The sequence below is a fragment of the Schistocerca cancellata genome, chromosome 8 (genome assembly GCF_023864275.1).
Source record: "Schistocerca cancellata isolate TAMUIC-IGC-003103 chromosome 8, iqSchCanc2.1, whole genome shotgun sequence".
NCBI lineage: Eukaryota > Metazoa > Arthropoda > Insecta > Orthoptera > Acrididae > Schistocerca > Schistocerca cancellata.
In genome coordinates, this window is record NC_064633.1 from 166,817,285 (window position 1) to 166,961,463 (window position 144,179).

The following is a 144,179-nucleotide window of genomic DNA, read 5'->3' on the forward strand; positions in this document are numbered from 1 at the left end:
AACGAGGGCGTTCTAAAATCATTAAAACTAATATACAGAAGACAATTTTTAAGCATTCTGATCCAAGATAATAGCATTCCTATAGTGGAAAAAATAAAAAAGACCAATGCGAAGCATGCTGTTTATTGGGACGCTGAGCCATGACAGAATACTTCAGAAAATACTCTGAGAGCATCGTGGAGAAAACTGTGGACATCTCTTGAATTTCAGGACAAACTTGTTGTTAATGAAGAAGAAAATCTACTACAAATGATACCGAAAAATCCCTGGATATGAAGCAGCTATTGAAGGAGACGTAGATGAGTGGATGGCAGCGGATGGGGCGTGTGTGGAGAACCTTACTGACGCTGATGTGGTTGCTGCTTTGACTCAAGACCAGGGAGAAGTGGACTGCTGTGACGGAAGTGACAATGAGCCTAAAAGCGACAAAGGAGAGCTGGTGCCACACAGCGACGCAGCGGAGGCCCTTGACCTCGCACTACGTTATTTGGAGCAACAGCCCACTACTACACCTGCTGATTTGATGTTTATGAGACGATGGCGCAAATACGCGTCATGAGAAAGACTGTCTTCATTACGCCAACAAACAATGGCTGAGTTTTTGTCATCTAAAAAGTAGGGATAAAATGTACTCTGTATTTTAGTAAGTTTGACAGCTTTTCTTTCATTGTTGTGCATTGTTTAAACCTAATGTTTTCTTGCCAATTTTTCTAATACATGTTTACTGTACTGTGTAAGTGAAAATAGTTTGTATGTATAGCAGTTTACTCCACAGTTTTCCATACTTAGACCAACATTTTTATTTTCGGATTAACCGAGCGTTCGGATTACCGAGGTTCGGATTTGCAGGACTCTGATGTACTTGAACATAACGTTTTTCTGCGATTGATTGTTTCAGTGGGACCAGAGGACTCAGTCCTTCCAAGTATATATAGGCTACACAATTTAGGAACCAATACCAGCTTGCACATCAGCTTGTTGACAACTGGGTCCATGGCTTCGTGGGGCATGCGCCACACTGTAACGCTACCATCAGCCTAATCAACTGAAATCGGGACTCAGTTGACCAGGCCACGGTTTACCGATAAGGTCACGAATCCTAAAGGGGCACAGTAGTTGAGGTGCTGCTACCAAAGGAGCTCGCTTTGGTCGTTTGCTGCCCTAGGCCATTAACGACAAATTTCGCCGCACAGTCCTAACGGTTATGTTTGTCGTACGTCACATATGGATTTCTGCGATTGTTTCATGCAGTGCTGCTTGTCTGTTAACACTGCCAACTCTATGCTAACACTGCTGCTCTTGGTCGTTAAGTGAAGGCTGTCGGCCACTGCTTTGTCCGTGATCTCAAGTAATGCGTTAAATTTGATATTCAAAATCTGTTAATTCCCGTCATGTGGCCATAATTACGTCGGAAAACTTTTCACATGAGTCACCTGAGTACAAATAACAGTTCTGCCAATGCATTGCCCTTTCGCACCTTGTGTAAGCGATACTACCGCCATCTTTATATGAGCATATTGCTGTCTCATGAATTTTGTCACACCAGTCCCCGTGTCATAAACACCTAAGTGCTCAAACGCTGCCATTAGTTTCTTTTACATCCCTTCTGAAGTTTGCCAGCCAGATGGCCGAGCGGTTCTAGGCGATACATTCTGGAACCGCGCAACAGCTACGGTCGCAGGTTCGAATCCTGCCTCCGGCATGGATGTCTGTGATGTCCTTAGGTTAGTTAGGTTTAAGTAGTTCTAAGTTCTAGGGGACTGATGACGTCAGAAGTTAAGTCCCATAGCGCTCAGAGCCATTTGAACCATTTTTGAAACTTCTGAAGTTTTGTCATTAACGGTGATAGTTGTACGCGAGATATTTGAGAATGGGCGCAGCGGAAACCGGTGCAGGCTGAGACATATCCGAGGCCGAAAGCATCGAGCGGGGGCGGCGTGCGTAAGCGCGCTCTTCTCCAGTGTTTATTAGCCGGCAGCGCTGCTCAATTTAAAACTCGTCGACACGAGCGGAGGCGCGGTATTCCGGGAGCAGTCGCTCCGGGGCGGGCAGTGGGCGTATCGTCTGGCGACTCGACTGCACAGTCTCCCAGCGGCGGCTCTCCGTGGCCTCTGCCTGCCGACTTGGTGTGGGAGTAGGCCGTCCGGAGCTCGCACAGTGGGGCGTTGTCCGCCGCTAGATGGATCTACTACAAACAGCTGGTCGTTCCGTCCGCTGGCCTTCGGCTTTAAAAACTCCAAAGAAAACATAGCTGTTTCTGCGACAGGGGCGTAAACACTACAGAGATCTCCGGCACTCATTCGGGCAGCAAGACAAATTTCCAGGTCGTAAAGAGTGGGTGGAATTCGAAACACTGTTGTGCTCCAAACATATCCTACTTGAAGACTCATCTCAAGACCCGTCTGCTTTACTTCTGGTCACTACTTTGCCCCATATCTTGTACAGTTTCTGGAGTTGTCCAAACTGTAAGTAAACCCTTCAAACGCCGTCGTATGTTCAAGAAACCGAAATGGAACGCTATCTACACCTACATTTATACTCCGGAAGCCACCCAACGGTGTGTGGCGGAGGGGACTTTACGTGCCACTGTAATTACCTCCCTTTCCTGATCTAGTCGCGTATGGTTCGCGGGAAGAACGACTACCTCCGTGCGCGCTCGAATCTCTCTAATTTTACATTCATGGTCTCCTCCGGAGGTATAAGTAGGGGGAAGCAATATATTAGAAACCTCTTCCAGAAACGCACCCTCTCGAAACCTGGACAGCAAGCTACCCGGCGGTGCAGAGTGCCTCTCTTGCAGAGTCTGCCACTTGAGTTTGCTAAAGATCTCCGTAACGCTATCACGCTTACCAAATAACCCTGTGACGAAACGCGCCGCTCTTCTTTCGATCCTCTCTGTATCCTCTGTGAACCCGACCTAGTACGGATCCCACAATGATGAGAAATACTGAAGTATAGGTCGAACGAGTGTTTTGTAAGCCACCTCCTTTGTTGATGGACTACATTTTCTAAGGACTCTATCAATGTATCTCTACCTGGCACCCGCCTTACCAACAATTAATTTTACATGATCTTTCCACTTCAAATCGTTCCGCACGCATACTCCCAGATATTTTACAGAAGTAACTGCTATCAGTGTTTGTTGCGCTATCATATAATCATACAATAAAGAACCCTTCTTTCTATGTATTCACAATACATTACATTTGTCTATGTTAAGGGTCAGCTGCCACTCCCTGCACCAAGTGCCTATCCGCTGCAGATCCTCCTACATTTCGCTGCAATTTTCTAATGCTGCAACTTCTCTGTATACTACAGCATCATCCGCGAAAAGCCGCATGGAACTTCCGACACTATCTACTAGGTTATTTACATATATTGTGAAAAGCAATGGTCTCATTACACTCCCCTTTGGTACGCAAGAGGTTACTTTAACGTCTATAGACGTCTCTCCATTTAGAACAACGTGCTGTGTTCTGTTTGCTAAAAACTCCTCAATCCAGCCACACAGCTGGTCTGATACTCCGTATGCTCTTACTTTGTTTATTAGGCGACAGGCGGGACTGTATCGAACGCCTTCCGGAAGTAAAGGAAAATGGCATCTACCTGGGAGCCTGTATCTAATATTTTCTGGGTCTCATTAACAAACAAAGCGAGTTGGGTCTCACACGATCGCTATTTCCGGAATCCATGTTGATTCCTACAGAGTAGATTCTGGGTTTCCAGAAATGAGATGATAAGGGAGCAAAAAACATGTTTTAAAATTCAGAGAAGAGGTAGATCCTGAAACTGAAAACATGGAATCAGACCCAAAGAAGTTCAAAAAATATGACAAACTTATAAATAACTGTCGTAGCAAGAACAACGAAGATCCTTTCTCAGCAGATACAACTGAATCAGGAGAAAGATTCCGAAACATACCTGAGCAAAGAAAGGGGAGATGGAAAAAACTTTTATTGGATCTACACGTGAAATAGAGCACTGGAAAGATGATAAAAAGTCTTAGATATGACCTTAAAAGCCCACCTTTGAGTACAAACATCACTCCAAACCAGCCTGCTCACTTACTACTACTGAATGGCAAGTCGATATAGGAGCAGACTAGGCTGAATCTCAAACGAAGCGAGGAGAGAGCGAATCTGTAGAAACTCCATTCTCACTTCAAGAAATGCAAAGACCAGAGTGAGAACTAGAAGAAATAATGAAATGTAGTAGTTTGGTCCAAAAACTAATGAATGGCTATTGAGGATGGGGAACTGATGTCTGGAAACATTTTAGATTCACAAAGTGTGGAAGAAATTGTAATATTACTAAAGTCTGGCAAGGAGGCGACTAAGCCAAAAAATTTCCATCCTGTTTCCTTAAGTTTACACCTTTACGTGTTATTTTAAAGATGATTCTTTGAAGAACAGGAATCAAAATCGCTACAAAACTTATCCCGGAACAAGATGGCTTCAGATCAGGGAAAGCATGTTATAGCAAAATACTTAATCTGACTCAACATATTGAAGAACGTTTTGAAAGGAAACTGAGAACTAATGCTGTCTTTGCTGACCGTTCTGCTGCGTATGATACACTAAATCACCAACGACTTCTCATGAAAGTCTTCTAAATAACAAGCAACATTCGACTGACTTGAATGTTAAGAGGCACTTCGCAGAATCGGAGAAACTAAAAGAATAGATTAATTACCACAGTGGAGTATCCTTCCCTTGTTTTGTACAATATGGGTCCTGCCATACCAGTCGGAAATTAAGAGATTTATATATGCAGACGACACTGTCATTACTGCTTGAGGAAGAAAATTTGATGGACTTAAAAAAAAAAAAAAACATGACAGACAGTTTGCATATGTTGAGGAATTTGAATGATGAAAAACACCGGCGACCTAATCCAGACAAAAACGCAATTCCACGTATTCCACCTATGTAATAGAGGAGCCTCAAGAAAGTGGGAAACAGAGTAGAGAGCGGATATATTACAGCACTGCACCAAACCTATGAACTCGTAAGGAACCCATAGAGCCTACACTGTCATTTAAGATACACTGCATTGATCTAAAAGGTAAGACACGTAAAAGAAACAATATTACAGGTAAACTAAGTAATTCAGCATTGGGACCACTGCCTGAAGTTCTTAGATCATCAACAATGTATTGCAGCAGGGAAAATGCAACGGCAGTATGGAAGGCGACTAGCCACTCCAAACAAGTAGACGTCGCTTTACGTGAGATTGTCAGGATTTTCACCGGGTACCTGAGATCTGCACCTGTCCACAAAATTTATCCGTTTGCAGTGGTAGCACTACCAGACTCAAAGTAACCCGTGAAATAGAGAGAAAAAAGCAGCAAGTAGACCAACGGCACTGTATGTATAACCACCTAACAGATCCTGGACACTACCCTTAAAGGTCAACCTAAAACCGGCCACCTAGCTTCATGGTTAGACTCTCTGCAAAATATATAGACCTTGCGCTTCAAAGAGGAAATCACACATTGGCAAAAACTACAGTGTAGTTCATGGAAAGCACAGAATAGTTTAAGAACAGGAGACGAAAAATGCGAAGTTAACATGACTAAGTGGGGCTACTCTGGAGATGACAAAATGTTCAAATGTGTGTGAAATCTTATGGGACTTAACTGCTAAGCTCATCAGTCCCTAAGGTGACTAACTACTTAACTTACATTATCCTAAAGACAAACACAGACACACATGCCCGAGGGAGGGCTCTAACCTCCGCCGGAACCAGCCGTGCACTGGAGATGACCAGTGTGAATGTGGAGCGAAACAGACGACAGAACCTTTACTCGTGCGCCCGCGGGTGAAGTTTCTTTGCACAGTGGAAGATCTATTTTTATGCAATGAAAAGGCCATCATAGCTGTAAAGTATTGCGGGGGGAGGGTTCAGATGTTCTTGCCCGGACGCGGAAAGTAAATAAGTACTTCTGATTTGTGCGTGTGGTTTCTTAACATTACTTTGGTCTGATGCAAAAGCGAGAGAACTAGCTTGATCCTCTTTCGGTCGGTCGTAGTGCCACAAAAACACGGTAATCACTACTGTTGTCGCTCATTTCGGAAGGTGATAACGAGACTACCTGTAATCCTTAACGGAATCAACAAGCAGTCACACTGTTGGTACCATATGAAAGACACCTTCGAAGCGATTTCACGTGAAGTAATTACGACTGCAGCAAATTAAATATCGAAAGATTATAGGGAAGTAATCCTAGCACAGTGGCCAGAGGAAAGCTGCTTACTGTTTGACATTAAGATGAGCATGTAACTGATATGACCGCAGTATTAATACGTACTCGTATATGCCGTCCACAGGGGTCATTGGTACCGATCACCTGTGTGTCATCCTCTGCCATTTGCGTCACTGGATCAGTATGAAGCGTCGTGGGCTCAGCATCCCGCTCCCCTGCCGTTGTTAGTTTTCGTCAGCTGGAGCCAAAACAACTCTGTCAAGTAGCTCCTCAATTGGCATCGCGAGGCCTACACCCAAACCTCTAGATGTCAGACACTGAGACGGTACCAGACGTTATGTGTCGATAGAGTGCTAACCAAAACACCGATTTAGTTCGTCCTGTATGCTGTCGTCAAGTAGAACATGTGTAAATGGTAAATAAAGTAACCACAGAACTACGGAGTATGCGAAAAGCAAATGTGTGACCTGTGCATGTGAGGAAATGTGCTAGGCGAGTTGACAGAGCGTCAGAACGGCGTGCTGAAGGTGCCGATATGAAGCAACTTGATAATGATTTTTTTAACAGTTTAGGAGTGAAATTGCTACATGTGAGAACATTTTTCTGACATGTAAAAGGACGTTTCGGAGCTTGTAAAAATGTCCTTTTGACAACCTGCGTTCGCTTCCTTAGTTGGAAGTAGTAAACCTACACCACACCTATCCATACAAAGGTACTCTATAGGTTTCCTACTTTCAACTAACGAAGCGCAAACAGACTGCGCACTGATACAGACTCCGAAATGTCCTTTTACATGTTCTCCCCTGCAACTATTTCACGTGTAAAATGTTAAAAACTATCCTTACCAGTCTGATTCTCTGACGCTCGACCAACTCACCTACCACATTTCCTCACATGCTGAGTTCACACATTCGCATTTCGTATACTCCTTAGATCTTATTTTACTTTTAATTACCATTTACATACGTTCTACTGGACGAAAGCATACAGCACGAACTACAACGGTTTTTAGGTTGATGCTATATCGACACACAACGTTTGGTACCGATCTCAGTGTCTGACACCTGGAGGTTTGGGTGTTAGTGGCTCTGAGCACTATGGGACTTAACTTCTGAGGTCATCAGTCCCCTAGAACTTAGAACTACTTAAACCTAACTAACCTAAGGACATCACAAACAACCATGCCCGAGGCAGGATTCGAACCTGCGACAGTAGTGGTCGCGCGGTTCCAGACTGTAGCGCCTACAACTGCACGGCCATTCCGGCCGGCGGGGTGTTAGTGCAATGCTTCCCAGTCCTCCCAACAACGAAAAATCCCTGCCAGTACCTGGGTGTCCCGCTTGACTATCAGCTGCTTTAACCACTCAGCTATAGGGGCAGTCATCAGTACTAACACCCTGGCAATATTCCCTGAAGTATACAAAATTTCGGTACACGAATAAAGAACATCGTGATCCGACAGTTAGCAGTGTATCGTAGTGCTAGAGGAAAATATAAACGGTCCTTAACAGATTACAATGAAGACAATCAGTTACTTCAACGGAGTCCATGAATATAAGTACATTTCCTGTTATGCAGAAAACACGTGCGATACAGATGTAGACTATAATCTGATACTTAGAAGCATGAATCTCAAAGAATAAGAATGCTGGCTGCACAGTGGAAATTATTTTCACAAGAGGAAAACGACTAGTCACATGGTGAAGGGACTTGTCAACTCCTGAAGACGGTGCAGCCAGAACTACGAAGGCGGAAGTTGTTGATAACCTAAGGTAGTATTGACCTGTAGTAGATCTTCAGACGTGGTGGCTAAACTCTGGCGTGCTCTCTGTATAGCAGCGCCCAACTGTGCAATTTCTTAAAATTTTATAGAAAATATCATTAGTCCATTTACTAGCCACTCTCGTCATTTCTAGACTTGACCAATTCCATTTCCGGGACAGAGGTGGATTAAGTTTTAAAACCGTGTCATCGTCTAGGCCATTATAGATTAGCACAACCTCATACTGGAAGAAGGTTAGAGAATTATATGGGCTGTGTCCATTTCGAAGGACTGGATGACACGGAGGAGACTTTAAGGCCAAATCTGAAATATTGTCTCTTCTTGAAACACCACTATCATGTCGTCAACAACGCGAAGATGCTTCAGACATGTTTCATCACCAAGCGTTTCCTCATCTTTATGTCAGTTGAGTTGTGTTGAAATTCTCACTTCGCCTACCAAGAATATTCTCAGGCAATAGTTTTCACTTTGCAGTGTAGTGTGCGGTGATTTGAAGCTTTCTGGACCACGATTGGAATAGAGATCCTCTGCCTTTCGGGGGCAAATGTTTTACCGACTGGAGTATCCAGCGTGACTCGCTTACCGCTGTAGCAGTTTGTGTGAAGTTTGGAAGACAGAAGAGAGGAAGTGGCGAACTCAGACTGTGATGGCATGTCTTGAGTTCTGCATCAATAGCTCAGTCCGCAGAGTACTTACCCGCGTAAGAGGAAGGTTCTAGCTCAGAGTCCCTGTTCAGTACACAATTTTATTCGGCAAGGGGATTTCAAAAGTTTTAGTGTTACTGTTCCATTGTTACTAATCTTTCTATTCTGAATATCCCTATATACTGAAAGAGCTGAATGAATGTTGTAAAGTTTTGCTATTTGGGCAGCAAAATAACTAGTGATGGACGAAATAGAGGGGATATAATGTTGACTGGCAATTCAAGAAAAGCGGTTCTGAAGAAGAGAAAATGGTTAACATCGAATACAGACTTAAGTATTAGGAAATATTTTCTGAAAGTATTTTTCTTGAGTGCAGCCATGTATGGAAGTGAAACATGAGAGGTAAGCAGTTTAGACAATGAGAGAATAGAGGCTTTTGAAATATGGTGCTACAGAAGGATACTGAAGATTAAACGGGTAGACCAAGTAACTAACGAGGAGCTACTGAACAGAAAAGGAGCGACAAGAAATTTGTGGCCCAACTGTACTAAAAAGATAGATCGGTTGACAGAACGTGTTCTGATATAACAAGGGATCAACAACTTATTAGCTGAGGGAAGAGTGGGGGGAAAATATTATCGTAGAGTAATTGAGCTGTGACTTCCTCCGATGCTCTTAGGAGGGTAGTTTCTCTGTGGAAGTTATACGCTTTGCGGCGTCCTGGTTGGCTAGAGCCCTCTATTTAGGACGACTGCAGGTCGTGAGGTGGGAGAGACTCGGTCGGAGCTGTGACGGTGACTCGGTTGGAGACAGTGGCAGAGGGAAGACAGTGCACGGAGCATCGCGAGTAGTCAGTCGGCGCTTGGTGTTCTGCGGGGACGCACCGTGTTGACGTTCCGGCACCTGGGTCTCTCGGCGAGCGGAACTGGAGTGTGGAAGCAGTCACCGGTCAACAAGGCTCTGTTTATGAGTCGTGTCTATCTGGAATCCTGTGGAGAGCGCAGGAGTTTACCCTGGCGTGCACGGTCACGGCGAGCTCCTGGACTAACTTTAAATGTTGAGCCGTTTAGTGGTGTAGCCTTTGGATGTCATTGCTCCGTGTAGCCGCTTTGATTTTCGATAGTCATTCCTTAAATCACTTGGACTTCGGTCCGGGACACTTGCTTACTACAAGTCCATCTAACTGCGCTGTGCCCTAGTTCCGTTGCATTACAAGTGTGACCCCTATTCGGCGATTCCGTTTGTTATTTGTTGTTGCTAATATGTTAAGTGGTGAATTTTATAAATCAAAGTTCATTCTCTGTTCAGAACTTCAGCCACCATTTTAAATTTGAATTGCAAACTTCTTGTTATCAATTATCATTGTAAAAATTTTCGCCGTCAAATGGTGCTTTGATATTCAAGGTTGTGTGCGGATTGTCTGGTCATTATCACCTTGAGCTAGTTGTGGTTTATAAATTTATGGAGAGAAATTTCACGTCATTGGAGATTGTTTAATGAACTGCTTTAATACGTGACTGCTGTTGTCACACTATGACGTATAACATGTCTTCCTGCATTTGGTGCAACCCAGTGTTTGATTGTTGGTTTTAGTATTTTAGTGAACTGTATATTAATACTGGATTTGTGTGTTCTAGAAGCCATTAGTGTTGTGTGCAGGTCCTCCAGCTTGTTGTTGTCTCTTGAGCTCTCGAGGATGGAATTAAGAAAAAAATGGTTCAAATGGCTCCGAGCACTATGGGACTTAACTTCTGAGGTCATCAGTTGCCTAAAACTTAGAACTAATTAAACCTAACTTAAGGACATCACACACATCCACGCCCGAGGCAGGATTCTAACCTGCGACCGTAGCGGTCAATCGGCTCCAGACTGTAGCGCCTAGAACCGCATGGCCACTCCGGCCGGCACGGAATTAGGACGCGCGGCCTATGTGAACGCCAAACGTCGAGACTGCCGATAGCTGTGCAGATCTTTCAGGCTATCATAACATCATATTGCTGAATGTTTTCCATAATAGTTAATTTAATTATTTATGAGATCTTGCTATTTGAATGTTTTTGAAACCTAATAGCTTTAACAAATTTTTATTTTTCATATTCACAGCTAGTGATCTCAGATATGCTGTCATGTTGAAGTTAAATTTGTGTAAAGTAATTATTTTATTAATTTAAAGTTGGTACCGTAAGGCTCATTTTCCTTTAAAAGAACATATTTGCTGTTGTTATTATAGGTCTGCAGCCCGAAGTCTGGTGTGATGCAGTTCTCCGTGCTACTCCATCCCATGCAAGCCTCTTCATCTCTGTGTGACTATAGCAAACTACATCCTTGTGAATCTGTCCACACTGCAACCCATCTGAGATACTGTTGGCGCCTGTAATACCGCGATATTTTGTACGATTTCAGGACATTAAGTGAAAATTAAAGCACAAATTTAGTACTAAGCAGAACATTGGAACGTGCTCAGCTACCAATAGGTCATTTAGAAAAGCCTCCAGCAACTACCGCAGCAAGATTGCGTCCTCGTCGCCGTCATCGTCGTAGTCGTCGTTGTTGGTGTAGTTGCTGTTTCTGTTGTTCTGGTGGTGGTATCCAGTCCGAAGACTTGTTTAATACAACTTTCCACCTTACTTTATCCTGAGCAAGTTTCTTCATCAACTAATGACTGTCAACGACACAGCTGAAACTGTGGGATCAGGATTGTGACAGACGTGAATTGAAGAATATTGAGACGAAACCTAAGAGGGCGACAGCTGCTAAACTCGCTGTAAAACTGAGTGGCACTGTGTCGCACTCGCGAACATCGTCTGCAAGGAAACGGCCAGAAGCAAACCTCATGAGCTGCGAATTTCAGGGTGAACTGCAATTCCAACAAATCGTATCAGTGTCGCAAATGCCTGCAAGAGGAATACGTGGTGCCAAAACCTTAAAATCTGGACTGTGGAGCAATGTAGGGTAATATCAACAGCAGTATAAATAGTATTAAGGGAGCAGGTTCCGCTACGAGTAGGATGGTAGGGCGGGGAATGTGTTACAGTGAATAGTTCAGCGATAGGGTGGCTCCCATTAGATTCGACAACGAAAGTTCATGTATACTTTCGCAAGCTCAAAATGTGTGTGTGATTTTCTAAGGGTCCGTAGACTTACACACTACACAAACTAATTTATGCTAAGAACAACACACAAACCCATGCCCGAGGGAGGACTCGAACCTCTGGCGGGAGGGGCCGCGCCGTCTGTAACATGACGCCTCAAACCGCGCCGCCACTCCGCGCGACTCGCAAGCTGAATATTGAGAGTTAAAGGAAGTATATGAGGACAATGAACGTTTAATTCAGTTCGTTAGGAGATGAGAATGTAATAGTTATGGGCTATAGGAATGCAGTTGTAGAGGAAGCAGTAGAAGGAAGGGTCACTGGATAATATGGGCTCGGTACTAGGAATGAGAGAGGATAAAGACTCATTGAGTTCTGTAATAAATTTTAGGTGTTAATAGTGAACAGAGTATTCGCTATTACTATGTTCAAGAATCATAGGAGGAGGAGGTATACCTGGAAAAGGCCGGAGATGTGGAAATATTTCAGTTAGGTTACGCCATGGTCAGGCAGAGATTCCGAAATCAGGTAATGGATTGTAAGGCATACCAAGAAGCAGATATAAAATATCACAATCTAGCAGTAATGAAGATTAGACTCAAGTTTAAGAAACTAGTCAGGAAGAATCAATGTACAAGGAAATGGGATAGGAAATAGTAAGGAATAAAGAGCTACACCTGAAAATCTCCTAAGCGATAGATACTGCGATAAGGGAAAGCTCAGCAGGCATATCAGTTGAAGAGGAATGGACATATTTAAAAAGAGCAGTCACAGAAGTTGCAAAGAAAAAGATAGGTACAAGAAAGGAAAATGTGAAGACAACATAGGTCAACAGAAGAAATACTTCAGTTGATCGGTGAAACAAATGAGTACAAAAGTGTTCAGGAAACTCAAGACTGCCGAAATATAAGTCGCTGAGAAATGATATAAACAGGAAGTGCAGGTAAGCTAAGACGAAAAGGCTGCATGAAAAATGCAAGGAAATCGAAAAATAAATGATTATCGGAAGTTCTTACTCAGGTTATAGAAGAGTCGAAATGAACTTCCGTGAAATTAAAAGCAAAGCTTCTATCATTAAGAGTGCAACCGTTATTCCGTTAAATGCAGAGAAGAAAGCGGACAGGTGGAAGAGTACGTTGAAGGGCTCTATGAAGCGGAAGACTTATCTGATGACGAGATAGAAGAAGAAGCGAAAGTCGATATAGAAGGCACAGTGGATCCAGTATTAGAATCAGAATTTAAAAGAGCATGGGAAGGCTTAAGATCAGATAAGGCAGAAGAGATAGACAAAACCCATCAGCATTTCTAAAATCATTATTGAAGTGGCAACAAACTGACTACTCACATTTTTGTGCTGAATGTATGAGTCTGGCGATATACCACCTGACTTTCGGGAAAATATCACCCACACGATTTCGAAGACTGCAAGAGATGACAAGTGCGAGAATTATCGAACTATTTGCTTAAGAATTCATTCATACAAGTTGCTGACAAGAATAATATACAGGAGAATGGAAAACAAAATCGAAGATGTGTTGGATGACGATCAGTTTGGCTTTTGTAAAGGAAAACGCATCAGAGTCTCAGTTCTGACCTTATGGTTGATAATGGAAGCAAGGCTAAAGAAAAATCGAGATGCCTTCATGGAATTTTTCAGCTTGGAAAAAGCGTTCGAAAATGTCAACTGGTGCTAGACGTTCGAAATTCCGAGGAAAATGCGGTAAGCCATATAGAGCGACGGGTAGTATACAACATGTATTAGAGCCAAGAGGGAATAATAAGAGTGGAGGTCTAATAACGAAGTGCTCAGATTAAAATACATGTAAGATAGAAATGTAGTCTTTCGCCCCTACTGTTCGGTCTATACATGGAAGAAGCAATGATGAAAATAGGAAAAACTTTCAGGAGTGGGATTGAAATTCAAGGTGGAAAGACAAGATTCGCTGATAAATTGCTGTTCTGAGTGAATGTGAAGTAGAATGACCAGTCTAATGAGTAAAGAATATGGATGTAGCGCAAATCGAAGAAAGACGAAAGTAATGAGAAGGAGCAAAAATCAGAACAGCGAAAAACTTAACCTCAGTATCGATGGTCACGAAGCAGGTGAAGATAAGGTATCCTCCAACCTGGACAGCAGAATAAACCATGACAAACGAAGCAAAGAGGACATCTAAAGCAGTCTTGCATTGGCAAGAAGGGCATTCCTGGCCAAAATAATTCAACTAGTAACAGACATAGGCCTTAAACTGAGGAAGACATTTCTATGGATGTACGTTTCGAGCACAGAATTGTATGGCAGTGAAACATGATTGTGGGGAAACCGGAACAGAAGGGAATCGAAGTATTAGAGATGTTGTGCTACAGATGAATTTTGAAATTTGGGTGGACTGTTAAGGCAAGGAATGAGGAGTTTCTGAACAGAACTGGAGAGGAAGGGAATGCACGGAAAGCACTGACAAGAAGAAGGGAGAGGATGATAGTTGTGTTAAGACATCACGGAATAACTTCCATGGTACTGGAGGGAGCAGTACAGGGCAAAAATTGTAGAGGAATGGATGTATCCAGAAAATAATTGAGGACGTAGGTTGCAAGTGCTACTTTGAGATGAAGAGGTTGACACAGGAGGGATAAAAAGCAGAAGGAAAAGTAGTATTAGTCTGGTTTCACACGGTTTCCAAATTCTGGACGAGTTTACATCCAAAGACTGGGTGTTCGATGATAATCTGGTGTTTCTTGAACCAGTGGCTACTCTGGAAGATCACATTGCTGCCAAGGAGTATTTGACCATTCTGCCTGATCGGTCCCACACAACGGTACAATTTTTGCTCCCCAGTGGTGGCCCAGAGTGTTGCAAGACGACATCGTCCAAGCCTGGTTTCGTGAGCACGTTCCAGATTTCAATATCATTGATTTGTGGTGGGCATTGGAGAGAAGGAGACGTGATCGCTGTTGATCACTATCTACATCCATCATCGATACCAGAACTTGTTGCTATTTTATCGGATGCATGATATACGATTCCCACGAAAAATGTACAAAACCACTATTTATCCACTCCAAGACGACTGGGAGCTATTTTGAAAGCCAACAGTTTCTGTACGCCATCAGAGGCATGGTAACGTGCTGTTTCTGCGTTTTTTTTCATATTTTGGTCCACTCTCTGTATATTCGTAGAATGTGCCTTTGGCTTGAATCATTGCCTTCTTACAGTAAAACTGTTAGAACAAATTTTGTGTGGCATAGAGCAAAACCTTCTCAAAGTCTAGAAATCTCAGAAAAAGTGGGAAAGGTGATAATTCACATTCTCTCGTCACATTACATCAGGATTTGCGAATTGACCCTAACGGTGTCTCCAGTTTCACAGGCTGGTTGCTCCATTACTGTATTAACAGCTATACAAATCAGAAGTATCAAAGGCTGCATATCTCTGGCTTGCTGGACACAGACATGGCGGAGTTAGAGAAACCAGAGGCTTCCACCACAATCCGCTCTCACGCTGGACCCGTATTGTTCTGCCAGCTCTGTAGTTTAGTAGGCTTAGCAGCGGCGAAGTTGTCCGCATCGGCTTCAGTCTGGACACGGTCTCTAGCCCGGGTATTCGCAGCAAACTGCGCGGAACATCAAATGCGCCAGATGCGTATCTCGAGAATGGATCAAGCACGAGCGGTGAATTGTACATACAGCCCATACCTCAACCCGTCATAAAACAAGAGCCAAGCAGTTATATTTAATCAGTAAACACTAAGGCTAAGGAGACGCTCGGGCTCGTTGTTCAAACCATCACTGATGCTGTCACTGCAGCAGTGACGGACAAAATACAGAAAACTCTGGAGGCGAATGCGAGCGAGATCCGTGCACTGAACGCATCGTTAAAAGCAAGTGAGGAGAAAGCACGACTGCTCGAACAGAATTTGATTGAGAAGACGGACGAGCTCGAACAATATCAGAGACGCAATAATCTCAGACTGTTCGGCATTCCAGAGAGCAGCAGAGAGAACACAGACGAACAAGTGATAAACCTTGTCCAAGAAAAGCTAGGCGTGCAGGTGACTCTGAGTGACATTGACAGAAGTCATAGAGTGGGCCGTAGGTCGCCAGGTTCTACAAAACCAAGACCTATAATAGTGAAATTTGTGTCCTATAGGAAAAGATCTGAAATCTTCAGAGCAAAGAAGAATCTCGCGAAGTCGGGTCTGACAGTACGCGAGGATCTGACATCTGAAAGACTAAACATTTTGAAGAAAGCGATTTCGAAATTTGGACTACAGAATGTATGGACAAATGACGGCAGGATAATGGTTAAGACCGAAAACGGAAAGAGAACATTTTGCAGTGTTAATGAACTCGAAAGCCTGTGCTCTAGAAGCTAAATCAGTCTAATCTTGCTGCCACTAACCTGTATGTTTATATTGTTTACACTGTCAACCATAACTTAACTAATGTATTATCAAATTTTTCGTTTCTCCACATCACTATTTTTTTTATCTCTAATTGTTCTCTAATGTAATTTTGTTATTATTTGTATTATCAACTTTTCGTTTCTCCACACAACTATTTTAATCTATAATTGTTTTCTCATGTAATTTTGTTAATTATTACATAAGGTAGTCTCACTTCCATCTTTAATTAGCAACCCACCATCATACTTTGGCTGTTATCCTCATAAGTGCAATTAATATCACACTCTTCCGTTTTCGTGCAGATTACTCCCGTTGTGTTTAGCGAAATTCCTTCCCCTGCCGGCCCACGGCTACCTCCAGAACCGTTGCAGACCTCGCTGACCTTGGCCGCAGTTCAAGTTGCCTCCCCGGGGACCCACCCCCTCCCCCCCTCGGCCGCTCTCCTTACTCAGAACTGGGAGGACGCTCCCTCACCCCCTCTCCTTCACACGCCTTCCGCATTCCTCATGCCAGACCCTCTTGTCACCGCTAACCACGACCCGCAAACATCTGTCGGCAGTCTCCTCGGGAAATCAACACCCGAACGCACCAAGCTGCATATTGCACATGCAAATGTCCAATCTCTGCCAGCTCACTTCGACGAGTTCAAATATATATTTCAGACTACTGATATACACGTAATACTTTTGTCTGAGACTTGGCTGAAACCAAGTATTCCTACAAATTCCGTAAACCTAGATGGCTATATCTTCCTCAGGCACGACAGATGCAACAGACGAGGAGGCGGAGTAGGGGCGTACATACGCTCTGATTTGTCACCTACTGTACTACACACATCCGACAGCAATGTAGATAAACAAGAGGAATATATGTTCATAGAGATCAAATCTCTTAACAGAAAGTGCTTAATATGTGTCCTTTACAAACCTCCTAAAGTAGGCGGGTTCGCCTCCTTCGAAACTGCCCTCTCTAGTCTCGAATCCTCATATGAACATTTAATTATAGCAGGTGACACTAACATTAATTTTCTGTGCAATAGTCCTTCCACTGGGAAATTTAAGAGGATGCTTTCTTCCTCAAATATGACGCTACTTCAGCTGGCACCTACTCATCACACGACTACCAGTCACACTTTCATAGATATATTCGCAACGAAATCTCCAAACAGAATAATCCGCACCTCTCAAATATCTGCACCCGGCATGTCGGCCCATGACATCATTTTCATGACGTATTCACTAGAATGTCCTAGAAAAAAACAAAAACTGTCTACATACCGAGACTTCAAACGCATAAATTTGCCTGAACTCGAAACTGAGGCGCAAGAAATAGTTTGGGGGATGACATCTACTCCCCTCATGGACATAAACGACAAACTCCAAGACTTCACTACCAAAATTACTAAACTATATGACAAATACGCTCCAATAAAGACCAGAAAAGTAAAAAGGAAACCGGCACCTTGGCTGACTGATGAACTAAAACAGCTCATGAATCTCAGAGACGCTGCTCATCGAGCATACAAGATACACCCTACCCCTGAAAATCACATTGTATACAAGCAGAAGCGAAACAAAGTCAGTCAAGCGGTGAGAAACGCTAAGCTCAGGCATGCCCGTACATTAGCTGACAACAGATGTAGACCAGCTATCCTATGGAAAAATCTCCGTAGTCTCGGATTAGGCAAAATAAAAGTTGCAGAAAATCCCATGGTCCCAGCTGAAGAACTAAACCGATTCTTCACATTACCTGCGACCACAATTGAACCGCAAAAAAACAGAGAATCATTGATTACTTCATGGGGATGAACGACTGTAGCAAAGAAAAATTCTATCTACGGCACGTCACTTGCAATACTGTCAAGAAAGCAATAATGCGGATTAGATCAGCATCTACTGGACATGATGGCATCACTATCCAGATGGTAAAACTTATTATTGATCAACTACTGCCCTCTATAACAGACATTTCCAACGACTCATTAATCACAAGTGTTTTCCCTGAGGCCTGGAAACTGGGACAAATTAAGCCACTGCCTAAAAAGGACATCGCCACAGCACCCTCTGACTACCGCCCCATCTGCCTTCTTCCTGCACTATCAAAGGCCTTAGAATATATAGTCCATGACCAGCTCACCAACTACCTAACTACTAACAACCTACTAGACGAATACCAATCAGGTTTCCGAAAATATCGAAGCACAACATCCGCACTGATAAAGGTGACAGATGACCTGAAACTTGCCATGGACAGACAAGAAGCGACTATCATTTGCTTCTTAGATTTCAGCAAAGCATTTGATACTGTCGACTTCGACATCTTACTAGCCAAACTTAGCGGTCTAAATTTCTCACCAAGTGCAGTGCAATGGTTTCGCTCATACATGACGTCTCGTCAGCAACGCGTCCTGTCCGGGAATATAAAATCACAATGGCGGCAGGTAGTGTCAGGCGTTCCCCAAGGCTCAGTACTAGGTCCCATACTCTTCTCTCTGTATGTCAATGATGTGTCATCGGTTCTGACTTATTGCAAATATCATATGTATGCTGATGACCTTCAGTTGTATCTAAGTGCGGAACCAAACAATCTGAAGAAAGCTATTGAAAACTTCAATACTGATCTCGATGCATTATCAAAATGGGCACAGGACATAGGACTAAAACTAAACCCATCTAAAACCCAAGCGGTACTTGTTGGTCACTCTAAGCTCATTAGCCCAAACCATCGGGAATCCGTACCATCTCTTATAATAAATGGAACAAATATTAACTTCTCTCCCTCAGCAAAGAGTTTGGGAGTAATAATAGATGAAAATCTAAATTGGACAGAGCACGTAACTGCAGTGTGCAAAAAAGCATCAGCATCCCTTCATGTCCTACAAAAATATAAAAAACTCTTCCCTTTCGATCTGAAAAAGAAATTAGTACAAACGCTTATATTTCCAATCATTGATTACAGCGATATTATCCTACAAGGCCTCTCTCAGGAAAACTCGCGACGTCTGGAACTGGTCCGATATATCTGTGACATTCGACTTTTTGACCACATTTCACCAGCATATGCAAAATTGTCCTGGCTGCGTGCAGACAAACGCAGAGATTTCCATACTCTCTGTTTCATCTACTGCCTTATAAATGTACACTGTCCCTCATATCTCTCCTCGTCCTTAACGCTTATGTCTGAACAACATGACAGAAACACACGTTCCCATCATAATTAAATCCTCTCTGTTCCACTGCATCGCTCAGTCGCCTTCTCCAAGTCCTTTACAGTAGCGGGAACCCGACTCTGGAATAACCTCCCTCGGTATGTTAGAGAACTTAAAAACATGTCCAGCTTCAAAAAACAGTTAATGACGTATCTACTTAAGCAACAGTAATGCTTTCCTTTGTACACAAATGCACTTCATCTCATTACTTCCCTTTTCCCCCTCCTTAAGTCTCCCTCCCCAAAAACTCGCTATACTAGTAAACATCTACCTTACACACCAACATATTAATGTACATCTGCACAAATCTTTCATTACTATTGCCAATTTTTCTCATGTTTATCATTATTATTTAACTTTTTTTTTACTGTTACTATTATTAGTTTTATCATAATTTGTATGTATAGCACCTGTCGTAAAAATACTGCCAGTACTTACTTTATTAGGTCTTAGTCATTATTCTTTATTCATATTGTGACTAGAGTAATCTAATTTTCTTATTTAAAGTATTGTCATCATGTAACTCTGATGTGTGAAATGCTGCATGTGTGAAACACTGGTCCGATGTAAGAGAGGGCCTGATGGCCCTAATCTGATCAGGTTAAATAAATAAATAAATAAATAAATAAATAAAACAACTATATCGTACGAAATAACGGAGAATGCTCGCTGTGCTACGTAGATATTTTTCGTGACGAGCTAATGCGCGATTGAATTTTATATCCTGCTGTGTCTCCAACCGCGAATATTAATTTTTTAAAGTCTGTAGGCTTCCTGGAGAAGGTAGAATATGTGCTGTTGATGTTTTCCACTGCGAGAAAAAATCATGAACAAAAAGTGTCATAAAATATTCGTAGCTGATACCCTAATACGTGATATTGCCAGATATATCAGGTAGTGGTAATTCCCTTCGAAGTAAGATTGTCTTGATGCCGCTCACATTAGCATTGTTCACTTCAATTGAAGAGAAATACTCCGCACATCATGCCTCATGAGGATAACAAACAGCTCCGCCACTTTGACTTTCTACGCAGCTCATGGACACGTCCGGAATCACGCACTCGTTAACTAACACTGAACTGATCTCTCTGAGACCTGTCACAGCGAACACAGTTAAAGAGATAAATTTTATCTCTCACTAATATAGCACCAGGACGAGTTGCGTCATGATGTTCGTAGTCGCGGTATTGAGTTAGTATACAAGGTGTTCTTGTCATCATCACAGAAAAGGTACAGAAAAATGGAATCTGTGTTGGAAGTACAGTATGAGGTGTGTAACAAATATGCAGACTCAAATGCTGAAATAGCGAAAATATAGCTTTTGTCATTTAAAACGAATTCATCATCTATGTATATCTGTTTTGATTATTCATGTAATTCAGTCTACCGCGTTCAGCTAAAGCTCGCCTCACGTAAAACGGCGCTTCCATAGAGGCGGAGCAGTGAAGGGATAAGAACTGCGCATGCGTGGCAGCAGAGAGCAGGCAAACAAAAGTCCACGTTGCCATCTGCGTTGCTGCATACAAGAGTCAGGCTCATTAGCCTATGGTACATCGTATTATACGTTCAGAACTACGAGGAGAATAATAAATATTAAAACCATTTTCTATCAGTCATCATGAGAGAAATATTATTTCACGTCTTCACGGCCTTGTGACCACTGCTCCACAGATTTACGCTGCGTTAGTCAGGAAGCGAGAACAGCTGATACAGTTTTGTGAAGACGTGAAGTACAATTTCTCTCAAAATGACAACTGTCTAACGGCATAATCATTGAAACTGCTTGAAATAGTTATCATTTCTTGTGATTTGAACTGTATTATAAGTAAAACTTTAATATACAACAAAATTAACTTCAAGCACAAACCAAAATCATTATATTTGCTTGATAATTGCTTCTGCTCAATAGAATTTTTTAAAATGTGAATACGGTGCGTGTGTGGATGTGTTTGACTCCAGTTAATGTATTCCATGCACCTAAAACAGAATTAGTTGGAGAAAAGACCAATGAAAAGATTATCGTAAAAACTGTTCAATAAGTTGTCATATTTTTCGCTGTTAACTCATTCGACATTACAGTGAGAGACCACATTTACAATCCATTGAACAAGCAAACAGTTGACAATCTCCTGCGAAGGAAATGATGACCGACAGCATCAAAAACCACCGATAACTCGACAACTAACAGTTACTGTCATTTTAGGGCCTTATTCAGTTCGTGCCTTGAAAATGACAGGGGTTCACATATGGAAATATCGGATTTTTTATGATTTTATCCAGCTCCATTCTCGTGAATTATTAGAGCGTACAGCATGGTGGGAGAAGCTTAATTTCTCATTGGGCAATATGTTGAACTTGACAGTCTGCGAAATTCAAAGGATACAAAGTCCTAATCAAAAAGGCTACGAAGTTCTCACCATTATTATGTATGCAACTGATACGTTGATGAATACATTTTTTATACCACGTGTCTTTAAAACTAAGATATATTATTACTTTCTTCCAAAGTCTTCATTGCAGTACCACTATCACTTCTATTTGAATACCTGATAGTAAATTTACTATGATAGATTCAAGGCTTATATCCATCATCACTTATGTGACAAATTATTCTTTCTGGAGCTTTTCAGCATTCCGCACAGAATGTGCCCAGTCTAGAAGTGGGATGTTGCGTATCGCCTCATGCAAACTGGATAGCAAAAAAAGTGGGTCACGCCTGAATTCCAATGTGTAGGCTGCACGTGAATGTATGTAACCAACATAGCATGTCAGTGTTGCACATCGTCACAACCCTCCACAGTAAAGTGGTTGTAAGATACACAATGGGTGACGCTAGAGTCTATTAGAGAACACTGGTCTTTATGACAGTCCATCCAGATGTAAAGTAACACCACGATAGTACAGAAGAGATCAGACAGTCGTTAACGTTTGTTAACTAAACTTAATTACAATAAGTGATATTTCAAACATTATGGGGCAACTAATTTTGTCACATAAATCGTTCAGTAATCTTTAGGCACAATTAAATATTTGAGACAATATATGGATTTATAAAGTTGTATGGCAATTGGTAACAAGTTCTTTGCTGTCTGAAAGTGTGGTGTGCGAACTGTAAGACCTTCGGTACACACACCATCAGATTATTGACATGTTGCTCTACCGAAGTAGGCGAGTGTCAGCAATATGTCTCGTGGTCGTATCGCGGCGTGTTTATCTTCTGCCGTAAGGTCAAACGATAGATATGCCACTTGCACACTTACAATAGCAGATTGACGGTGGCCAACTTTAAACAGAACTTGGTTAATTTTCACAGACATTTATTAAAATAATAAAAAATATAGACCTTACGTAACTTGATTCTGGATGCTGTTTACAATTGACAATCTGAAGTTCCATTGGTCTTGGTACAATAATCTTATTCTCATATATCTTTGATACTTGACAAGGAGTCTATTCATTTATCTTCATTGCTACGTACAGGAATGTGGTAATCTTGTTAGGCGCAGACTGAAGCTTGACTGCAGACTGACTAATCGGAGGTCTGTACACTCGTTATAATACCTCGATCGTTCAGGTATCACTGCGCGAGTGTGATCCGCGAGGAGAAAAGGTTCTACGTTATCAGCAATCTCATTGGCGGGGTTACACATTAATACGTGGATCGGCGGAAGCAGAATTTGGTCCGTCTCTATGACAGCGCCATCTCGTAGTGCGGAGACGGACGAGCGCTGCGCCTGCACTGTTGTGCTTAGCAGGGGCGCTCTAGTGGGAAAGTTGTGTATGCGCTGACTACGCAGAACTATGTACACATCAAAAAGGTTTACCCAACACATGCTGAACGTCGTTCAACATTCAACAGGGAGTGGTTTCGCATTAACTTTATGTAATACTAAACAGTTAAAAGAAATCGTGATTAACGGCGGCAAGCACTCTGCGGAAATCCCAACATTAACAGCGAATCGCAAGTAATATCATTGTTGACATTACTCATCAACAGTTACTTGTACACTAAGTTGTACTTTAAATGACATGACCAACGTCCTCGTTCTGGATCCGGATAAAAACCCAGAACATAAAGCCATTGTTAACCAAGCAAAGCTTTGTGCCTTATCGAGACTCGATCACTACGCAGAAAGAGATGTCAAATATTGACGTTTGCACCAGTATCAGTTATCAATTCTCAACTTGAATGTAAATGACGATAATGTTTGTACAAAGCCACGAACCCTAACATGACAATTACCTTCTTGGTAATTAACCTCGAAAGACGTTGTATATTGTTGCATTGTCAAGGGACAAAGGATGCACACGTTTAAAATTGAAATGCCATCATGTAATGCTGGTGACAAGGATGCGAACACTGCACCTAATCGGATTGTTGAATAAATACGTAAAATCAGAATGTAGATATCCCAGTTGGTCACCAGTAGTAAGGTTGGAACCTTGAATGACGACTGAAGTTGTATTGCCTGACCGGGATTCGAACCCGGCGCCTACCGCCGTCGTTGTCTAACCAGGAACAGAAGAGAAATGTCCGATGATGGTCCACCATTAGCGAGATGTGCGCACGTTTAACTAGAAATAAGGCGACGAAAACGTCTGTGCTGACTGAGTGTCGAATGCCACACACGTGGTTATGAAGACACGTTAATAACCAAATCTTATTCAGTAGTAGCTAGGAGTAGCATGTTTAGTTGCAAACCTTGAGGCCTTTCTCATCCCTAGTAACGTGTTGCCTAATATCCGCGATATCATGATGTTAATTTACAAGTGGATTGACTGCCGTAAAGAGCAATGTTCTCTAGTAGTAGTGTATCATTGAGATGTAAATGAAATGCCTCAGCAGAAAGTAATTTCTGTCGTGCAGCACGTACTGTTTCAGAAGACTGAGTACATGTTATAAGCGCACAAATCGTGTATTACATACTACGTATACACTATTATTTGGAGAAGCTGCCGCCAAACCTGTTTACATTTACATTCCGCTTAGTTGCCGTCGTTGAATACACATTTTCTTCAGGCTACATATAATGCACAAACACAAAATCAAATAGGGGTAATGCAGGAGTAGGTTTAATAATGAATAGGAGAATAGGAATGCGGGTAAGCTACTACAAACAGCATAGTGAACGCATTATTGTGGCCAAGATAGATACGAAGCCCACTCCTACCACAGTAGTACAAGATTATATGCCAACTAACTCTGCAGATGACGAAGAAATTGAAGAAATTTATGATGAAATAAAAGAAATTATTCAGATAGTGAAGGGAGACGAAAATTTAATAGTCATGGGTGACTGGAATTCGGATGTAGGAAAAGGGAGAGAAGGAAACGTAGTAGGTGAATATGGATGGGGCTAAGAAATGAAATAGGAAGCCGCCTCGTAGAATTTTGCACAGAGTTCACCTTAATCATAGCTAACACTTGGTTTAAGAATCATGAAAGAAACTTATAAACATGGAAGAACCCTGGAGATACTAAAAGGTATCAGTTAGATTATATAATGCTAAGACAGAGATTTAGGAACCATGTTTTAAATTGTAAGACATTTCCAGGGGCAGATGTAGACTCTGACCAAAATCTATTGGTTATGACCTGTAGATTAAAACTGAATAAACTGCAAAAAGGTGGGAATTTAAGGAGATGGGACCTGGATAAACTGAAAGAACCAGAGATTTTACAGAGGTTCAGGGAGAGCATAAGGGAACAATTGACAGGAATGGGATAAAGAAATACAGTAGAAGAAGAATGGGTAGCTTTGAGGAATGAAGTAGTGAAGGCAGCAGAGGATCTAGTAATTAAAAAGACGAGGGCTAGTAGAAATCCTTGGGTAACAGAAGAGATACTGAATTTAATTGATGAAAGGAGAAAATATAAAAATGCAGTAAATGAAGCAGGCAAAAAGGAATACAAACGTCTCAAAAATGAGATCGACAGGGAGTGCAAAATGGGTAAGCAGGGATGGCTAGTGCACAAATGTAAGGATGTAGAGGCTTATCTCACTAGGGGTAAGATAGATACTGCCTACAGGAAAATTAAAGAGACCTTTAGAGATAAGAGAACCACTTGTATGAACATCAAGAGCTCAGATGGAAACCCACTTCTAAGCAAAGAAGGGAAAGCAGAAAGGTGGAAGGAGTATATAGAGGGTCTACACAAGGGCGATGTACTTGAGGACAATATTATGGAAATGGAAGAGGATGTAGATGAAGATGAAATGTGAGATACGAATACTGCGTGAAGAGTTTGACAGAGCACTGAAAGAACTGAGTCGAAACAAGGCCCCCGGAGTAGACAACATTCCATTGGAACTACTGACGGCCTTGTGAGAGCAAGTCCTGACTAAACTCTACCATCTGGTGAGCAAGATGTATGAAACAGGCGAAATACCCTCAGACTTCAAGAAGAATATAATAATTCCAATCCCAAAGAAAGCAGGTGATGACAGATGTGAAAATTACCAAACAATCAGTTTAATAAGCCACAGCTGCAAAATACTAACACGAATTCTTTACAGATGAATGGAAAAACTAGTAGAAGCCGACCTCGGAGAAGATTAGTTTGGATTCCGTAGAAATACTGGAACACGTGAGGCAACACTGACCTTACGACTTACCTTAGAAGAAAGATTAAGGAAAGGCAAACGTACGTTTCTAGCATTTGTAGACTTACAGATAGCTTTTGACAATGTTGACTGGAATACTCTCTTTCAAATTCTAAAGGTGGCAGGGGTAAAATACAGGGAGCGAAAGGCTATTTACAATTTGTACAGAAACCAAATGGCAGTTATAAAAGTCGAGGGACTTGAAAGGGGAGCAGTGGTTGGGAAGGGAGTAAGACAGGTTTGTAGCCTCTCCCCGATGTTATTCAATTTGTATATTGAGCAAGCAATGAAGGAAACAAAAGAAAAATTCGGAGAAGGTATGAAAATCCGTGGAGAAGTAATAAAAACTTTGAGGTTCCCGATGACATTGTAAATCTGTCAGAGACAGCAAAGGACTTGGAAGAGCAGTTGAATGGAATGGACAGTGTCTTGAGAGGAGGATATAAGATGATCATCAACTAAAGCAAAACGAGGATAATGGAATGTAGGCGAATTAAGTCGGGTGATGATGAGGGAATTAGATTAGGCAATGAGACACTTAAAGTAGTAAAGGAGTTTTGCTATTTGGGGAGCAAAATAACTGATGATGGTCGAAGTAGAGAGGATATAAAATGTGACTGGCAATGGCAAGGAAAGTGTTTCTGAAGAAGAGAAATTTGTTAATATCGAGTAGGGATTTAAGTGTCAGGAAGTCGTTTCTGAAAGTATTTGTATGGAGTGTAGCCATGTATGGATGTGAAAAATGGACGATAAATAGTTTGGACAAGAAGAGAATAGATGCTTTCGAAATGTGGTGCTACAGAAGAATGCTGAAGATTAGATGGATAGATCACATAACTAATGAGGAAGTATTGAATAGGGATCGGTTGGTAGGACATGTTCTGAGGCATCAAGGGATCACCAATTTAGTATTGGAGGGCAGCGTGGAGGGTAAAAATCGTAGAGGGAGACCAAGAGATGAATACTCTAAGCAGATTCAGAAGGATGTAGGTTGCAGTAGGTACTGGGAGATGAAGCAGCTTGCACAGGATAGAGTAGCATGGAGAGCTGCATCAAACCAGTCTCAGGACTGAAGACCACAACAACAACAACAGCTAATGCAGAGCTATTACAAGAAAGAATCGTATCCTGCGTCATGCTATTGATAGCTTGGTGAAATATTTTGTGGTAGCTATGTTTAAATGGTTCAAATGGCTCTGAGCAGTATGGGACTTAACATCTGAGGTCATCAGTCCCCTAGAACTTAGAACTACTTAAACCTAACTAACCTAAGGACATCACACACATCCATGCCCGAGGCAGGATTCGAACCTGCGACCGTAGCGGTCGCGCGGTTGCAGACTGTAGCGCCTAGAACCGCTCTGCCACCCTGGCCGGCGTAGCTATGTTTAAAATGAATCTATTTTTAAACGTATTGTTCGTCAAATATTTGAATGAATCGTCAACTGTAGGTGTGCCTGCACATGTTATAGTATAATAGCTGTAGCTGCGTTAGTTTATACTACAGAATTGGCTAGGTTAGGTGTAACTTTAGATCCTTCAAAGGATGATCGTGGCCTTGCGGCCCGGGTCTGTACTAGCCGCGGCTCGCGGGCTAGGGGCCTGCCAGGCTGACCGACGCGAGAGGGAAGTGAGCGAGCTGGCGGTGGCGCTGGTGGGTCAACAGCCCGGGACGAGCCAACACGGCTGCGCCGCATGCCTCTGCCTCTGCCGCTCCGTTTGACGTAAATATGTTTACCTCCTCTCCGGGCATCAGTATAAGAGCGGCAAGCAGGAATACACATCAGGCTATCTGAGAGAGGTCTATTCGAGATAGATTCGTCGCTCTTATTGAAGAAGGAGAAGCTGACAGACGGTATGGCGTACCACATACCACTGCGACGAGATGGTGGAGGATCTGCCTTGAGAGAGAAACCAACAACAGAGCTCCTGGCTCAGGCAGGAAGAGAGTGAACTCACAACAAGAAGACAGGGACCTAGTGTCCAGGAGCAGAGAAAATTCCTAGCTGAACGCGAAGCAGTTGCGGCGGGAGCCCAACTTCACCTGCTCCAGTGACACGATTCGCCGGAGGCTGAGGGGCTCTGGACTGCTTGCACGACGATCCTCCGTGAAACAACAGCGAAGACAACGTTTTATACCGGCTAGCATTGGCGGAGCTCCATCTGAGTGCGTCGTGGGACAACGTCATTTTCACTGATGAGAAGGTGTTTTCCACAAATAACGACGGTCCACGAATCGTTTATAGTCCGCAAGGGACTCGCCATCGACGCGAATATGTAACCACGACGAGAAGAAGTTGCCGGCTATCTGTTACCTGCTGGGGTTGGATTTCTGCGAGAGGGGCGGGAATTCTTCACAGGATAGAAGGAACTCTGGACAGCGTGCCGTATGCCAACATATTGGAAAATGTGATGCTTCCGTCAGTGCGAATGCTGTACGCAGAAGGGGACGTCACATTGCAAGAGGACCATTCTCCCATTCACAAGTCTGCATTTGTTCGGCAGCGGCTCTCCACGTTTGGAGTCAACGTCATGGACTGGCCTCCACGGGCGGCTGATGTGAACCCCATGTTAAACATGTGGGCTGGGCTCGCCAGAACATTAACAGAGAACTGGCCACGAAACCAACCATCTACTGCGGACGCTCTTTGGGACTGCTTTCTGGAAGCCTGGGAGGAAGTTGCTTCTTCAGGCTGTTACGTCCGACGGCTTGTACATTCTATGCAGTGCTCCTGAAACGTGTCAGCACTGACATGTAACTAACGACATCTTACATTCTTATAGAAAAGATGGCAGTCTTGACACTGTATTCATATTATGTTGTCCATACAGGCTCATCACTGTTGACGATTCCTTGTAATCACCGACTCCACAGACACATCGCTGAAAACGCAGCACGAACAACTCGTGCCTGGGTACCCGATATTTGTGTCCCATTCATATCAACGTACGTGCTGAAATTACGTCTGCAATGTACATATTTTCACAAACCCTCTAGTGCGCAAGGTGTAACGCCGACATTTTGTATCATATGTTAGTATACACCGTCACACTTGTGTACACGCAATCTCTCTAACATAGTATTTATTTAATGTAGACGAGAGACGGAAAACTTACTAAAAGTGCTAAGTTGAGAACTGGCGGCCGGAAAAGATGTAATAACTCTATGACTCTACACAGAGTATGGAAAAGAACTCAGCCTGCCACAAGTCTCTACAAAAACTTCTTGTCCCTACTGACTGGAAATAGATAATCAGAATTATCAGAAAAGGTCGTCTAACAGATACTGGGAACTATAGCCCTGTCTCGATGACATTAGTCAGTAACCGAATTCTAGAACACTTTTATGCTCGCTTATTACGACGATTCTGGAGACCCAAAATCCCCTCGGCAGGCATCAATATTTATTTCACAAAGAATTAGTCGCAGCTGATATTTCTTTCCAATAAAGAAGACACAACGCCAGTAAATTGTAATGAATTAAACGGGGACTTGCCGAGAATTGAAGTTTGGGGCAAAGATAAGCAAATGAAAGTTACTGCATATAATCAGACGCAAAGTACAGCTATGATTTTATTACACGATTGCTGAAGAATCCATGAAAACGATCACATTTATTTAATATCCGGGAATTATGGTGCAAAACAACTTAATGTGAAAGAACAACATTATACAGTAAGACAATAAATAAAATCCATACACATTTTAAAGTATGTGCGTCTGTATGTATGTATACTGCCTAACAGTTTCTAAGGAACAGAGACCTTGTTTGACGGGAAAAATGAAGGAGAACGATGGTTGTCATGAAACACACTACATTAGTAACAATGGTGGAGTGATAGATTTATAATGAAAAATTGTACTGACTTTACCACATGCGAAAGGAAGATAAGACACACAAGCTACGTTCATGTTTGACACAGATCATCAGAAAGCTCAACAAAAAGGTCGACATTGGGCTCTCAGTAAGGAATATACCCTCCTCTGGGACTAATGCACATTTTGCACCTGTTATTCATGCTGGCTACGAAACTAATGACGATTTCTTGGAGGATTATGTCACACTCGCCTCACATGGCGGTTATTAGTTATTACACGGTTGACGGAGGGGGCATTAGTTGCGAAAGACGTATGCCAAGAGCAGCACTGGCATGTCCTGTGGTGCTTACGTCCGGAGAGTTCGCAAGCCATTCCATTCCGTACGTTCAGTGCCTTCAGTTTCCGACACCACAGCGGTCCCGTGTGAGCGGGCATAGTCGTCCATAAACAGAAAGTCAGTGCGTACCGCACCCCTAAACAGACGGGCATGATCCAGAATAAACTTTCTGCAATATATCTGTTCTGTAATGGGGCACGCCGGGCAAAGACATGCAGCGACGTTCAGCTTTTGTGCATAATGACTGCGCGCACTATAACGTCTAGGGCATACCGATGACGTTTATGAACATACTGCGGTGTGTTACGTTTTCCCTCTCTCTGCACAGTAACTCGTTGGTGGCAGGAATCCCTTCCCACAGTGAAACGAGATTCGTCGGAGGAAATTACACAGGGTCACTGTTGCTGAACCCAATCTCCATGCTCCCTATACCGACGAATTCCTCATCGAAAATGGCGTGGTTGAAGTGCGACAGACTTATCAGCCTGATTTAGAGGAAATAAGATGCCTACAGCTGTACAGTTTTACTTATTCTGTAGCTGTTTCCGCACTGGATGCCGTCAGTATAAGCGATAATAATGAGCAAAAATCTCTGCCAAATTCGTCAACATCAAGTATGTGACGGATTATTGCAATAATTTTGAAAGTTCGTCACAAATTATATTCTTTGTTTCCGTATTTGGCATAGAGATATATTTTTGATCAAATTGTGTACCGGTACTTATCATCTTTAATGAATAAGGTAGCCTGAGTCGAAATCGATAAATGTAAAGAAAAATGGTACGGCTGTTGGCATTACAAATGACACATTCTAAATACTTCATCAGCTGTAGATAACTAGTTGAAGAAAGCTTTATCGGCCTGATTCAGTTACAGCGAAATGGTTCTGGCAGAGACATGTGTAGTTAACTATGTACATAACCCAACGCGTGGTGGAAAATTGGCTGCATATTAGTGCATCCTTTGATGGTGGTATTGATGTAGTGGTTGGTTATGCAGAACATACCAGACGCTACTGGGAGCAACATCGATTGGTCGCGCAGTTGTTCGTGGTCTCATTGACGGATTCTTTTCAACGTGATATAGCACGGCCCGTTCGAGTTCGGGTGTGCAGTTGAAACGTCCCCTTTGAACATTTATACAAGACTGTGCTTAAACTGACACACAATATTTTTTAGCGCAACGCAATCTGACTTTCAGAAACCCCTACAAAGGAATGGCCCTGACTAACGTTAACCTGTACCTTTCACAAATCACTTACCTCACCAAAAATCTTCGTTACTCGAACTACTGCAATACAGCGAGCGCCACTACTGCCAGCTAAATAAAAGATTCAAACTACTGAAGGCACTAACTACTGATAGGCATAGTTAACAAATGAAAGATTTTAATACAGAACAAACAATGTATTTACCTTAATAATCATAATATATATTCCATCCAGTCTTACAAATTTCAAATCTCCGCCATTTCTCTCCCCACATCCACCACTGCTGGCGGCTCACCTCCAACTGCGCAACGCTACGCAGAGGTGCAGACCCACTGTAGTCCATGTAGAAATAATGGTATTGGTGGGCCATCAAAGACGCGGACCCACTGTAGTCAATGTAGAGACGGCCAGCAGCCATCTGTTGCGACTGTGCAGGTGCACATTCACCATCGAAGAGTCTTGCGGAGAATATAGCAAGTCCATAAACCACCACTTGTGCATTCAAAAAGTTTTTGGAATTGTCCTTAGAACCAGCAATGCTGTTATCCAGTCCCTTGCTGAATTATTAACACACGTGCAAACACTAACAGTCCCTACTTCTCACATATTGTCCATATACTACGACCAACAGAAATGTGTGCAGTGAAATGGAACTTACAAGTTACTTAATTTGATTAACTGCTGTCGATTACAATTTTATAACATAAGAATACAATAACGAAGGTACAAAATACATCATTAAAAACACAATAATACAGATAACATTTGTAGTAATACAGGCTTTACAAAAGAATAGAACTAACATATACATCAGTGTTACAGGAATTATGACATAAGTAAATACATAAAAGTTCAGAATAACTTTTGAAACATCAACTTCAGATATGAGCAACAAAACAGAATAAATAATGCCTAAACATCTTTACAAAGTAAATAACATATTATTAATGTCAGTTATATTTGAGGATAACAGTATTCCTCATCAGAGTGAATGTAGCTTAGTAATAGAAGAAGAAAAAATTCTATGAAACTACACAGAGACAGGAAGAAAACAAATACACAAGGGTACACAAACACATAGTGGTATAACACAAAAGGAAAGGACAGGGTTTGTTTTCAGTGTAACATTTGGTACTGCAGTCCAACCCAAAACTTCATTCCATAGATCTTTTTCTTTTCAACCTTTGCTTCCACCAAAAAAATCCTGGATTTATTTCACATATTTCTTACCTCATTATTTATTTCCAAGAAAATCCAACCTATACCTGCTTTCTGAATTTTTCTCATATAGCCTCTCAGTGCATTTCTTCAAATTCATTGCAACTCATTCTCTTATAGGCTACCCCCTCTTAAGGTAACTTAAATCTACTGATCTCAGATGCTAAACTAAGGGACGAGGCAATGCAGTAGCACGAAACAATTAACACAAACATCAATGACAATAAATTTAAATAGGCAAAGCAATTGCAATATTACAACTAATATAAGGCACTGTGCAGCAAACAAGAAAAATAAATCCTTAGTAAAACTGGCTTAACAGAGTAATACAAAGTCATATTCAGTAACACTATGCCTGGCAAACAGCAGCAGCAAGTGAAATAACTTATACCTAAACATGACAAAGCTCAAGCTAGTACACTAAAGACAACAATGCAGATAAGGGAAATGTCCATTCACATCTTAATGTCTATGTAATTAAAGTAGTGCACCACAAAAACTTATTCCACAAAAAAAATTTCCTAGTAGTTGAAAAGAAAATTATATACACTGTTACTGTTATTAGTCCCTTCTTATTGTTCTTTCCATTCCAAGAGCTCCTTTTTCGAAGAATGTGGATCAGAAAATAATTATTTAATAGATCTGTTGACAGAAAGTGTTCACATTAGCAAATGCGTTTTATTTTATTTTATAAAACCAATGTTGCAACACAGCTGGAAACTAGATATCAAATGAAATAAGCAACTATGAAAAGCAAAGCATAAAAATATCATTCAATATTCATGTGACATTTCATAAGTTAGTAGAAATTCTCTCAACTCTCGTAGAAAGACGCTTATCATAATCAGGTGTGCAGATGTAAGTATCTTTCCAAGTAATGAGCATGTCGTATTTGCGATGCTTTCTCTAAAGGAATGTCAATGACGAGGAAATGGCCTCTTTTTTTTTTCTCCACCTAATGGCTTTCTTTTGTCAGGCGACTGACACAGCTGGGTGCCCACGACGCAATACGTGCAGGTGGTCACTTAACTTTCTTACGGAAATATGTACGACAGCAGTTTCCGCTACAGTGACAGTCTCATATACAAAATTTCACGGGTCGAGAATATGCGTTGCAAATGTGTAGAAACTAAATCTTATGAATATAACAGTGCCCAAAAAATTTTCGCTGGCATTGTGATACATTCAGGCATTTACACACAATTCTTAACTCTTAAAGTACGATTCTTGGTTTCCAACATCCTTCTTCACAAGTCAGAGTCCCTAACCACTATTCATTACTCCTTGCTTTATTACACATATATATATTCGTCGACACGTCAATCTTGCGATGACACTTCAATATTTCATCATAATAAATACATAGCACAAACAAATTCCTCATATAGCATCTGCTTATTCATCATAAACATACTGCAACAGCATAATACACATAGTCATCGTAATAATAACATCATAACACCTCAGTCAACTCTCAAAATCGTCGTAGCTTCCTCCAATAATTAAAAAAAATTCTCTGCTCATGACAAAAGTGTCATCTGCCTCAAAGGTACTTTAAAACTCATGATCCCATACCAAATATATCATTCAAAGCTCTCATAGTATCACAATGGTTCCAAAAAAATATGAACAGTTCACAAAGTACAGACAAAATACAATTTCATAAGTGTGAAGTTATCCAACTGTGTAATCACGTAAACATCTGTCACTGATGTAAAAAATAAAAAATGTTTGTTTCTCTGTTAAATAATCAGGTAGCTGTGTAATTCTGTGTTGGAGAAATATGGTACCGATGTGTAAAGTTGTATAAGCAAATACCATAGTAGCTAGGGCTCCTTGTGCTTGCCACACACATGGTACACAAAGTAAGCGTGTACCCCCCTGAAGATTAATGTAATTATACCCTCAGGTGTTACAGATTACAGCAATGGAATGAAATTATCACAGAAAACTTTCTATGTAATTGAAAATCTTGAAAAAAAAGTTTAAGTACAAAATTAATCACTCAAATACGTGTCTTGTAGCGCTAAATGTGGGTCTTGTTGTAAGATAATCTCTGTGGAGGTGTCGTAGTTATCGTCCTCCGAAAGCTAAGTTCTGCCGAAGTCAATGTACTTACCTCATGATAAACAAAAGTGAAATGCATTGCGTATAGATATCTTACTTATTACGCTTATTGCCGTGATGAAGAAAGTACTGTACTGTAACGTATTGTTGTGCTACGGAAAAGGCAGTCTCATTGTAACTATACCACAAAAGTTACTACTAAAACATGTTTTACTATCCAGAATAATACAGAAAAACTGTGCAGATATAAAACAGAAACCCTGAAAAAGCAACATTGTAAATTGTCACTCATTAGTAGCGTCGTGATATAATCGTGTAGCTGTCACATAAACTAACCACTGTGTACTTTACTGTACTATGTGTGTACTTTAATTCAGAATGTATTTTCAAGTAAACCAAAATGTTGCATTACAATCTCATTAGCAGTACTGGTAAATGTTCTAAGTATGTGAGCCTTATAGTCGTTACGTAATCGTGCAACTAACAAGCAAGAATGTACAAATAACAACATTGTGTCGTCTGTTCACTATAACAATGCATAAAAAGCAGATTATCTTTCAATAAACGGTTTTACATGTGAAATGTGGTGTAAGCCTTTACTCTTCCTACTACGCAGAGCTCCAACTTCAACGGAATTATCATATGGTATATGGTACATTGGTAAAGAATGCTCAAATTTTTCCCAAGGTTAGCGTCTATGTTATTTTTCTCTGAGCCAGCCGGCGCACGCGGCTGCCTGTGGCATACGCGGCTGCCTGCGGTGCGAGTCATTGTCTGTTTCTTTGTTGGCGCGCGTCGTTACTGGGATTAGGAGACCTAACTTCTACAAATTCACTGTGACGAGAGGGCCCTGCCCTGTTTGAATCCCGCCAGTTCTGATGCAATTCAGCTCTGTCGTTACGATCATATCGTCTGTCGTCATGTCGGTAGGTTCCATAGTTTCTTTCTTGTCGATCACGTGGTGGAGAATTTCTCCCTGAGTCGTAACTGCGCGCAGGACCGTTGTGTCTTAAGTTATTCTGTCTCCCTTGATAATAATTATTTTGGTTCCCATATTGTCTGTTTCTCTGATTGTCTCTGTGATAGTCATTACCGCGGAGAGGTGATCTTTCCCTGTTATTATTACTACTCTGCCAATGGTTGTCATACGGGTGGTGTCTGTTTCGGTCACGATTTACATTGAAAGAATAGCCTTGTCGTATATTATTTCTGTCATCGCGGAATTGAGACGGATGTGATCTGTAATTGTTGTGCTCCTGTTTTCGCTTTCCGCGATTGTCAGTGTCAATTTCCAGTTCTTGTAACAGTCCCTGAAAAGCTTCAATGTCGTCTTTGCAACGTCCTGCTAAAATAATATGTCGTAAATGTTCAGGCAGTTTGATTAAGCAAATGCGGATGAGTTTTGAGGGGCTGTATGGGTTTGACAGGTACTGATTCTTGTGCAACATGTCTTCAAAATATTTCACAAGACTGGAAAATTCAGATTGTTCGAAATGTTTCATCATTATGATGCTATGTTTAACTCGGTCTTGTGTAGCTTGAGACCAATATGCTGAGAGGAATGCATGGTAAAATTCTCCTTCAGTGTGACAATCGTGAATGACCGATCGCATTCTTACAGCTGGTTCATTCTCCAAGTAGTCACACATAAATTCTAACCTGTGCTCCAATGACCAGTTGGGAGGAAAACAATGAGAGAATTGATGGAGCCACACTTGTGGATGAATGTCGTTGGCAGAATTCTTAAACGTTTTGAATTTATGTGTAGTAATGAACAGCTTATAGTCAAAATCATCGTGTCGGCGAGTAGCATATCGGTCATTGTTAACGTCGTGTCGGCGGTTCCATCTCAAAATTCGGTGTACCTTGCCAATTTGTTTCATAATTTCCGAAGTGCCCTGAGTTATTATTTTGTGGCTGTTCCGTATTTCTATGTCCGTCATCCCGTATTGGAGCGCGAAATACGTAGCTCTTGTATTACCTGTGACAGCTGATCTTGTACTTCCTGGATTTCTCTTTGGTGTTGCGTTTTAATTTGATTCTGATTTTGTTTGAATTTCCTAATTTGTTCGCACTCTTCTGTGTCAGTGATGCCTACAGGTCTTGTGTCATTCAGATCATCATCTACCTTTGCAGATAAGTTAGTGAATTGATCCGAAAGTTCGGCTACTTTCTCCGATAGTGTACTTATTTCCTCAGTGTGTTTTTCTGAACCAAGTTTCAGAGTGTCCATTTGTGTTGAAATCGTATCTACTGTGTCCTTTAAGTTTTCTTGAGTTTTTGCAAGTTGCGTAACCGAATCGGCAGATGCAACTGAGTCAATTTTAGCTTGCAAGGTGTCGTGATTTTCATGAACAATTGTTTGGAGTTCTTTTATGGCTGCTTCTTGATTCTGTAATGCATTTTCATGCCGCGAAAAAATAGGGGGCGGGCTATGTAAGTGGGCTGTTTAGGTTTTCTTATTGCGCTATGTAAGTAGGCTGTTTAGGTTTTCTTATTGGTAACGTTACGAAGCGCTCTGTATGAAAATCACTCGCTGAGCAGTATGCAGTCTGTGCCTAGTTTGCATTGTAGTCTGCCATTGTTGTGTTGGGCAGCTGGATGTTAACAGCACGTAGCGTTGCGCAGTTGGAGGTGAGCCGCCAGCAGTGGTGGATGTGGGGAGAGAAATGGCGGAGATGGGAAATTTGTAAAAATGGATGTCATAAACTGCTGTATATATTATGACTTTTGATGACTATTAAGGTAAATACATTTTTTGTTCTCTATTAAAATCTTTCATTTGCTAACTATGCCTACTAGTAGTTAGTGCCTTCCGTAGATTGAATCTGTTATTTAGCTGGCAGTAGTGGCGCTCGCTGTATTGCTGTAGCTTGAGTTACGAAGATTTTTGTGAGGTAAATGATTTGTGAAAGGTATAGGTTAATGTTAGTCAGGGCCATTCTTTTGTAGGGAGTTTTGAAAGTCAGATTGCGTTGCGCTAAAAATATTGTGTGTCACTTTAGTGAATGTTTGAGTACGTTCAGTTTTGCTCCGCTGTTTGAAAAGCAAATAGTGTAAGAGGTTTATCAGCACAGTAATTGTTCAAAGGGGACGTTTCACAGTGTATCCTAGGAGCACCGGAAGCACGTCTGCTGACGCTTTCTCGAAGCCGTTCCGTAACAGTGGCAGAAAGGGTATGTGATGGAATTGTGCGTTTCGGATAACGATATTGATAAAGGCCACAAGCATCTCTTCCTTTACAGTGAGCTACGGCATTCAGGAAGATCATGTTGGTTTATTCTGCAAACTGGTCTTCAGTTACGTTGCTCTAACACTCGCAGACACGTAAATGAGGCCAGAATTAGGTCAGAGAGATGGGATAAACGTTAAATGACATCAGCCGATTCGACGTAAGCATACCCCTCCACGACTACCCAGATGCATACTTACGTAGCAAACATGTTTTCAAGGGGGGTGCAGCACGGAAACGGTACGTTTCCTGACATGCAGTCCCAGTCAGAATATTATCTACTGAGAACTCTCTAAAGGTTCTAGACATCTTTAAGAAAAAGTGTAGACCACAATGCATATTTGGATGAGATGCGACATGAACTGCAGTAGAAATTCAGTAGCCAAAAGTCGTGCTACTGGTGTGTTCATTAGAGGTATAAATCCACAAATAGATAGTAAGGTTCAAGTAGCTACCCCCCACCTGCTTACATGTATAACTAATTCGTATATTTTGGGATGGGTTCCACCTTTAGCCAAAGACAATTTTGTTTTTTAGCCCAAACTTCTTTCGCTGCAGTTGCAGTATCTTCAATCGGGTTTTATTTTGAGCTGTTGCGGTCACTGTTACCCTGTTTACCACCTGTAGAAACAAACTTGGCGGACTGTGGAACAGCTGAAGGTGTAAAAACAAGATGGCTGACAGTGGAACAGTTGAAGGTGTTTCTGGCAGTTGTTCTAAATCTTTCAGAAGTGTCTGTGCATTTCGCGTGTGTGTGTGTGTGTGTGTGTGTATGTGTGTGAGTGTGTGTGTGTGTGACAGAGAGAGAGAGAGAGAGAGAGAGAGAGAGAGAGAGAGAGAGAAGGTTTGAGGATTTTTCCTTCTTTTTTTGTTTTGTGTTTGTGTGTGTGTGTGGGGGGGGGGTAGGGGGGGAGCTTTATTGTTTGGTTTTATCGAATAATTCTTTGAGCGCAGAGAATAAAGTTCCATTGCGGAAAGCTGTGTATCCATTTATTACTTGTTTTCCTTCCACTATGGCTTTTTGTATTTGATAATTTTCTTGAGTTATTGGTTTTATTGTGACTACTGCTGCATTTGAGCATTTTCAAATCAGTATTGATGTTTGTTGTATTATGTTTCTTGCTCATAAAGAACTCAGCAAAAGCAACAGTCCACCACGAAAACTAATAATTGAAGAAAAATATTAAATACAAGAAGCCATAGTAGAAGGAAAACAAGTGACAAATGGATATACAGCTCTCTGCATTGGAACTCTATTCCCTGCCCTCAAAGAATTATTGTATTAGTCCAAACTATAGAGCTCTCCCCACCCCCCCTCCCCCCACAAACACACACACGCACAAAACAAATAAAGGTGGAAAAACCCTCAAACCTAGAGTCACTCTCATTCTCTCTACCTCTTTCTCTCTCTCTCTCTTTCTCTTTCTCTCTCTCTCTCTCTCTCTCTCTCTCTCTCTCTCTCTCACACACACACACACACACACACACACACACACACAAAATTCACAGATACCTCTCAAAGATTCAGAACAATCACCAGAAACACCAACTGTTCCACGGTCAACCACCTTGTTTTTACACCTTCAACTGTGCCACTGTGTGCCATGTTTGTTTCTATAGCTGGTAAACATTGAAACAGTTACTGTGACAGCCCAACATATAGTGCTTCACAGTGAAGAAGATGAGGATAAATGAAATCATAAATGAAACATAATGTAAGCTGACACACTCACATACAAATACAACCATCTGCACAGAATCAATTAATATCAGGCACAGCCTTAACGGTTTTCAAATCGTAATTTTGTCTTAAATAATTCCTCTACTCTAAGGTGTATGTGGTTGCAGATGACAAACTGTGAAAGATAACAGTCACTGTAGAAACATAATACATCAGGAAAACCACACCATGTGGGACAAAGTTATAAATTTATAATTTTATGAGTTTCTTCAAATATCTGTAATTACGATTTAAAAACTGGTATTTACATGTATACAAACAGTAAAGTACACACTTTATCTTTAACAGCCATTAAATAAAAGCCCACTGAAGATGCTGCTACTGCAGTGAAACATGTTTGGGATAAAAAACAAAATTGTGTTTTCCTAAAGGCGGACGCCATCCAGAAACATATGTATGGTTAAAGCAAACACGGGAAAAAGGCTTCAACCCCAAGATTATTAGGAATAACTAAAACTAACCTTGCTGTGTGAAGACAGGGGACGGTTTATATACGGCCCGTCGTGTAATACTGAGGCTCTTCATGTTTTTACAAATTAAAGACGCACTACAGTTCTGTACAAAACCCTTGCATATCACTGACCAGTGCCGGGCACTATATTGTTCACATTGCCGTGATGTAGAGCACATCGGCAAGAGATGGCCACAAATGCAAGCGAAGTATAGGAGGAACCCCTCAAGAAAATACAGAGAGTATGAAGAATTTTATTGGAAAAATGGCAGGGATCTGGTGTTGTCACCCAATCAGGCACCCTCTGACAACGACGAACCCTGGCCGTTGTAGGGAAGTGACAAATGTAATATAAGAAGGAACAATTCGTGCGAGTACTGTCGCAGTTTTAGTTGATTCGAATGCAGAAATTAGTGTTTTGTGTGTTTTTGATGGCGTCAAATGGGTGCTGAAGCCACATTGGTTGTGTAAGCGAAGAGGTGATAGTATCACAAGGAATGTGCTCTTTGAAACTACAGATTGAAGAGTGATGTTAATTTTTTGACGTGGAAGTAATGAGATGGAGCAGAAGAGATGAAGATGACAATGTATAGAACGATTTCTTACATCATTGTAAAAATCTGGTAGATACTGGGAATCCACATTTTTCATTCAGTCAGGTAAGTCACTGTTTTGGCGGCACCCATAGCTCATGGTCAAGAGGAAGATGTAAGTTTTGCAGGTTTCCATAAATTCGCGAATTTGGGTGTCCAAAACTAACACTCGTGTTATAATAACTGGTGGCAAGGGAAGCGCTATATGGGTAGACATCAAAACAACTGACGAGGTCTGTCTGTTTGTTTGACCTGTTCTCATAAAATAACATTTCAATAGGTTACAAATACCTGAAAAGAGAAGTAAAAGCATTGTGGCCACAGTCACAAAGTTGTTTTGTGTTCCAGTACGCAATGAACATTTTGGTCAGAGAGAAACAGAGATACCCTGTGGGACAGTACTTGCTAGTGGACAAGAAACAGAAGAAAAAGAGTTCCAGATGGGAAACATTCTAAGCTGTTACGCCACCTATCTGAGTCAGAGTGATATCTGTTATGTCCTGCCTTACAGGAGTGTGCTTGGTTGTTCAAGAAGCTACGATAGTTGAAAGCAAATCACAATACCATCTGATACAGTTTTAAACTATGCTCTTGGACTTAAGGGTACGAGACACTCGATAAAGGTTTAAAAAAAATTCAAATTTAGGAAGTTACAAAATAAACTGCAATAAGTGGGTCATTTTTATAATGGACAGAGAGGCGAAAATTTTAAAATGAAATTCAAGGGCACATGCGTCCATGGAGTCAAACCAATTTGAACTACACCATACTAAGCACAAACACACACTGCCTAAGAACATTTATCGGAAATAGTCGGGAAGTAATGTAACTTCGTAAAAGTATACGCCAACGGTAGGACTGTAAATAATTAAAATAGCAATTCTCTGCAACAAGTGCGAATAAAATGGCCACTAAAGTGCAATAATATGAAATTTATAAAGGAGTGATGGGACTTTATTTGTTCTTTTTGGCACTACAAGATTCTTTCCATGTCTGAACACGGGTGATACATATTCTTTGGCTACCAGAAATTATGTGACTGGGTAGAGCTCGAGCGAGCGAGTGAGTCAGTTGCAGAGAGAGTCGTGGCATAACGGGGATCTTGGATAACGGACGTACTGCTCAGAGGATGAATTTTATTTGTGATGCTCCATCTTGTTAATGAGGATTAAGGATAAAAGAACATTTTAAGAGGATTTGATAGTGACGTGGCTCGGAAAATCGCAAGGGTTATTTGCTGCAGGTGTTAGCTGAGTAATTATTGTAGTGTAAAGATTTCATTGTGTTTAACAAGATCTACATGCTGGTATCAAGAGTGAATTACTGCTTACTGCTCACATGATCTAATTACCTTTCATCCACCGCTGTAAGTTAAAAGTATTTCATTATGAAAGCAAAGAGTAAATTTGTTGTGATTTAAATATTGTATGGAAAAGTACTTTTTACGATATATGACAATGTTGAAAAAGTTACTAGTCACTTCTGTGTCATTCAACAGATTTAATCTAATTTCAAAATACCATTTTATTAAGCACAAACATTTCACTAAAGCTTATTTTCACTGTGAAATGAAAAGTATATTTCATTAAATTTTTTCTGTGACGCCTCACACTGTTGCATGGACAGCATTCTGCATTTTTAAATGATAAGAGAAGTTTAATGTATGAAAGCACTATAAAATAATACTAATAAGCCCGTTCGCTATGCTGTGATTTATTTCACGTATACGTAGTTCGCTACTTTATATTTTCGTAATATGTAGACGGGGCTGAGTTACCAGCTGCAAAGGTAGGAAATAAATGTAGAGCTTATACTAATTTTTTAGAGAAAATAGGAGCAGTATTTACTTGCAAAACTTCATTGAAATTCAGTAGTTACGTTTTTCTAACAGGGCACATTTTCGATAGGTAAGAGTTAATAATTGTGTTTGAGTGTTTCATGACAAAGCCATTCTGAGTATTACAGATAATCATTCTTAATATTCTGTCTCATTTACAGAGAGTCGAATGCAGCTTATATTAATTGCTATCACACACACACATTAGGTAACTTGCACATATATGTTCATGTTGAAAAATAAGGTAGCTAAGACAAGTCTAGATCAAAATATATGGGCGACACTGTAATCGGAATCCAATGCAAATGTTTTGAAATTCCTAGTGAGAGCTTTTGTCACGTACAGTTTGCAACTAACAAGTAAAATCTATAGAAAAGTTTCAAGTATTCTTCTTCTTTTGTCTAGTTTGAAGACGTGGTGTGTACATAAGGGAGTGGAATAGAGTCACATGTTGGGTGGACACGAGAAAGTGACGTACTTGTATGAGACGGCATTACCAGCACGTTGACGGAGATTGATATCGGCCTCAAACTGGGTCTACATTTGGCCTGCTGGTCGAATCATGCAGTACCCAGTCATGCGGCATTCCGTTGTCATGGGTGCTCAATGTTCGACTGCGTGGGAACGCGAGGAGAGACTTGCACTTCGTCAAAGTTCCAGTCGACAACGCCTGACCATGACACAGAAGACTCATCTTACTGTGCACATAGCACATTGTACGCCTTCACATCCGCGCTTGCAGTCCAAAAAGAAGTAACTCACTCCTCGATACATTTTGTGTCATCCCACATGATTGGCCGATGACTAGCAGCAGACGTTCTGTGGAATCACTACCCCATCCGGAGGCTGCCATTAACATCACAACACAGTCGGCTGCTTCTGGAGCTGTGCCTCGACCGAGAGTAATAGACTGCTGACGAATCGTGTCGCATTGTGTTCAACCATGAATCGCATTCTGTTTTACACAGTGCGACCACCGTCGGTGAATATACTTGCGATTATTCTTCAAATGTTACTCCTGTTGCCATGGAGCGGGCAGCCATCGGGAATGACTTTAAGTCAAGGCTGCTAGTGACTGGGGAACGGCATAATTATACGTCACGGACATAGTGCGTCTTCGAGTGTTACTTCTCATGTGACTCTGCTGAAGTGCAGTCTTCAAACAGGCAAATGCTCGTCCACATATGTCAGTTGTCCATATGAGCTCTCTGCGTGATGCTGAGCTGCAGTAGAGGGCGGCGAGTTCCCTAGATCACTATTGAAAGAAAACAGCCGTCGGTCACTATTTTTAACGAGTTAACCGGGTTTCAACACTGCTAGGAGTGTTTTCCTCAGAATTTAAATCAAATAATGGAATTTAAATTCTGAGGAAGACACTCCTAGCAGTGTTGAAACCCGGTTAATTCGTTAAAAATAGTGACCGAGGACTGTTTTGTTTTAATTGTAACTATTCACGGTCTCTGAACGTGCAGCCATGTACGAAATTTTCCCTAGATCAGTCCTCGATGAGACATATTGGGGTCAACTAGAGTCTCATCCTGGTCCCAATGCCAGCAGCGTGGCTATCAAGCAGCAGTTACAGTAGTTGTGGGACACCCAACATCAGGAGTGGATTCAACTGCTTTATGATACGATTCCCAACGGAATCAGAGCCTGTAAAAGGGCAGAGGGTGTAAAAGGGCAGAAGCTGTAAAAGGGCAGAGGGTGTAAAAGGGCAGAGGGGTTCCAACGGCATAATGAAATGTGTTCTCATGCTGTCAAGATCTGCAGTACGTTTAACTCGAAATTTCAATAACTGAAGTAACTGAGCCATGCTGCGGCTCACGTTGGTGCTGTTTGTAGATTTCCGCCCCTTGTTGGAGGCCAGACGGTATGGTTGGGGCGCCACTCGGTTTCTCAGCCGTTGCCTGTCCGCTAGTGGCAGCAGTGACGTTTATCGATATCTAGTAACTGTTGCCCTATCTTTGGGGTGACGTCGTTGTATTTCCCGGGTCGTGTGAGTGGGCCAGTTTGGTTGGGGACTAAGCAGGAGCCAGGACCGGGCAGTGCGGGAACATGTCGGGACCGCTGGTGGTATGCATGGACTGCCGGATCGAAGGGCTGTGGTTACGAGGGTGCACGACCTCGTCGTAAACCGGATCCAGCAACCTTTAAGATGAGTCCATTTCAATCCAAGTCGAGAAAGCTCCACCATTGTGATACCTCGCGATTTTGCAGTTACTTCGTGCTGCTGCTCGTAGTGTCGCCGAGAAGTAGAGCAACGAGTGGAGTGCTTGGGGAAGGCAGATCTGATAACCTTTCCTCTACCTCTTATTACTATTTGCTGCGTTCCACTTGTTACAGTTTGTTTGTTAAGTCCCGCCAGCGGTAATTTTTCTTGCCTGGTAGCCGCTAACGCCTCAGTTACCTGCCCTGGGGGTAAGTGTATGTAACGACAGTGTACTTTTCCTCGCCTTGTTGCTGCTGTCCGGTAAGTCGTGTAGTTTTGACAGCTTCCTTTATTATAGGCCGGTCGATCATTCTTCTACTCTGGTGGTAGTGATTCCTTTCTCGTTCTGGCCACTCTAAACACAGCTTTCTGAGGACGTAGTGCAGACCGCCGGTTCCGGTTTCGGCGTATTGTTCCATCGTTGAATTTGGTTTGTCGGACGTCAGGTAGCTTCAGCAAGATTATCTTAGTCTTTCGTTAGACTGCCATCAGTCTGAGTTACCATCTTGTGAAGTGAATGCAACTCTTGGCTGTCTATCTCATCTCTCACGGAAGTGTTTGTTGCCGGACCTTCTCAGGTCGATTCGTGGAGCACCGTCTGTGGCCCCTTGGTTCTTGTAAGACATGTGTGTTCTAAAATGAGGTCTGATGGTCAGTAGTTCAGTGCAACGCTCCTTCATTCCACGCCTTCTGCGGGTATTATCTGCCTCAGTACTATTTATGGAACTTCTGTACTGGTTCTTGTGTTTTATTATTGTATTATTTATTACAATACTTAGTAATGCTTACATTAAAGGTTATATATGTCTAGTTAATTGTTCTGGTCGCCCTCTGAAATAAATATAGCAGTGTAGTGTTCAGTAGATGTTAAGGGTTGTGTTACAAAGTTTACCATCGTCTTATTTCACCCGTTTTGGACCAGTTGCTTGTTTTTTTTATTAACCTTTGCTATTGTATTTGCTGTTGTACGGCAGAATTTTAAATGTTGTATATTATTGACGTTCCTGGTGTGTAAGACCTCGAGCCGTGATTGTGGTCATTTGGCTTAAAATTCTAATTTGGTATTTATATTTATTTACTGCCATTCCTGCCGTCTGATGCTTTCTGCTGTGTTTGTGGCGACTTACCTTTAATGTTTCAATACCTGTAAGTTGAAAATTGCAGCGAGTTCTTAAACAATTCTTAATTTATTGCCATTCTTGGCGTGTAAGACCTTGAGTCGTGATTGTGGTCACTTGCCTTAAAATTCTAATTTGGCACTTGTATTTACGCAGTAAGCCTTTAAAACCTTATTCACCGCCATTCCTGGCGTCTGATGCCTTCTGCTGCGTTTGTGGCGACTTGTCTTCAATATTTCAATACCTAATTTGTAAGTTGCAGCGAGTTTTAAACATTTCTTAATTTATTGCCATTCCTGGCGTTTAAGGCCTTATGCCCAGATCAAAGTAGTTTGCTTTTAATACATTACCTGCTGTATCTGTATTTAATAGTGATTTGCTAAATGGTAACGCACTAAAAACACTACTATTTACACAGTTCTTTATTCCTTCATTAAAACGTGTGGTATTTTTTATTTATTGTTGAGTCTGGAATTACTGGCTTAAAACTGTGCGTGTAACTGTAAAAGGCAACCAATTGGAACTGATAACGGCCCCGTCCACAATCGTAACCGTATCCTGACTTCCCTTGACAACCAGTTCTCAGTAACGCCATACACACTCTCAGTCCACGAACTTAGTTTTCGTTTCGGTCTCCTCTTCTGGGTGCTCCACATTTTTGTTGTGTAGATAAGAATATTCAAATCGTACATTTAATGTCAACAGGCAGAAGTAAGCTAGATTTATGGCAGGAAGAAACACCACTCCAATGAAATTCTGATTTGACAAAACTGATTCATACCATATGCGCACATTTATTAACTGACAGGTTGCAATAATCCTTACATATCGTTTTACCGTCTTTTCTCTGCCTCACGCCTCCCGTGTCCCCAGTCGGAATTGTCTGGTTTTAGTAATGTCGGGTTTCTGCCACCTCCTTGCTTTGTGTTCGTACCATGCCGTGCCAGACGACATTCTGTAATTGTCCACAGAAATTTATTCAGCTCTCACTATTGTGTGTTTGCAGTTTCTTCATCTCACACGAACAATTTCACGTCCAATCTGCCATTATTCAATTATGTTACTACGTAGAATACTGACAATGACAGACAAGATAGTGAAACAATACAGGATTGTTACAATTAAACTTTCGCTACTTGAACCAGTATTACGGAAAACAGCTTACTATATGGTTACACAACTTTCTATGTATGACGTTCACATTGTACGATGCAGGTTTTGCGTTATTAGTGCTGTTAGTGGCTTGACTTGCCGTTAGGCGACAGCACTGGCTTGGCGACATATGAATGAAACACAAGCAGCAGCGTGCATTACAGTTGCAGGCCGTCAACATGCGTCTGGACAATGTCAGCAGGGCTTTACTAGTAAAGCGGTTTCGTCAAAGCAACAGCAGTAGTGCTGCTGCTCTTCTCGAGTATCGTCGCATTAAAGGAATACGTAGAGGTTCTCATTCCACACCGGGATTACAGAACATGATTCGGAACTTCGAATTAACCCTCGATTAGATAATTGCTTCTAGCAGAAGCCGACGGGTAATTCAGATGGCTCCAAGCACTTTGGGACTAAACCTCTGAGGTCATCAGTCCCGCCTGCCGGGGTAGCCGAGCGGTTCTAGGCATTACCGTCTGGAACTGCACGACCGCTACGGTCGCAGGTTCGAATCCTACCTCGGGAATGGATGTGTGTGATGTCCATAGGTTTTTAAGTTTAAGTAGTTCTAAGTTCTGGGGGACTGATGACATCATCAGTTAAGTCTCATAGTGCTCATAGCAATTTGAACCATTTTCATCAGTCCCCTACACTCGGAACTACATAAACCTAACCAACCTAAGGACATCACACACATCCATGCCCGAGGCAGGATTCGAAATTGTGACCGTAGCAGCAGCATTGTTCCCTACTGAAGCTCCTAGAACCGCTCGCCCACAGCAGCCGACGACGGGTAATTGCGCCACAAACGTTTGAAGAAGTTATGTCAACATGGCTGAGAACGCTGAATGCAATGTGCGTGCATTCTTCAAGCAGTACACGAGCTGTGTCACAACAGCTGATCATTCCATGGTCCGCCACTGCTGCGGGCAGAAGGAGAGAAATCCCAGTTCCACGCCGTCGTGTATGCGGATGGTAGGAGCGCTGAACAACGATAGTAATCTGGGACATAAACGTGGTACACAATTTACGAAGTTATTATTCATGTGGAAATTGAAATGTGTCTCTATCACTGGCTTCTTCGCTATTCCTCTTCCGCATGTCCTCAAAAATGTTTACAAAAAGTTTCGTCGTCGTACATGCACTCGTTTGTCATGGGTTCCATCTTATGTGACGAACATTTAATTGCTAACACCCTATATTATACATTCGGTACTCCATTAAAGAAAGGTACGTTTGGTTGGCACAAAAAGTATTTTTAAATGCAGCTATTAGTGTGATATGCTTCTGGCAATTCCTGTTGTTTTTGAAAGGAAGGTTCACTGCCACATAATGTCACTAACTCCTTACGGTATCCGCAGATTCCCTACATGAAATTACAAACGGAGAATTACTTTGGGTAAACTACACAGTGGTTCGTTGTCTGAAGAGAAGAAAGCGGAAATTATCTAAATGATTAGTTACTTTCTGTTAAATGACAAGAAAATATTTAATGAGTTAATAAAATTACGCGAGTCTATACCACAGCCGCGATTTCTAATCACAGCATCAAGAACCTCACATTTTGTATCCGTTAACACTGCGGATTTCTTGGAGAAAGTCACTTGGTATCGCGTCTACAGATGCAGAAGTGTTTATTAACATTTGTAATTACTTTCAAATATAAAATGGAAACTTGATTGTCTCATAACAGATTACGTGTTGACAGCACCAAGCACAGAGTCTGGTGGCATGATTCGTACTACAACCGTTTTTCAGTTGCACACACAACGCAAAGTTTGTCAGAGATCGACAGCTTCCACCGGAATTCGTCACGTTAGTTCTATTTATTCACTTGTCTTCTGAAACCTCTTTTTAATAAATAATGTTTCTAATATGAAATGTCATTATGAGCAGTTATTCCGATGTAGGCAATTTGCATTTTTAATAAGTTATACATTAATTGTTATTTTCTTATGTTATGCATAGTGAATTTAAATTAATGAAATAGATTCTTCGGTTTGTCTTTGCTGAAGGACGTAGTCTGCGGCCAAGTGAAAATTTCCCATACACCGAGTCCACGTGTCTTATACATCCGTAATTGTGTGGCGGTTAACCTATCTCATCTGACAGTCACAGCAATAACGGAAAATTTTAACGCTGTATGGCTATAAAATTATGACTTGCTATGTAATATAAGCGTCATAAGCTAAATTATTTTCATAACAACGGCCAATAGGTAATTTTATACTTATATGAGTGAAATCATCTAATACTGGTTACGACTGACAGCAAGAATGAAATAGGATCTATAGGTACCGTAAATAACAACTGGCGAAGATGAGTAGCAGGAATGCAGTTACACTTCTTAAACTGTGGAATAGAAATTTGTGTTTCCACTCATTAGAAGACTGATAACTATTGCCTTATGTCATGGCAGTGCTGTATAAATAGCCTACTGTTACCATACGAATTACTAACTCAAAGAATCGGCGTTCTCTTTCAACTTGATGCTCGTAACATTTAATATGTACGTTGTATACTAGAGAGTCACGTGATGCAGTTTACAATGAAGAGATATCGCCCGTTGCTTCCGTTGTCAGTAGAGCGTTGACTTTTTAACGTTAACGAGTAATATTAATTTATGTGGCCTGGTTGGAACAAAAACCTAGACCCTCGCGTTGTTTCGTGGTGATGTACGAGAGAAAGTAGCTACGTCATTATACGTCATTAACCATCTCATACGAAAAGCTTACCGACATTACTCGTATTTGGTTTCACGCTTGAGCATCTGAGTCGAAATTCGATTAATTTGTGGCTCTAATAGTCAATAATTACTATTTCAGTGTGTTCACGGCTTAACTGTATCTCCGTTTGTTGAATTATTTGTAAATGAAGTCCAGTGAAAAGCCTAAATGTTTTCAGTTATCTATAGGATATTTTTTATCTATTCCTTGATATTCTGTCATGATCCAAAATAAGTTGAGCAGGTCGCTGATGGAACTTCTACGCCGTGTTTTTTGTTTATGTAACAAGGTACGCGGAAGCATATGGCTTTGGCTGTTACTTCATATAACGGGGTTAATACAAGGATAACGAAGTCGGGCTTGTTCTGCAGGACTTAAGTTCAGGGGACAATGAGTGTGACGCTATGGTTATACTGAGAGTGCATATACTCACGGAGGTCCGCCATGGGCTGTAATTGCCGTACGCAGCTAAGCTAGGTAGATTTGATACTACGTTAATCCGGAACCGATTTAAGCTGGAAAAAATTAGTTCCGATTTTGATCGCCAGGTGAAAATCTGGCACTTAACGGCATTTCGTCGATGTCTCTGGTGCTCACACTGAACAAAACTGTATAATCAACAGTTAATAAAAAAGTCAACATTATGCCTATCTCCCTTCGCTGTCCTTTTCTGTCTAAATCCCATTCCTAATCCATAGCATATGGAAACATTTCTGTACGTCTGTCTTGCATTCGTGGTGCCAGACTTGCACCTGGTGGCCACAAGTGGAACCAACCTTTTTCCACCGTAAATTGGTGTCGCATTAACGCATTAGCAAATCTAGCAACTTTTGCTACCATACGATCATTACAGCCCACACTTGACCTCTGTGAGTAGCACGACACTATTTATATTCACCCAGTATTAGTCACATCAATAACAGTGATCGATAGTCACTTTGGAGAGCTGTCAACTGGTACCAGGGTGCTCTTGTGGCACCACAGCTGATGTAAATCGCGCCAGTGAAGTACTGTGTATGTGCCATCCAGTTATAAGGAATTGGAGTAATAAGGAACGTGAAGGGAGGATGTGACAGAATTACAGGATGTGATAACACAGTGATTAATTCGCCCGATAAGTTGGTGTTTCAACTCGATATGAGCGACTTGTCTACAACACGAAATGAAATGGTTTTATGGCACGTACAAACTGCTGCCACGCAACGCATCTTAAGGGGAGCCTCAACGATGAAAATGACAAGGTCAACGTTTTTGTGTTTTTCATTATAAAGTTATTAAGAGTTTCCTGATTAAAACAAATAAAGTTTCGCTCTTTTAAGTGAATACTAAGTATGTTTTAGTATCATCTCAAAGTTGATGCTCCGCACAGCTCCGCGCCGCATAAATGGCCGTAGTGAAACTTTCAGGCAGATTAAAACTGTGTGGCGGACCAAGACTCGAGTTCAGGACCTCTGCCTTTCGCGGGAAAGTGCTCTACAAACTGAACTACCAAAGCACGACTCGCGCCCCGTCCTTGCAGCTCTCCTTCGGCCAGTACCTCGTCTCCTACCTTCTAGACTTTACAGAAGCTCTCCTGCGAACCATGCAGAACTAGCACTCCTGAAAGAAAGGATATTGCGGACACATAGCTTAGCCACAGCCTGGGGGGTATTTCCAGAATGAGATTTTCACTCTGCAGCGGAGTGTGCGCTGATATGAAACTTCCTGGCAGATTGTGTGTCGGACCGAGACTCGAACTCGTGATCTTTGCCATTGCAAGGTTCTCAGGAGAGTTTCTGTAAAATTTGGAAGGTACTAGACGAAGTACTAGCAGAAGTAGAGCTGTGAGGACGTGGCATGAGTCGTGCTTGGTTAGCTCAGATGGTGGAGAACTTCCCTGCTAGAGGCAAAGGTCTCGAGTTCGAGTGTCGGTCGGGCGCTCAGTTTTAATCTGCCAGGCGGTTTCATATCAGCGCACACTCTGCTGCAGAGTGAAAATCTCATTCTGGACGGCCGTAGCGAGTTGGTGCGTTATCTCTGATGGCACCGCTCGCTGTATTTAGGCCGAGTTTCTTGACGGAATTCGCCAGTGTTTCGTTTCCCTACGTTACAGGCATTAATATCAGTGACAAGTGAATGCTCATATCGTTAAACATAAACGGCACACCGTGTTTGTTGACTTGTGAAGTTTGCTATGTGTTTGTTGTTTGCTTCAAATGTGTGCCTACAAGGTTAAAAAATTACATCATTTTTTCGATGGTGTAGTATGCCTGATCAGTGATTCAAACATACCCATAACACATTTGCATGAGAAAATTAACAACCCCCCTTCGGCACGAACAGAAGCGTCTTTCAGATCATTATTGAACACCTAGGCTACTTGCCACACGGTGCAGCTTGTTAAACGCGAACTGGTATGGTGTACTTTCCTTGTGGTAGAAGGCAGCATCTACTATTACAGTTTTCCTGCTGATCACTCGACATTTGGCACTCAGTATGAGAGAGACGTTGTTTCCACATCTGCTTACTTGGGCGTGCGGAAAAGTAATGCTCGGCTCTGAGCACTGTGGGACTTAACATCTGTCATCAGTCCCCTAGAACTTAGAACTACTTTTACCTAACTAGCCTGAGGACATCACACACATTAACTCCCGAGGCAGGATTGGAACCTGCAACCATAGCGGTCATGCGGTTCTAGACTGAAGCGCCTAGAGCCGCTCGGCCACTCTTACCGGCCGGAAAAGTAATGCCTCGGAATTATTTATTCTGTTCTCAAAATTAGCTGAGGTACTACATTTCATGCATACAGCTCGATCAAATTTCCCGCTACGCTTACGCAAGTTTCCACCCACTGCCACTAGATGCCTATGAATTATAGTGCGTAAGAGGGCGGTAATAATAATAATAATAATGTCGTGTGACGAGGGCCTGCCGTCGGGTAGACCCCTCTCCTGGTGCAAGTCTTTCGATCTGACGACACTTTGGCAACTTGCCCGTCGATGGGGATGAAATGATGATTATTACGACAACACAACACCGCGTCCCTGAGTGGAGAAAATCTCCGACACAGCCGTGAATCGAACCCAGGCCCTCAGGATTGACAGTTTGTCGCGCTGACTACTCAGCTACCGTGGGCGGACAAGACGGCGTTTGTAACGTAACTATGTCAGTGCATAAGAAACATCGTGCTCTTATCGAGTTTCGCGAATTCGAAGTGTTCGTTCACACATGGAACACAATACTCTTCAACATGGCAGTGCCAGAACACAGACGGGTACTGCACATCTCAAACAATCTCACGCCTTTGGTTTGCTGTCATCGATCGTCCTATCTACATTCCCAACTTTGACCCATCCGATTTTCATCCATTTTCGAAACGCGAAGAACGCCTTCGAGGACCTACTTTGATGATGATGAAGCGGTGCAAGCAGAGGCGAGGTTGTGGCTCCATTAACGAAGTCATACATTCTGCAGCGATGGTATCAAAAACCTGGTCTCCCGTTTCGAGAAATGTGTTTTGTCACCTTGGTGGCTATGTTGAGAAATAAAAATGTAGACACGAAGAATAAAGACGTTATTACCGAGTAACAACTTTCCTCCTGCCAATTGACGCTTATTAAGTATTTTCCTTGTGAAGTAACGTGACAAGTTGTAAAATGACAAACAGACGCAATACACCAAACTATAATATGGCAAAAATGTGCAAAGCACCAGACGAAAGACAGCGCAGCGGCACATGAAATAACGGGTCATCTTCACTGAGGAAGGACGCAATTAAATATGGAATAAATTTCGTAATGCTACAGCGATTCTGTCGAAAAATGAAAACTGGTTCTGCTGGCTGAGATATTCATAGTGAGACATAGTTTTAGAAGTCCAGTTAGCGAAGATACTACTTTACATGAAAATAATAAAGCGAACATTTTGTTATGAATTAATTTTCAAATTGATTACCGTCATCCATCAAAAAACACAGTGAACCAATATCTAAAAGAACGTTCAATGCAATGTTTATATAGTTTCTTACTGCCACTTAATTGAGATCTTAATAAGATATTACGTTACTCTCAATTTCAGATACTAACCCAGATGGGCGTAATACTGACGACAATAAAAGTCACATGAACAGAGAAGGAAGCGTGAACATTACGCTGAAAGTGCCGCAGAGCTGTGTTATGGGCATTCTACGAAAGATATAAGGAAGCTGGCCAACCAGTATGCCTTAAAATTCAAATAAAATTTTCACTTGGTTGGAATGATACTAAAAGTGCATCGACTACATGTGCAAATCTTCCTCAACACTCATTCCAGTGTTTATGGTCGGTTCAAATTTCAAGTTGGTTCAAAATGGCTCTGAGCACTATGGGACTCAACTTCTGAGGTCATTAGTCCCCTAGAACTTAGAACTACTTAAACCTACCTAACCTAAGGACATCACAAACACCCATGCCCGAGGCAGGATTCGAACCTGCGACCGTAGCGGTCTTGCGGTTCCAGACTGCAGCGCCTTTAACCGCACGGCCACTTCGGCCGGCGAAATTCCAAGTTGTTCAGTTGTCTACAACTGGGATCAGACTGCTGTGACAACAATTCAAAAGCCGACCAAGATCGTTGAAGTAAGAGGCACTAAATAGATTCTGAACAGAGAGGCATCGGCCGCGGTGGTCTAGCGGTTCTGGCGCTGCAGTCCGGAACCGCGGGACTGCTACGGTCGCAGGTTCGAATCCTGCCTCGGGCATGGGTGTGTGTGATGTCCTTAGGTTAGTTAGGTTTAAGTAGTTCTAAGTTATAGGGGACTTATGACCTAAGATGTTGAGTCCCATAGTGCTCAGAGCCAGAGAGGCATCTTAGTAACTTTTGCTCTCGCTGATAATGCAAGAGATAATTCGCTGCCACCATTTTTAGTTATCTACATAAAAGAATTTCATTTCAAAAGAGCCTTGCTGGTCAGTGGATCCATCTTCTTCCACAAATACGTCTGATCTCCTGTGGGAATCTCAGAGCAGCGGACATGAAGTCAATGGTCTGGTACTGAGGAAAGGCGGCGCTTAGTGTGAATGTGGATCGGCGTTAAGGCGTGCAGAGATAGTGCCGTTGCGATAACGCCGTGTCCCGGATAACGCAGTGATTAACGCATCTGCCCAAGTAACCAGGAGATCCCTGGTTCGAATCCCGGTCCGGTACACGTTTTCACTTGTCGCTGCTGTTTCCATTTAATGTCCAGCTGCAGCTAATTTTTGGCAATTATGTGGGAGCACAGCAGTGCAGAATTGCAGAAGTCATAGGCAGCCACGAAGCACAGGATATCGGCATTCCAGTTGCAGCAACAGAGCTGTTTACACATTTGGAGACAGACGTAGTATTCCTCGCAAAACTGCCAGCACAGCAGTAAGGCAGATGTCTTACAGAATGACCAGCAAGTTTCCCCTCCAGTGGGACGTGGAAATGTCATCGGGAACGTAACTGGAAACGGCGCGTCAGCACAAGTGAGCCGCTATTCTGTATGAGTAGCTGTGCCTTCTTAGAAGAGATACTCGCAGCTTGACAGAGCGACTGTGTACCAGCAGAGAGCCACCGTTAATCAAGACACCGTGCACCGTCACACTATCACTGCTTCTGGGACTTAATGCCGCTCCGCTTGTTGGTCACTTCCAGTCTCGTTCCAACACTAGCTCGATTCTTGACGAGTGGACACCGAGTTGTATCCTGGGTGGTACTGGCCAGTCGTAGGCGCAGGAATATGCACTGTGAGTCAGTCATTCTCTGCTAGTTTCCGGTCGCCTTCTACATCGTTGGCACCACCCACACACCGCGCAGAACGACTAACAGGATCTCATGTTGCTAACTGCTACTGGACGTCAGCATTCTGGCGTGCATACGTCAGGAACGCACTTGGCCATTTGCCAGCTATCACTGTGCTGCACACATCTGTAGTGGCACAAACCCAGATGGGCGTGGCTACCACAGCATGGCGTCATGGTGTATATGCGTGGATTGTAACATCATGATTAACTTCTTATTGGTGTCTCACTAAGCTGCCACCGTCTACATCCTACACAAGACTCACAACTGCTGGCCAGTCCTGTGCCAGAGCAGTCCATTACTATCGCATTGACCAGTTACTTCGGACATACATCCTTCACTGAAGGAACTTAAGAGTCTTGTTGATTTGTTAATTCTGAATGCGGCAAAGGATAACATTCTGACTGTCTTCTCTAGCCCAGGGAGGTAAACAGACATTCCACATAGTTATTAATTCTGACCCTATCTCAAAGTAATCTAAAATGCTACTGTGACATTCCAAGAATACATAAACTGATATTAATGACTAGTTTGGGGTGTAACCCAGAATGATAACACAATCTGTACCTTTTCCATATTACATTTAATTTATCACAGTTATCAATAATAAAGTAATTATAAATAAGGAAGTTTAATTACTTCTTCTCACAATAAATCAATTAATATTTAAACATTGATTATGTAATTAATCAAACTATATCTCAATATGTGAAAATGTCATCAATAGAAACAAGTAAATCTTTAGCAGTGAAAATTACACCGTAGCCGTACAATCAACTAAGTTGGGGGAGGATGACTTTATCAATTCTTACTGGGGGGTAAGTTAGTATTTAGCTCTTGAATTCCTCTATTCAAAGCGTACGGATGTTGGATTATGCTACTCTCACAAAATTGGACTCAACATTTAATTCTACCAAAAGCGCTTCGGACATTACCAAACTGTAATTGCGGCGGCGTTGTCTCTGTGCTGGAACAGAAATCGCTAATTCCCTACCCTGACTGAAAGTAATCAGTCTCAATTGCTCACTCGCTCTGGGTTCAAGCGACGTCTGCAAAATTCAGCCAGAAAAGATTCCCGCGGGAATATTTAAATATTGTTTTATGTCTGTCGCCACGATACAAGAAGCGTATGGCCCTCACTTCGCAAACACAGAGCCACAGTCGCGCCTTTTCCACACGCAGGTGTGTGGCCCGCCGCTACACTTGTGGGACCACTCTCGCTTTCTGAGTTCTCAAAGAGCTTTTATATGACGACATCATCCCCACCTCTTTCATACCCGGGTCTCCACTCGTTAATGTACTCTGGCCACTTACTTGCATCTCGGACGTGTTTATTCTGATAGGTATTGTTATGTGTCGACAGAAGTGCCGACACAGTGTTATTTAGAAGGGCCGAAAAGGCACGCTAAGCTCACCCAGAATATCGTGAAGTCTGAAACAGGATGCCCAATGAATGCTAATAAGAAAAGTACGTTGCTTTGGGAATACTTAACTTTAATCCATCCTTTTGGTATACATCGTTTATGGTGAATACAAGTAAGACTCTCTCCAGGTATGGTTAACTGCGCCTTGCTAGGTCATAGCTATGGACTTAGCTGAAGGCTATTCTAACTGTCTCTCGGCAAATGAGAGGAAGGCTTCGTACGTCTAGTCGCTAGCAATGTCGTCCGTACAACTGGGGCGAGTGCTAGTCCGTCTTTCTAGATCTGCCATGTGGTGGCGCTAGGTCTGCAAGTACTGACAGTGGCGACACGCGGGTCCGACATGTACTAATGGACCGCGGTCGATTTAAGCTACCACCTAGCAAGTGTGGTGTCTGGCGGTGACACCACATTCCTCCCCCGCAAATCGGCGAACGGTCGAGTTATAAGGCTGCCACCCGCCGTGGGGAGGGCCCCATGTTGACGTAGGCGATGAGGTGGGGAGCCTAACAACAGGCGAGGCTGTGCCACCCGCACCCGGCCATTCGGTCCGAGGGGAGCTAGGAAACGCCTGGAAACCTACTCCAGGGTGCACGTCAACATGCGGCGCATGCGCCCGTAATGAGACATGAGTGGCCGAAGGATCGACCTCCATTGCGTCGGGGTATCCGACGCGCGATGACGCCATGTGGTCCGGAGCGGGCAAGAGTTCCATGGCGGAGGACAGCTGGTCACGGGAAGCGATCGGCGGCGCGTGACCCAGGGAGGCGGATGGCGGCTGCAGCGAAGCGTCCTCTGCGGGCGGCGGCGGCGGCGGCGGCGGCGGCGGCGGCGGCGGCGCGACGCCATGGGGCAAAATGGAAGGCATCGTCGGTAACACCTGGGGATGAGGCGAGCCAGTAGATGGGTCCCCAGGGCGCTGACCGGACGGCTCCGTCGCTGAAAGCAGACGGGGAGCGGCAGAACCCAGGCGACGACAGAGGCGCAGCTGATTGAGATGCCGACGCACCTCACCAGAGGCCCCCAAAACCAAATACATCGCGCGGCCGAGGCAGCGAAGGATGCGCCCTGCGAGCCAACGCCGTGAACCGCGATAGTTTCGATAGAATACAACGTCGCCAGGAGCAAAAGCAGGAGTCTGCCGCTGCACAGGAACCTGATGCGGCGGATGCCGCAAAGACATCAAGGTTCGATGATGAGGACGACCGTGAAGCAACTCAGCCGGCGAGCGACCATCGCGGGGCTGAGAGCGGTACGAAGACAAAGAGAGCAACAACGCGTCCTCCCGAGAATGCGACTCCTTCAACTTCAACATCTGTGACTTAAAAGTCCGGACCAATCGTTCAGCGGCACCGTTGGACTGAGGCGAGAACGGCGCGGACGTCAGATGTTGAATACCATTGGCCTTGCAGAATGACTGAAATTCTGCGGACATGAATTGTGGGCCATTGTCGGAAACAATAGTCTGTGGAAGACCTTCAATGCAAAAGATAGCAGACAACTCTTGGATGGTGGCAGATGACGTCGTGGAAGGAATCCGGACAACAAAAGGAAAATTACTGAAGGAATCGACAACAACCAACCATCGAGCATTCCAGAATGGACCAGCAAAATCTATGTGTAAGCGTTGCCAAGGGGAAGTGGCTTTCGGCCATGCAAAGAATTTCCGCGGCGGTGCGGATTGTTGTTCGGCACACGCCATGCAAGAAGAACACATATTCGTAATCGCAGCATCGATTCCGAACCAAGTACAGTGCTGACGAGCAAGTTGTTTCGTACGCACTATACCCCAATGGCCTTGGTGGAGAAGCTTTAAGACAGGGGACTGTAACGAACGTGGGACCACGACCCTAGACTGATCATTATCAGAACGCAACAACAAAACACCACGTCGTACAAAAAGTCTCTCCTTGTGAGCAAAAAATCTGCGAACCAACGGATCCTCGATCCGCGACTTTGACAAGGGCCATTGCGTAGGAACAAAACGCAAAACGGTAGCAAGGACAGGGTCAGCAGCTGTGGCTGTGGCTACACGACGAAAATCAATCGGAAACGATTCGACCACGTCATCGGTTTCCGCATCAATGAACATGCAAGCAAGTTCGGAAGATCTTTTTGACAAACTGTGCCCGGGAAAATATTTTTCAAAGTTGGACCTAGCAGATGCGTACTTGCAAATACCGGTGGACGAAGAATCCCATCCTCGTCGCCAATGTTATGTGTCGACAGAAGTGCCGACACAGTGTTATTTAGAAGGGCTGAAAAGGCACGCTAAGCTCACCCAGAATATCGTGAAGTCTGAAACAGGATGCTCAATGAATGCTAATAAGAAAAGTACGTTGCTTTGGGAATACTTAACTTTAATCCATCCTTTTGGTATACATCGTTTATGGTGAATACAAGTAAGACTCTCTCCAGATATGGTTAACTGCGCCTTGCTAGGTCGTAGCTATGGACTTAGCTGAAGGCTATTCTAACTGTCTCTCGGCAAATGAGAGGAAGGCTTCGTACGTCTAGTCGCTAGCAATGTCGTCCGTACAACTGGGGCGAGTGCTAGTCCGTCTTTCTAGATCTGCCATGTGGTGGCGCTAGGTCTGCAAGTACTGACAGTGGCGACACGCGGGTCCGACATGTACTAATGGACCGCGGCCGATTTAAGCTACCACCTAGCAAGTGTGGTGTCTGGCGGTGACACCACAGGTATTATATTGATTTTCCCTGATTCCTTTCTGCAGTGCATTCTTTCTATTGTTAAAGCTAATTGAGTCATTCCAACGTCTAGCCACCTGCCCTGTCTATCTCCACATGCATCACTTTTCCTCAGTACAGTTTCACTTTCTGCTGGTTTTCTTCTTGACGTTTATGATTAGTGATTGCTGACGTTGGTAGATCGTTGTAGACTCTGCCGTAATTGAAGATCAGTGACGTCTACAGTTGTAAGTGATTGAGTATGAGTGCAAATACATGGTCGATTTGGCCAAGGTACTATCATAAGGCGAAGACATAAATGTCCTTGCTCCTTTTCTGGTATGGTTGCATCAAGGATGTCAAATGTAACTCCTCGATGATTGAGTACTGTTCATTGATGTTTGACGTCCTTAACGTGTACTCTTCTCACATACTTGAAGGCTGTTCTGTTGAATAAGTTAATTGTTGCAGTTGTTTGACCATTACTTGAAGTGAATTTGAGAAATCTCATACTGGTGTTGAGATAAGGGATTGGGAAAAAAAACGAATCTTCCGTCTTCTGCCCTCATCTTACGACCTCTCTTCTCTTCGTTTCTTGGTGCTTCTTCATGTCTTCTGTCTTGGAACTTGTGCTTCTCAGGCCTAGAAATAAGATTTGTTGTTTGGAGAAATTATTTGAAAGGATTACCAGTTGTTATTATGAGATACTAATTTTGACTATATCACGGAAGCGATAAATCTGCATTCAGATATACACTTGTCTATTAGGTCATTAAAAGAAATATTCCATATATACTTTCCTAGGCGGTTGTAATGATATTATTAGCTTGTTTCCTGTCGCTATTGTTGTCGCTAATGAGGTTTGCTTGCCTTCGTCGCAGGTGTTCCAAATGTCTTAATGGCTATATTTCCCCAATCCCTGTGGCAAAGGGGTGGTGATGCGTGAAACACATTCCTTAACATCTGGCTCGTTGTCCCTGTTTGTCCTGTTCCAACTATTATTATTATTATTATTAAGGCCATATCCGTTACGTTGTGGTCGCGTGTTTACACTGTTCCCACCTACATAATTATTGCCATTTCTCCCAGAAACCAAGCCCATTACGTGTCTACCATTACTGCCAGTATTATCGTTCTTATTAATTGTCCTTTGTAAGTTATTCTGTCCTGACTCATAACGTTTTTGCGCGTCGTTTTCATACATGAATTCGACCTCTCGCTAAATACATTTGAATATTTCATCATTGTCACCTCCTCGTCCTATAAATGCCTGTTGATATCTCATCAGTAATTTCGTCTTGCATATTTGGATTAGTTCACCGTCATTATAAGGACTGTCAAAATATTTTTTTCGTTAGGCCATATTGTCGAAGAATTTGACTGCAGTTTTCTCTCGCAAGTTTTCAAATGAGACCTTTTGCAATATGGCATAATTTATTTTCATTTGTGCCTCCAGTGACCAATATCAGGCAATAAAGGCTGCTCGAAATGATTCACACAGATTACAATTCTCCGCTATCTTTCCTATAGTTTCCACTATACTTCTGTCCTTGTGTGCACAAATGAAATCTAATTTATGTTTCACAGGCCAGTGTGTTTGTATACCTAATTTGATTTGATCTACGAACGTGCGAGCGTGCTGACTGTTTGTGTCTTCCTTATAGTGTTGATATTTGCTCACTGTAAGAAAGTGATTACCATCAAATTTTCGTACATTGCTCTGCGATGCACCTTCTATGTTTTGGAAACTCAAATTCTGCCCTAGGTTTGCATCAAATCTCCGCAATAGTGTGTAATTTGGCTGCTCACTCTGTGACATTTGTGCTGCAGAATCACTAGCAGGTTTAATTGCGAAATATGTGTGCATAGCACCCGCTGCTACCGGTGGCTCTGTATCTTGTCTAGAAAGCGGTTCTGGCTCGTGAGATACCGTACTGTAACCTGTCGGTACTCGTGCTACTGGTTGTGGTATTGTGTAATGTGGCGCTGTCGCTTGGTCTGCGTATGTTATGCTGTGTGTTTGACGTACGTAACCTTGCTGCAAACCCCATTTTTCTCTACTATTATTGTACTGTTCTGTAGTATGCTGTTTTGAATTACTTTCCCTATCTCTGTTTGTGTTTTCAGAATGACTTCACATGTGGATTTCCGTCATGCCTCATACGTACTTTCTCGTTCGTTTTCTGTCGTGTTAGTGGCGACTGTTGACTTTACCATCTTCACAGCAGTATCTACTGATATTAACGTGGGTTCTGTCACCGTCTGCGACTCCTCACTAACGCTTTCTGCGTCTCCTCGACTTTCAATTGAACCCAAAATTTCCGACCTCAGCCTTTAAAGTGGATGATCGTTTTTCTCTTGTATCTTTATTATACGAGCATCGAATTTGCGTAATGCAGCTTTAGTTGTTCGTTTGTGAGACATCGTCTTGTCAGTGAAATGTTTCGCTTTTGTCGATGCTCTTCGACCTGTTGTTTTGCCTTCTTGAAACTTAGTTGGGTATCTCACGTGACGTTTCCATGTCTGCTTGTACAGTGTTGAAATCTGTTCTCTTTTGTGCGTGTCCTATCATATGAGTTTGAAGCGTGACTTGTGCTTCTTCATCAGTTCGAATTTGATCTAATTGTCCTTGTACATTATCAGGCTTTTTCTGTATTTCTCTATTAGTTTGTATCAGCCCCTATGTTATACGTCCTTCTGAACCCTCTGCTAATTCTTTTTTCCCTTTATTAGCTTCTTGAGATGTTTGTAGTAAACGCTGGAACGTAACAAAAATTTCCTACACTTAAATCATTCTCACCCGTTGCCATGTGATGCAACCGTTCCCTCTCTCGTTTTTCATAAACAGTTTCCCTCTCTTCCAAACACAGTGCAGGTGCACTAACACTCGGTCTTTCATATGATTGTAAACCTATCATTATAATCACGTTCGGTTCCACATACTGTAAATTGTTGTCTCCTGATTCTACATCTGAATCATATGCAACACTATTCTCAAGTCCATTACTTTGACCTGACTGAACAACATGGGTTGCATTTTCGGTCTCATGCATTATTGCCACATTCTCTGTTTTGGGTTGTTCACGCGGCTGCTGCGCGTCCAACTCGATCCTATCAAAATATGCCATTATTTCTTTCTGTCTTGATCTATTGTTCTCTGTCATTTTCAATCGTTCTTCTAGGCGTTGTTTTTCTTGAATTGCCGGCCGGTGTAGCCGAGCGGTTGTAGTCGTTTCAGTCTGGAACCGCGAGGCCGCTACGGTCGCAGGTACAAATCCTGCCTTGGGCATGGATGTGTGTGATGTCCTTAAGTTGATTATGTTTAAGTAGTTCTAAGTTCCAGGGGACTGATGACCGCAGATATTAAGTCCCGTAGTGCTAAGAGCCATTTTTTGTTCTTAAATTTCACGAACTTGACTACGTCTTAACATCAGATTTTATAAGATTTGACTTAAGCCCAGGGCGGTTAACAGACATTGCACATAGCTGTTAGTTCTGACTCAATCGCAAAGTAATCAAAAATGTTACTGTGACATTCGAAGAATACATAAATTGATATTAATGACAAGTTTGGGATTAAACCAAAAACGATAACACAACCTGTCCCTTTTCCATATTACATTTAATTTACCAAAGCACTCAAGAATCAAGTTATAATAAATATGCAAGTTTAATTACTTCTTCTCGCAATTAATCAAATAATTTTAAACATTGAATATGTAATAAATCAAATTATATCTCTGTATGTGAAAATGTTATCAATCGTAACAAGTTAGTCTCTAGCAATGAAAATTACACCTACGTCGTAGCTGTACAATGAACTACGTTGGCCCGCATCTCGTGGTAGTGCGGTAGCGTTCTCACTTCCCACGCTTGGGTTCCCGGGTTCGATTCCCGGTGGGGTCAGGGATTTTCTCTGCCTCGTGATGGCTGGGTGTTGTGTGCTGTCCTTAGTTTAGTTAGGTTTAAGAAGTTCTAAGTTCTAGGGGACTTATGACCACAGCAGTTGAGTCCCATAGTGCTCAGAGCCATTTGAACCATTTGAACTAAGTTGGGAGAAGATGACTTTATCAATTCTTACTGGGGGGTAGGTTAGTATTTAGCTCTTAAATTTCTCTATTCAAAGCATACGGATGTTGGATTATGCTACTCTCACAAAACTGGACTCAACATTTAAGTCTGCCAAAAGCGCTTCCGACATTACCAAACTGTAATTTTTGTGGCGTTGTCTCTGTGCTATAACAGAAATCGCTAATTCCCTACCCTGACTGAAAGCAATCAGTCTCAATTGCACACTCGCTCTGCGTTCAAGCGACGTCTGCAAAAGCCGGCCACGGTGGCCGTGCGGTTCTAGCACTGCATCCGGAACTGCAGGACTGCTACGGTCGCAGGTTCGAATCCTGCCTCGGGCATGGATGTGTGTGATGTCCTTAGGTTAGTTAGGTTTAAGTAGTTCTAAGTTCTAGGGGACTTATGACCTAAGATGTTGAGTCCCATAGTGCTCAGAGCCATTTGAACCATTTGACGTGTGCAAAATTCAGCCAGAAAAGATTCCCGCAGGAATATTTAAATATTGTTTTACGTCTGTCGCCACGATACAAGAAGCGTATCGCCCTCACTTCGCAAAAACAGAGCCAGAGTCGCGCCTTTACCACACGCAGGTGTGTGGCCCGCCGCTAGACTTATGGGTCCACTCTCCCTGTCTGAGTTCTCAAAGAGCTTTTATATGGCGATATCATCCCCACCCTGATTCTGCTACGTCATACATCTGGCTTCAGCTGACCGCTTGCTCGTTAAAGGTAAATTCTTATTTTTCATACTCGGGTCTCCATTTGTTAATGTACTCTGGCCACTTACTTGCTTCTCGGACGTGTTTATTCTGATAGGTATTATATTGATTTTCCCTGATTCCTTTCTGCAGTGCACCTGAGCTTTCTATTGTTAAAGCTAATTGAGTCGTTCCAACGTCATTAGCCACCTGTCCTGTCTATCTCCACATGCATCACTTTTTCTCAGTACAGTTTCACTTTCTGCTGGTCTTCTTCTTGACGTTTATGATTAGTGATTGCTGACGTTGGTAGATGGTTGTAGACTCTGCCGTAATTGAAGATCAGTGACGTCTACAGTTCTAAGTGATTGAGTATGACTGCAAATACATGGTCGATTTGGCCAAGGTACTGTCATAAGGCGAAGACATAAATGTCCTTGCTCCTTTTCTGGTATGGTTGCATCGAGGATGTCAAATGTAACTCCTCTATGATTGAGTACTGTTCATTGATGTTTGACGTCCTTAACTTGTGCTCTTGTTACATATTTGACCGCTGTTCTGTTGAATAAGTTAATTGTTGCAGTTTTTTGACCATTACTTGTAATGAATTTTTTAGAAATCTCATATTGGTGTTGAGGTAAGCGATTGTGGAAGAAAGGAATCTTCTGTCTTCTGCCCTCATCTTAGGACCTCTCTTCTCTTCGTTTCTTGGTGCTTCTTCAATGCTTCTGTCTTGGAACTTGTGCTTCTCTGACCTAGGAATAGGATATGCTGTTTAGAGAAATTATTTGAAAGGATTACCAGTTGTTATTATGAGATACTAAATTTGACTATATCAAGGAAGCGATAAATCTGCATTCAGATATACACTTGTCTATTAGGTCATTAAAAGAAATATCCCGTATATACTTTCCTAGGCGGTCGTAATGATATTTTTAGCTTGTTTCCTGTCGCTATTGTTGTCGCTAATGAGGTTTGCTTGCCTTCGTCGCAGGTGTTCCAAATGTCTTGATGGCTATATTTCCCCAATCCCTGCGGCAAAGGGGTGGTGATGCGTGAAACACATTCCTTAACATCTGGCTCGTTGTCCCTGTTTGTCCTGTTCCAACAATTATTATTATTAACGCCATATCCGTTACGTTGTGGTCGCGTGTTTACACTGTTCCCACCTATGTAATTATTGCCATTTCTCCCAGAAACCAAGCCCATTACGTGTCTACCATTACTGCCAGTATTGTCGTTCTTATTACTTGTCCTTTGTAAGTTAGTCTGTCCTGACTCATAACGTCTTTGCGCGTCGTTTTCATACATGAATTCGACCTCTCGCTAAATACATTTGAATACTTCATCATTGTCACCTCCTCGTCCTATCAATGCCTGTTGATATCTCATCAGTAATTTCGTCTTGCATATTTGGATTAATTCACCGTCATTATAAGGACTGTCTAAATATTTATTTTGTTAAACCATATTGTCGAAGAATTTGACTGCAGTTTTCTCTCGCAAGTTTTCAAATGAGACCTTTTGCAATATGGCATAATTTATTCTCATTTGGCCTTTAGTGACCAATATCGGGAAATAAAGGCTGCTCGAAAAGATTCATACAAATCACAAGTCTCCGCTATCTTGTGCTTAGTTTCCACTATACTTCTGTCCTTGTGTGCACAAATGAAATCTAATTCATGTTTCACAGGCCAGTGTGTTTGTATACCTAATTTGATTTGATCTACGAACGTGCGAGCGTGCTGACTGTTTGAGTCTTCCTTATAGTGTTGATGTTTGCTCACTGTAAGAAAGTGATTACCATCAAAGTTTCGTACATTGCTCTGCGATGCACCTTCTATGTTTTGGAAACTCAAATTCCGCCCTAGGTTTGCATCAAATCTCCGCAATAGTGTGAAATTTAGCTGCTCACTGTGTGACATTTGTGCTGCAGAATCACTTGCAGGTTTAATTGCGAAATATGTGTGCATAGCACCCGATGCTACCGGTGGCTCTGTATCTTGTCTAGAAAGCGGTTCTGGCTCGTGAGATACCGTACTGTAACCTGTCGGTACTCGTGCTACTGGTTGTGGTATTGCGTAACGTGACGCTGTCGCTTGGACTGCGTATGTTATGCTGTGTGTTTGACGTACGTAACCTTGCTGCAAACCCCATTTTTCTCTACTATTATTGTACTGTTCTGTAATATGCTGTTTTGAATTAATTTCCCGATCTCTGTTTGTGTTTTCAGAATTTCACATGTGACTTTCCGTCGTGCGTCATACGTACTTTCTCGTTCGTTTTCTGTCGTGTTAGTGGCGACTGTTGACTTTACCATCTTCACAGCAGTATCTACTGATATTAACGTGGGTTCTGTCACCGTCTTCGACTCCCCACTAAAGCTTTCTGCGTCTCCTCGACTTTCAATTGAACCCAAAAATTCTGACCTCAGCCTTTAAAGTTGATGATCGTTTTTCTCTTGTATCTTTATTATACGAGCATCGAGTTTGCGTAATGCAGCTTTAGTTGTTCGTTTGTGAGACATCGTCTTGTCAGTGAAATGTTTCGCTTTTGTCGATGCTCTTCGACCTGTTGTTTTGCCTTCTTGAAACTTAGTTGGGTATCTCACGTGACGTTTCCATGTTTGCTTGTACAGTGTTGAAATCTGTTCCCTTTTGTGCGTGTCCTATCATATGAGTTTGAAGCGTGACTTGTGCTTCTTCATCAGTTCAAATTTGATCTAATTGTCCTTGTACATTATCAGGCTTTTTCTGTATTTCTCTATTAGTTTGTATCAGCCCCTGTGTTATACGTCCTTCTAAACCCTCTGCTAATTCTTTTTTCCCTTTATTAGCTTCTTGAGATGTTTGTAGTAAACGCTGGAACGTAACAAAAATTTCCTACACTTACATCATTCTCACCCTTCGCCATGTGATGCAACCGTTCCCTCTCTCGTTTTTCATAAACAACTTCCCCCTCTTCCAAACACAGTGCAGGTGCACTAACAATCGTTATTTCATATGATTGTAAACCTATCATTATAATCACGTTCGGTTCTACATACTGTAAATTGTTGTCTCCTGATTCTACATCTGAATCATATGCAACAATATTCTCATGCCCATTACTTTGACCTGATTGAACAACATGGGTTGCATTTTCGGTCTCATGCATTATTGCCACATTCTCTGTTTTGGGTTGTTCACGCGGCTGCTGCGCGTCCAACTCGATCCTATCAAAATATGCCATTATTTCTTTCTCTCTTGATCATTGTTCTCTGTCATTTTCAATCGTTCTTCTAGGCGTTGTTTTTCTTGAATTGCCGGCCGGTGTAGCCGAGCGGTTGTAGGCGTTTCTGTCTGGAACCGCGAGGCCGCTACGGTCGCAGGTACAAATCCTGCCTCGGGCATGTGATGTCCTTAGGTTGATGATGTTTAAGTAGTTCTAAGTTACAGGGGACTGATAACCGCTGATATTAAGTCCCGTAGTGCTAAGAGCCATTTTTTGTTCTTGAAGTTTACGAACTTGACTACGCCTTAACATCAGATTTTATAAGATTTGACTTTAGCCCAGGGTGGTAAAGAGACATTCCACATAGCTATTAATTCTGGCCCAATCTCAAAGTAATCAAAAATGTTACTGTGACATTCGAAGAATACATAAATTGATATTAATGACAAGTTTGCGATTAAACCAAAAACGATAACACAATCTGTCCCTTTTCCATATTACATTTAATTTACCAAAGCACTCAAGAATCAAGTTATAATAAATATGCAAGTTTAATTACTTCTTCTCGCAATTAATCAAATAATTTTAAACATTGAATATGTAATAAATCAAATTATATCTCTGTATGTGAAAATGTTATCAATCGAAACAAGTAAGTCTTTAGCAGTGAAAATTACGCCTACGTCGTAGCTGTACAATGAACTAAGTTGGGGGAGGATGACTTTATCTAATCTATTCTCATGTACTCACTGGCGCATAGGTTAGTAATTAGCTCTTGAATTGCTCTATTCAAAGCGTATGCATGTTGGAGTAAGCAACTCCCGCAAAATCGGATTCAACATTTAATTTCGCCTAAAGCGCTTCGTACGTTACCAAGTAGCAACTGCTGCAGCGTTATCTCCATTCTGGATCTGAAATCCAGAAGTAATCAGTCTCAAGCGCTATGCGCTCTGTGGAACGTTCAAATTTCTTTAGTCGAAATTAATGGCAATTGCACACTCACTCTGGGTTGAAGCGATGTGTGCAAAATTCAGCCAGAAAAAATTTCCGTATATTACTCCCGGAATATTTAACCATCACTTTACATTTGTCGCCACGACACATGAAGCGTATCGCCCTCACTTCGCAAACGTAAAGTAGTCAAAGTCGCGCCTTCACCACACGCAGGTGTGTGGCTCGCAGCTAGACTAGACACTCCCTCTCTGTGTCTTAATTGAGTTCTCAAAGTGTTTTTATATGACGTTATCATCCCCACCTTGATTCTACTACGTCACAGGTCTGGCTTCAGCCTACCGCTCCCGCGTTAAAGGTGAATTCTTATTTTTCTTGCCCAGGTCTCCACTCGTTAATGTACTCTGTCCACTTACTTGCGTCTCGGCCGTGTTTATTCTTATTCTGGTAGGTATTATATAGATTTTCCGTTATTTATTTCTGCAGTGCACCTGAGCTTTCTAAAGCTAGCTGAGTCGTTCCATTGTCCATTGTAATTAGCCACCTGCCCTGTCCGTCTCCAAGCTGCGTCTCTTTGTTATACTACTCATGCCCCTGTGGTTAAAAGGGTAAATCGTTTGTTATTCCGTACATGAGATGGATCTAATTATTTCCTGTTGTCAATAATATCGTTATTTGCTGTGCATTTTATTCGGTATCGTCATTATTCAGCTAATGTAAGGCCCGAAAATTTGGACACCTTACAGCCTATTCAGGAATGACAGGCACTGCACTGTCGTAATACTGTAGTATTTTAAGTTTCATTAGAAAATCTATGAACAATGCAAGGGTCACTAAAGACAGGCTGTCTTGTTTCGTCAGAACGATGACTTCTTCGATTAGGACTTTTTAGCATTCGAAATGGTCAAAGAAAATGGAGTTGTCCTATCGTCTTTCCCACCACACGCATATCATAAATAGCAGCCTTCAGACAGAACTGTGTTAAGGCCTTTTTAGATATTCATCAACATTGTATGTCGTGTATGAATGAGGAATAAACACGGAAAACTATGGCTAATTATGAAATACTTCACTAATCTGGCAGGCATTAAGAAATGCAGCAATGTTAAAGAACATTATGGCAAAATTCATAGCGACTGGAATCTTGACATTCAATGAAGATGTATTTAGTGATGAAGTTTTCGGCTGTCGGGTGTGACTGATCCTGCAGAAGTAACTTCAAGTGTAAATAATATCCTTTTGTAGAACATTGTTACTGAAAGATCGACTCGTAATATTACTTCAGCTTCGTCTTGAAGAGTGAGTCCTCCCATATTAATGCCAGACATTCATGTTAATGAATAAGATATCAGATTATTTCCCGAAGCTGATGATCCAAAAGCGGAGGATATTTGTGGGTGCTGTATTGACTGACACTCCAGTAAAGTGTGCTTTACATGCTGAAGCAGAAAAATGTGCAGTTTTGAAAAGGCAGTTATCGTGCAGTGCTAGCGAGATAACTAACCAATACACGAAGAAGATGAGAAAAATATGCGATGAAGAAGTTAATCTCATGAAAAAGATGCGCGTTCTGAGACCTATTTCAGATCAGTGGAACCAACAGAAGCGTTGCATTGTAGTTACGAATGTGCAATTGGCCCTGTTTATTTTGCCAATTTTGATCAGTATTACATTCGTTAGAACTACAGATCTGAAAGTGAAATTGAACATAGTGTATCCAAATCAGGACGTTTTGAGATGACAGTATAACAGCATTTTCTAACAATAATTAGATCTCCATATTATATTGATAACAAATTATATGTTAGAATAAAAAAAATAATACATAATATAACATTTTTTATCAATGCTTGATCCTTTCACTGCAGTGTCGGGCAGGCGGATGCAAAACTGGTGTGTGGTGCTAGAAACGGAGTTTTCTCGCAGTCGACAATTTTTCCTTTTTCTTTTTCTTTCCTTTTGTTTTTGTAAGTCAGATATAATAAATGAGATGTATAAGTGCCAAAACTTAAGGTGTTGGAAAAGCTGAATGGGAAATATCAGTTCAGAGACGAGTCCAAACGACCGTACTTGTAAAATAATTAGCGTCTAGCACCGCAACTGCCGTGGTCATAAGTCCCCTAGAACTTAGAACTACTTAAACCTAACTAACCTAAGGACATCACACACATCCATGCCCGAGGCAGGATTCGAACCTGCGACCGTAGCGGTCGTGCGGTTCCAGACTGTAGCGCCTTTAACCGCTCGGCCACTCCGGCCGACTGGTTCATTTAAATTTAAATCACTTGAAATGTGTGAAAGTTTCTGTTCACATGACATTCCTTCGGAGGTTGTTCGGGGGTACTGTGAACCAAGACACAACACATTCAAAGGAATTCTTACATGGTTCTCTCCTTGGAAAACTCATTCCTGTTGCAGTAAATGCGAACGACAGCGGTAAGTATCCATACTTTGTGGAGTTACAGGTTTATTATTTCTTCTGGAAACTGCCATTAGTAACGTGCAGTGTGGCAATTGAACACATATTTATGTGGATTCTATATAATTTTGTGAGTGTTAAGCTTTGAAATGAAAATTAGAGTAGTCTGCTTAGTACGTAACATGAGATATGAAATAACAGAAAAATTTTGTAACACTGGTTACCTATGTTTCGAAATCTGCAGACTTAAGGTATCGCCTACTGAACTTCCATAAAAATTAAAAAAAGAAATGTGAACAAATTCTTGATACATGACTTGTAAATTTATTTCATTCGATGTAGATTCAGTTATTTTTCATGTGGCTCCTGAAAAGCCCAGTTGCTGGTTTAGTGGCGTATACCTAAGGTGCATAAGGTTTTTGAGAACACTACTGCAAATTATTACACTGAGTTACGTACAGTTTTCTCTACTGGCATTGCTTTCTTGTATTCTTGGGCCTCTTTTTCTGACGACCTAATTGTGATAATTGGCATCTGTCCTCAAAACGACGTATACTGATGCTTATTTAGTGGGTTTCGGTAACGGTTGAGCTGAAAGTTCAAACATTACCTCCGCTAACGACTGACAGAAAGGAAAAAAGTTCTTTATTTTTGACTGGTATGCTGTATTCCATCATTATTTTATTGCTAAATTTGTAGACAATTTTCGTTATATGCACATTAATGGCAAAAAAGTTTGCCACACAGATCTAAATATTGTGCATATTGTAGACTACAAGTGCATTAAGATAACGCGGAATATTTTTGTAAATTTTTTCTACCCGTGACGAATTAAACCAGAGAGTAAAGGGAAATATTACATTCAATTACACTGCAAAGCTTTTCCTTATTTTCTAATTCTAATAACACACATCAAAATTTTGCTTACATTTCCATAATTAAATTATAATAATTTAATTAATATGGCGACGATTTGTATTATGGTTGCTAAATTTCGTGTTTTTTTGTTTTCACTTTTAGAGATAAATTCATATCAGAACCAAAGGAAAAATGTGGACCTGACAGTGTGTCGAATACTTGGGGTATGGCTTTATTCAGTCGCCCAGAAATACGGTATGGAGATGACATCAAATCACGATGTGGATGGGTTCCTTGCCTTTTATAATATTTTCTTACTTACTACTAAACCTGAAAACTTCCGCACTATGAAAGATGAACCGATACAGCCTGCTGTTAGTGACGTTTCTCAAATTGTGCTGAACAAGCGACCATATGATATCATTAATCAGCACAATACAGAGACGAATCGATGAAAAGTCCGAGGATATCGATAAGTCTCTAACAAATATTTTGAGGATTACATAGTTCTCTTAGCAGGTCATGAATCAGTATTACCAAAGAAGGATTGTTTACATTTCGCTTACTTTCTTTTCATAAAAGATGAAAAAACATTGTCAAGAAATATTATTTACAAGAAAATTAGCAACCAGTTCTAAAGAAAAAGGTATTCCTCGCTAATACATCAGTTACTACGGGTAGGGCTCCAACAATGGCAGGACAATAAAGTAGGCTAATTTCAAATTTGAAAACGGCGATGCCAGAAAGTAAAGTCATACATTGTACTATTCACAGAAAACGTTGGGTGGCAAAAATCCGTAGCGATCGCTTTATAGCTGTTTACACGAAGTAATTACTAAAATTAAGAAGATCGTAAGCAATGCATTCAGTGATAGATTGTTTCAGTTGCAATGTGATGAAACTGAAGAAGATTCCAAACGTCTGCTCCTTCACTCAAAGATATGTTTTCTGTCCGAGGGAGGCCCCGTAAAAAGACTTTATAGGTTCGTTGGTAGAGTTGGAACATTTATTTTGAAAACGAAGATCAGTCTTTGACGGATACGTTACTTAAATCCAAGAGCGATGTAACTTATTGGACCGATTTACAAGTAAATTTAATGAAGCGAATCTACAGCTGCAAGGACATTACTTCAGTTCAATCAAATCAAAGGAAACTATTTCTACTTTTTTGTCAAAACATGCCTTCCACAGATAAAATTTGCTCATAAATGTAGACAACATTGTGTATGGACTTGAGCGATATAATGGTACATTTAGGTTACAACAAATATGTTTATTTATCGGTTTCGGCTTAAATTAAAGTGACCTTCATAATTTTAGGCCCCCTATGGCTGGTGCTGGTTTTCTCGTGCTAGACAAGTACGATCGTGGTATCACCAGGAACCCCATGAGCCGCCTGCACCAGATATTGGGGGCTGAAGATGTTTTTAACTGAAGCCGAAACTGACAAGTAAATGTTACTGCGATCTCGACTGTTGATGGAAAACAATTTCATCACTTTCCAAAAATTTTTCTGCAGAAACAAATGATCAGGACATTTAAGTACTTTGATAGCTCATGGATGCAATTAAAGAAGATTTTTCAAAGCGATCCAAGGATTTCCTTCAAATTACGTCGGGAACTGGAATCTTTCTGTGATCTAAAAACATCAGAATTATCAAAAACGGTTCAAATGGCTCTGAGCACTATACGACTTAAAATCTGAGGTCATCAGTCCCCTAGAACTTAGAACTACGTAAACCTAATTAACCTAAGGACATCACACACAACCATGCCCGAGGCAGGATTCGAACCTGCGACCGTAGCAATCGCTTTGTTCCAGACTGAAGCACCTAGAACCGCTCGGCCACCGCTGCCGGCTCAGAATTATCCTTGCTGGTAGAGCTAATACATCATTCAATGAATAAATAGTTAAAATAAGACTGAGAAATTAATATCAAGAATTCTGGCTTCAAAAGGAAATTCCTATATTATATGCAGCTGTATGGGATGCAGCAAAGAAGTATTTCATTGAATTCCTTTTTTCGTATGTAGCTGAAAGAGGATTTTGCGCTTTACAACGTTACCTGTCAAAATTGGAAACACGCTGTAAACCGCAGAGCGCAGTAATTTAAGATTGCTGATGATAAACACAACAAATATTGAAAAATTTGTGTCGTTACTCCATGTTCAGCCCTCTGACCAAAACAGTTATAAGACTTCTGAATACATATTTGTTAATCAACTTTGAGAATGACACAAATATTGCTAATACCTTCTAATAAAGAGATTTTGAAGGAATATGCTTCTTTCGAATCTAATTAAAAATAAACATTAATTACCAGATGAAATTAGTGAACCAGGTAGAATTTCAAACGGATACCTGTTGATTTAGAGCAGAGCACTCGCAAATTCAACATCAGGACCAACTCATGACAGTTTACTGTTTACCAAATTCGACATAATGTATGAGCGAACACAGGCAGTTTCGATTAATAAATGTTATTTTTCCTCGTGTTTCTGTCACAGCTGCTATCAGTTACTTTTATTGGTGGTGACTAGTTTCGGAAGGCTATGGTTCGAGGATGACGGAGAAGTACGAAACTAGTCATCGCAAATAAAAATTTATCAACGCAGCTTGACAGAGACCGAAGGAAAAATAAAATATACAGCTAACAATTTAATCTGCCGTTACCTTTCTCCGTATTTTTTTCCAAATTATTGTAATACCGTATTCTTGGATTAAGATTGTATCATTGAATTGTTGTTCGAAGTGTGTCTTATCATCAGAGCTTGTTCAAAACCTTTCGTTACTTAGTTATAGATTAGGATTTTGTCTGATCTCTTTTTCTGTGGGAAAAAGATGTGGCGTGATTATGGCCTCACCTGGGGAATTAACAGGCTTTCAAAGCGTAATGGTAGTTCGAGCTAGACGCATGGGATATTCCATTTAGGAAGTCGTTGGGGAAATCTACATTACGATATCCAGTGTGTCAAGAGCATGCCCAGAATACTACATTTCAGGCATTACCTCTCACCACAAATAACGTGGCCGACGACCTGCACCTTAAGGACCGGCCAGCTGAAGAAGTCGCGCGTGTAGAGGCGCCATGTCACGGACTGTGCGGCCTCTCTCTCCAGAGGTTCTTCGAGTCCTCTCTCGGGCATGGGTGTGTGAGTGTTTTCTTAGCATAAGTTAGTCTAAGTTCATTTAAGTAGTGTGTAAGTCTAGCGACCGATGACCTCAGCCGTTTGGTCCCTTAGGAATGCACACACACACACATACACAAACACACACACACACACACACACACACACACACACACACACACACACACACATACATACATATATATATATATATATATATATATATATATATATATATATATATATATATATATATATATATATATGTATACAGGGTGAGTCACCTAACATTACAGCTGGATATATTTCGTAAGCCACATCAAATACTGACGAATCGATTCCACAGACCGAATGTGAGGAGAGGGGCTAGTGTAACTGGTTACTACAAACCATAAAAAAATGCACGGAAGTATGTATTTTTAACACCTTCGTTTTTTTAAATGTAACCCCGTTAGTGTTGTTAGCACATCTGAACACATAAACAATTACGTAAGCAGTGCCGTTTGTTGCATTGTAAAATATTAATTACATCCCGAGATATTGTAACCTAAAGTTGACGCTTGAGTACTACTCCTCCGCTGTTCGATCGTGTGTATCGGAGCGCACCGAATTACGTAGGGATCCAAAGGGAACGGTGATGGACCTTAGGTACAGAAGAGACTGGAGCAGCATATTACGTCCACATGCTAGCGCCTTTTTAATGGTCTTTTTGACTGACGCACATGTACATTACCATGACGGGTGAGGTACACGTACACACGTGGTTTCCGTTTTCAATTACGGAGTGGAATAGGGTGTGTCCCGACATGTCAGGCCAATAGATGTTCAATGTGGTGGCCATCATTTGCTGCACACAATTGCAATCTCTGGCGTAATGAATGTCGTACACGCCGCAGTACATCTGGTGTAATGTCGCCGCAGGCGGCCACAATACGTTGTTTCATATCCTCTGAGGTTGTAGGCACATCACGGTACACATTCTCCTTTAACGTACCCCACAGAAAGAAGTCCAGAGGTGTAAGATCAGGAGAACGGGCTGGCCAATTTATGCGTCCTCCACATCCTATGAAACGCCCGTGGCCCGTGTTTGTTACAACACGCAACAGAACGCCGGAGGTTTCAAGCGTAAACTTTAGGTTACAATATCTCCGGATGTAATTAACATTTTACAATGCAACAAACGGCACTGATTACGTATTTGTTTATATGTTCAGATGTGCTAACGAAACTAACGTGGCTCCATTTAAAAAACGTAGGGTTGTGTTAAAAAACATACTTCCGTGCATTTTTGTATGTTTTTTATTAAACAATTACACTAGCCCCTCTCCTCACGTTCGGTCTGTGGAATCGGTTCGTCAGTATTTGATGTGGTTCGCGAAATATATCCAGCGGTAGCGTTAGGTGACTCACCCTATATATATATATATATACTCCTGGAAATTGAAATAAGAACACCGTGAATTCATTGTCCCAGGAAGGGGAAAGTTTATTGACACATTCCTGGCGTCAGATACATCACATGATCACACTGACAGAACCACAGGCACATAGACACAGGCAACAGAGCATGCACAATGTCGGCACTAGTACAGTGTATATCCACCTTTCGCAGCAATGCAGGCTGCTATTCTCCCATGGAGACGATCGTAGAGATGCTGGATGTAGTCCTGTGGAACGGCTTGCCATGCCATTTCCACCTGGCGCCTCAGTTGGACCAGCGTTCGTGCTGGACGTGCAGACCGCGTGAGACGACGCTTCATCCAGTCCCAAACATGCTCAATGGGGGACAGATCCGGAGATCTTGCTGGCCAGGGTAGTTGACTTACACCTTCTAGAGCACATTGGGTGGCACGGGATACATGCGGACGTGCATTGTCCTGTTGGAACAGCAAGTTCCCTTGCCGGTCTAGGAATGGTAGAACGATGGGTTCGATGACGGTTTGGATGTACCGTGCACTATTCAGTGTCCCCTCGACGATCACCAGTGGTGTACGGCCAGTGTAGGAGATCGCTCCCCACACCATGATGCCGGGTGTTGGCCCTGTGTGCCTCGGTCATATGCAGTCCTGATTGTGGCGCTCACCTGCACGGCGCCAAACACGCATACGACCATCATTGGCACCAAGGCAGAAGCGACTCTCATCGCTGAAGACGACACGTCTCCATACGTCCCTCCATTCACGCCTGTCGCGACACCACTGGAGGCGGGCTGCACGATGTTGGGGCGTGAGCGGAAGACGGCCTAACGGTGTGCGGGAACGTAGCCCAGCTTCATGGAGACGGTTGCGAATGGTCCTCGCCGATACCCCAGGAGCAACAGTGTCCCTAATTTGCTGGGAAGTGGCGGTGCGGTCCCCTACGGCACTGCGTAGGATCCTACGGTCTTGGCGTGCATCCGTGCGTCGCTGCGGTCCGGTCCCAGGTCGACGGGCACGTGCACCTTCCGCCGACCACTGGCGACAACATCGATGTACTGTGGAGACCTCACGCCCCACGTGTTGAGCAATTCGGCGGTACGTCCACCCGGCCTCCCGCATGCCCACTATACGCCATCGCTCAAAGTCCGTCAACTGCACGTACGGTTCACGTCCACGCTGTCGCGGCATGCTACCAGTGTTAAAGACTGCGATGGAGCTCCATTTGCCACGGCAAACTGGCTGACACTGACGGCGGCGGTGCACAAATGCTGCGCAGCTAGCGCCATTCGACGGCCAACACCGCGGTTCCTGGTGTGTCCGCTGTGCCGTGCGTGTGATCATTGCTTGTACAGCCCTCTCGCAGTGTCCGGAGCAAGTATGGTGGGTCTGACACACCGGTGTCAATGTGTTCTTTTTTCCATTTCCAGGAGTGTATATATAAATATATGAAGGACCGAGAAAAACTGCGCATAGGTAGTAAGTGCTAACAGACAAGCAGCATTCCGTGAAGTAACCTCAGAAATCAATCTGGGACATACGATGAAACATATCCGTTAGTGCGCGGCACCGAAATTTGGCGATAATGTGCTATATCAGCAGACGATAAACTCGGGTGCCTCTGCCAATAGTACACATCGCCTGCTGCGCTGCTCCCTGGGTTCGTGACCATTTCGATTAGACTCAAGACGACGGTAAAGTAGTGGCCTGGCAAGATGAGAAGAGATTATAGTTGGTTAGAGCTGTTGTAGTGCTGGAGTGTGGCGCACAGCACACGAAGTCATCGACCCAAGTAGTCAACAGGGTACTGTGCAAGCTGTTTGTGATTCCATAATGGTGGGGGCTGGGTTTACATGGCTCTTTAAGTGGATATGGTCAGGGTATAGCACCATTTGTTTATGGTTCATCTACTTTTCTTTATAGTTTTTTGCTTTAAAATTTTAGCTTATTGGCACTAAATCTCCTATATATGTAAAATGGGCTATACTGGAGGCTGAAGTTCTTTGCATTGTGTGTGAGTAATGTATGTAAAATACTATGTAAATTGTTTATTACGTTAAATACTATGTAAATTGTTTATTACGTTAAATAATTTTCTGATGACTTTTTTATTTAAAAATATTTGTTTGTATGTTTGTTAATGTTGATGTAAATTTGACAATAATAAGAAATGGTCTCGCTTAGGAACAATGTAAGAAATAGGTGTTATGTAAAAGCCAGTGTGCTTTTGTTTGAAACGAAACTGGCTCTGAGGAGTGGAAAAGATGGTAGAGCAAGCGCGGGAAGTAAGTCACGCAGTCTGTAGGCAGCAGTGATTGAGGCAACACCCAAACACCCTTGTGGAGCAGGAGAAGCTTTGCCTGCAAATTTGCACAAAAATACCTCGGATAAAGACTGCTAACGGCTTACGGCAGAGCTGCGAGTTGTTGGCCTACTGTACGTAAAATTGAACGACGCCAAGAAGATAAATTGAGCCCATACAGCAACATACTTGCAGGTCGTACTGTGAGTAGCGTAGCCGTCATAACAGTTCACCACAGCTAGGCCTGCAGCCACCAGGTAAGATTTTTTATGGGTATTCTACTTTTGTGCAACGTGAACCATTAATTTAAACTCTGTTTAATTTCTGAATAATCATTCTTGAACTTCAAAGAAACTGGTTCACCTTGTTATTTCATCCTACTCATACACGTATATAGGATTCTTTTCTGGTGTTTGATTATTCCGAGTTTCCTGTTTTACAGAGTTGTGAAATGCAAACTTATTATAAAGAGGCGCCATTGAAATTGTTTTTGTATAAATAATGTGAGTAATAACTTTTGAAAGTAAATTATAGTTAGAACGAGGTTTTCTTGAAGTGAAATGTTCAGTATAAAATGTGTGTGCCTTAATATCTAAGTATTTTAGTTTGTTGGTTATAAAAGTGTTTTTCTAAAGGTGCCCCTGGTGAACATTTTTTTAGCTTCCTTGAAGTTATCTACTGGGCTTTTTCTCTATTAAAAACGTAATTATAAGGGTGTAGTAGCAAAAAGAGAAATTCCAATGTCTGCACCAATATTGTTTACGTGGAGTAATATTTATTTGAAGAAGCTTCTTAAACAATAGTAAGAAAGTAGCCAAAATTAATACTGGTGCTTTTCCTATACTTCTCTGCTTCATTGCCTGGGTAGGCTGGCGACTGTTAGCAGATATTTTAAACCACTAAATGAACTTGGAACTAAGTTTTCCTAGCTTCAGTATAAAACTACTCGTAATGCGTTTCTTTCTAACCGCTGGGTAAAATCTTAGGAAATGAATTGAACAGTCTGATTTACTTATCGATTAGACACAACACTCCGTCAAATCCTGTGAAAAGGGTAACACTATTGATTAGCTTTTCCTACTAAAGGGACTGTCCACCCATAGTGCACTTTATTTAGAAATTAAACTAAATTTTAATAGGTTATACGTGGCAACATAGAGTTTTCTGTTATTTAGGTAAAAGCATACTGATTTACAATAATTGTGGTTGGGTTACATTGTTCGATCATTTACTGACATTTATGGACTCCGTGTTCCCAAACAACGACGGACTTTTTATTGATGGCAATGCTCTACGCCACTGGGCCACAAGTATTCTTTGATAATTCGAGTGAATGATTTGGCCACGCGGATCATCTCACTTGAATCCCATCGAACGTTAATGGGACAAAATCGAGAGGTAGTTCATGCACAAAATCTTTCACCAGCAGAACGTTCCCAATTATAGACAGCTATGGAGCCAGTGTGGCCCAATATTTCTGCAGGGGACTTCCAATGACTTACTACGTCTTTGCCACGTCGAACTGCTCCACTAAGCCGGGCAATAAGAGGACGGATATGATATTAGGAATAATCGCATGATTTTTGTCATCTCAGTGTGTATTTTCAGCTTTTAAATGAAGCTTAATCCAACGATGATGGCACAAATCTGTTGGATCACGTTTAGGAGAAAAGGCTTTCCTGTACACGCCATCAGGCCGTCCCAAATTCCTTTATGTCAAGCAACAGTACTTTAGGATTTCAATATATCTCTACGGAATTATTCAATAGCATTCTTTTTAGTTTCAGTTTTTTCTTGTTGTACGAATCTGACATGTCTTATATCCTAACAAAACCATCTGCACACAGATAAACGGTTAACTATCTTACGTCATTTACAGGATGTATCTGACTGTGAAACGTGCAACTTTTTGACAGAAAACTATGGCGCTTCCACTCGTCGGTTTGATTCCTTGATGAAGAAACTGTGCGTCACTCAGTTTCGCTTTCCTTAACCAACACAGAGCTACATTTTATGCTACCTATACCAATGATGCGTACATATTCCTGCGTCCTGTAGGTGAGTCAATTCAATATTTCAAAGTTATTTCGTATCAGTGTATCTGAAAACCTCTGTCTCCGGAAATAAAGTTGAGACTGATGAGAAATTGTTTGTCTGGTTCACAACCGTTGGTAACGACAGTAAAACTAAAGGCTGGACTTGGACTTTTTATGAATGTGCTCTATCAGATGAGCTGTCAAGACGCTCTCAGACGTTCTTTCCTTAGTAAGGGTGTTCTGACAGCAAGACGGTTTGAGATTCATTGCAGGATCTCTCTGATCACCTCAGGAAATGCTAAAAGAAGCAAGGAACATAGAGCCTCAGCTCTACAAATAGTCTTACCTGCCACGAAGTTTCACGACAAAGATCCTTTGGAGGCTATCGCAAAATGATGTCGGCCGATATTTTGGTAAGATGTGAGAGTTTACATAATCATGTATAATATCCTTTTAGAGGTGCAACGCAACGAGCTTTAGTTAGGGGGTCAGGAATTTTGTGACATCAATATTCAACTGTATAATTTCTCGTTGCAGTGTAATTAAAGTGAATATATCAAGACAATTAATTACGTAATTAACTGAAATGGACAGTAAATTTCATCCAATTAAAGTAAGTGTAATGATATCACAAACAAATATAAATTTCAGCATAATGTATATATATACATAGCTGTACCTTGTTAATGTGGCTTCTCTGTACGGATACTGTAATGTTTTTTTTTGTATTATTTTCATATGGCAATTTGAAGAAAGAATAGGGACATGTCGATACGTGAATCCTAATTATTTATCGGTGCAGAGCGCGGACCGAAATGCACGAACTAGAACTAGTTTCATTTTACCATCAAGAGGCCGTCAGATGGAGTGCAGGATTATCAAAGGAAACCCTGCCTTATTTCAAAGGGTTCGCCGGGAACCACTGCATTTCACCAGATATGTCTGAATGTGACTAACTAAGAGAGTAACGTGCTCTCTTATAAAGTTGTCTTAAATATAAGTAATAGTCACTTGAAATCTGAAAGAACGTACAGCTTACATACTATAATGTAAATAAATGTAATCAGTTTTAAAATCGGTGTTGGAGTGGCTTGATGGCTGGCAATGTATTACATTCATTTGTTTTTGTCTTTCATATGAAGGGAAAACTTAGTTTCGGCATTGTATGCTAAAATCTTTTTGTTGCTTGTGCGCCTCTTAAGTAACGTCTGTATGATGCATTTTACCCTCTGATTTGGAAGGATGTAAAAATACTTTTATGTGGAAGCTCAAGGATGAAAATAACTTTCTCTTGATACGTCACTGACCAGTAATATAGCTCGATGATGATATATAAGAAGAACTGATAGAGTATTGTACAGAAGGTAACTGAAAGACATACCATACGAGACTGAGAGAAATGACATTTTTATTCAAAGATATAATCGAACTGAAGTCACCGGGTCTCATGATGGTTCAATGGTCATTACAAAAGATGGGACGTGGTTCTTAATCTGTGATGTCACAACAACGGGCGGAGATGCATGCTCTGCAACATGCTCCCACGCTGGCCACCGAAACAATCCTGTTCCACAAAGTTTCTATGTCCACTACGTGTTCTCAGTTCTCGTCATGTGACGGCGAGGTACTTCATTCTTTTGGTGTTCCAAGTACTTCGGTGTGGGGATGAATGATGGTAGAGCGGCGTACTAACCTAAAAATCTCATTCTGGAAACATCCCTCAGACTGTGGCTAAGCCATGCTTCTGAAATATCCTTTCTCTTAGGAGTGCTAAATCTGCAAGGTTCGGAGGAGACCTTCTGTAAAGTTTGGAAAGGAGACGAGGTACTGGCAAAAGTAAGGCTGTGAGGAGGGGGCGTGAGACGTGCTTGGGTAGCTCAGTTGGTAGAACACTTGCCCACGAAAGGCAAAGGTCCCGAGTTCGAGTCTCGGTCTGGTATACAGATTTAATCTGCCAGGAAGTTTCATATCAGCGTACACTCCGCTGCAGAGTGAAAATCTCATTCTGGTAACCTCCAAACAGTTGCACACGGTACAAACATCGGTCAACGTTGTTGTAATGCTGTACTCGTTCGCCATTTGTGTTTTTTCACGGTTCCATTTTTGTAGATGACAACGCAAGACCATATCAACCAACGCAGGCGAACGAGCTCTTGGAATGAGAGGTTTCGGCGATTGGACTGGCTTGCAGATTCCGCCGACTTACATTGAGCACTCGTGGAATATGTTGTGGTGACGTATTTCTCAATCCTCATGCGCCAAGGACCATTCATGCCGGTGGATTAACGGAATGCATCACCACAAGAACTCTTAATTAACCATGTGGCCAGGGTGGGTCCACGTTCCCGAGCATGCGTTTCCATCCGTGGAGATTACAGACCCTATTGAAAACCGTATCAAGCCCTTTGTAATGTCCAAGTTATCATCATAAATCGCGGTGACTCTAGTGTAGGTACTGTCTTTCAACAAATGTGTCGTTTCTGCTTTTTTCATTGCGTATTTCTCTCCGTTACCTTCTGTACTACAGTGCTGCCGTTCTTTCTATGTCCGGTTCAGGTTTCAGCAGGCTACGTTACTTGGCAGTGGCACGTCATGTGAAAATTACTTTCGTTCTTATGTTGTCCAAACCTTTGAATAACGTCTAAATTAACGTTTATCATACGTGGCTAGTCACATTTCCGGCTAACACCAAACGAAGTTGCTTATAGTTGCGGTACTTAGTCTCTGGAGGGCAGGGTACAAATTACTGCGCTAATATCGTGGTTTACGCTTCTGCATTTTTACTGAATGACTAAGGAAAGACAGCTTTAAAAATGCAGCGACTGGAATCTTTCCCGTTCTTGCATCCTTGTCCAATCCAAGCTTCTGTTCCATGTCTAAAACTTCGTGATCAATGATCGCTAAAGTTTTGTCTTCCATATTTCCTTTTCCAGAAAAGAGTGCTTTAGTGTATTATTTATGGGAAATGTAGACTATACACCCATCAGCCAGAACATTATGACCATTGATCTACTTTCGATCTAAACGCGTCCAGGCAATAGCAGCATCACCTGGCAAAAAATGACTACTAGTCAAACACACGCGCGGTGTATGTAGTGGGAGTTAGTGTGTCGTCAGAGTGTAGAATGGGAAAAGCGCGCGATCTGTCTGAGTCTGACCAAGGCAGATTACGATGGCTCGAACTCTCGGCACGAGCATTTCGGAAACTTCACGACTTACCCCGTGTTCGAAGAATGCTGTAGTGAGTGTCTTGAACAAGTGGTGAAATGAAGGTGAAACCACGTCCAGACGTTGTGGATGGTGCGGCCACACTTCACTAGTGATGTCGGACGTCGTGGGTTGTGTAGACTGGTAAAACAGAATAAGAGACGAATTGTGGCGGAGGTCACAGGGAAATTCCAAGTGTGTCTGAACACACAGAGCACCGAACACTCCTAACAATCGGCCTCCGCAACCGACGACCCATGAACACCACGACTTAGGCAGCTACGACTGAAATTGGCATGTGACTATCGGCAGTGGATGTTGAGGCAGTAGCAGAGTGTTAAATGGTCTGATGAATCCCGATATATTCATAACATTCTTCATAACAGTGGGAGGCCATTAATCCAAGGGGAACAGCTCTTGTGTATTCAATGAACCTTTGAGTATTCGATGAACTGCAGATGGAGCTCGACCAACAGGCATTACATGAATTGACAAAAAATGATAGTGCATTCAGAACGGCTAGTTTGTAGCTGAAAACTAGATCTGCCAATAAAATTTAAAAAGGACGACTGATAGTTTAAATCTTTTTCTTCTTCTTTTTGCGTTAAGTACTCTGGAATCTATTATTTACAAGACATCTGTGATGTGATTGAACGTGGAGTCAGAGCTCATCATTGTCTCCATGCCGCAACGCACACTATTACCTCTGGCAATGGTAGACATAGCGGAGTTTAGATAGTTGGTCATCATGTTCTGCCAGATCTGTCTGTGTTGTTTATAAAATGAAGGCTAACACCTAAACAAGGTATTTGTGCCTTTTGCAGCCTCTAATAATGCTCCAAGGCTTTGGATTATACCGTAAGTATATTCTTTCACAAATCATATAATTTATATTTTCCCTTGTGGTTGGGTCAACAGTCATCAAAATTTGATTAAAAGATAGAGCTGTTTCCAGTGGAATGTTCATTGCTCACTATCAAGCAACGGCAACCGTATGGCAACTGTAATGTGTCATATGCATGATAGTATGTAAGCAAATGGAGATCGTACATGTAGCAAAAATTAAGAAAGAACATTCCAAGATATGTTTAAATCGTCGATCGAATGAATATAAATCGCAGCTATTGTAGAGGGAATATATCTTATTAGTAAGATTTCCTCTACCTGCTTATGCTTAAATGGCGAGTACATAGATTATTTTTGTGCGAGTGTAGACGGAAACATATAATAATTTATTCGAGTAACAGTCATAAGATATTTTATTCAGGTAACAGTCTGAGGGGAAATATTTCTACGTTCATAAAAAGTTTAGGAAGAATTCTTTTCAGACGTTGAGAAACTGAAATAGAATGCAAGTTTTACTCTAGCAGAGTGTGTACTGATATGAAACTTTCTGGTAGATGAATACCGTGTGCCAGAACGAGACTCGAACTATGGACTTTTGCCTTTCACAGCCAAGCGTTCTACCAAGTGAGCTACCCACGCACAACGCATGACCCTGCCACAAAGCCTTACTTCCGCCAGCAGTTCTCTACCCTTAGAAACCTCACACAAATGCTCCAACAGAACCTGCAAGACTAGCACTCCTGAAATAATGGATATTGTGGACACACGTATTATTCTTTCTTCCAGGAGTACTAGTCCGTAAGTATCGCAGGACAGCTTCTTTAGGTTTTGGAAAGTATGGGGAGAAGACAGGTGGAAGTGAATCTGTGAGGACAAGTCGTGAGTCGTGCTTGGGCAGCTCAGTCAGTAGAGCACTTACCATATAAAGGGAAAGTTCCCAATTTCTAATCTCAAACCGGCACAAAGTTTTGATATCCCAGGAAGTTTGATATCAGTTCACACTCCGCTGCAGAATAAATATTTCATTGTGGAAACATCGCCCAGGCTGTGGCTAAGCCATATCTTCGCAGTATCTTTCCCTCGAGCAGTCCTAGTCTTGGAAGATTCTTAGGTGGGCTTCGTTGATATTAGGGAGGTAGAATATGGGGGACTGGAGGAAGTAAAACTACGAGGAAGGATCGTGATTCGTGTTTGGGTAGCTCAGTGGGTAGAGATCTTGGCCGCGAAAGGCAAAGATCCTGAGTTTCGGTCTGTCACACAGTTTCAATACGCCAGTGAGTTTCAATTTGCTCACACTCCACTGCAGAGTGGACATGTCACTCTGGTAACATTCTCCTCTCTGTGGCTAAGACGTGTATCCGCATATGCTTTCTTCCAGGAGTGCTAGTCTGGCACGTTTCGCTGGAGAACTTCTGTGGGGCTTGGATTTATTTGTACTAGCAGAACTAAATCTGTGAGAATCGGTCATTAGTCGTGCTTGGCAGTACAGGGTTGATGGTACGCTTGCGTGCAGTGTTACCTGCAGTACTTTCTCAAAAACAAAAATAGCGAGGCTGTGGGGGTCCCCGTCCAGATGGGATCAGGTGAAAGTTGCTGCCTTATTACGCCGACTGCGTCTTGTCCTCTATGTACGGCACTGGTGTGGAAAGATTTCAGCAGTGCCTTCGACCGAGTCCTCAACGATTTTCTCCTCTTAGTGGCAGAACGCATGGACTTCCCCCTCCCTCCCCTAACATTCACAGACGCCATTCGTTGCTTACTCAGCAATGAGACGTTCATGGTCCAGGTGAATGGACGATTGGCTTTCCCAATTCCTGTTCGACAGTCGGTAAGGCAGAGATAACCTTTGTCCACTATCAGTGCTTGATCTCTGGCAGTCTATCAAAGGCCTCATGTTTTCGGACTTGCATTGCGACGCCACACGTTCTGCTTCCGGGCCTATGTGGACGACATCCTGTTCCAGCATGCTCATCCTTGGAAATACATGAAATCATAGTATGGATCAAAATTACCGTCAATATTCGGGTAGCCACCTCGACGGTACCATATCGAAGGTCATAAAAACAGTGGATGTGGACTCCTAGATGAGGGACAACTATGCGTGCACACTGTGACAGGGCTCCATTACTTGGGTATCGACTTTTCCTGTTCCAACCAGCATGTCACAATGAAAAAATTCGACTGATTGCTTTTGTCCATCTTTTACCAAGTCCACAACAATCTCCCGCCCAGTCTGAACTTATCGCAGAGTCGCTTATATCAACACATACGTGTCCCCTAAATTGGTCCATTCCATCGAAGTAGTCCTATAGATTCTGAGACGTGAACTACAACAGGCCGTTGGGTACATCGTCTCTGCTTGCATCATCGTCAATATTCAGTAAATGATCTTCACCTACCTCATACTCAGACTTGTTAATCTTTGGACCAGAGCCACAGCCTTATATAATCACACCATGTTGACATATTGGCAGGAGCCTTCACCACCTGAGTCTTGGTATTTTCTTGTGCCAGGTTCACGTGCCCCACAGACAAACATGGCGCCCATTGCTCCAAAGCTATCTCACATGGCCAGCTATTTCGTCAAATTTAGTCAGTTGAACGGTCGTCTTCCGGAAACGCGCCATTGTAACTGAAATATTTTTATACGTTGTTGTTGATGCACATAGCGTGCAACACACTGGAGGCATAACGTCAGAAGTCCAGTTGTCGACGGAGTGGAAGACTGTCTGTGCACCTTTCTTTCCATCTGACATCAGGGCGTTTCACACAGGGTGAGACACTAACTATTGCCATCTAGAATAACTACGAAGGTATGTTAGTAGCTGAAAAGTTTGTGAGACAAAGGTTGCATCTGACAACGGAAGCCATAATATAACGTTGGTTTTCTGTTGCTAAGTGGGGTCGTTTCAGAAATATGAAGATCAACCTTTTTTAAAAACAAAATGGGATGCTATAATTTGGTACTTATTTTCTGGTAGCGGCTATCGAGGCGAATCCAACGATGTGAAACAGTAAGGTCTTTGAAAATCAATGAAGGTCACAAAGGTGGCATGACTATTCATTTACAGAAGGCGTTCGAAGTGATGGCCATTGGTATCAATGCAGTGCTGCAGTCTTCTTATCATGGACTAAGTGGTATTCCTTATCACTTAGGCACTTATCTAAGCACATGCTCTGGCAATCCTCTCTCTGATGACCAACTGAAACCATCAGCTGCCGACAGGTGTTGTTGATATACCTCGATGTGGGCAGTTGAAAATGTGTGCCCCGACCGGGTCTCGATTCGGGGATCTCCTGCTTACATGGCAGACGCTCTATCCATCTGAGCCACCGAGGACACAGATGAATAGCGCGACTGCAGGTACTTATCCCGTGCACGCTTCCCGTGAGACTGCCATGTAAGCAGGAGATCCCAGGTTCGAGTCCCGATCGTGGAACACATTTTCAACTTTCTACATCGAGGTATATCAGCAACACCTGTCGGCAGCTGAAGGTTTCAGTTAGTCATCATTTATTCCAGGAAAAAGCTGCACGGTCATCAACAGTATTCTGTTCTTTCGAGAACAGCTACTGTCTTCATATATATAATCCTCTCTTTCTTATATCGTGCAAACAGTAAATATTCGCCGAATACGGCGTATCCATCTAACGTCCCATTGACATATAAACACCATTCGACGGTTTCGCAATACAACACTAATAGAAACGGTAAAACTAGTATCGTCGAATCAAGCGAATGTGAATGATGTATTCCTTCGAAGAACAAGTCGATATGCTTCTCGTTTACGGAGAATGCCAACGAAATTCAGTGAGAACTAGAGACTTATACGGTGAAAGATATTCTCAACGTACTCATCCTAAACGTCGTACATTTAAATATGTGTATGATAAATTAAGGACAACTGTATCTTTAAGTCATCGGAAACATCTCCGGCAAAGGAAGGCTACTAACGACGAAACGGAAATTTGTATTCTTGCCACTGTGGTTCAAGATCCTTGTGTTACTTCGCGTTTAGTAGAAAGGGAATTTGACATGAGCCAGAGTAGTGTTGTTCGTGTTCTGCAACGCTATAAATATCATCATTACCATATCAGTCTCCACCAAAAATTAACTGGTACGGATTGTATGCGTCCCAATGAATTCAGCCGATGGGCTCAACTTCAGATTCAGAGGGATGATATATTTATTAATTTGATCTTATTTACTGACGAGGCTACATTCACGAACCATGGATATGTTAATTTCCATAACATGCATTATGGGGAATCTGATAATCCATGTTGGCTGCAGCAAGTTGCACGCCACAAACCGTGGTCGCTGTATGTATGGTGTGGGAATCTGGAGGACAGAATTATGGGCTTCATCGAAGGAAATCTTAGTGGTAGGATGTAAACCACATTCCTGCAAGAAACATTAGGTCTGTTGTTGAAAGAAATACCTTTAGCAACTAGGAACAGAATGTGGTATCAACACGATGGGTGTCCGGCAATTTTTCGCTGATGGCTAGAAATGAGTTGCAGAGGCAATTCCCAAAGCGTTTGATTGAAGGAAGAGGAGATGTGTCGTGGCCGGCTCGTTCGTCAGACTTGACGCCTTTGGGTTGTTTCTTGTGAGGATTAGTAAAACACATTGTTTCTAAAGGCATTCCAACTACACCTGAAGATATGTGAGAGAGAATTGTCAGAGAATGTGCTCCGATAAGTGCCGAAGTGATAAGGAATACCACTCAATCTATGATAAGAAGACTGCAACACTGCATCGATACCAATGGTCATCACCTCGAACACCTTGTATAAATGAACGTTCATGTCACATTGTTGACCTTCGTTGACCTTACTGTTACACATCACTGGATTCGTCTCGATAGCTGCTATCAGAAAATAAGCCCAAAAATTTATAGCATCCCATTAAAAAAATGTAGACCTTCATATTTCTGAAAAGACCCGACCTACCAACAAACAAACAACGTCATATTATGGTTCCCGTTGTCCCATGTAACATTTGACCAACAAACTTTTCAGCTACTATCATACTTTCGGAGTTATTCTAAGTGGCAATAGTTAGTGAATCAACCTGTATATGACAAGTTTCCCAACAACCTACAAATATACCCTATCTATCTTTCTGACTCGCTACTTTGCACAATTTGCCTATGCGAGGACACAGATGGGCACTGCCTTACATGAACTACGAAACACAAGGTATTGTTTCTGACAAAAGGTATATCGGTCTGCTATCTCCGTGCCCCACCGGCAATGGTCCATCCCCGCCGATATGACGGCCAGACATCGGGTTGTGACACACCGACTTCACCCTGCTGTTCTTCCCGTCACAACTCAATTTTGTAATCAGGTAAAAGAAAGTAAAGCTTTGAGGATTGGTTGTTAGTTGTACTTGGGTTGGTCAGATGGTTGAGCACATACCCACGAAAGACCAAAGTTTTGATCTGCCAGAAAGTTTCAGCTCTCATTTATTTTTTCCTTAAAATGTCTTCTGGTACTCATTAAAGATCATCCAGACGACGTACAAATTTAATCACCAGAGTGCGAGAAAAATATAATCATTACACTCGTAATTCTCATTTTCAAGTAGTTGACTTTCAAAAACCGTCTAAAATCTAACATAAGAGCAAACGCGATTTCTGTAACTGTCCCGAATTTATCTGAGAACATTACATATTCTGGTAGTACACATTCCTCACGCCAGAATGAAAGTAGTTTCTCATGAAGCGTTAACATCGCTGTCATCTCTCAACACATCGATGTGCAATAAATAGGTCTCACACATGTCTCGATCTCTGACATCTCTGGAATGTTCATAGAACAAAAATGATGTAGTACAGGGTCGTGTTTGTAGATACACTCAAAAACAATTGCGTTGGACACACACATCTTGTACGTGTAGTGTCCTTTACTCTGACGGAGGTCGAGGCTCCTTGTGTATGGACTTCATGGGACAATGAGCGTGTTTGCAAGCCATCTGGATTCGTGATCGCAGCATCATGTGCCCCCGCCCCTCCATCCCCAGATGCATAGCGACGGGGTGGTGAGATGACTGTCAAGCGCACGAACATCGCTGAAGTTCCGTAGGTGCTCAAATCTGTTGAGATAGGATAAGGACCGAAAATAAATTATATTTTAAACCGTTTACAGAGACGATCGATGAAACTACGTCAATTACAAATATTTAATGCCTTAAGACTATCCGGTTGGTGCTATATTTGCAGCCTGTGGCCATATTACTTGGAGTAAAGACACACATTTGGGATATAGGAGTAGCACGCCCAAACATTGTTTACAGCATAGAAAACGTGCTAATTACAGATAAGTTCACGATAACTATGCACCAAACGAGGCCCAAAACATACTGCAGCTCTTTACCTTTCGTATCATTTTGAGCTTAAGTAATATTTTGTTTCACTCTACGTTATTAATCGCAGAAAATTAGTGAATATAGTAGATCAATTTATGACAATACCTGGGATTCTTATAGGAGCCTATTGCCCTCTAATGCTCAGCTGACCCAAGAGGCTAGCATTGCCAGATCACTGAAGCTAACAATTGAAGGATTCGGTGGAAGACAGCGCTAACCCAATTATAACACTGTTGTCGTTATTAGTCTGCTCACATTATCTGTGTCTGTTCAAATGCACCACACCCTGAAGACAAGTATCTCCACATGTATCTCTGGCAACCGACACAAATCGCTCTGTCGTGTTGGTTTTACGGTCCTGTCTTTAAATGAAACCAAGCATATAATGTACAATAACCCAAAATATTTTCTTTTAGGATAGCAGTTTCTTCTACCGACCTTTCCTGTTCCTCGTCAGACGCTAGAAACTGAAACTCTTGAAATGTTCTAACAAGTTCTCGCTTATGATGAACAAGAAAGCCGAAGAATCACTTTGTGAATCAGATAGTATTCGATAACCGATATGGGCTCGCCCTTCGCGATCGTTACAGAACGACCAAATTACATTCATGTATGAAATAGAAAGGATTCAAAGAAGCGCTGCACAATGCAAATGAGTCTATTACATCAACGTGAGAGTGATGTAACAAACAAACCAACAAAATGCATCAAAAATGTTATGTTTAGCTGAAAACTTACAAAAATACGACAGCGAAGTATGCAAAGCGGCGTAGAACGGAAGCAGACGTGTAAGAGAACCCCTTTCATCTCTTCGTATTATAGAGTCACACGCCGCCGTTTCTGTCTGTATGTTTTCACTAGTCTCAAGAAGTGATGTGGTGGTTTTGATACGGTTTTCACTAATAGACCGATTCACGCAGAATGGTTGTGTATACAATTTAGTGCTTCTAACTGATAATGAGGGTGTAATACATGTGTTGTTATTTGTTCCATAGCCGCTCCTATAGCTGACTGGTCACCTTGCGAGACGGGCGGGTTCGATTCCATGTGGGATCGGAGATTTTCTCTGCTCGGAGACTAGGTGTTACGTTGTCTTCATCATTATTTCATTCTCATCTAAACGCAAGTAGCCGAAGTGGTAACAACTAAAATGGCTTGGCCCAGGCGACACGTCTCCCCCTCGTGACGTCCTAGCCACATGCACATTTTCATCAATTAATTCCCACTTGAAGTGACATCTGGTGGCAATGATGCGAACTACGATCAGGTCAGCTATAGAGAAGATGGTATCTGGAGGGAAAAGTAAAGTAAACAACCGCTGCAACTCCAGAGAACAGTGAACTTGCTCAGAACCTTCGTTGGGACTGGAGGCTCGGGGAGTAACGTCTATCCCTGAAATCCGAAAATCGCAGGACCGAATCCATGTCCGAGTACGCGTACTTTATTTTGCGTTTGAACTTAGCAAAGTCTTCTCAGTGTTGTGGAGATCCGCCAGAAAATACACGCATTTCGGTTTACATGTTCCATTGTAGATCCTCTTTTGTCTCTTCAATGGCTGGGTCACGAACCCGCAAAGCGCCGAAATTGTGGAAAGACTTGCATCCGGTTATTGAGCAACACGAAATTCTTACTACCAGAATCAGTACTAATCTCAGGAACTCATGTTAAGCATGCTATAGGGTTTTCACGTATAAAAGGGCTGATTGAACGCGAAGGTTTGTGTATATAATTAATTATCGCTACGTCATAGAAGTCGGCCGCCAGTGGGTGCATAATGCTAACCGTGTGAAGCCGGCCGGGGCACTAACCCCTTACAAACATCTCTTGCAGTGAATATGTGCACCGTTTGCTAGAATGGTATCATTCTGACATGTGTGTTTTAACGCCTCATGTGGCCCTCGTACATTGCCATCGGCGTGTTACAGGTACAAAGGTTCATAATCACAGAAACCTATTTTTATTCTTCTAGAGTCAAATGGACAAAATCATGTGCTTAGGTAAACGTTCTGCCCTGTTTCTTGGGGTGAGACAGATACACTAGTCGGACGGTGCTGTCTGCAATACGAAGCCAGAAGATGTAAATGGGTATGGCTGTTCACCAGTTGTGCTTGTTGTTGTTCTACAATGAATAGGTTAGTGATCAGCTCGACTGTGGCCTGTCTATCCACGACCCTTGGAAATAACAAACTGGAACTCACCACAGATGACTGTAGTTTTGTCCACTGAAGGGACACCAACACTCGGTGCGACCTCGTAATTGGCGAAGAAATTTCTTCGTGCATGTGAGATGTGACCACAATGAAATTTGATATTCGTATCACAAATTTTGAATTCGATTGTTACGTCGTCTGTCATTTCAAAGTCTCAATACCAGTCAAGTGGCAACCGAACTGATTGATGCAGTATTGTACCACCTTAGTACTTTTCTCCTTTGAAAATTAATTATTTTAGAAGTAAACAGGGTGATGATACGTACGATAATATTACTCATTTACGTGTACTTATACCATTCTTTTAATATATGTAGACGTTATACCCTATTTACGATATTTTATGTAGAGATAGGCTACTGCAGGTGTAGCATAATCATCTATCGACGTAATTAAATAACCATGAAGGTAAAGTTTCTAATAAATCCGTCAACCTATATTTGACGTAGACCAATCTAGGTTCAACGTGTTGTACATTAATAGCTCGTAAAACATAGAGCTATTGGCTTCAATTACTTCTCAGTTTCTTTGAAAAGATATCTCTGTAAATCTCAGCTTAACCTATGAGCTACGTTCCCTATATTGCCTACGTTAACATTACTTTAGTACAGCATTTATCACAACTTAGTACATACAGCTCATAGAAATATCACTATACTGAAATGTTTAATCCACGAGATACAGTCATAAAGAACTGTTCTGTTAATTCCTTAAATCCAGAGACAGAGCACCACCTCTATTATTTCACTCTCTCGGATCCTTTTCATTGAGCCTTTTCTTCCTTTTTCATCTGCTACAGAAAATTAAAACTCGACCGTCACTTCTTTGAGCGAAAATTTTCGCGACGCCAGCAGAGAACCTTCATTATTACTTTTCTCTCGGTTTACGTCTTTGATGCCCTTTCGTGCCAAGGTAGTCTGTGAGGAGGGATCTAATTTCGTCGCAGTGCACACACAGAAGGACTACCTACGACGCAGTTAGTGCGGATATTACATCTTGCAGAAAACGTTTGTCCCTTGTTTCTTATGTACTGGACAACCATCACATTCCGACGTCGTCAACCACATTATGTCTGTATTTGTTTGCCTCTATCGAATTGTCAGTGTAATTGCGAGTAACTCCTCTAAACAGAATTTTGTACCAAAGACTAGTGAGCATTCCTGATGCAATCTGAAGAGAAAAGTGTGCAATTTCGTTATAAAGTATCGAACTAATATTTGTTTCCAGCTGTTGTAATCACTATTGACTTTAATTATTCTCTCTCGCACCACATTTGGCTTAACAGAATCGTTGGCGATACGAGCGTATATTCTTTGTAATAAACAGTATCTCAAACGCAGTTTGGCGATTTTGAATGCTGTCCGTCTGATTCAGACTTATTGCAGAGCTCTCTTCACTGCTTGGTTAAATGACACTGAGTTTTTATCCTTCTGAATACAAGAGAGTTTATATACAGATCCCCTTCAAAATATTCACAAATCAGTATATTAGTAATAATAGGTATTCAATCTGATATAGATCGATCATAAATACGACGCTTTTCATTCTTGGATTACGTTATACATATTTCATACTTTTCGCATATCACCATCAATTAACACCCCTTTCTAAGTCATCCCCTTGAAGATCTAAGAAGCACATGTCATTCCTCAGAATTTCCAAAACCTATCTCCTTGTAAATGTACAAGTTTTATTTCAAATTAGGGAAATTGGGACGCCGATCTAAAATTTTATCAATTCTTTCCTTCGACTTCCGTAAGGAATTTTCTTTTAATTGCTTATTAACTTAACTAAAATTACTGGTGTCTTCATGGCGTCTCTATGTTATAATGTAAAAAAAGTGTCACTAAACATAGAAATGTTTGTTCTTACTTATGCTCTTCGTGCATTATTTTTGGGTGTACCTGATCTTTACTCAGATCACTTATTACTTTTCTTTCACCTTCTTATATTGGCTGCCGATGATCCTGTCAGGGTAGGAGTAAATTGTAACAATAGCTTCCCGAATGACTTTCCCTATTTTATAATAATCGCAACTACGACATTTATGACCACAACAGTAATAATCTCTGATTCAGCAGAATCCCTGACCGCGAATGTTAGACACATGGATTTGAGTTGTGTCGTAGAGCATTTTGTTAAATTTGTAGTAGAATCTAACTTTCTAGGGTGCAGTAAGTTACCAGTATTTGGTGCATACAACAGATCAGAGGTAAACGACAAGAAGGAAAATAATGAAACTGTCTCTGTTCAACGTGTAAGAAATAAATAGTTCGTGAGAAACAGAAGTTCCGAGCTATACGGCTCAACTGCATACAAGTCTCCTTAAACAAATATTTCCTTAACGCTGTGATTAAATTATATACTAACTTTCCTGTATTGCTTACGAGGACGTCTACTATCTTTTAGAAAAGCGTTTTGAATAATTTAGTAGATACAATTTTTTGTGTCTTGCACTTTATCGTTATTGTTTGTTGTGTTAAAAGGCGATTTTGAGGTAACAATACAGAATAATTTATAAACTGCGCAATTTCACAACGATGTTTGTCCCGAAGACAACAACTGAGACATAGTTCATGGTCTCATGATATAACATCACATAGTTGCGTGATATCAGATGTGCGGGAAGCGTGATCCCGTAGGGCTGTGGGGCGGTGTCCATAGTCACAAGGCCACCTGAAATAGCGCAGCGACACGAAGAATTTGTGAAGGAGACTGGAACGTTGTGGTATGTCTCGCTGAGATCCATCAGATGTCCTACTCGTCTAGCCGACTCCTAGCTCGGAACAGCGAGAGCAACTGAACTCCCTGCTGGAGGCTGTCCTGGGCCTTATGTACTCAGCAGACGGAATACGTTTACGACCACGTGATGTGCGGACTGTGCTTGTTCAGCGGCAGCAGATCCAACGGTTTCCTGGTGGGCGCTGCTTGGAAGCGTAACTGGTGCCCTCTGGTAGAGCCTGCAACAAACGATTTATAAACATGTGTCGCGACTTGTGATGCCTGTCACGTATGAATACACAAACTGCTTGATGGAAGCGGGTAGGCAGCCCAGCAAAGCGGAGACGTCGGAGTGGCTGCAGACGTACGCTGCCTACGGCTCATAAAAAAAGCACAACTCAGACTGGTATCCGTGTAGTAAGATGTTTAAACTACGACTTTAAGTCATAAAAGTCTATTCGGTTAATTCTCATTCAGTAAAGTACAATTTATAAATGCCCCGTTATAAGGACGAGCATAAATTGAACGTTTTCCATATGCGTGTTGAAATCTTTGAATTTCTCATGGAAGTGGGCTTACCTATGTCAATTGTCTTATTTTGTGGATCACCTTCTTCACAGACGAAAGTATAAACCTAATTACCTTTTACGATGTGTTTTCTTATTTCGCTCCCTTTATATGCATAGACGTTTTGTCACCATCTAGTAGCTTCCACTGTGATTGTTGTCTATTTCTTTCCTCCTCAATCACATATTCCTTTCAGACCCGATACGCACAATTATGTTGGTACGGTTTATTTGCGTTCCAGCATCATATTATTCCGCTATGCAGTTGAGTCCCAAGTCACACGAGTGTGCAGGAACCGCTGTTTCGTATACAACTCGATTTATATCGATATCTCGATACAGACGGGAGATATTGTGTCTTAATCTTTGGTAATTTTCAAGATGGCGGGTCGGAAGCATGTCTGTCGAGGTAAATGTTTATTGTGCTTTACTTATTGCGTTTTGACATTTGGAAAAATGTGTTTGAGATTCCGAAAGGTTTAGAGAAGTAAATAAAATTTATTTGAATACTTTCATAGCTACAATGACTGTAACATCTACAACCACAACAGTGCGTGTTGGGACTATTTTACCGGCATATGAACGTTTTTGGTCGATGTTTGTGGCTACGATTCGGAACAGATTACGGAATAGAGAAGTCTTTACGCAATATTTTCACAGTTCGTATGTTTGTTTCGTTTTAGGTCTTACTGACGAGGAAATTCTAAGCATATTTGATGACTCTGAAGTGGAAGCCTTCAGTAGTGATGACGAATTGTTAGATACAACTTGAACTCCTCCAACAATCAAACCTAGACTTGGAGAAAGCTCTGAATCTTATGACGAGGAGGAAAATTGTGACAATGCTTCTGCAACAATACTACCAGATGCTCCAGAAGTTCAGGACAATTTTCCCAGTCAACACAGTAGAAAGAATTCTAAAAAAACAATGGAAACACATCGTCGTTTCTCCACTTGGAGAAAAAGACCATTCACCTCCAAAATTTTAGGGCACTCAGAGAGTGAGGTAGAACAGGAAATTAAAACTCCAATGAGCTATATCAGCGAGTAATACCCAGAAGATTTTTTTCAGTTAGCATCTGACTGCACTAACAGTTACTACTTTTCGAAGATTGGGAAGTTGCTTCATACAGATCCTCAAGAGATAAAAATGCAGTATGGCATGCATGTACGTATGGGCTGCATTACATATCCTCGTACACGTATGTACTGGCAGAAGTCATTGCGTATGCCAACTATTGCAGGTTCTTCACTCTCAGAGCAGCACTGCATGTTGTGGACACTAACAACATTCCACGTGAAACAGACACTAATAGATTGTGGAAAGTACAACCTGCAATTAATGTTGTACGCAGTGCTTGTTTGAGACTTCCATGCCCCTCTGAAAATGATTATTCCATTGATGAGCAAATGGTACCATTTACTGGACGCTGCACTTTGTCTCAGTATGTTGCAAACAAACCGCGCCCTTTGGGAATTAAAAACTTCGTTTTGGCCACAACGAAAGGTTTAGTACTTGATTTTGAATTTTATCAAGGTAAATGAACTCCTCTGCCAGATGTTGGCCTTGGTTTTGGGCCATCTGTAATACTTCGACTTGCTCAAACATTACCTCAAGGAGCAAGACTATATTTCGACAGATATTTTACAGCTTTGCCGTTATTGTAACAGTTACTTGACCTAGGGCTGGAAGGAAACGAACCATAATGAAAAACAGAGTGAAACCAGTTCACCTGACAGAAGAAGAAAAAACTGAAGAGAGGAGATATGGAAGATTTCTGCAGGGACGATGATAAAATAGTCATTGTCCAGTGGAAAGATTCAAAAGCTGTGACACTTGCCTCTACTTGTACAGGATGTGAACCTGTATGTAATGTTGAGAGATGGAGTAAACCAAAAAAGAAGTACATCTTAGTGCGATGTCCTGCAGTCGTAGTGAAGTACAACCTGTGTGTGGGAGGAGTGGACCTCTGCGATCAAATGATAGAGACCTACAGGACTTTCTTGAAGACAAAAAAGTGGACTTTAAAAGTTTTGATTCATTTACTTAATTTGGCGTGCGTCAATTTCTGGTTACAATACAAAGTTGAATGCAAAGCCAATAAAAAGAACAAAAGGAAAACACTTTAGATCTTCTTGGATTCCGACAAGTGATTGGGGAAGCGCTAATTTCTTCTTCTTCAGGACAGGAACATGAAAAATAAAATGTACCAACCAGCAAACATACCATGTGATGAGAAGCGGCTAGACGGATATCATCACTGGCCAACTGTTGATGATTTGCCTTCAGCTCGTTGCTGCAGGTAAAAAATTGCAAGAAGAGGACGAGAACAAAATGTCTGAAGTGTAATATTTATTTGCGTTTGTCAAAAGACAGTAACTGCTTTCGTAAATATCACTCCCGACCCTAACAATCGTGTGGGTTCAAAATTTTTATCAAAATTAAAAAAAATTCTAAGCAACTGGTCCAAGATACTATATTTTTTTAGTTACAAAAATGCATTTATTTCAAAATTTGTATTTCAAGTTTTGGTAGGGGTCTGAAAGGGATAAATTTTCCCTTTTCACATTGACAGTCTCAGCGTGAATAAGGAAACGTGCACGAGTATTATTAGCAGTATTTCTTTGAAAGCAGAACAGTCACAGTCTATAATGTATCCAACACAGGGCCTTCCATTATTTACAGAGGATGCAGTATATATCAAGTGAAGAAAAAGTGTTGCTATGAACATTGGTGGCAAACCTCAAATCTTCGGTCTCACGGCTTCATGTGTACGACGAGCATACCTTGCACGTCGAGCACTTCGGTACGAGACAAATGAGGCAAAATCACAGGTACTAGACGTTTATGCAGAAAGACTTGTCTGGATTGGTATCAGTCAGGCACCCAACATAGCATGCAGAAAGTATTCCTCACACTACATTAGTACACGGTGTATCGGTTAGTTATATTTTAATCTGGTGGACTCATAGTCCTTATACGTCGCATTTTTTTGTTGTGACACACTATTACAATAATTTAATTTGCTTCTTCGTCCAGCACTGGAAGTACGGCTCCCAATGCAGCCTTATATTCAACACAGGAGATGGCAGGTGTGGTATTGATTTGATTCGATTTGATTTATCAAGGAAGCAAAAACTAAATTGATCAAGCCCGCTGCTCTCCGCACCGGAACAGAGTTTATTGTGAGGTATCGTTTCCTGTGTCTCTAGTAAAGAAAACCAATGCCCTTGAAAAGTGCAAGGAGAAGCTTTATAAGTAATTCAGGTTTGGTTGATCCGAATATTCTGTGTCTTTTAATCTCCAATGGCTTGCATTCGAAGATCAAATGTGATGCAGTTTCCTCGCCCACATCACACATACTACATTTGGGGTCTTCATCTGTTATCCTCATTGTATGTAGGTGTTTATTGAAATATCCATAGCCTATCAATAGTCCAACCATGAGTTTCATTTCTCTCCTGTTCAAGCACAGACTACTCTTAGAACATGTCTTCGGCATGTTGCCATGTTTTTGCTTTTGGACCTTAACCCAATATTCTATGTGCTGTCTGCTTGTCCAGTTTCGTAGTTTTATTTTGATAATCACCTTGGTGATAGTCAGGACCGGTTCTGGTCCACTAAATGATGTCATCGCCCCTATCCTCACTAACCTATCGGCTTGCTCATTACCACTAACCCCTGAGTGTTTAGGGACCAACAATGGGTTTACCCATTTGCATTCCTCTAGCTTCACAAGGATTTTGTGGCATTCTGCCACGATCATTTATCTTGTTGCAGAGGCTGCTAGTGCTTTCAGGGTTGCTTGGCTGTATGAATAAATAATAATGCTACGATCTCTGTAGCACCTCCGCCAATTCTTCTCCACACGCAACCTGACAGCAGATACACTCCTGGAAATGGAAAAAAGAACACATTGACACCGGTGTGTCAGACCCACCATACTTGCTCCGGACACTGCGAGAGGGCTGTAGAAGCAATGATCACACGCACGGCACAGCGGACACACCAGGAACCGCGGTGTTGGCCGTCGAATGGCGCTAGCTGCGCAGCATTTGTGCACCGCCGCCGTCAGTGTCAGCCAGTTTGCCGTGGCATACGGAGCTCCATCGCAGTCTTTAACACTGGTAGCATGCCGCGACAGCGTGGACGTGAACCGTATGTGCAGTTGACGGACTTTGAGCGAGGGCGTATAGTGGGCATGCGGGAGGCCGGGAGGACGTACCGCCGAATTGCTCAACACGTGGGGCTTGAGGTCTCCACAGTACATCGATGTTGTCGCCAGTGGTCGGCGGAAGGTGCAAGTGTCCGTCGACATGGGACCGGACCGCAGCGACGCACGGATGCACGCCAAGACCGTAGGATCCTACGCAGTGCCGTAGGGGACCGCACCGCCACTTCCCAGCAAATTAGGGACACTGTTGCTCCTGGGGTATCGGCGAAGACCATTCGCAACCGTCTCCATGAAGCTGGGCTACGGTACCGCACACCGTTAGGCCGTCTTCCGCTCACGCCCCAACATCGTGCAGCCCGCGTCCAGTGGTGTCGCGACAGGCGTGAATGGAGGGACGAATGGAGACGTGTCGTCTTCAGCGATGAGAGTCGCTTCTGCCTTGGTGCCAATGATGGTCGTATGCGTGTTTGGCACCGTGCAGGTGAGCGCCACAATCAGGACTGCATACGACCGAGGCACACAGGGCCAACACCCGGCATCATGGTGTGGGGAGCGATCTCCTACACTGGCCGTACACCACTGGTGATCGTCGAGGGGACACTGAATAGTGCACGGTACATCCAAACCGTCATCGAACCCATCGTTCTACCATTGCTAGACCGGCAAGGGAACTTGCTGTTCCAACAGGACAATGCACGTCCGCATGTATCCCGTGCCACCCAACGTGCTCTAGAAGGTGTAAGTCAACTACCCTGGCCAGCAAGATCTCCGGATCTGTCCCCCATTGAGCATGTTTGGGACTAGATGAAGCGTCGTCTCACGCGGTCTGCACGTCCAGCACGAACGCTGGTCCAACTGAGGCGCCAGGTGGAAATGGCATGGCAAGCCGTTCCACAGGACTACATCCAGCATCTCTACGATCGTCTCCATGGGAGAATAGCAGCCTGCATTGCTGCGAAAGGTGGATATACACTGTACTAGTGCCGACATTGTGCATGCTCTGTTGCCTGTGTCTATGTGCCTGTGGTTCTGTCAGTGTGATCATGTGATGTATCTGACCCCAGGAATGTGTCAATAAAGTTTCCCCTTCCTGGGACAATGAATTCACGGTGTTCTTATTTCAATTTCCAGGAGTGTATTTCCGTTTGAACCACAATGGTTATCTTCCCTAGAGAGATTGCACTCTCCAGTCTTAGCTGCACTCCCCATACCCCAGCCTCAACACCTTGGTCTGTTTCCGAACCGTCAGTGAAGTAAGACCTCAGTATGGTATAGAATATTGTTCTCCCAAAGATCTCTACTTTCAGTTACTACACTGAAAGACTTGTTGAAGCAGCTGGGAGTAGGGGAACAACGGAAATGCGGTCCCACTCTTCATTGTAGCCATTTGTATCCAAGAAGGGGGCAGCGACTGCATCCACGATGGCGTCCTGTACGCTTCACAACAGCACATCATGTCATCCAAGATGGCGACGATGACGTCATCCTAGGTGGTGGATTTTGGCGGGACGATAGGTCAATTGCGTTACCTCCACTAACCCCGCTCACCACCCCTTCCCTAGAAAATGGCGGAATTTCCAATTCCATCATGACAATGCAATGCGGTAAAAAAGGTTACTTGGGCTACCTCCACTAACCTAAATCATCCAACCACCACCACTTCCTATGGATTGGAATGAAACTTGAATTTCGGTGGTAAAGAAAGGCCACCTAGGCTACCTCTAACCTAAGAAAATGGTGGGAAAGGAAGAGCACTTAGGCTAACTCCATTAACCTAATTCATCCAACTGCCACACCTTCCTAGGAACGAGCGAGAATTTTGAATTTTGGAGGGATGATAGGTCAATTGGGCTATCTCTACTAACCTAAGAAAATGGCAGGAAGGGAAGGGCCTTTGGGATACCTACATGAACCAAAGTCATCCAACTAGCACCTCATCCTAGGAATTGGCTGGTAAAGGATTAATCTGTGCTGGAAATAAGTTTTGATTTTCATGCAACATGTATTTAAACAATTAGAGGCAGTAACACCATCGAGTGTGTTCACTTTGATGTCCAGAGTCGAACGGACCTGGCACACAGTATTGCCACCAGAGGGTGGTGTCGTCCATTCTGTTACGTAACTGAAGATGGTGGTCTGGAGGGGAAAATGTCTCAGTCTGCAGTGGGCTGCTGGAGAGAGGGAGGAATGTATTTATTTGGGAACAATTTATTTAGGGATAGATTTTCGATAGTATGTTTATCACACTGGTACAAAACACATGCTCTGACATGCTTGGGGTCACGCCACACACCCTAGAGATTTGTGCAGGTACCGCCCACTGACCCCTGTCCACTGGAAGGCACAAGAAGTTACCGCACACACTCCCAGAAGTTGGGATGCTACGGAAGCTCCCATACTATGACGCAACCATTAGCTACCAAGCCACGCACATGTGCAAATGCAGGTCCTGAGGGCATGAGGTGGCGAGAAAATCCTTTCGAATTATTTGTTCACCAAGGCGCTGTTGCTGACGCGACCAGATGGGAGCCAAGACATATTTGCAGAGCACAGATGCTCCAAGGGCGCGCATGCGTCAATGCAGACCCGAACCACTGCAGGACGCAAGCCAGCAGGATCCATTATTCTCACGCTGCTGCTGCCTACAGTGAGCAGTTGAAAGTTGGGTCTATTTTTGAGTATAAAGTTAGAGTTCTTCCAGTGTCATGCTGATGTCACAGATTCCAAGGTGGTTCCATACACGAGATTCCTCTAAGCATCATGTGTGTTTACTGTTGCTGACATGATACCTATGAATACTGACATCACAGGATAGCACAGGGTGCATTGTTCCTAGCGATCCTTCCGGGACATGCGAGCTGTGTCTACCCATGAACGGTTACCCAGTGTAGTGACTCATCATGCAAAATGTTCGTCCTGCTCTCAATATACGTCTCAGAAACGCCAAATGTTCTCGCCGCTACAAGCCTGTACACGCTCGCTAAAACACAGTTAATCATAAAATCATTCTCGTCGTCTGGAAAGAGAGCAGTCTCTAAGCACGGATGGGAATAATCAGAACAATTACGCAAACAGAATTCGAAGTATTGTCGTAGAGAAGAGAAGAAAAAATGCAAGAATTTTCGGAACCCCACAGCTACAGGTCTGGAGATGTTCTAATACCACAGTAGCGGATGATGACGGCATCCCCGGCGGACATGGATTGTCTGCGTCTACTTGTCTTTGAATACTTGCTTTCACAGAACTTTCCATACATACCTTTCCTCCATCTTCTTTGAATCAGTTTGTATATCTTCCTATATCCTGTCACCAAGGCAGTCTTTGGAATGAATTGGGAATTATGACTGGCTCTTATCGAATTTACCCTCCGAATTATCGATGACGTCTATGTGGAATCACTGTCTGCCTTTTCTGTTTTCTGCAGATGAGACTGTCAGTGGCAGAAAATTATTTTACACAGATCGCCATATTGCACCGACAATTAAACCCTGTAAAGTGCTTCTACATACCATCAAATACGGAAAGACTCTTATTCAATAACACTGCTCTCCCACTGAGGACAAGAGCTTCAGAATTAGAGCATGATACCAATCTCCAACCCAACTATATTTCTCCGTGTACTGTGTTTGTGTATTAAACATAGAATTCGTATCCTGCAGCATACATAATCGCCACTTCTCATCATTCATGTTCCACGAAGACAGACAGCACCGTATATACCTCTCGCAGCAGTAGATAATTTCCTGCAGCTAATGGTCACAAGTAATCCACTCCCGGTGTGCGACCAGTGACCCCAGCAGCCCGAAGTCACTCTCATAACTTTCCTACAAATTTGGGCTCGTTCCCTCCCCCCCCCCCCCCCTCAGCATGAACACTTTACTGCTTCTGGTCTGGACCTTGTAATGGTTCTTTATTTACATGAATATTACGGCACTCCAACCCCAGTTATCGATACCAGTAATATTGTATTACTTTTCTCCAAAGTAACAAACATATTTTTGTGGCAATATTCACATTTGGTTTATTAGTGTATAGGTACTCCGATGCATCGATATATTACAGTGATATGGTTCTTGTGTGTATTCATTTCTGTGAGACTGTCATAATTTTTGACTTACTTTTAACCATTTTGGCGCAAATGCGCACAGCGCAGTCTTTGTTTCACTTTGCGGAAGTTGAGTTGTTACTTCGCTTTGTAAAAGAACAGTCAAGTTCTGTGTTTGGTTAAAGTAGAAATTAAATATATGAAGTTTCATACAGAACGGTTTTCTTGATGATGTGACAATTAAGAAGAAGTATATGTGAATTTACTAGAAGTTAAATAAAAATGGCCAAAAATTATTTCTACCCTTCCATTGTTCTGATCTGGAATTGTTTGATCATTGAGAATTTGCTGAATAATGCATTTGTTAGGTCTTCAAATATTGCTAAAATACAGATCTGGACCATCTAGCGGTCAATGTGCAATCACCCTAGAATCAACAAGATGAGCCATAACAACTTCGACGAAATCTACGTGGGAATCCATTCGAGATAAGTGCCAAAATTAATGACTTTTTAACAGTGACTTCATTATTTCCATTCTGACGATACCATCCACAGTCAATAACTTTGTTGTTGTCTGATAAAGCGAACATATGCAGCGTGAGCAACATTATTAATCTGATTTCTAACCCACTTTGAAAGTAGTGGTATTGTTAGAACCTGCTTGCTTGCTTGCTTATCTACACCCATCTCCGCACTCCAGATTACAAGAACTCATGTATTTACGCATTGCCATATAATTATACCATTTTCGCGGTACATGTCGATAGCAAGCGCGCAGCAGTAACCTACCCATTGCTCGGGCAACATAATTCCGAAGATATAGACTGAAAATTATTTCTCTACAAACCTGAAACTTTAACCACGTGGAGCTTGTTGTAAACCACTGACTAATTAGAAACAGGGGATTGCAGTGTCTCGCAAACACCTATCGCTACATTAGTTTTGAGATGGAAAGCCTCTGATGACCGAGAGGTTTGCTGTTAGCGATCGGAAGTAGATACTGCTCTAAGAACAAGCTTGTTTACGAGTCTAACGCAGGATAAGTCACATAAGTGGTGCATTCTGACAGAACGTGAGGAAAAAAAATGGTCAAATTTCCTCTCTCCTTCTCTCTCTCTCTCGCTCTCTCTCTCTCTCTCTCTCTCTCTCTCTCTCTCTCTCTCTCTCTCTCTTCCCCTCTCTCGAGAAAGCATCATCAGTCTACCATTAAATCGTACCTCATTACAGCTCCATCTCAACCGACCAATTCATCCACTCTCTTTAACACAGATGCAAGTAAGTTTTGAGGCAGATGGTTCTCTGTCTTCCTGAAAAGCGTGAAATACAGCAGTCAACTCACATGTATCACTGTTACCTCAATGGACATGCAGTAGAACGCTACCTCGACGGAAAAAAGTCAGTTTCCCAGGTTCCCTTTGCTTCCATGTCGATGTTTCCTCGGATATCTCTTGCTGTCGCATGCTTGTTGCCATGTACAAATTGTTCTGCGCCAAGCAGAACACACGCAAGTACTTCCTCAATTTCCGCGTATTTCGGTGTATATTACATGTATATATACGTATTTTCCACATTTTCTATCCATATTTTTATGTCAGTTCCACCCATGCTGTCATGACGTAACCTCTCGTTCTGTGTTCTTAAATTGCTTGTAAATGTAGTACAGCTGCCAACACCTAGAGCAAATGCACTGATTGGGAGGTATAGTATGGCACTGTACTAGATTGTCTCCAGTAGCCTCCAACCTTCGACTATTACTGTTTGTGATACTTCTCAATCAGTCTTGGGCCTATAACACAGTGGTTATATCGCAGAAACTCTGAAATGGTACTGAGACAGAATACATTACAAATACTGGAGAAATGTCTGGTGTCGGCAGCGTGAGGGGCTTGCAAATAGCAGTTTCATACCAAGTTCCTTAGCCGAACAACTTTCAAAATTCAGCGACTTTATGACGAGGTTCCACCATGCGCTGTGTAACGAGACTGATGGTTTCATAATATCCACTTCTACTATAACCGTCCTCCCCATGAACCATGTACCTTGCCGTTGGTGGGGAGGCTTGCGTGCCTCAGCGATACAGATAGCCGTACCGTAGGTACAACCACAACGGAGGGGTATCTGTTGAGAGGTCAGACAAACGTGTGGTTCCTGAAGAGGGGCAGCATCCTTTTCAGTAGTTGCAAGGGCAACAGTCTGGATGATCGACTGATCTGGCCTTGTAACAATAACCAAAACGGCCTTGCTGGGCTGGTACTGCGAACGGCTGAAAGCAAGGGGAAACTACGGCCGTAATTTTTACCGAGGGCATGCTGCTTTACTGTATGATTAAATGATGATGGCGTCCTCTTGGGTAAAATATTCCGGAGGTAAAATAGTCCCACATTCGGATCTCCGGGCGGGGACTACTCAAGAGGATGTCGTTATCAGGAGAAAGAAAACTGGCGTTCTACAGATCGGAGCGTGGAATGTCAGATCCCTTAATCGGGCAGGTAGGTTAGAAAATTTAAAAAGGGAAATGGATAGGTTAAGGTTAGATATAGTGGGAATTAGTGAAGTTCGGTGGCAGGAGGAACAAGACTTCTGGTCAGGTGACTACAGGGTTATAAACACAAAGTCAAATAGGGGTAATGCAGGAGTAAGTTTAATAATGAATAGGAAAATAGGAATGTGGGTAAGCTACTACAAACAGTATAGTGAACGCATTATTGTGGCCAAGATAGATACGAAGCCCACACCTACTACAGTAGTACAAGTTTATATGCCAACTAGCTCTGCAGATGACGAAGAAATTGAAGAAATGCATGATGAAATAAAAGAAATTATTCAGATAGTGAAGGGAGACGAAAATATAATAGTCATGGGTAACTGGAATTCGAGTGTAGGAAAAGGGAGAGAAGGAAACGTAGTAGGTGAATATGGATTGGGGTTAAGAAATGAAAGAGGAAGCCGCCTGATAGAATTTTGCACAGAGCACAACTTAATCATAGCTAACACTTGGTTTAAGAATCATGATAGAAGGTTGTATACATGGAAGAACCCTGGAGATACTAAATAGTATCAGATAGATTATATAATGGTAAGACAGAGATTTAGGAACCAGGTTTTAAATTGTAAGACATTTCCAGGGGCAGATTTGGACTCTGACCACAATCTATTGGTTATGACCTGTAGATTAAAACTGAAGAAACTGCAAAAAGGTGGGAATTTAAGGAGATGGGACCTGGATAAACTGAAAGAACCAGATGTTGTACAGAGTTTGAGGGAGAGCATAAGGGAACAATTGACAGGAATGGGGGAAAGAAATACAGTAGAGGAAGAATGGGTAGCTTTGAGGGATGAAGTAGTGAAGGCAGCAGAGGATCAAGTAGGTAAAAAGACGAGAGCTAGTAGAAATCCTTGGGTAACAGAAGAAATATTGAATTTAATTGATGAAAGGAGAAAATATAAAAATGCAGTAAATGAAGCAGGCAAAAAGGAATACAAACGTCTCAAAAATGAGATCGACAGGAAGTGCAAAATGGCTAAGCAGGGATGGCTAGAGGACAAATGTAAGGATGTAGAGGCTTATCTCACTAGGGGTAAGATAGATACTGCCTACAGGAAAATTAAAGAGACCTTTGGAGATAAGAGAACCACTTTTATGAACATCAAGAGCTCAGATGGAAACCCAGTTCTAAGCAAAGAAAGGAAAGCAGAAAGGTTGAAGGAGTATATAGAGGGTCTATACAAGGGCGATGTACTTGAGGACGATATTATGGAAATGGAAGAGGATGTAGATGAAGATGAAATGGGAGATATGATACTGCGTGAAGAGTTTGACAGAGCACTGAAAGACCTGAGTCGAAACAAGGCCCCTGGAGTAGACAACATTCCATTGGAACTACTGACGGCCTTGGGAGAGCCAGTCCTGACAAAACTCTACCATCTGGTGAGCAAGATGTATGAAACAGGCGAAATACCCTCAGACTTCAAGAAGAATATAATAATTCCAATTCCAAAGAAAGCAGGTGTTGACAGATGTGAAAATTACCGAACAATCAGTTTAATAAGCCACAGCTGCAAAATACTAACACAAATTCTTTGCAGACGAATGGAAAAACTAGTAGAAGCCGACCTCGGGGAAGATCAGTTTGGATTCCGTAGAAGTACTGGAACACGTGAGGCAATACTGACCTTACGACTTATCTTAGAAGAAAGATTAAGGAAAGGCGAACCTACGTTTCTAGCATTTGTAGACTTGTAGAAAGCTATTGACAATGTTGACTGGAATACTCTCTTTCAAATTCTAAAGGTGGCAGGGGTAAAATACAGGGAGCGAAAGGCTATTTACAATTTGTACAGAAACCAGATGGCAGTTATAAGAGTCGAGGGACATGAGAGGGAAGCAGTGGTTGGGAAGGGAGTAAGACAGGGTTGTAGCCTCTCCCCAATGTTATTCAATCTGTATATTGAGCAAGCAGTAAAGGAAACAAAAGAGAAATTTGAAGTAGGTATTAAAATCCATGGAGAAGAAATAAAAACTTTGAGGTTCGCCGATGACATTGTAATTCTGTCAGGGACAGCAAAGGACTTGGAAGAGCTGTTGAACGGAATGGATGGTGTCTTGAAGGGAGGATATAAGGTGAACATCAACAAAAGCCAAACGCGGAAAATGGAATGTAGTCTAATTAAGTCGGGTGATGCTGAGGGTATTAGATTAGGAAATGAGACACTTAAAGTAGTAAAGGAGTTTTGCTATTCGGGGAGCAAAATAACTGATGATGGTCGAAGTAGAGGGGATATAAAATGTAGACTGGCAATGGCAAGGAAAGCGTTTCTGAAGAAGAGAAATTTGTTAACATCGAGTATAGATTTAAATGTCAGGAAGTCATTTCTGAAAGTATTTGTATGGAGTGTAGCCATGTATGGATGTGAAACATGGACGGTAAATAGTTTGGACAAGAAGAGAATAGAAGCTTTTGAAATGTGGTGCTACAGAAGAATGCTGAAGATTAGATGGGTAGATCACATAACTAATGAGGAAGTATTGAATCGGATTGGGGAGAAGAGAAGTTTGTGGCACAACTTGACCAGAAGAAGGGTTCGGTTGGTAGGACATGTTCTGAGGCATCAAGGGATCACCAATTTAGTATTGGAGGGCAGCGTGGAGGGTAAAAATCGAAGGGGGAGACCAAGAGATGAATACACTAAGCAGATTCAGAAGGATGTAGGTTGCAGTAGGTACTCGGAGATGAAGAAGCTTACACAGGATAGAGTAGCATGGAAAGCTGCATCAAACCAGTCTCAGGACTGAAGACCACTACAACAACAACTATAACCGTCTTCGTATTTGTCTGGAAAAACCACGTGATTCGTAGGTAATGCCATACGTGTATTTATAAAGCTCATATAGACTTTAACACGGATACTTCTTTGTACCAAGACCACTTGTGACAGTAAGAAACAGTACTTGCTGGGATCTAGATTTTTAACATCTGGCGGTTTGTAAGACGATTAAACCATCCTTTCTAAGACACGATGGTAGCACTCGCAAGAAAATACTTATGAGACATGTCCACCCAATGTTGATTTTCGGTCAGTATTATTTCGTATCGCCAGCGATCAGCTGTTGACGAAGGCTGGCCGGAGTGGCCGAGAGGTTTCAGGCGCTTCAGTCTGGAACCGCGCGACCGCTACGGTCGCAGGTTCGAATCCTGCCTCGGGCATGGATGTGTGTGTCTTCCTTAGGTTAGTTAGGTTGAAGTAGTTCTAAGTTGTAGGGGACTGATGACCTCAGATGTTAAGTCCCATAGTACTCAGAGCCATTTGAAGCATATTTTTTGTTGACGAAGTAGTATATTTGCTAATAGGGGCTGTGACAGGTTCGCCTTGAATATCAGGCTTATGTAGTATGCGTTTGTGTCCCGGCATGTGCAAAGGAAATGACTATGTCCATTCATGGGGAAGGTATGAATTTGACGTGGAGTACTGTGATAGCAAAGGGAAAAGTACATCAAGTCATGAGAATGGTACTGAAATTTCTATTTCCAGAGCTACAACCGTCAACAGTGATTATTTCCGATACTTCACTCATTGTACAATGTCGTTCAATTGAGCCCCCAATCGTAACATTTAGTTGTAAGTACAGGGATAAAATATATATGTGACCAATATCTTAGGATGATGGATCTATCTGTGCGTGCTGGGCGTGCAGCGCCAGTGACCTGTGAGAGGACGATTCACGTTTCCCATTAATGGTAGGAGCTGTTCACATGGCCTGTCAGAGTTTAGGAATGTAGATGACTTAACCGTCTTGTTCTCTAGACCATCGAAAAGCGAACTAATACTTAGTATGTGCTAGATAGTTTTTGCGATCACATTGAAATATGTGAAGATTGAATACTGTGGTGTGTTTGCGAGGGATCGTTGTTCCCTCCAATGGAAATTGTTCAATTGACTGTTTCTGCACGTTTCACACCTTTGTTTAGTTGAGAGAAGATCGATTTTGGTGTGTGTATCTAGCACATAGAAAACACATTTGCTGGTTCTATAAACGTGAGAAACACCATAACTGACCTTGTAAATTATTATTACTAGTCGGATACATCACTGACATCGGTATTCGTGAATGGACTTCTTAGTTTACTCTTTTCTTTTTCGCGTTTCTGCGTAAATGCTTTAGCTAACTTGACAAGTTTCTAGTTAGTCAGTGGTTCACAGAACGCCCCACTTAGCTAAAGTTCCGGGTTTGTGGAAAAATAATTTCCAGTCTATATCTTCTGAAATATGTTTTGCGTGCTATCGGTAGGATACTGATGTATGCTTGCTATCGAGAGCTACCGCGAAAATGGTATAATTTTGTTGCAAAACATACGAAAATACATATGTTCTTATAATCCCAGAGTCTGGAGATGGGTGTAGATAAGTAAGCAAGAAAACAGGTCCAGACTAAAAACAGTAACGCGTTTGTGCTCAGGGGGATCGAGCCCGAAGTTTTAGAACAGTTCTGAGAGTGACTTCAGGCTGCCGATGACGCTTTGGTCAAGCATGGGGGCAGATGACTAGGGACTGTCAGCTGAAGGAAATTATCTAGTGCTGTGAAAGGTATATATGGTGCTGTCAGTCTTCATGGTATATATATGAATGATGTAAAAGGGACGATTTTTTATCGCGCAGGATACGAATTGTATGTTTACTACATCGACAAGGTATGTGGTGATATATCCTGGGTTGGAGATCGGTTTCACATTCTAATATTGAAGCTCCTGTCTTCAGTGGGAAAGCAGTGTAATTGAGTAAGGGTCAAACGTATTTCACGATATGTAGAGGAACTATGTAGGGTTTAATTGTTGGTGCAATATAGCGATCTGTGTAAAATAGTTTTTTGCCATTGAAAGTTTTACGTGCAGAAGGAAAGAAAAGGTTAACGGTGCTGCCACATTGGCGGCATCGGTAATTCGGAGGGTAAATTCGATAACAGCCAATCATAATGCCCAATTCATTCAGAAGACATCCTTTGTGTCGGGATGTAGGAAAGCCTACAAACTAAATCGAACAAGATGGACAGAAGGTACATATGGAAAGTTTTGAGAAAGCAAATGTTCAAAGACAAGTCGAAGCAGATAGTTCATTCATGCAGACAATTCATGCCGTCATCTTTCGCCACTGTGGCATTAGAATATCTCCAGACCTGTAGGTGTAGAATACCGAAAACTCCCTCGATTTTTTTCTCTTCTGGAAGACAGTGCTTCGAATTCTGTTTGCATAATTGTTCTGATTTCCCCCCGTATGCTTAGAGTCCGATTTTTTTCCAAGGAATACTTTTATGATTAACTGTGTTTTTGCGAGCATGTGCAGGCCTTTAGGGGTGAGAACATTTAGTGTTTCTGAGACGTTCATTGACAGCCGGATGAACATTTCGCATGATGAATCAGCCACACTGGGTAACCATTCATTGATAGATTCCGCTTGCATGTCCCATTGGGATCGCTAGGAACAACGCACACTGTGCCATTCTGTGATGTCAGTATCCACAGGTATCACGTCAGCAACAGTAAACACACATGCTACCTAGAGGCGTCTCACATATGGAAACAGCTTGAGCCACCTTGGAGTTCTGTGACGTCTGCATAACACTGGATGACCTCTGGGGGGGGGAGGGGGGCAGTCTATACCCAACTTTCACTTGCTCACTGTAGGTGGCAGCGGCATGAGAATTATGGCTCATGCTGATTTGTGCGCCAACACGTATTTCGAGAGGAATTTCTCAGGTGTCGAGTGGACCTGTGTGTGACTTGGCACCTAATAGTTGCTCCATAGCATGTTGGTTTCTGGAGAATCCCGACTTCTGGGAGTGTGTGATGTAGCCTCCTGTGCGGTCCAGTAGACAGGGGCAGCAGGCAGTGCCTGCACAGGTCTGTAGACTGTGTGGTGTGACCCTGAGCATGTCAGAGCAAGTGTTTTGTATCAGTGTGATAAATATACTATCTAAAATCTATCCCTAAATAAATTGATCCAAAGCAAATAAAGTGAACCATCAATTAGGGTGGTTCACAAACAACAACTCAAGTACATATGTTATTGCAAAAACGTTATCGTGGAAGTAGGGGCCAGGAGGTGCTGGTGAAATAACACACACTGCTAAGGTTATCTTTTTATTTTAAAAGGCTTTCTCAATGATAAATTTTTAAGTCTGGCATTCAAAAAAAATTCAAAAACAATTTCAAATAGCTGAAAAATTTTCTTTGGGAAAAGGAGATTGCTAGGTATGACGTTAACAACTTCCCAACAGTAAGATTTTAAGCTGACATATATAAGGCAACAATTACAAAAAACTCTTTTAAGTAGCTGGCAAATTTTCTGTGTGTAAAGGATATTGCAAGTTATGACGTTAACAACTTCCTAATTGTAAGGATTTTAAACTTGTTATAAGAGAACAATTCCTTAAAAAAACACCTTTAAGTAGCTAGTTTGTACTAAAGCTAAAATACTTGTTTCATGCCAGTTAAATAACTTATGTTACACCTGTCGGTTGTTACAAGATAGATGTGAATAAGCCAGCACACAAACCTTCACATTTAAGGCAGTTCCCAAAAAAATTTTCCTTTGCTCCTTAAGGGTGTGACACATTTAAAGGGGCTAAACTCACAATAGGCGGAATATTTATATGGGTAGTCTATAGATCAGCCTCAAAACTTCCATTACAAGCCACCACCTCCCCAAGTTACCCAAAACCAGATGATGTAGCAAGGACGGTGCCTGTACAGACTCCGAACCACCGAGACATGCAACACCAACCCTAAATCATCCAATCGTGATGTGAATGAAATGGCACGACCAAGAAGCAATTACCACATTCCTGCGGACAGGCAAACGAAAACTGTGATGGGAAGATCCCAACAAAACCACTGGTGAGGAAACTTGAAAAACCCCTTTTTATATATGTATATATATAACTATCTCTGTTACATAAAACAGTACTCAACTTCTGACACTCCACCACAGCGCTGGCAACAGGTTACACCTCCAAATGCTCATCAGAGCTAACCACTGCCAGTGGTTTCAACGGCCGATAAGAAGACATATGGCCCCACACGCTTATCTCCTGCACCATGGCTTCTAAGCTTTATAAGCCACATACATGCAGGTAAGGCAGACTTAGCCCTGACAGCCAAGAGGCCAGGCAAAGCTTGTGGTGAGCAGATGACGACCCCTAATAACAGGGTCCCGCCCGCGCCACCACTCTCGGTCACCACCCACTACGTCTTCCTCGATCGTCACGCCACCGTACACTTGCTCCCTCTCCCACCAGAGAGCGGTAGCGACCGAAACAACGCGCCAAACAGAAAGCGCCACCGCAAACACTAGATGCGAAACGAAAGCACTCTGCCTGGCGCGCTTTTCGAAGAGCTGGACACTGCTACAGCTCATAAAGTACACTCCTTGCTCTCTCCAGCAGCCCATCGGAGCCTGAGTCATTTTCCTCTCCAGACCACCATCTTGGGTTACGTCACAGAATGGACGACAGCACCCACTGGTTGTGATACTGAGTACTAGGCTACCTGTTCTCTGGACCTCAGGGTGAACACACCTAATGGTGGTACTGCCTCTAATTGTTTAAATAAATAGTGCATGAAAATAAAACTTCCAGCACAGGTTGAATCCTTTTCCAGCCAATTTCTAGGATTAGTTGGCGGTCAGATGACTTAGGTTAGTTCATGTAGTCCTACTGCCCCGTCTTTCATGCCATTCTCTTAAGCAAGTACAGATAGCCCAATTGTGCTATCTTCTCTCCAAAATTCAAACTTCCCGCCAGTTCATAAGAAGATGTGGCGGTCAGATGACTTAGGTCAGTGGAGGTAGCCAAGTGCCCATACTTTCCCACAGTTTTCTTACGTTAGTAGAGATAGCTAAAGGGGCCTTTCTTTACAGCCAAAATTCAAATTTCCCTATAATCCCTAGGAAGCGGTGGTGGTCAGATGACTTAAGTTAGTGGAGGTAGCCCAAGTTACGTTCATTGCCACCATTTCCTTAGGTTAGTGAAGGTGTGTTGCATTGTCCTGATGGAATTTGAGCTTCCTGCCATTTCCTGGTGGATGGTAGGGGAAGGGGGTTAGGTTAGTGGAGGAAGCCCAATTCACCTATCTCCCCACCAAAATCCGTCGTCTTGGATGATGTCAAGTGCTGTTGCCAAGTTTACAAACCCCCATATTGGATGACGTCAACGCCGCCATCTTGGAGACATCTGGCAAGAGTGGAGAGTGGTGCTAAACCCCTCTCATCCCCCTACTGCTGGGAGTTATTATACAGTCGGCCAGCATTTCCCCAACCATACCTATTTCCACATCACTCAGTATTCTAGTGTGATCCTTGATACCCCACTGAGTTCCAGTTTTTGCCAGTATTTAACCTGTGTGCTCTGTGCTCCAGCTGCTGCCTGCATCTTTACCCACAGGTGTAATTGGGGCATGTCCAGCATTGTTCTCATCCTAGCAGTTGTTGTGCTGCAAATTTCGCCTGTAGTGGCTAAGCAGGCCAACCTGCTCCTTAGCAAGCCCATTCCCAGCAATATGCTGTTGTAACTTTTTCCACCACACTGTAGCCCCATAAGAGATCATAGGTCTTACTTAGATGGTGTACATCCAGTACATAATCCTTGCCGATTAAGCCCCATTTTTTACCACAAGCTTTCCTTGTATTCATTAGAGTACCTTCCGCCTTAAAACAGATGCTCCTTATGTGAGGGGTCCACGATAGTTTCTCATTCACGGTTACCTCTAGATACTTCAGTATCCCCTGCACTAGTAGACTTTTTTCAAGAAGCTTAAGATTCCAATATTTGTGTGGGATCTGCTTACTCATAAATGGTTCTACAAGAGTCTTCTTAGGGCAGAACCCTAGATCGTGTTCCCAGCACCAATTTTGCACAATGTTCAATGCTCTTTGTGCTATAGCTGTGACTGTACCTGAAAATTTTTCAAGTATTACTATGACAAGATCGTCCGCATGTCCCTGGCAAAAGTACTGTATAGAGTTTAATTTTACCATCAGTTCATTCACCACAAGGTTCCACAGTGGAGGGCACAGGACCCGTCCTTTTGGACAGCCTCTGGTTGTGTTTCTTACCTTTTTTTCTTGCATCATAGTGGCTTCTTCATTTCTACCACTAAGCATGGCTCTAATCCATGTGGAAATGGCGTTCTCCAACCCATGTACCTTTGCTGCCTTAACTATGGATTCAGTGGTCTTGTTGCTAAAAGCCACTTCGATGTCCAAGAAGGTGCAGTGGGCTACTTCCTGAATGTGTACTGCTTTCTACACCTTCCCAACAAATTGGAGGAGTGCTGTTTCACACGATTATCCTGCTTAGCACGGATGTTGGTTTATGTGTAGAAGGACCCTAGCACACATCTTCTCTTTCTAGTGTTTTAAGAGGGAAAGAGGACAGACTGATGGGTCTCATATCCTTAGTCTTGGTATGATCAATTCTCACTGACTGTGGAATGAAGACAATATTCACTGCTTTCCAGACGTTAGGAATGGTTACTGCTGCTAAGCTAACACTCAATAACCTGCATAGGAATCTTATTAAGCTCAATTAAACTTGTTGCCGGAGTCCTGGAAAAATTCCATCTGGGCCAGGTGACCTGAATGGTTGGTATTTTCCCGTCGCCCATTGGATTTTACTATGGTCAACACGTTCTTTGGCAGATTCCAGTTTTCCCTTTGAATACCTGAAAACCGATATCTTACAGGGATCTCGTCTTGGTACAATTCTGGGCTGAAAAGCCATGCCCTCTACCTCCTCACAGGACGCCAGCTTTGCTTGCTTAGTTCCATGATTGTATTTGACAAGGGCCTCCTAATATTCTGTCCATAGTTCTTTCTTTCTCGCAAGGTTAAACAATCTTCATACCTGTCTCCTCTGTGATTTCAGGTCGATGTTCTACCAAAATACATTCATATTCGTGCCCTTCTTGGTAACTGAGCAGTTGTCATGGTATGAGGTCATGATGGCAGAGGTCACTGCCTCTGCTACCTCCCCCAAAACTGGACTCGCATTCACGAGGGCGACAGTTCAATCCGACATCTGGCCATCCTGATTGAGGTTTTCTGTGATTTCCCTAAATCGCTTCAGGCAAATACCGGGATGGCTCCTTTGAAAGGGCACAGCCGACTTCCTACCCTATCCTTCCCTATTCTGATGAGACCGATGACCTCGCAGTTTGGTCTCCTCCCTGAAAATCAACCCAACCCTCCATAAACTCTACTGTATTCCTTATCAAAGTACTGACTTCCTGTAGGGTTGAGTCGAGGTTCCTCCTATACGCCTAATAGTCCGTTTTCCTGGGATTCCTGCAGGACATGGTCTGTCTAATGCCAATTGCAACGTGAACCTTAATATACATGTGGTCTGATGTGGATGGCTGTAAAGTCTCATGCCACTGTTTGACATAACTACCCATTAAAGTGGAACCGCACATTATGTCAATTACCTCTTCTCTTTTTATATTCCTAAATGTAGGTGCCTTGCCTCTGTTTGGGATCTCTAAGTTACTAGCTATAAAAAATTCTAGAAGGTTCTCACCTCTACTGTTGGTGTTGGTGCTGCCCCACACTAAGTTGTGGGCATTAGCATCGCATCCAACCAACAGTTGGTCGCCATGTTGTGCAAAGGCTTCAGACGGTCTCCTCACCTCCTGAGAAGGAGGAGCACTGTCGGTGTAATGAAGGTGTGCCGAGGCCATTACAGTCTCCCTTGCCACATTTTGATGGTCAATAGGTCCCTAGAACAAAAGACTGCCATCAAAATGAAGGAGATTAAATTTTTACCTAAATGCTCGATCTGGAGATTCTTACATTTCTAGCATATACCAGCTTACCTCCAGTGCTGCTGAGGCCCGATACACCTCCTTTATATAAATAGGGGTCGTGAATTAGGGTCACGTTCACTTCTTTTCTTCCCAGAAGACAAATCAGGGCAGCAGTGGTTCCTTTGCTGTGTTGCAGACTTATCTGCAGCACATTCAGAGCACCGTGATCCAGATAGCCTCTCCTGAATTGGGGACCTGGAACATCAGCCTCCCCCTCCCCCCCCCCACCAGTCTTCTCAGAGAGAGACATCTGCACGAACTCCTGCTCCTGCTACAAGGTGATGTTTATCAGTGGATGATCTTGCCGGATAACCACCATCCTAAACATCAAGAATGCCGCACTGTAGGTCTGTTTCCCTATTTCTTGCCTTGGCTTTTTCTGGATACGCTTATCCCAGAAGTGGGAGTCTTAGATTCCTCCCTTGTTCTCCTACTGCCTCCCCTTGATGTAGAAGGGGTTTGTATACCCCTTTTGCACTAGGACACCCTTTTCTTGGAGGTCTTGGTTCAATCCCTTTTAGTACCCTTCACTTTTGTTTAGGAAGACACTATTTTCCTCCTCTGAGCTCCATACAAGTCTTTGATCTTAATCTGGTCCTACTTCTTAAACAGATCACTCACCCTGTTCAGCTGAGGGGATGTTTTCCATTGGTTCCAGCTCTGATGTTTGGGTGTCTAAGGTATTGCCATTTCCTTGCATGTCCGTTTGGATCCCATGAGTGTTGGGGTTTCTAATCGGTCCACACCATGGAAACCCCACGCGATTTCAAGGCTGATTACTAAGGAAGAGCCGGCCGCAGTGGCCGAGCGGTTCTAGGCCCTTCAGTCTGGAACCGCGCGAACGCTACGGTCGCAGGTTCGAATCCTGCATCGGGCATGGATGTGTATGATGTACCTAGGTTAATTAGGTTAAAGTCGTTCTAAGTTCTAGGGGACTGATGACCTCAGATGTTAATTCCAATAGTGCTCAGAGCCATTTGAACCATTTTAACTAAGGGAGATCGTCCAGTATCCCTGAGGCTCCATTCACGACGCATCTTCCCATGTGCGACGCACCCCTCGGCATGGATTGCATATCTCCTTGGGTTGGATGTTGAGGAGTTGGGTAAGGACAAGGAATGGACTCAGGATGACAGGTCGTTGTGGGACACAGTCTGGGCCATCAGGCAAGACCTTACCTACTATAGGTACCCACAGCCGGAATAGTACTCAGTGTCCCCCGGAGAGGTGGCAGATATGGTATTCTGCTAACGGCGAGCAGATAGAAGAAGCCCACTAGTAGTGTGGCGCTGCTTTTGTCGTCGTTAAATATTTTGATATTTTCAGCTGTCTTTTTGAAGTTACGAGTATGAAATATGAGATGAGATGTGTTTAAGGTGCCGGCAAAGTGCTGAAGATAACGTTGTAATCTATCAAAGAGTAACGACAAACCAAATTTTAATACAATGCATATGAAACTAAGGTTAATGTTTCTGATCCTATTCTGATTCTCTATCTCTGCTTGACACCACAGTTTGATATAAGTGTGAACTGTTTTATCTGAATAATTTAAGAGTAAAATAAGTCTTGTATTGCTTATGTGGACGTCTACTTCTTTTTAGAATAGCGTTTTGAAGAATTTAGTAGACCCAACTTTTATGTCCTAAACTTTATCATTGATTGTTTGTTGTGTTAAAAGGAGATTTTTCAAGTAGAAATACACAACACTTCATAAACTGCACAATTTCACAACGATGTTTCTCCCAAAATGAACAACTCAAAGATCGTTCATGATCTCATGATATAACAAGCACAAATTCCACTGGCGTGATATCAAATTTGCGGGAAGCGGCATCCCGTAGGGCTGTAGGGCGGTGTCCGTAGTCACCACGCCTCCTCGAGTAGTGTAGCGACACAAAGACGTTGCGAAGGAGAATGGAGCGTCCTGGTTTGTCTTGCAGAGTTCCGTCAGATGATATACTCGTGCAGCCGACTCCTAGACTGGAACTGCGAGAATAACTGAACTCTCTGCTGGAGGCAGTTCTTGGCCTTATGTACTCAGCAGACGAAAGTAAGTCTGCGACCACGTGACGTGCGGACTGTGCTTGTTCATCGATAGCAGAGCCGCCGCTTTCTTGGTGCGCGCCACTTGGAAGCGTCACTGGTGCACTCTGGTAGTGCCAGTCACAAACGACGCATAAACATGCTGTTTGTATACAGCGCTGTGTCGCGACATGTGATGCCTGTCATGTATGAATACACAAACTCGGAAAGAGATAAAATACAATTTATAAATGCCCCATCGCACGGACGAGCACAGCTTAAACGTTTTTCCAATGTGCGTTGAAATCATTGAATATCTCACAGAAGTGCGCTTCCCTTGGTCAGTTGTGTTATTTTGTGGCTTCCCTTCTTCATAGAGGAAAGTAGCCAACTAATTAGCTTTTAGAACATGTTCTCTCTTATTTCGTCCCCTTTACATGCATAGACGTTTTGTCATCATCTAGTAGCTTCCACTGTGGTTGCTTTCTCTTTCTTTCCTCCTCAATAACACACATTTTCCCTTTTCTGATTGTCAGTCTCAGCGCGAATAAAGAACGTGAACGAAGATTATTAATAGTATTTCTTTGAAAGCAGGTCACAGTCTATAGAGCACCCTAACACAGGGCGTTTCAATATTTACTCAGGATGTATACTACTGGCTATTAAAATTGACACACCACGAAGATGACGTGCTACAGACGCGAAATTTAACCGACAGGAAGAAGATGCTGTGATATGCAAATGATTAGCTTTTCAGAGCCTTCACACAAGGTTGGCGCCGGTGGTAACACCTACAACGTGCTAACATGAGGAAAGCTTCCAACCGATTTCTCATACACAAACAGCAGTTGACCGACGTTGCATGGTGAAAAGTTGTTGTGATGCCTCGTGAAAGAAGGAGAAAAGCGTACCATCACGTTTCCGACTTTGATAAAGCTCGGATTGTAGCCTATCGCGTTAGCGGTTTATCGTATCGCGACATTGCTGCCCGCGTTGGTCGAGATCCAATGACAGTTAGCAGAATATGGCATCGGTGGATTCAGGAGGGTAATACGGAATGCCGTGCTGTAACCCAACGGCCTCGTATCACAAGCAGTCGAGATTAAAGGCATCTTATCCGCATGGCTGTAACGGATCGTGGCTATTAAAATTGATACACCACGAAGATGACGTGCTACAGACGCGAAATTAACCGACAGGAAGATGATGCTATATATGCAAATGATTAGCTTTTCAGAGCATTCACAGGAGGTTGGCGCCGGTGGCGATACCTACAACGTGCTTACATGAGGAAAATTTCCGACCGATTTGTCATACACAAACAGCAGTTGACAGGCGTTGCCTCGTGAAATGTTGTTCTGATGCCTCGTGTAAACAGGAGAAACGCGTACCATCACGTTTCCGAGTTTCATAAAGGTCGGAATGTAGCCTATCGCGATTGCGGTTTATCGTATCGCGATATTGTTGGTCGCGTTGGTCGAGATCCAATGACTGTTAGCAGAATATGGCATCGGTGGGTTCAGCAGGGTAATACGGAATGCCGTGCTGTATCCCAACGGCCTCGTATCACTAACAGTCGAGATGAAAGGCATCTTATCCGCATGGCTGTAACGGATCGTGCAGCCACGTCACTATCCTTGTGTCAACAGATGGTGACGTTTGCAAGACAGCAACCATCTGCACGGACAGTTCGACGACGTTTGAAGCAGCACGGACTAGCAGCTAAGAGACCATGGCTGCGGTTACCCTTGACGCTGCAACACAGGCAGGAGTGCCTGCGATGGTGTACTCAACGACGAACCTGGGTGCACGAATGGAAAACGTCATTTTTTCGGATGAATCCAGATTCTGTTTACAGCATCTTGATGATCGCATCCGTGTTTGGCGACATCGCAGTGAACGCACATTGGAAGCGTGTATTCGTCATCACAATACTGGCGTATCACCCGGCGTGATGCTATGGGATGCCATTGGTTACACGTCTCGGTCACCACTTGTTCGCATTGACGGCACTTTGAACAATGGACGTTACATTTCAGATGTGTTACGACCCGTGGCTTTACCATTCATTCGATCCCTGCGAAACCCTACATTTGAGCAGGATAATGCACGACCGCATGTTGCAGGTCCTGTACGGGCCTTTCTGGATACAGAAAATGTTCCAAAGCTGACCTAGCCAGAACATTCCCCAGGTCTCTCACCAATTGAAAACGTCTGGTCAATGGTGGCCGAGTAACTGGCTCGTCACAATACGCCATTCACTGCTTTTGATGAACTGTGATATCGTGTTGAAGCTACATGGGCAGCTGTACCTGTACACGCCATCCAGGCTCTGTTTGACTCAACGTTCAGTCATATCAAGGCCGTTATTACGGCCAGAGGTGGTTGTTCTGGGTACTGATTTTTCAGGATCTATGCGGCCAAATTGCTTTAAAATGTAATCACATGTCAGTTCTAGTATAATATATTTGTCCAATGGATACCCGTTTGTCATCTGCATTTCTTCTTGGTGTAGCAATTTTGATGGCCACTAGTGCAGTATACATCAAGCGAAGAAAAAATTTTCCTATAAAGTTTGGTCGTCAACCTCAAATCTTCAATTACAGCTTCATGTGCACGAGGAGCATACCTTGCACGCCGAGCACGTCGGCACGAGACAAAGTAGTAAAAGCGCACGTACTAGACAATCTTGCAGAAAGACTATTTTAGTTTGCTATCAGGAAGGCACCCAACACAAGGACTCAGACAGTATTCCTCATCGTACTGCAGTATGTGGTGTAGCGGTCAGTTATATTTTCATCTGGTAGACCCATAGTGCTTATGAGGCATAGTTTTTTGTGACACAGCGTTACAATACTGTAATTCGCTTCTTTGTGCGTCTCTGGAAGTACGGCTCCCAATGCAGCCCTTATATTCAACACAAGAGATGGCCGATATGGTATCCCGCTAACGACCAGCAGATGGAGGAAGCCTACTGGCAGCGTGGGGCTCTTTTCCCCGTCGTGAAGTATTTTGATTTTTTCAGCTGTGTTTTTGAAGTTACGTATATGAAAATAAAAGATGTGATGTGTTTAAGGTGTCGGCAAAGTGCCGAAGATAACATTGTAATCCATCAGAGTAAAAACAAACCAAAGAAACCATTATGCAATGTTCATACTCATGCCATTTTAGTTTTTAATATAATGGGTATGAAACGAAGGTTCAAATTTCTGAACCTATTCTGATTCTCTGTCTCTACTTGACGCCACACCTTAATGTAAGTGTGAGCTGTTTTATCTTAATAATATCAAAGTAAAATAACTCTTCCTTTCATTCAAGTAGTCTGAGCACAATATTTTTAATCAAAGCTATTTTCACAAATTGCGGTGTCTCCAGTTATTGTACGAGGGCTATTCGGCAAGTAAGGAATGGTAGGTAGTGAAATTGAAAGCACAGTGAAAATCAAAACTGTTTTATTTGCAACAGTTAGCTACAACCTATCCCCACAGTCGCGATCCGACCTAGACGTTTGTTGCAGCGTTGTACCATCTTTCCAATACCCACGTTATAGGAGGCAGCCGAGAGTGCTTTCCACCAATTCTCTGCACTGGCCTACAGCTCGTTGTCTGGGCCAAAATGTATTCCTCGTAGCCAGCGACTCATACCAGCAGAGATAAAACTCGGAGGGAGACAATTACGGGCTGTATTGTGGGTAACCAAACATTTCCAATTGAAAACCATGCAGGATTTATCGACCGATTGAATCTGCGAGCAAAAATCTGTTCGATTCAGTAACAAAATACGAATTCAAATGTTTTATAAAGGCGATACAGTGTAAAATTTATTGACGCATTTCAACTTGGTCTCAGTACAAACACACAGACCCGACTCAATTGCATAACATTCTCTTGAACCGAATTCAAAGATGTAGCAGAGTCTACCTCGTAAAAAATTCAACTTATCACAGTTTACTTTATAAAAGGAAGCTTGATTTAAATAACAGAGAGTTGTTTTCGCTTCAGCTATACAGGGAGGCCAAGATCATACTGAATCAAAATACACTCCTGGAAATTGAAATAAGAACACCGTGAATTCATTGTCCCAGGAAGGGGAAACTTTATTGACGCATTCCTGGGGTCAGATACATCACATGATCACACTGACAGAACCACAGGCACATAGACACAGGCAACAGAGCATGCACAATGTCGGCACTAGTACAGTGTATATCCACCTTTCGCAGCAATGCAGGCTGCTATTCTCCCATGGAGACGATCGTAGAGATACTGGATGTAGTCCTGTGGAACGGCTTGCCATGCCATTTCCACCTGGCGCCTCAGTTGGACCAGCGTTCGTGCTGGACGTGCAGACCGCGTGAGACGACGCTTCATCCAGTCCCAAACATGCTCAATGGGGGACAGATCCGGAGATCTTGCTGGCCAGGGTAGTTGACTTACACCTTCTAGAGCACGTTGGGTGGCACGGGATACATAGCGGACGTGCATTGTCCTGTTGGAACAGCAAGTTCCCTTGCCGGTCTAGGAATGGTAGAACGATGGGTTCGATGACGGTTTGGATGTACCGTGCACTATTCAGTGTCCCCTCGACGATCACCAGTGGTGTACGGCCAGTGTAGGAGATCGCTCCCCACACCATGATGCCGGGTGTTGGCCCTGTGTGCCTCGGTCGTATGCAGTCCTGATTGTGGCGCTCACCTGTACGGCGCCAAACACGCATACGACCATCATTGGCACCAAGGCAGAAGCGACTCTCATCGCTGAAGACGACACGTCTCCATTCGTCCCTCCATTCACGCCTGTCGCGACACCACTGGAGGCGGGCTGCACGATGTTGGGGCGTGAGCGGAAGACGGCCTAACGGTGTGTGGGACCGTAGCCCAGCTTCATGGAGACGGTTGCGAATGGTCCTCGCCGATACCCCAGGAGCAACAGTGTCCCTAATTTGCTGGGAAGTGGCGGTGCGGTCCCCTACGGCACTGCGTAGGATTCTACGGTCTTGGCGTGTATCCGTGCGTCGCTGCGGTCCGGTCCCAGGTCGACGGGCACGTGCACCTTCCGCCGACCACTGGCGACAACATCGATGTACTGTGGAGACCTCACGCCCCACGTGTTGAGCAATTCGGCGGTACGTCCACCCGGCCTCCCGCATGCCCACTATACGCCCTCGCTCAAAGTCCGTCAACTGCACATACGGTTCACGTCCACGCTGTCGCGGCATGCTACCAGTGTTAAAGACTGCGATGGAGCTCCGTATGCCACGGCAAACTGGCTGACACTGACGGCGGCGGTGCACAAATGCTGCGCAGCTAGCGCCATTCGACGGCCAACACCGCGGTTCCTGGTGTGTCCGCTGTGCCGTGCGTGTGATCATTGCTTGTACAGCCCTCTCGCAGTGTCCGGAGCAAGTATGGTGGGTCTGACACACCGGTGTCAATGTGTTCTTTTTTCCATTTCCAGGAGTGTATTTTTCCATTATCGAGAATATAACTGTTCCCCCCGTAGTGTTACCAAAAGCATTTCTAAGTATTTTTGCATTTCGTTAATGTAGGCTACGTGGGGGGGGTAAATTAAAAATTGTAGAAAACAACCTTATGTTACCAAATATCAACGACGACGTACAGCCTGATCCAGGGACTTCCGGGAACGGGATCCTTTGCACCACGAAAATGCGATCTTCGCAGAGCTTCAAGAACTCCACGTCTGATACGAAACAACGGGTATTAGACCATGCAGAGGACAACCATGGAACGAGTGTCTGAAGAACAGATGCTTCGGATGGCGTTGCTAAGGCAGTTGCCTGGACAGAACTCCAGGAGCAGGCGTTCTGTCCAAACACTTGCAGCGATTCCAGGCTGTGCTGCCAGATGATCGTGCCGCCAGATTGCCGTATTTCCAGTGGTTTCACTTCCCGTGCGCTCATGATCTGCATTTCGCAGCCAAGGTATTGTTTTCTGAAGAGATGGGCTTCACGAGAGAGGGTATTGTAAATAGCTTTAAAACACATGTATGGGCCGATCCGAACCATCATGCAGTTGAAGAGAGACTACACAAGCACAGATTTACTATCAGTATTTGACAGGCCTCCATGGGAACAGATTGCTAGATATCTGTGTTCGACACAACACATTTGTAAGGTGTCAGGCAAATCCAACACCTTCCATGAAAACCCTGACATGATAGCAAATCCGGCAGTATGTCACATAGCTCGAAATAAATCCTGACATTAAATTAACCAAAGCAATATAATCAACGAGATAGCAAATGGAATACCACAGACTAACACAAGAACGCCTAAATGCATGTCATAAATTCCCACCGTGAAACAGATGCAGTTCCGAGGGGAGAAACGAGAACAGAAGCCGAGAGAAGAATTGTGTAGGCTAGGACGCCCTACAATAAGGGACGGACACCCACGTCGCCAGCTGACCGCCAGAACCACCCCAGCACATGTTAAAAGATAGAGCCCTCCGGAAGAAAACTATAGATCTTACGATAACACTAAAAGGGCCACAACAGCTGCAAGTTTTAGCGTGAGACTTTTTCGCATCTCTGTTACATTGCAAACGTTAAAAACATTGCCCCACCACGAAAAGTATAACGTTTCTCATTGGATCGACAGAATTTTGTAGGCGGAGCTTAAGGTTAACATTGAGACCCTGATTCGTCAGTTGAAAACACAGACAGATAGCTTTTTTTAAACCAACTTCGGTAAATTGTAGTAAGGAGAAGTTAGGAGGGAGCTACTTCCGAGATGGCAAGGTGTGGAGCTGTGCCGCCCGTCGCCCCCTGACGCTGCCTTAACACTGACGAGGTAACGAACGCACGCGATGCCGCACTTTTGAGCACATAAGGCTTCACTCAGAACTGCAGAAATCTAATCTGTTACACCCCATTTTTGTATAATATTAATGTCGATCGTCAATTAAAACTCATGGTATTCACAGTTGCTACTAGAAGTTAAAATCTGAAATGCGATGATTGTTGTGTTATAAAAAAATGGTTCAAATGGCTCTGAGCACTATGGGACTCCACATCTTAGGGCATAAGTCCCCTAGAACTTAGAACTACTTAAACCTAACTAACCTAAGGACATCACACACACCCATGCCCGAGGCAGGATTCGAACCTGCGACCGTTGCAGTCCCGCGGTTCCGGACTGCAGCGCCACAACCGCTAGACCACCGCGGCCAGCGTTGTGTTATATAATTATTGAGAAGCCACATCAGCCCCTGTAATTTTCGACAAGTTAAATAAGTAACTGAAGATAATTGAGGGTCACTGTAGACCATTTTGATAGTTTTCTCTTTTTATGAAACTTAACTTAAACCTAGATTATAGATGTGATATGGCATAGGTCATCCTTCGATCCATTGTAGAACTTGGAAACCAATTCAGGGAATATTCGTTCACATTTTTGTTGAATGCAGTTACTTTTTATCATCCTGTATTAAAACATCCTTTTATTAATAATGCAATTTATAAACAATGTTTTGTGAGTTGAATAAAATTTCCAATGGTAAACTTAACTGCTTTTTCTACGTTATTTTACCAGCTAACTAAAAATAGGAAAGCCTTGAACCCCTTCCACTAAATTTAGTTAGTATTAAGATTCTTCTACAGGGAGTGCAGTTGAGCTGACGCTGAAATCATTAAGTATTTGATTATATCATCGCTAGGTTCACTGAACCCCTCTGAACTCTACATGTCATGTGTGGTCTGGCGTCTCCTTACCAGCAACATGTCCCAGGTTCAAACTAGTCAAATCCATAAAAAACACGCTCAGAGCATTGTTGCGTGAAAGTGGTAGGGAGACATGACTTAGAACAAACAGATACTACGCAGAATGTTACAGAATGGCGTCTCTACCAGGATGGGAAAATACCATGATTGAAGGTATACCACATGCCCTATCCTGATAAAAATTTTCTTAATTAAAATAACTTTTTAAAGGCATAAATAGTTAAAAACTGTGTCTGCAGCGATAGATAGTAAGAAAGTATTCAATAGAAAGTGAGACATTCTAGCAGAGACCATAGCATAATTAAGTTAGGAAATTTAATATTGTTAGAATTAAGTTTACTCTCCAATGCAAGCGCACAGGTGGCGGATACATCATTGACAAATTGGTTCTGACCCAACAATTAAGTGAATGGATAGTCAGTCTTGGGTGTAATAAGTGTCAAGTCGTGTGAACATAAAGTTGATATATGATAGCTTGATATGTGATAGATCATATCTACACTCCTGGAAATGGAATAAAGAACACGTTGACACCGGTCTGTCAGACCCACCATATTTGCTCCGGACACTGCGAGAGGGCTGTACAAGCAATGATCACACGCACGGCACAGCGGACACACCAGGAACCGCGGTGTAGGCCGTCGAATGGCGCTAGCTGCGCAGCATTTGTGCACCGCCGCCGTCAGTGTCAGCCAGTTTGCCGTGGCATACGGAGCTCCATCGCAGTCTTTAACACTGGCAGCATGCCGCGACAGCGTGGACGTGAACCGTATGTGCAGTTGACGGACTTTGAGCGAGGGCGTATAGTGGGCATGTGAGAGGCCGGGTGGACGTACAGCCGAATTGCTCAACACGTGGGGCGTGAGGTCTCCACAGTACATCGATGTTGTCGCCAGTGGTCGGCGGAAGGTGCACGTGCCCGTCGACCTGGGACCGGACCCGCAAGGGAACTTGCTGTTCCAACAGGACAATGCATGTCCGCATGTATCCCGTGCCACCCAACGTGCTCTAGGAGGTGTAAGTCAACTACCCTGGCCAGCAAGATCACCGGATCTGTCCCCCATTGAGCATGTTTGGGACTGGATGAAGCGTCGTCTCACGCGGTCTGCACGTCCAGCACGAACGCTGGTCCAACTGAGGCGCCAGGTGGAAATGGCATGGCAAGCCGTTCCACAGGACTACATCCAGCATCTCTACGATCGTCTCCATGGGAGAATAGCAGCCTGCATTGCTGCGAAAGGTGGATATACACTGTGCTAGTGCCGACATTGTGCATGCTCTGTTGCCTGTGTCTATGTGCCTGTGGTTCTGTCAGTGTGATCATGTGATGTATCTGACCCCAGGAATGTGTCAATAAAGTTTCCCCTTCCTGGGACAATGAATTCACGGTGTTCTTATTTCAATTTCCAGGAGTGTATATATCTATATATCTATATATGATAGATCATATGAGCGCATGTTGACGCGAAGTAGGGCGCGTGAATTGCTTTTAAAGCAGAAAATAAGGGATTCGGAAAGATTAGCAATGGCAGATCGAGACACTGATCGAATTGAGGTAGAGACCCAGCATGAAGATGGACAGAGAATAGAGGACAGTACAGGAGACGATGCAGTGTCGCGAGAAATAGGACAGATAACGCTCCATAAGCAGGATAATGTACGCCAAGGTATAGAAAACGTAGGTCAGCATACGACAGAGGAGCTGGAAAGTAGAGAGACAGTCGATGAGGATTCTAACTTGCGTCTTGAATACGTAGAACCCATAGTACAAGTAATCAGAGCTCCCTCACCACTGAGTACAAGGAATGTGAGCAGAAACGTGTCACCGCACAGTTCAATGCACAGTTCGCCTAACACTTGGGCGAAAACACAGAGCGTAGGACGTTGGAAGAAAACGCAATAGGACCCACCAATCTGGCAGAATTATTACAACAAATTACGGAAACCATGACAAGGCAAAATAAAGAAATAGCGAACCAAATTCAAATTCAGAATGCAGTAACCACGAGACAAATGCGTGAGATTAAAGAACAAAACAAAAAAATTCAGTTACACCTAAGTCATATTGAAGACGAAGCAAAAGAATCTCGAGAAGTGATAGGAAACTTAATAACTGGTCACAATCAATTGAGAACAGACATTGACAAGGTACAAGTGTACGTACAAACATTGCGTAATGACACTCAGTATGATATCAAAACATTACGTAGCAACACCCAGGGAGAAGTCAAGAAACTAGAGAAACAGATAAACGTAAGTACTAGACAAGCAGCAGGTATAGCGCGTGAAATTGTTGAAAACAGTGTGTTATACAAACGTACCACAAAAGCAGCGATTAAAAGATATGATAACCGCATAGTCAAAATAGAAGCGAAAACGAAGCAACAATTTCAGAAATTGCGAACAGAGTTGTTGCAAACTATTGAAAAGCGTAGTGAACAGGATCGAACAAGCACTGAGTCTGCAACCACATCTGTATCTGTAATAGCACCGGAAAAAGAAGCAATTAACGAAGTTATCATGCATTTGCGATTCCAATCACAGGCCGAAATTAACATACCTGAAATCAGACAGCCTGCACAGCAACAAACACATTTCGAAATTCTTAATGACCAAACGGCACCAAAAACATATACAGAACCACAAATGTATGTTTCAAGACAGTCTGGATCGTGCAATGAAGGGGCAAGGTTAGCCCGACAAGATACCGAACCAATACGTGACAATGGAAAGCCAGGTCGCGAAGAGTACAATGCAATGCATTCAGCTACACGTTCACAACCGATGGAAGAAAATTATTGCGTCCCACTCCAAAGATACTACGCAAGGGTAGGCGAAAGTTACAGTGTACGATATCCAATGGATCTTCCACAACCAGAAAGAACGACGGGAGAAATGATCATAAACAAAAGTGGCGAAGAATGCGAATTTCATATGGAACTATGACGAAGTACGACAACGATCATTTCCTCACAGTCACAAAATTTCAACACGTTCGAGAAGGAAACTTATTACATCGACGAACCTTTATTGATCAATTCCGAGTAGGATTACCAGAACACTGGATGCTAGTACACAAATTAGACTTTATATGTGCACACATGTCAGGAACAGTCGCAGAATCCATGCAGAATGCTGTAGCGACATGCCGATCGTACGAAGAGTTCAGCGAGAAGTTTCTCTCACGATATTGGTCCAGCGAAACACAGAACAGAGTAAAGTACGAATTGTTACAGAACCCATATTTTGAAAATTCAGGAGAGAAGAGTCCCGTGAAAATTTTCGAAGTAATGGCAAAGAAAAATCAATGCTTAGATGTACCATACAGTGATGGAGAATTGATTAAATTATGCGCAATGAAGTTATTATTGAAATACCAGCAATCATTAGTAAGTCGCGGAGGCAATGACGTCGAAGCCTTTAAAGGAATTCTAAGGGAACTAGAATTCATATTTTCGGAAGATGACGCAAGAAAAAAACGAAGCGCATGTTAAAACGAAAGCAAAAAGCAGTGGAATCCACAAGACACAGTACGTAGAAACAATAATTACGAACCACGTGATAACTTCGCACCAAGAAACGACAACAGATTTCAACAAAAAAAAAGTTATGGATTTAGAAGAGAATATGGCAATAACTATAATTCACCCAGGAACGGCCACAACTATTACAGAGGAAACAATGACAACCGGAACGGGTATTTCAGAATCAACAGACTGACAAATTATCAACAAAGAATCCAATATCAACAACCTGAACAAGAAAAGAGAATACAGATAGAAGAGGTGGAAGTAAGACCACCAAATCCCGAAAAAAGTTCGAATTGTCAGCTAAGCGCCCATGCCAAAGAGAATGACGCACTGACCCAGGATAGTTGCAGCACCATGAACAGAGAAGTAAGTACCTTATCACGAGAAGACAGGAAAATAACAATATCGTGTTGGGACGAAATTAATTGGGAGATTACTGACAAGGAAGATGAATTACCAGAGGCATGCACAACGAATGTAGGAGGAAAGGACGAAGTAATGAGTATTGCAGAGTTATTTGATATGGAAACTAGGGAAAGCGAATTCAATGAGGATAATGCGCAGTCGACAGAAGTTGAATATAAGTACTTGTGGGTACAGAATCCAATGTATATAATGATGGAAGTTATGAAGCGATAATTAGAGCATTTAAATGCTATTATGTGGAAGTAGCGACGAAGACGGAGAAGATAGACGAAGATGAGGAAAAAGTAGAGGATGTTGAAGAAAGTGTAAATGAAGGAAAGAAATAGAGAAGAGGAAATAAAAGAGAGAGAAGTAGCAGTCGAGGCTTATCCTACAGAAAGTTCGAATTCACAAGGTAAATTCCTAAAAAGACTCATGTATGATTCAGTGGAGGATTCGTTGATTCAAGAAGATGAAGAACAGAACTAACCCTTTCAAATTCAACCAATTTGCGAAGGCCATGGTAAAGCATATCCCAGTCGATATTGTAATTGAAAGCGGAAGTGAATTGACTGCGATCTCAGAAAATTTATTCATGCAGTGTAATGCCAATGAGGAATTGCCTGTTCTGAAAACACATAACATGAAAGTAAGAGGTCCTATTAGAAACAATGCTGCGGAAGTTATGAGAGAAACAAGGTTAATTCGTTCGTGCCAAGGTCAAACAATCGAAGCCAACTTTGTGATTATACCTAAACTAAATGTAGATTTGATTATAGGTGCAGATATTTTAAATGAGAGGCGAGCGATAATAGATATGGGTAAAGGTAGCATAACATTCGGGAATGTCACATTTCTCTTTGAGCAAAAGCTGAAATTAGAAGAAATACCAGTTATAAACAAACAATTAAGAATGACACAAGATAAAGAGGATGAAGAATTAGAATGGTATGCACAAAAGGGTGAATCGCCTCAACTCATGTTAGAAGTCCATAAAGAAATTGGAAAAAAAATTTCAAGAAGTTCAAGTAAGTAATCAGCACAATATTTCAAGTGTATGTTGCAGATAAGATCGTCAGGAGAAAGAAGAATGAAGAGAGAGGATGGTGGGAAAAAGAAAGTAGTTACAATAAAAACAAAAACAAAAATAACACCAATAGTAGCATAGATTAAGGTGAAGGGATAAAGCGTAGATAGTATAACAGCATGAAATACTAAAATGCTATACACCACGACACTACACAAAAATTAAAAACGAATTTGACGATTCTTGTAGAAGTTAAGACTCAAAATATCTTAGAATTGTAACATGGGAAGGGTGCTGAAATTTGTAAAGCTTTTTAAAAAGGTGTAAAACAATGTAGGTACTAGACATATGTTAGATGAATATAAGTAAAACTTTTTTGTAAGAACCATTGTAAAAACTCCAGCAACAACCAGATGCAATGACCCACAAATTGCTACGAGAGAAGTATCAAGAAAGAAAAGGACGTAATTAGCAAGAGACAATTCCTACAAGGCAGAAGCATCGAGAGAAGGGAAAGGACAACAAGACCAACAAAGTATCCAAAGTGGGTAGTAAATCTGCCGCGAAGCAGAACCACAGAGTGGTGGAACCCTGCTGGGACAGAACACAGATGGCCAAGATAGTCCTGGGACACCCCGACTCAGCGGAGTGAGCAAGAAACGGCCCGATGAGAAGACAGCTTGAGCAAACCACCACTGGCAAAAAAAAAAAGTGTAAAAGTCACACTACTGTTATGAAACAGAACGTGGATGCACAAAACTGAAGAAAACTTCCACAAAGTAGAACTGACACGTCCAAACAATTTATCAAACTGTTACTAAGAGGAGAACTTCAAAGTGAGTAGTTATCAATTAATATTCCAATATCCAGCCCACAGAAGAACCAAGAATCAAGTAAGAAGCAGAGAAAAAGCAGGAAGAACAAAAGTTGAAGATTCGCAAGATTGAGACCAAGAAAGAAGATGGGTGAAGAATAGACGACATACCTTCCCAAATCCTTATCCTATTGTAATCTCGTCGTCTGCAAAGTATCACAACGAAAAACAACCGCTTTCAGCGACACATAACGATGACTTTCACGCATACAAAGCCAGTAAAACACGAGATTCTGCATTCACAGCGCAATTCCATTATGGGACCTCCACAACAGCAACAAATCATTGCAAAGCCAACGACGAACGAAGCTGTACATCAAATACTTTCCCATATCCATCTCGCTCAAGTCCATCACCTTCATGCAAAAACATTCGCCAACCTAATGCTTAAACATTCATAGGATGGTTTGAACGTGTGAAATCAAATTATGTGATGTAGGAATTGTGTAGAAGATGCGTGTGAAAAAACTAAATAAGTAAAGCACACCAGACAGCTAATTAGCTACAAAATGACAGTCATTGACTATGGACTTAAGTAAAAAATAAACTATCGATAAATATAAGTCATTAGTTCTGAAATGGACAGTATATAAAGAACAAAAGTAAGTCATAATAAACACTAAAACTATATGCCACTTATTTTCTCCTCATAAAAATAAAAGAATAATAAATTTTACTTATTTTCTCCTTATAAATACGAAGAATCAAAAATTATCTTGTTGGATGTTTTCCCCTTCTTTTAACATTTGTACCATTTGTTAGGATAATATATCAATACCTGTGTATGTATATTTCTTTGTCAAAGCAATTCTTGGAAATAACTCTTATTTGTTAGTGTAACAATGTTGAAATGAGTGTCTAGAAACAAAACATTTTACTTGTACATGATATTTAGAAAATGCATTATGAATAGATTTTACTTAATTACTAAATTTATATAAAAATATATTTCTAAAGAAGTCGATGTTAAAGACTCCTCATTTTCGATAGGAAACTTCTTGAAACTTCACACTTAAATAAAGAAAGAAAATAATTAAAAATTAATAATGATAATAGCATAAAAGTATTCTTCTCTTGTCAATGTAAACATATTTTTGAGAATAATGTGGAAGAATATGAAAATATTACTTAGTAATACAAACTAGCTTAGAACCAGAATAACGTGGCTGAACAGTAGGCAAAAAAAATTAGATAAAGGAATAATTTTTGACTGACTTAGACAACGATTCAATTATTGCCTAACTTCAGTGCAAGAATTAAGTTCGAAGGGTGGTGATATGTAAGGTGTCAGGCAAACCCAACACCTTCCATGAAAACCCTGACATGATAGCAAATCTGGCAGTATGACACATAGCTCCAAATAAATCCTGACATTAAATTAACCAAAGTAATACGATCAACAAGTGAGCAAATGGAATACCACACAGCAACACAAGAACGCCTAAATGCATGTCATACCTTCTCACCGTGAAACAGACTCAGTTCCGAGGGGAGAAACGAGAACAGAAGCCGAGAGCAGAATCGTGTAGTCTAGGAGCCCTACGATAAGGGACGGACACCCAGTTTGTCAGTTGGCCGCCAGAACCACCCCCAGCACATGTTAAAAGATAGAGCCCTCCAGAAGAAAACTATAGATCTTACGATAACACTAAAAGGGACACACCAGCTGCAAGTTTTAGCATGAGCCTTTTTCGCATCTCTGTTACATTGCAAACGTTAAAAACATTGCCCCACCAAGAAAAGTATAACGTTTCTCATTGGATACACAGAATTTTGTAGGCAGAGCTTAAGGTTAACATTGAGACCCTGATTGGTCAGTTGAAAACACAGCCAGATAGCTTTTTTAAACCAACTTCGGTAAATTGTAGTAAGGAGAAGTTAGGAGGGAGTTACTTCCGAGACGGCGAGGTGTGAAGCTGTCCTGCCCACTGCCCCTGACGCTGCCTTAACACCAACAAGTTAATAAACACACGCGATGCTGCATGTTTGAGTGCATAAGGGTTCACTCAAAACTGCAGAAGTCTGATCTGTTACCCCCTATTTTTGCATAATACTAATGTCGATCCTCAATTAAAACTCATGGTATTCACATTTGCTACTAGAAGTAAAAATCTGAAATGCGATGATTTTTCTGTTATATAATTACTGAGAAGCCACATCAGCCACTATAATTTTCGACAAGTTAAATAAGTAATTAAAGATAATTGAGGGTCACTCTAAACGATTTTGATAGTTTTCTCTTTTTATGAAACTTAACTTAAACGTAGATTATGGATGTGATATGGCACAGGTCATCCTTCGATCCATTGTAGAACTTGGAAACCCATTCAGGGTATATTCGTTCACATTTTTGCTGAATGCAGTTAGTTTTTCTCATCCTGTATTAAAACATTTCCTTTTATCAATAGTGCAATTTATAATCAATGTTAATGTTTTGTGAGTCGAATAAAATTTCCATCGGTAAACTTAACTGCTTTTTCTACGTTATTTTACCAGCTAACTAAAAATAGGAAAGCCTTGAACCCCTTCCACTAAATTTAGTTAGTATTAAGTTTCTTCTACAGGGAGTGCAGTTGAGCTGACGCTGAAATCATTAAGTATTTGATTATATCATCGCTAGGCTCACTGAAACCCTCTGAACTCTACATGTCATGTGTGGTCTGGCGTCTCCTTACCAGCAACAGGTCCCAGGTTCCAACTAGTCAATTCCCTAAAAAACATGCTCAGACCGTCGTTGCGCGAAAGTGGTAGGGAGACACAAACAACACCATGCAGAATGTTAGACATTGAGCGATCTAGGTATTGTCACTTCCTTCAGAGTCAATTATCTGTCTTGCTGCATAATGTGACATTACATATGCGTACATCATGGGTCTCCCGTGAGGGGACATCTAAAATATGTTATTTTGTTTTTTTCCCCTTGCTTTAGGAACAAGACCTGGGTATACGTTAATACACTAACCGAAAACGCATGGACAGTGCCCGCTATACAATCCAGCAACAACCAGAGGTGTCCTAGTAAATGCATAATTTCATGAGATAAAGGGGTAGAAGGCTGCTTTTCAGCGGATGACGTTCACATCGTGCAGAAATATGGTGTCAATGACAGCAGTGACCATAAACTCCATGGCATGAGTTTTATGACAATTGTTTACACGAAATTTTCTCATCCCTTGTTCATACTGCATCCTCTGTAAATATTGGAACTATTTTTCCGGGTGGACTGTACATTTGAAACATAAGTAAACTTTACGTTCTATATGACTTTCCACATACTCCACTCATTATATTTTAGACACAGGTTAGTCCTCCACTTCCAACATATAATGTGGTGCCACCAAGTCAAGTTGCCGTATATCAGGACTCACTAATAGAAAAAGAGCGAAGTCTGAGCAAACTTTTTTCAAGTTACGTAATTTACGTGCTTCAAAATATTAGCCAAAAGTGTTTAATGTCAAAGTAATGCCATCTCAGTGTTATTTTGTTGGGTTCAGTTACTGTTTCCTCAACCATCCCCTTGGAAATATCTGAAAGTCTATTTAATTTGGTAGGCATTTTAATACTAGCCATTTTATTACTTCCTCTTGTCACAATGGCGTTGTTAAGCAATGGAAACAAATCTGTGTCAAAAACAACATAAAACAATCAAAAAATTGAAGAAATATGTTACGAATTCTATCCACATGGCACTGATATAGCTGTAACCAATTTACACTTTGGACTAATATTAAGCGTTCCTGACGTTGCACTAGACGATTTCCTTCTATTAAAATGGAACGTGAATGCATTGGCAAGGAAATGACTCTGTAATTTGGTGCTGATGAACAATTTTCGGAACCCTTACAAAGAAGTCATAATCACGCAAAACACTGATCAAGGGACGGAAACATATCGGCATGTTTCGGTCACTGATGACATGCATAGATTAGAAACACACCGCTAGTGTTTATATTGCAAAAGAAAACATACTTCGAATTTATAATAAGTTTAAATTATACAAACCAGTTATTTATAGTCGGAACATGGTAAAGTGAGCTAAGGCCACCTGTATCATCTCGGAAACTAAACTGCATGGCTTCCTTGGGACCGATATTATTCATGAATTCATCGATAAATTGAACTTATTCATTTTGACGACGGTAGCAAACAGTTCTCAGTCTGTATTTTATGTAGGGATCGACAGGATACATTCTAACATCAAAGAAATCTCTGCCAATTCTTGTTGCACAACCAATATTTAACAAAACAATAGAAGCGAGGACTTATTAAACTGCTTCCATATTCGATTGAACGACATTATCGTCAAACCGCTGGCGGTTACCTGTTACGTCTCACTTGAAAGGACATCAACCAAACTTGTCTGGGCTTTGCGCCACTTCGTAGGCCGAACCAGGGTCAATACTTGGTTCATTCCTTCGTTCAGTTGATAATTTAAACATTAAATTACCAAACCTTAGAGGATAGTAACTTTGGAATCAAATGCTGCTGGGTCCTTTCAGAAGATTACATGGACAAAGCAGGGTATCACACATGACATACGGCAATCCACATAAGCCTGTTTTAGTGAACAGCCAATCAGAGAGACTCTTGTTTCAATTAGTTACCATTAGTCCACTGATCACTATATATTATGCAAACTTTGTTAGTATGTTTTATGGCTGTGGCTTGTTTAACAAAGTGCACTGTAAATAAGTCGTAAAGTAATATTTAGTAAAAAATGGATTTCAAGTCAAAATTGTATTGTTGGAATCCCTTTAGGGAAGAAGGTCATGCAACAGTGCAAAATAATTTAAGGAATGTTCAGGTGTGGATGATAAACAAATGTCCTAATGTATTGTTAGGTGGAAAAATTTGAAGTAGAAAAAAATATCGCAAAACCCAACAATAACTGCATATGTTGCCTCAGTAGTGCCAGGTACTTCCAGAGAAGATTTAAGTGAAGATGAAGTGGCATCATATCTGGCACACGATGCTTTAAATAGTAGCCTTCAGTATTTATTTGAGTCTCCTGTGAATAAAAATAGGCTTCAGAGTGCGGAAAAGTAGCCAAAGCAAAAACTGAAGAAAATAGCGTGTGTGTTGGAGCATACTTATGTGGCACAACCGGAACAATTTGAGAGTGAAAATGGAGAAGGTGAAATTATCACCCAGCTGAAAGACAAGTTTCACAATTCAGGACGTGTGTGCGACAAAACACAAATTCTAACTGTACTTGCAAAGAGTTGGAGTATAAGGAAAACTATGAAAGAATTTTCTCCTTCAGATTACAAGGTACAGAGAGCAAAACAGTCAGCAGCAGAACATGGTATATTAGTGACACCAAATCCAAAGCCAAGTAATAGATTACGTGAGAAAACTGTTCAGTGTGTGCGTGATTTTTCTGTGATCATGACGTGAGCCGTATGTTGCCGGGAAGAAAAGACTTTGCGAAAGAAAATGGAATCACAGTACATAAACAAAAGCAGTTACTTAAGGAACTGTATGCATATTTGAAAGATAAATACCTAGATATAAAAATTGGATTCTCCAAATTTTGTGAGTTGCGACCAAAGCGCTGTGTTCTTGCTTATGCCAGTGGAACCCATGCCGTTTGTGTGTGTGTCTTGCACGAGAATTTCAAGTGAATGATTGAAGATTGTAAGCTTAAAGCACTAAGAAAGAGTGAAGAATACACATTACCATTATGCAAGCACTGTGTAGCACATTTGTTACTTGTAATCCTGCTCTACCAACACGTTTCTTATGTTCATGTCCCTATTGTCCAGGCGTGGCAAGACTAACTAATTATCTGTATGGTCTGTTTGGTAAGAACTGCATTGACGGAACTGCATGTAAATGTTGGTTAACTACAGGCAGAGTAGTTCTAAAGGCTATAACAAAGTCAGCCCATGATTTCATTGAGGTGTTTGCATCGAGGTTACAAAAGCTCCTACCGCACTCATTTATCTCCCAGCAGCAATTACATTTCTGTAAAATCACTGAACGAGGTCGCAAAGTAAATGAGTTTCTTGTACTTTGTGACTTTGCAGAATATTACTCTTTTACCATTCAGGATGAGGTACAAGGTTTCCACTGAAATAATTCACAGACTACAATTCACCCATTTGTAGCTTACTACATAGACTCGAGCACTAATAAAATACGACATGTATCATACGTGGAAATATCTGCATGCCTTCAGGATGATACGGTGTTTGTTTATTCTTTCCAGACATATTTCATCAATTTCTTAAAATGTTAGTTTTCATATCCCAAGCACAATTATTACTTTTCGGATGGATGTTCTGCCCAATATAAAATCAGAAACAACTTTATGAATCTGTCCTACTATCAACAAGATTTTGATGTTACAGCACAATGGCATTTTTTTCTACAGCGCATGGTAAAGGACCTTGTGATGGGGTAGCAGGGATTGTAAAGAGATTAGCAAGACTTGCCAGCCTCAAGCGACCTTACAAAAAATCATATTTTGAGTAGTAGTAGTAGTAGTAGTAGAAGGGTTGTGTGGGCGCAAGACAGCAAGGTCTCATATTTTGACATCACGACAGTTGTTTCAGTGGTGCAAGGAAAACATTCCTTCATATGTCTTCCATTATGTATCGGTATCCCATTATGATTAAGATACGGCCAAGCCAAAACAACGTTTCAATAATACAAGAGCGATTCCTGGTACCCATAAACTACATTGTGTAATACCTGTTAACAAAGGTTTAGTAAAGACAAAGACATATTCTGCATCTTTAGTGAGTAGAGAAAAGTCAGTGATTGCTGTGGTGAATGAAATACTGTTAACAAATATACGTACATGGATTTATTGTGTGTATGTATCACAGTCATTGGTTGGTTATGAATGTCTTACAAACTTGTGGAGAAACAGACGAAATAAAGGTCAACATCTTGCATCCACATTGACCATCTCTGTCATTTGTGTTTCCTGCCAAACAACACACTTGTGTCATCAGAAAATGTGACATTATCACAAGAGTGGATCCAGTGACACCAACTGGAAGGACATATAGTCTCCCTTTATCAGATCTGGAGAACATTAACAATTTAGTTGGAGAATTGTGAGATCTAATAAAATGTAAATAATGTAATGTAATGTAAGTAACACATAGCACCACTATAATAATGTAAATAATATTTTTGTACAATATTACTTATGGAGTGTACCTTATCATAAGTTGAGTTTCGTATATGTGTGTTACATTCTTCATTTCGGTAGTGTACTGATGCTGAGAAAATAATTTGTTGTGGATTATGCATTTGGTGTGCCATCTTGATATTTACCATATAGATAATAACATACTGGAGCAATTAAATATATTTAAAAAATAGAAGAGGGGGTGTTTTTAGATATTGAAGGGCAAAAGTGAAGGTCAATGTCCTTTAGTAAGAAAATTCTCAAAAACTTGCCATGTAGCATACAAATGTAAAGGTCAAATCGTTAGCTTTCCAATGGTTGCAAGTCAATTGCTGTAACTGAATTATAACCAGAATTACAGTCATGTATGTTGTGACAGACGCATGTGAATTTCACGCTAATTCCAAACTTTACACACCTATAACTTTCTTCACAGTTGTAATACACACCTGCAAACTGGTATTTTTCCATCTCTTATTTGGGTCATTGAATGCACCAAATTTGAAAGAAATATGATACGGTCAGGTTGAATAATTACTTTAATGCGTTGAATTGACATGGAATTACCCCTCTACCAGGTTGCATACAGAAAGAACCCATCTTTTCGAATTAATTATAATCGCCTTGTACTTTCATGAAAATAAAAAATAACATTTCAGTCTGTCTGTATTACACATCTTTAAGAGTATATTACTATACTTCTGAAGAATTTGTTTTATGTTCATAATTGAGATATCAGATAACAGTGATGATTTACTGAAATCGATGGGTGGTATTATAAATTCCCTGCAGCTTTTTACAACTTTTGTAAATGAATGACGTTGTCAGATAGATGACAGTCCGCCGGTAGTAATACTGAGTGTGTATCGCAAAGCAAAATTTTGATGGCATCGGTGTTTCTTTCACCAGTTCCGAATGTTATATTGAACGAAGATTAATCGTAGCAATATTAATTACTTGGCAGTTTCGTGTAACAGCGGACCTCTTTTTTTAAACCTTATGAGATTCTGTCCGGCTATTTATCTTCTTCTGCTTGCTGCCTAGCTCGACAGAAATTGAGGCGAAATTCGAGACTTGTATAAATATTTCATATTATTTCTGAAGACTAAGTGATTTTGCTTTGAACAGATCAAAATGTTGCTTAAGATTTAATTCGAAATTTCATGCTGTTATTACTGTAGCTGATCCAAAGGTGGGTAGTAACAGAGACTGTTGTGATATCGAGGAGATACATAAAAAATGACGACATAATAAAAATTATGATGTTAATTTGTTGTGATGACTTCAGTGTTGCTCATCGCGATTTTGTGTAGGTGACAGTGATATTTGTCCCTGTGCCGCTGTGATCAACTGTTTTGATTCTTTCTGAGATTTGGGAACATTTGTATCTAAATACGCGTGGCAATTCGTCATCATAATCCTAATGTATATTCCCATGATACTGATATTGGTTCTGCTGTGGAGCAAAAGGTTGTACACCCTCTGGGGTTTAAGATCATCTGCATCTAAGATATGTGTGTGGATTCGGATTATAAAATGAAATTTACATGTTGAAGGCTACTTGTAGAAGTATGGGTCCGAAATTAGATTAACTTTGTGAGTTATGTATGGTTATGGGTGTTATTGCTGTGGTTATGTAAGAGATTGGTGCAGTAGAGTAACACATGCCTTGTAGCACTGAGGATGGAATTATCTCACCCCATTTATGTTAGAAAAGCGAAATGTCAGTGGAACCTAGACATTGTTTACTGAAGTAGTTTGCCTCTGATGAGGATCGAGACCTCAAATTTTGGTTTCAAGATGACGCAATTCCATTATTGAGGTAGCTGCGTAGGCATCTGATGTCGATGCTGCGAATATAAATAGAGTGTGAGTGACGATCTTGGCGCTGTTAATGGGTTCATGTATACTTTCTCCTGGTAGGGGTGTTTAGCCGTTTCTCCTGCATGTAGTGATACTTTGATGCTATAGGATGTGAGCAGTATTGAAGATCACGAATGGTATCTTATGCGTTCATCGCCCAGCGCCCAAACATGTTTCACGAAAAGCACCATAGTGTGCACACGGTGTGATACCACGAAATCGTTTCACCCTACAATTGCAGACCGCGTATCTGTTTCCGACGCGGAAGAGCAAATTGTTTCCACATCCGCCGTTCAGTTCTTGACAGAAACATCAAAACTACATTTTTACAGAAGTACACAGCACTGTGACGTCTATCGAAGTACTACGAAGAAGTGTAGCTCTAACATTGCTGCTGCAGTCCATTGTTGTCGCTCAACATACACGTATACATAAGAACCTAAATCTCCCAGTATTAAAACATGTAGCTCAAGTCGGCATGGGTGAATGTCATCCTGCTAACATGGAATTGTTTTTCTGACTATATCTACTCAAATAGAAACCATTTAAGAGTGACTGTACAATTTGCGAAAAAAAAGAAAATGGTCAAGTTAAGGGACATCTTAATGCTCCCAGCCTAACGGGTAAAAACTTATACTACAGCAACCTCTTTGATGTCGTCTGATAGCACCAGAGGAACCATGTCAGCAAATCAAGGTTTCGCTATAAGGTGATCAAACTGGGCCAGTCGAGTTGGACGTGGGGCACTGTTGGACAGGCAACACACCAAGAGTTGGCTGCGTCCCAACGCCATAGGATGTGGCCAACGGCAGCCAAGTGTAACCAATGTGAAACTAACAGAAATTGTGGATTCCCTTCGAGAAGCACGAAAGAAAGTGTGCCAAATGGGCATGCCCCCCATTATCGCTCGGAATATTTTGTTGACAGAATATAAAGAACACCATTCCCTGTTCCAGGCCTTCAACAATTGAAAGCGTAAAGTTGATAAAAGATCCGGTTCTGGTACTCCATCACCAAAGTCGGTGTCCTGTCAGCCAACCTGGCTAATTGGTCTGCACGTTCATCCCTGATATCCAATTGTGGCCAGGAGTCAAGACAAAACGAATGACCATCCCTCTTTCTGGATTTCAGACATGGGATCTTGGATGGTCACAGCCAATGTCCTCACAGCCAACTTGGCCAATTTGTCAGCATGTCCCATGGATCCCAATGTGAGTTGGGTGCCGACAAAAGGAAAGGCCATTAAGTGTCATTAGATCCTGGATAGACACAACCAATGTGAGTCGATGGTAGCACTGATCGATGGCCTGAAGTCAACTACTGATTAAGAAAGTCTTCCCAATGCAAGAATGAAAGTGATTTAGGGCTCGAGCGACAGCCACCTATTTTGCTGTGAATACAACACATCCACTAGGCAGAGATTATTAAAGTGTATCTTGCTTTGCCCCAG